Raw genomic sequence first — 144,179 nt, 5'->3', positions numbered from 1 at the left:
AGTTCTCATAGGAAACTGAGTCAAACCATGAATGGAAACCAGAAAAAATAAATTTGAAGGGCCAGAAATACCCCAATAACCAAAGAACATGTTGTTATAAGCTTGGAGGAAATATGATTCTTTAAAAAGCATGCCTTGAAAACATGCTGTATTATAAGAGGAATATGTTAATTCTCAAAAGAATAAAAAGTGAAAATTTAAAACCAGTTACAGTTTTCCTTCAGAATTTCCCAGGTCAAAAATATCAGACTATCAGAGCTAGTGTAAAACAAAAATAGCATCAAATTCCACCATTTTAAATACTGCATTTAAAAATAATACTAAATAGTTTATCAATTGCATGCAAATTCATATAACAGACATAGAAGTGATTCAAGACAATTGTGGATATTTTTCAAAACAGATATTATGCCTAAAGTCATTTATATTGAACAAACATTAATGAACAAATCTTTACAGATGAGCAAAGAATGTATGATTTTGGTTTCTGTGACTTTAATAATGGGGATAATAACAAAGCTACTACTAACACTATTCTACAGCATCTAAGGTCCTATTATGCTAAGTTTAAATTATGTATACTAACTACTTCCAACAGGGAAACTATATACTTAAGCAAAATAAGTTAAAATAAATATATCTATCTGATTCAAAATGTGGACTTCTAAAAAAATCAAACTCAGAGATGTGTTTGAAAACTATATCATCAACCATATTTAAAGCACGCTTTCTGATATTTTTATAAATAAGAGCATTATACTACTCTACCAGTATGAATACATAATTTCTTAAGAATTATAAGGGTTAGCATGAGAGACTATGGACTCTGAGAAACAAACTGAGGGCTTCAGAGGGGAGGGGAGTGGGGGAATGGGATATTCTGGTGATGGGCAGTAAGGAGGGCACGTATTGCATGGTGCACTGGGTGTTATACGCAACTAATGAATCATCGAACTTTACATCAGAAACCAGGGATGTACTGTATGGTGACTAACATAATATAATAAAAAACATTAAAAAAATAAATATTAGCTATTATAAGAGAAAAAAAAGAATTATAAGGGTTATATGATAAGCAACAATCCCTGTCAGCTTAGAAGCTAAGAAATACTAACTAGACTAAGAAATACTATTGAACTTTAGACAGAGATCTTTTCCCCCAGATTTCAATATAAAGGCAGTATATAGGGCCTCAAAAGGGATTACTACCAGATAAATTCTTTAACAGATAGAAAGTTTATATGTTAGTTACTTTTTCAGGTTTTCTAAATGAAAAATTTGCAATCTGCTTATGGTACAAATGCTAATAATAGCAATTATTTTGAAAAAGACACAAATGCCCACTGAGTCCTTCTTTGTAATGTATGGAACACACTGTGGAAGATTTTATAACACATCGTCAGAGCAGGGAAGACCTTAGAGACCAACTAGTCCAACCCTCTCATTTTATACAGACATCTGTGGGCTTCAGAGAGGCCCAGAGACTTGCCAGAGGTAATAGTACCAATATTTAGTGGCTAGGATAGAATGGGGACCCTGTATTCCCAGTGTCACGTCAATGGTCTCTTTGCAAATGGTTCTTAACAAAATTTCCTGCCTCCAGTCATGCCCACAACCGATCCATTCTCCACACTGCTGCCAGAATGATCTTTCATAAATACAAATCTGACCAACTTATTCCCCTGCTTAAAAGCCTTTAATCGGCCCCATCACTCACAGGACAAAGTTCAAATTTTTTAGCATCAGCTACAAGATTTTGACATCTGCCTGATTTTCTGGCTTCTTCTCTCACCAATTCCTAAAATCCAGAGCCTGAGTCATCTACAAGTGTGTCTGCAAATTAACCCTGCTTTCTTAAATCCTGCATCCAAAAAAAAATCTTAATTTCAAAGGGCTATTTACTTACCATCTCTTTTTATTATTACATGGCAAGCTACAGAAGTAGGATGTTATTTTCTTTTTATAGAAGAGAAGATATTTTTCTATCCTAAACATACACCTGGTTATTGACGGACATAAAATGACAACCTCTATCATTTGCCCCTTGATGTCTTCATCAAGATCACCATGATCATGAACAGAAAAATCAAAGACATAATGATTATCCTAAAAAACAAATTTGGCAAAATCAGCAACAATTTAATGTAATTTTTAAAGAGGAAATGTTAATATTAGAAAATATCAATGTTTAAATTTGTGCCCATTTTTTCCTTTTACATAATGAAAGTGTTTAATACTATTTTATTGTTGTTTTAACAAGTAAAAATAAAATATTAAAATAAAGAACTTCATGGATGGACCTAGCGGGTATTACGCTAAGTGAAATAAGTCAGACTGAAAAAGACTAATACCATATGATTCCACTCATAAGTAATAATAATTCCACTCATAAGTAATAATAATTCCACTCATTAATAATAATAATAACAATAAACAGATGAGAAGCAGAATCAGCCCTATAAATACAGAAAACAAACTGATGGTTTCCAGAGGGGAGCACGGTAGTGGAGGGGTTGGGCAAAGTGGGTGAAGGGGAGAGAGATATGTAGGATTCCAGTTATGGAATGAATAAGTCAAAGGAATAAAGGACACAGCATAAGGAATACAGTCAATGATATTGTAATAGCAATGTAACAGGACAGATGATGGCTACATTTGTGGTGAACATAGCATAATGTATAATCTTGTCAAATCACTAAATTGCACTACTGAAACTAATGCAACTTTGTGTGCAACTGCTCTCAAATTAAAAATAATAATAACAAAATAAAATAAAGAACTTCAAATTTCTTTTAAAGTAAATATTCCCAAATTTAGATTTCATTCAAAACTTGATCCTTATATGAAACCAGTGTAAATTCTTTTATTTATTTATTTATTAATTGAGAATTGAAAACACCAGGATAAAACATCACAAGAAAATTAATTTGAATGGATCATGACCAGAGTTAGAATAAGAACAGAGGGTATTTTTTCTCCCTGTGTTCATCTGGTTTGATTCTTAAATTCCACATATGAGGGGGAACCCTCCCCCCAAAAAAAGAGCAAAAGGAAGAGAGAAGAAAACCATAAAACAGACTCTTAACTGTAGAGAACAAGCTGAGAGTTGCTAGAGGGGAGTTAAGGGGGAGATGGTTTAAATGGATGATGGGTATTAAGGAGGGCACTTGTGAGGAGCACTGGGTGTTATATGTAAGTAATGAAACACTAAATCCTACACCTGAAACTGATATTATACTGTATGTTAACTAACTGGAATTTGAATAAAAACTTGAAAGGAAAAAAAAAAGTACAGTGGGTATCTTAAAAAAGACATTTTAGAAAGCTAAATTGAGGACATTAATGTGTTTATATTAAAGTTTTATATTAATTTATATTTTATACATTAATTTTCATATTTTATATCAAAGTTTTAAGAAGAAAGTAAATGAAAATGTATTAAATTTATTAACAATTATATCATCCTGATAATTGTTTGATGTATGCATGTGGAAATCTTTGCAGTCTTATTTCTCTAATGCATTAGAGTTTGAGGTTTAGTAATAAAATCATTTAAAAATGAAATGAAAAGCATTGATTTATCCAATATTTCATAAAGTAAGCAAGTGATAGATATTTGATTTTGTTAAATGATACATTAAATGATATATTTGGAATTAAAGCTATGTTATATATTTTTTAAAAAATGAACCTGTAAAGAATCAAATAAATTGATTATTTGGTGATGAAAGTAAATGTTTAAAACAACTTTATTTATTTATTTAATTATTATTTTTAAAGCTTCTATTTATTTATTTGACGGAGAGAGAGAACATAAGTGGCGGGGGGGTGGGGGCAGCAGGCAGAGGGAAAGGGAGAAGCAGGGAGCCTGATGCAGGACTCTATCCCAGGACCATAGGATCATGACCTGAAATGAAGGCAGACACTTAACAGACTGAGCCACCCATGCACCCCTTAAAACAACTTTAGACTTGTAAAATACCAAGTATTATTTTATTTTATTCTTTATTATTTACATATAATGTATTATTTGTTTCAGGGGTACAGGTATGTGATTTATCAGTCTTACACAATACACAGTGCTCCCCACAACACATACCCTCCCCAACGTCCATCACTCAGCCACTCCATCCCTTCCACTCCCCCTCCACTTCAGCTCCCTCTCTGGTTTTGTCTTGTTTCATTTTTTCCTCCCTTCTCCTATGATCCTCTGCCTTGTTTCTCAAATTCCATATATCAGTGAGATCATATAATAATTGTCTTTCTCTGACTTATTTCGCTTAGCATAACATCCTCTGGTTCCATCCACATCATTGCAAATGGCAAGATTTCATTTTTTGATGACTGTATAATATTCCATTGTATGTATATACCACATCTTTATCCATTCATCTGTCCAAGGACATCAGGGCTCTTTGCATAGTTTGGCAATTGTGGACACTGCTGCTATAAACATTCAGGTGCAGGTGCGCCTTTGGATTACTACATTTGTATCTTTGGGGTAAATACCCAGTAGTGCAATTGCTGGGTCATAGTAAATCAAGTATTATAACACATAATATATGAGACAATTTGAAATTTATGATGAGCATAAGCTATATAAAATATGAAAGATGATGAGTCTTCAAAAGACCCCTAAATAATGTTTGTTTTAGTGCATGCTATTAACCTATTTTTATTTAATTTATTAATGTATTTATTACAGCAATTAGTTGGGTAGATTCAGATAGATAGTAATTTTATTAAATTCCTAAATAATAAAGAAGAAGTAAGCTTAAAGCAAAGAGCATATCAACCACTTATGATTGTAGCCAAATCAGAGGGAAATTGTCAAATTATTTGTTGGATCCCATGATAAAGTTATAGCTATTATATAAAAAAGAATGAGAATTTTTTTAAATACATGAAAAATGAGCTTCACGAATTTAGAATATTTTAACAATTTAAGTGAAAATTAAAATTTGATCTTTAGCACTCCATCAGTATATATGCCAATATTTTCCCCCAAGAATTTAAAAACATTTATATCTTAAGTTTATATTAGGATTACTACTTTTAACACTAAAGTTAGAATGCTGAATATAAATCATTTCACAATTAAAGTAACTGATGCTGAATATAAAGCATTTTACAATTAAAATAATGGCCTTTATTTATTTATTTTTTAGATTTATTTATTTGGGGCGGAAGGGCAGAGGGAAAGAATCTCAAGGAGACTCCCCTCTGAATGCCAAGAATGGCAAGGGGCTCCATCTCACAACACGGACGGAGATCATGAGCTGAGCTGAAATCAAGAGTCAGACATTTAACCAACCGAGCCATCCAGGTGTCCCAAAGCATCTGCCTTTAAATTATGACAATTAGATTCACAAATGTAGTATTTTGATATTTACTTGACATATAAGCTAACAGGAATTTATCTGAAATGTTAAATATATAAAAGGCATTTGAATTAAGTAATAAAGATTGGTTTCATTGTTTGCTTTATTGTGTGAAAATCTATTCAAAAATTCGAACTTCAATATGATGTTTTATGTCCTTTGGATTCTTCATTGTGGATTGTGTACTGTATATTTATTTATGTTATAGAGGAAGGCAATGAAATAAAATGTGCTTGAAAAATATACTGAAATGGAAGTCAATACCTGAGATTCTAGAACTGGTATTTCTGACGTTAGAAACAGCTTTGTTTCTAAGTTTCTGTCATTGTTATTTGCTGTAATATGAAACAATTAAGGCAAATTACTACCAAGGCCTTTTACCTATTCCATTATTGCTGAGTCTACAATTATTCTTTTACAAAAAGATTTTCTGCACAATTCCCTGTGATAATTCAGTTATAAACTATTTATTTATTATTTACTTATTTGCTTATTTATTTTGTTATTATTACCTTTTTAAACTGTTGATTTAGAGATATTTACTGTTGAGCACCTGGGTGGCTCAGTCATTAAGCATCTGCCTTCGGCTCAGTTCATGATCCCAGGGTCCTGGGATCGAGCGTCGTGTTTCCTGCTTGGCAGGAAGCCTGCTTCTCCCTCTCCCACTCCCCCTTCTTGTGTTTCCCTCTCTTGCTGTGTCTCTCTCTGTCAAATAAATAAAATCTTTAAAAAAAATAGAGATGTTTAACTGTTGACAAAATGATTATTGGAGGTTCTAGCCTTCAAATATTGTTAGTAGTCACTTAAAGTGGAATATTAATATAACTTCAAAGGGAAATATAATTGATATTAAAATTGGGGGCTATTAAAAATTATTAAGAACTATTCAGTTTGGAAAAACCAATTTGTAAACATAACACTTTTAGTATGTAAAGCAAAATATTATTTATAAAATCCTCAATTTCTTTAATGATAAGGTTAACTTCTATTAATAAAATATTTTAATGTCTCAAATATTTTGGTTTAATATAATACTATGTTACAATTTTGATATCAATGAAGTGAGACAAAGTGCATGTATATTCAAAGAAAATATACATATATATAATTTGGAAATCTATAAATATATCATTTAAATCACTTCTTTCTTGTAGTATATTCATATAAATGAAAAAAGCATGACTTTTAAGGTAATTCAGGTGAATGTTTACGTGCTGCCTCTAGAGTGTGTTACCATGACTTTCAGGGCCTTGAGTGTCCCTGTCTATGAAAATGGGACAATAATACCATTTCTGATGTACTTTTTTGTTTATTAGAAATTTCAAAGGAGGAAATATTTGGTGCATTCTCATTCTCATTTCCACTATTTTAGTGAAAACCCCAATCATGTATACCTGGACTTGTAACTAGTATCCCCACTTTTAATCTCCTTCCTTTTCATCCAACTGATTCTGTAAACTAGTGCCAAATTATTACCTCACAGACTTAGGTCAAACTAGGTCATTTTTGGTGAATATTAAGGCCTTTCCACCCTCAGAAAGAAATAAAACATTTTTATCCTGAGAGTTTAGGTCTTCCACAATTTAAAGTTATTTCATTGTTAGTTTCCTTTGTTCACCGTAAGATACAATAAGTCAAGAGTTTATTGTACCATTATAATCTTTCAGTCTTTGTCTACATCTTTTCTCTAATGCAAACAACTTCTGCCAACTTTTTATGGCCTCTTCATTAAGCTTTGTCTCAAAAATATCCCATTTTGGCATAAAGCCTTCTACTCCAAATAACAAGTAATCTATTAGTCTAGAATATTTTCTATACACAGTTGCAAAATATTACTACCTTCAATTATAAATATTTACTAAGAGAACTTACCACTTGTACTAGAATGGAATACAAGAAAGTGTTTAATTTCATATTTTCTTCTTTTTTCATGACTTATTACCAGTATAACATACTTATCTCAAATCTTGTATGACATTCATTAATACCCCAAAAATTAATATATAGAAAATACATAACACATTGTGTAGCCAAAAAAAATGGCTTGGCATGGTAGAAACTTTATAGATGAGTTATTTTAGACAGAGTGATTTCCAATTATGAGTTATATGAGACTATTCAAAGCCCCTTTGGCTATATATTTAAATAATATAATTTTAAACATCAAGTAATTTCTATTATTAATAACTTTTCCAGTAGAAATCTCAAATACTTAGTTTTACCTTCATTTTCACTCCCTGATAAAAAGAAGTTTATGAAATTGTCAGGAAGCCTTAACCAAAAACGAGTGTAAAGTTTGTTTGAACAAGATCTTTGACTCTTTGCTCTGAAAATTGTAGCATCAAGTACATTTTTTCCAAAATCATTGTTAATTTGAGATCCATTCAAATTCTTACTTCCTATGTACACTGAAAATTGTATATGATATAAAATGTCCTGAAGAATTGTTTCCCACCTGCCACCCTCATGTTTCTGAATGTTAGTTTCTTGTTTCTGAGCTTTGAAAATGCTGTTTCTAACATTCCAAGAGCGATTATAATGCCTAATCAAGAATAAGGCACATTAAATTTGATCTCTAAGAATTGTAACCTCAATTGAAAAGTTCCCTTTTTCTTTTGCCACAAGGTTTGTTCTTCATTCTCTCGTTTTCCTTCTGTTCAACATTAATCATATATAAATTTACAGAAGATTTATACGTCAAGATAGTAGACTGAGTCTATGGTGAAACATATCTTCTACCCTAAATAATAAAAAAGGGTAGGAAATCTATCATCTATCTATCTATCTATCTATCTATCTATCTATCTATCTTCTATCATCTATCTATCTATCTATCTATCTATCTATCTATCTATCTATGTATCTATCTATCATCATCTATCTACTATATCTATCAAGAGAAATAGGGGTAAAAGACAACCCATGATAATGAATAAAAATACATCTTAAGGAATGAGGTAGAACTGGAATAGAACTAGGTGTAGGTCAAGGGCTGAAATCTTACCACTAAACAGAGCCAAGGTCCAAACAATGTCCTCTACATGAATTCAAATATATCTGCCCACAAATGAATGAAAGTTTAAATGGCTTTATTATTCAACCAAAATTCACAATCAGAGCTGCTTAACTACTGGGGCTAAAAGTTTGAGAAATACCACTCAATTATGACTGTGTTTAGGGTTCTTTGCAAATGTTATATACCAGAAAACACAGTAACTATTGTCCAATATGGTAGTGATTTTTTTTAATATGTGGGAAATATGTCTCCACTTATCTTCAAATATTCTTTTCCTTCCCTTTTCATTTCTTATTTGCTGACTCCTACTAGACACCTATCAAAAAAAAAAAAGAAAGAAAGAAAGAAAGAAAAAAGAAAAAGAAGAAAAGAGAAAAAGAACAACTGCATGATGTTGAAAGATACTGCAGGGGGCAAAAGGCACAATAAAGGAAAGAAAAAAAACATGTAGATAAATTACAGTAACACTGAACTATTAAAAAATTAAAAAAGAAAACTATGAAATTGTATTCAAAAGAAAAAATACAAAGCATATGCATATATAAAGGAACAAGAATTACATTGATATCTGATTTTTCATTCGTAATACGGAATGTTGTAGTGAGTACTGCCTTTCGTATTGAAGAAAAAGCATATATAACATACAATTTCGTATCCAGTAATTCAGATATGAGGGAATAATCAAAATATTCTCAGACATACTAAGTCTCATAAGAACTAACGCTCAAAAAACAAATTTTGGAAGCAAAATTTGAATAAGTATTTAAAGTAGAGTTGAGACAAATCCAGGATGTGGTACATGAGCTATATGAAATAAGAGTCATAGGTTCATACAATTCTTACAATTCAACAAAAGAGACAGTAATCTTTGGCTTATTGAATATTTTAAGCTGAAAGAATTTAAGAGAACAGGAGAAGCAAGAAAGTCTGACCTACTCTTCCCCTTGTTCTTCTCTCCTAAAACAGGTCATAAAATCCTTATGTGAGAGGTGCCCTCCCTGTACCTAGAGGAAAGAATCATCTCTATCTCCAAAGACAAAGAGACACAAAGAAGAATTTTAATATGCCAGCTGGAAAGTCAAGGAAAACTTTTATCTCCCTATAGAGAAAATAACATTCACTATTCAAAATATGTGATAGAAAAAAAATCTAAAAAAAGTGGAACAAACTGAAAGAATAATTAGGGTAGAAATGACAAAACATATCACAAAATAAAATTGATTGGCCAACAATTGCATTAAAAAATCTAGATATGTGTTATTTATAATAGAAACATATAAAGTATAAGGACACAAAATGACTGAAAATAAAAATGAAAGGAAAAAAAAGCACCCAGGACAATAACTAACAATAGCGAAATACTGCAGCTATTTTAATATGAGATAAAACATACCTTGAGGAAAATATTAAAATTATTGGTTTAAAGTGTTATTGCATAATAATAAATGTTAAAAGTATCATTTGTCCAAAAGATGTAACTCTTTTAAATGTGTGTACCAGATGAAAATTATGTCAAAATATTAAAATATAAAATATAATATTCAATAGAAATATAAAATATTTTATATAAAATATATTTTAAAAGAAATTAATGTAAATACAGAAAAATAATGTATTAATAAAGCAGGATTTTTATGTGCATTTATTCATTATTGAGAGAGTAGATTAAATATTAGCAAGTAAATAGTTGAAATGAACAACACAATTAACAAGTTTGCCCTTAAGATATAAAGGAAGTTCTCATCCATAATTTAGATAGCATGCATTTTTCCCAAAAGTATGGAAATAATACAAAACACTCATAAATTATGCCAAAAAGAAATCTCAGAATATTTCTAGAATAGGCATCACATATATCATCATTTCTGAGAACAATGAAATAAAGATATAAACAAAACAAACTAAAGATAAATAGCAAGAACAAGTTAAAAATTCCTACTTATTTGAAATAAATGTACACATTCACAGAGCAATACCGATACATTGTAGTTTAAACAGAAACCATAATGAAATATTTTTAAGTGACTAGCTCTGAATGATTACGGAAAAAAATTAAGGAAGTTTTAGAAAAGAAGCAGAACTTATAAAAAGAAGTAATGAGTACAAAGAAATGAGAAATGCAATAACCTGAAAAATAGAACAAACCTCACTAAATGCATTCCAGAGTAGAGTGGAAATGGCAAAGGACAAAATCTTTGAATTATCAGAATGGATCAAAACAATTCACCTAAACTGAAGAGCAGAGAGATAATAGACAAAAAATAAAAACTGGGGTGCCCAGGGGACTTAAGTCGGTTAAGAGACACTTGATTTCGGCTCAGATTGCGATCTCAGGATTGTGAAACTGAGCCCCGCAACAGGCATTCTCTCTCCCTCTCTAAAAATAAATAAATAAATATAAATAAATAAATAAATAAATAAATAAATAAACAAATAAACAAACAAAAACAAAACAGAACAGAATCTCAGGTAACTGTAGGACAATAACAAAAGAGCTAACATTTGAATGATCACCATCCCAGAGACAATAGAGTGGGGTTGAAAGGGTATCCAAAGAAAATAATGGCTAATAACTTCCTAAATTTGCAAAACGATTAAATCTACAGGTTTAAGAAGCTTAGTCAATTTCAAATAGGATAGAAGCAAAGACATATATTCCAGGACACATCATAATTAAATTTCTGAAAACAAAAAATATTTAAAGGCAGCCAGAGAGAAATTAAATATTACTTATAGGAAAAAAGCAATTCAAAAGACAGTGAATTCCTTTTTTTTCCCCAAAATTTTATTTAAATTCCAGGTAGTTAACCTACAGTGTAATATTAGTTTCAGATGCAGAATTTAGTGATTCATCACTTACATACAACATCCGGTGCTCATCGCAACTGCCCTCTTTAATACCCATCACCCATTTAATGCATTCCCCCACCAACCTCCCCTCCATCGACCCTCCTTCAAGAGTCTCATATGGTTTGCTATATTAAATCTTCCCATCTAGAAAATTTATGTTTTAATTTACTCAGTTCCTCATTCAAATGACTTGAAGTGGGTCTGTCTTGTTATAGATTGTGCGACCAGATTTGGGTTATGCAATAGTGCATGGAGTTAGAACATTGTGTGAATTGTGGTGCTCTCGAATGAGCTGGGTTATGCAAAGGAAATGGAAAACTTGTTTCATCTTGAGAGATAAAATTTGTTTAATATAATAGAAATGGCAGATGACACAAGTGGAATTGATGGCTCATTTTCCAAATGTTTTAAATAATAAAATATCATTTTGGCAAGTTAAATGATTTAACATGAATTAATGTAAAGTCTTCGCATATAAATTAAAGATATAATTAAATGGGATAGAGGACATTTTGTTTGACAGCAGTGTGTATAAAATATGAGAATTTTAATTGACCCCTAGCACCTTATGAGATAGTTGAAGTTGCTGTGCTGTAGTATGCTGATGGTATAATCAGAGCACATTAGTACAGAGTATGCCAACCAAGACAAGGAATGAGCCCATGAAGACGATGATGATATTTGGAAATCACTTCCAGTTATGAGGATATTAAAAGCTCTTAGTCATATTAGAATATTTTCAGAAGGGGTGAGTAGGGGTATGAAAGTCTTGGGAAATAGGGTGGGGGATTCACAAAATAGAGATATTAAATAGTTGAAGGGAAATTGGAAATTGCATTGGAGGAGTAGAGTTGTGAAGGACACAAAAACTGGTTTTAACTATTTGAAAAACTATTATGAGAAAATAAGCTTATTCACTTTTCCTATAGATTTAGATTTTAAAGGGAATGTTTAAACTGAATGGGAAAAAAAAAATTGCCACCATTTCCAGTCTTGTAAGGCTGAATTTGTTTTCAAAAGCTAGTATCAAATAAAATTTAAAATCATTATTTATTGTATTAGTTGAAAAACATTAAAAGTGATTCAATTAATAATTCTGAGTAACATTTAAAATTCCCTTTATTTCTAATTTCTGATTGTTTACACCTATCAGCTGCCCTCAAGATTATTACACACAGGCCCATTGTGTGCAGGCATGGGAACACTCAGAGACGAGTAGTGCAAAGGGGTGGTTAGAACTTGGAATTATATAGCATCTTAACAAGTATAATACATTTCTAGAGAAGCAAAAAGACAAAAAGGACTTTGAGCTTCTAACAAATTGTTAGAAGGCAAGTATATTGGGGAAACTAATGACAGATAAGGGCTTATTTTACCAAGATTTGTTTTGTCACTTCTTTCAGTACCATCTTTGAGATGATAAGAGTCTAGAATTTTCTCTAGATTAACCTGTCCTTCATGGTAGAGAGGGCAGGGGAGCCACCCACTTTTAGACAAACGGGAGAGTGCAGAGAGCTTTTCTTGTATCTGTTTCTTCTCAATTGCTGTCAGCTCAAAATAATCCTCATGCCAGAGTAGCATAGTATATGGGGGTGGTAAATACTGCTCCCCTTCAAAAGATACAGGCTCTTTATGACATATTGCATCCTCTGTCATACTAAATTTTAGGAACATTCCAGAAGAACATTAGTATTAGCAGTATTGTAGAAAAGATTATTTCTGTGTGCAACATACGATAAATTTCCTTTAAATTACTTTCCCTGCAGAAAATGGCATAACTGCAATATATACATGTATTTCCTATATACTTGAAAGTAGAGCTCGTGCAATAAAGGCATTATGATTTATTTACTTTTTAAAAGAAAGTTAGTAACATTCACCCATATCTTTCCAATTGTTTGTTTATAAAACCATAGGGTTGGATTTCTTTTCTTTTTTATTGAGTATTTTTTTTAAATTTTTCTTTCTTTTTCACTTATTTATTTATATTTAAATTTTTTTTACAAGGCAAATTAAAAAAAATTTTTTTTTACATTTTGCCAGTTAAAATTTCCATTGTCTATTTATTTATTTATTTGTTATTTCAAGTTTTTATTTAAATTCCAGTTAGTTAACATATAGTGTAATTTTAATTTTCGGAATAGAATTCAGTGATTCATTACGTACAACACCCAGTGCTCATCACAGCTGCCCTCTTTAATATCCTCACCTATTTAACCCATCCCCTTGCCCACGTCCTCTTCAGCAACCCTGTTTGTTCTCTATAGTTTAGAATCTGTTTTATGGTTTGCCTCTCTCTCTCTTTTTCCCCTGTTAACGTTCATCTGTTTTGTTTCTTAAATTCCACGTATGAATGAAATCATACGGTATTTGTCTTTCTCTGACTGACTTATTTGCTTAGCATATGTAAACTTGATTTTTGAATGTTTTTATTTATTTATTTATTTATTTATTTATTTATTTATTTATTTATTTATTTTAAGTAGGCTGCATGCCCAGTGTGGAGCCCAGCACGGTGCTTGAACTCACAACCCTGAGATCAGGACATGAGCTGAGATCAAGAGTTGGACAGTTAAGGGGCGCCTGGGTGGCACAGTGGTTAAGCGTCTGACTTCGGCTCAGGGCGTGATCCCGGCATTATGGGATCGAGCCCCACATCAGGCTCCTCCGCTATGAGCCTGCCTCTTCCTCTCCCACTCCCCCTGCTTGTGTTCCCTCTCTCGCTGGCTGTCTCTATCTCTGTCAAATAAATAAATAAAATCTTAAAAAAAAAAAAAAAAGAGTTGGACAGTTAACTGAGCCACCTAGGCACCCTTTGAATGATTTTTTATTTCATAGTGTCTTGAGTTTCTTCTGACATTATTTATTTCAAGATAAATACAGACGGACATAAAGTTTGATGGTATTTATTTGATAACTGTCATAAGTATAGAAAATGAGGGTTTTTTTTTAACTTTTCTAATAAATAAACTATTTCATTGTTTTATTTCATGATCTTTGTGTTTTTTAATTAATTTTTTTATTTCATGACCTTTATAAGGCCAGTTTTGATTCTAAATTTTTCTGGTATAATGGTTTTAACTTTGTGACATATATGTAGCAAGAATGTATATGTGTATGCCGGAATGTGTAAATTTTCTAGTGAAATATTATTTTATTTATTTATTTTTAATTTACACTTTATCTTGTTCCATAGAGTAATTTAGACAGCAAGGTCAATTCTTAACACATTGTTTTGCAATACCAAATATATGAAACCACATGAATTTTTGAAATTATGCTACAAGTTCTATCTTTAGGTCTATCTTTTTAGTTTAACTTACACTTTAACAAAATGTTCTAAAGAAAGGCGAAAATCAAATAAAAGCTGACATGAGGAAAATATATCAATGTGTCATAAAAATAAAGCATATTTAGCACTAGTGGGAGAATATATACCTATTTATAGATCCCCTACAATCATTTAACAAGGAAAATAGATGATAAGCATTCGTCTATGAAGTTTTCCAAAGAGAAAATAGTTTTCTGTAGTGATTAAGCTTATTCTGTCAAATTATGATATCAGTGTAACTCAATGTGCTTTAAAAATGCGTATCCCATTCCTCCTACACTTCTCTAATTTAAGCAGGTGATTTTCCTGCCTTATAAAATAGATCATTTGAGGCTTAGCTAATATGCATACATACACATTTCATAAGAATTTAACATGTAAATAAAAGTGATTTCTTCATATAGAATTTACAGTTTTAGAGAATAATTTCAACTGGTTGTTGGGGAGGAGAGTAAGTTTGTCTAATAAGAACAAACTAAATTCTGAAATATGTAGCATTGCTTTTTCTTATTCAATTCTTCCTAAGTGTTCTAATACAGCCACAGGCAGGATTCGGTGCCTGGCGCAGGGGTCAAAGAGAAATGCAGTGGCTGTCTTTCCAAAGCTGCTGTTGTTCAAATTAGTCTGCCTCATGGGGAACCCAAGTGCCTTTTCCAGGGGATCACCTTGAATTCTAAATTTTGGTACTTTAGGCATAAGTTCAATTTAACCAGAATGGAAATATTAGATATCTGAGATACACATTTTGTTTTATAGATAAAATGTATTTGCAGGAGTTTAATATATATATTAAATGTAAGGCATGTATCAGTTACATATGAATACATATTTAATGTATATTTAATATATACAACCATCCACACCATATTTAATGATTTTGTCATTAAAGATCCTAGAATGTTTATAAACCATAAAGAAAAAAATGCTACATGTGAAACTTATCAGGATTTCATGGAGCTATGGCACCAAATTAAGTTATCTTCTGCTTTAAATCGCTTATCAGGTACAGCATTTCAAAATGCAATAGTAGAAAAAGAAATACATGTGTGCCTATTACATACATTTATCTCAGATGTGTGTGTGTGGGGGTAGGGAGGTGATGTGTTTTCTATCTGATCCTACTGAGGTCCATAATTCATGAGTTTTTGTTATTGTTTTCCTGTTGAATTCAAAGGGCCAGACTCTCATTCGGGATAATTTAGGCAAATGTATATGCTAGTCCAAAAGCAACCCAGTAAGCCACAGCAACAAGCTGAAAGTAAAATCATTTTGTGACCTGTATCTTAGGGACATGAAAGCAGAAACCTGCATATTTGAGGAATCTCAGAGGCAGGCGTTTTGGGATCATTATAATAGTAGTGCTTCATTAATGAGATTCAACCATTTTTTGATTCCTGTATCTGGTCAGTTCTCCCTTCTTTGAAATCTTTTCCTCATGCTTCTGAACTTCTATATTCCTCACCTATTTCATCATTTTCTAAATTATTGATTATCACTTTAAATTTTGGTTTACTCATAGCTCATGGTCTAATTCATATTCTTAATCTGTCCATTCATTATTTTGCAATTTCATGTTTCTCATTATTTCTTAATACAGTGTTCTGAAAAGTGAGACTTAAGCCAAGTTGGGAATAGACATTTTCACACTATGCCCTCCAGTGATCTGGTGGGTCTACTGAATGATATCTTTATCTCAGGTATCTACTATTGGTACAATTATTGCCAGTTGGACCATAAGAGTGGAGATTTTACATGTGAATTTGGCTTCTAGGGCAATTCTAGAGCTACCCATCAGTAGGAATTATAGAGAGACACATTTTTTATTGTAAGGAATTGAAATATGACAGGCTTGAGTATTATCCTATATGTACTTTCTGAAATTAGGAGCTTAAAACTCTTGTTCTCTCACTGAACAAAATAAAAAGACAAATATTATCTGCATTGGTTTTTCTTATGAGAAGCTATGAAGGTTTGAAAATAAATTTGCCAACACTTAAGCCATTTGCTAAGACTTATCTAAGAAGAACCTTGGCCCACTCTGCTTACTCTCAGTGGGGAGGAGTTAAAGAATATCACAAGTTAAGGATGAGCTGCTCTGACTGATGAAGGAAAGGAACATTTCGGACAAGTGATTCTTAGCAAAAACAAAAACACAGCAATGTATCCACAACTACTACTGAAAAGTTACTTGAAGACTCAAGATTCGCCTTTGTAACATCTCAGTTACATAAAGCAGACAAAAAAAGGTAGTTGAAAAAAAGGAATTTCATCAGAATTAAGATACCATGAGAAAAAAAATGTATTCTTTACATTCCAAAATTAATTAAATTATATGAACTAATTTTGTTATGTAGGAAATTCAGCTAGATGGAATGACTATAAAACTTAGAATCCTGTAGCCCACACAACCAGACATCAGACAGTCCGTCCAGTCCGGTGGCCCAAGGCTTAAGTGAGGGCAGGAGGGACATGCATCACAAACATTAGGGCTCTAGCTTAAAGCCTGTATTTTGGGCTGTGGCACCTCTCACCTCCTTCTTTGGTGATTCCCAGAATTCTGGCTGCCTGGCATTTTCCTGCAGAGCAGAATATGGTGGAATCCTCTGAGGAATCCGACTTGTTAAAAAACAGATGCTGATATTGACATTTGTGGGGCAAGGTAAGTCTAGCTCTGTGACCCAGGCAGGGAAAAATTAGAAAAGTAGCAAGAAAAATATTTGAATCTTGAAAGTGATAGAGAGGCAACATAAAAATGAAAGATGAGTTAGAAGATTACAGGTGAGCAAAGAGAACAATGTTGTGGGTGTTTGCAAGACTCCAGTGCTATACAGAGAAACAAAAGCAAATGGCAAATCAGAAACAAGTTTTCTAGTTTTCCATTGACATTTTATTTAGAAAAGATTTTGTAAATAAGACTCTAGAACCATAATGGAATCATATTTGAAATTTTAACTTAAAACAAAATATCATCAAGATATTTTAGGTATGATGAGATTAAGAAGTGAAAGTTTTTAGAACTAAAAATTATTATTAATAAAAGCTTATTTAGCATTCTGTATTGTATTAATACACTGTATTACGTGTATATTGTATACATTGTACATTGTATATTGATACACTGCGTTAAAGCATAGAAGTTGTCTGTGTTTCACAGGATGAGAAGGATGGATTTTCAGAAAGAAGGACAAGGAAGCAATCTACAGTGAAAATACTTACTTTACCTATAGTTGATGATGTGCATTATTAATATACCATGACATGTGAATGCACACTTATTTAATGTTTATTAAGACAAAATATAACATAAGCTTGAAGATATTCCTTGATCTGGATTCAGACTGTCTGGTTTCAAATCTTGACTGTTTTACGTACTAGGTAGTGAGCTATTTTTTCAAACTGCGCTCTTCACCTTTAAATGGAGTTAATAATGAGAACTACTTCCTAGTGTTTTTATGAAGTGCTGCAGACTGAATGTCTGTGCCCCTAAAATTCATATGTTGAAACCTAATCCCCATTGTGATGGTATTTGGAGGTGGGACTTTTGGGAGGTGAATAAGTCTTGAGGGTGGAGACTTCATGGATGGGATAAGTACCCTTACAAAACGAAAGAGGCCCTTGAGAGCCCCCTCCCCCTTCTGCAAACTGAGGACTGAGTGACCATGCAGCAGTGTTTCACCATCCATCGAATCTGCTGGTGCCTTAATTTTGGACTTCCCAAGCTCCAGATCTGTGAAAAATAAGTTTCTGTTGTTTATACGCCATCCAGTCTATACAGTGTTTTGTTATGAAAGCACAAATAGATTAAGATATGAAAATTAAATAAGTAATGTTTGTAAAGCTCAAATATCGATATTTGGCACATAGTAAGACTATGTGGTTGTTAAAGAAATAAATATGTTAAAAATATTATATGTGAATTGGAAAAGAAAATGTGAACTAAAATTGAGCAAATTATTTTCACACATAGTATCAAGCAATTAAAGTGTGTAGGCAAGTCTCACTTATATATAAAATATACAAACATTTATCTGTCAATATAAATAGATAATAGCTATTAATAGCTCAGAGAGTTTTATTGCTCTTTATACTTATAATTGTTTGAAATCAATTATTCTGTACTAAAATGCATACTGTAGAAATGGAAGTTAATTTTTATATTTTCTTAATATTTTTTATCTGTTACTGGGCATTTGCATGTAATTTGCAGTACGTGGCTAATCTACAACTTATCGGTCTTAAAAGAAAATTTTGTGCTTTTATTCAAAGAGTTCAGATTACAATATGTATGATTTAACTGTCATTTGTGATATTTATAACTGACTGGAATTTAATGTGGGTTATTACTTTTTCTAAAACTTGTACATTAGTTAAAAGTCATTATAATATTCCATTTACTTTCCATATTTATCTTGTCTATATTTGAATAATTTTCAAGTTCTATATCTACTTGTAATTAGAGTTTTTATATATATTTTAATGATAATAATCACATATAAAATTTTAAAAAATACATAGGTGAGTAATGATCTGTGAACTTCATATTCCAACATTCTATCTTATGCATTTCTCATTATTATTTATGATAAACATCTCTGGGAATTTAGCTTTTCTATCCTTGGAGCTTCCAGGACACTTGTTCAAATCTCTGGTTATACGGTATCGTATATGCTACCAACCCTAACTAGATTGTAAGCTCTTAATTGGGAACAGGGACATGAATTATTTATCTTTATATTTCCAGCAGTTACCATAGCTCCTGTCATATAATAGCCACTTGATAATTTTAGATAAATACACTAAACATGACAATATAATATCAGTACCACCTTTGACATTGACATAAGTAATTGGCTATGAGTGTGTGTTAATGCACATAAAGAAGTATGTACCTAGAGGAGTATTTGAAGAATTTGAATAGTATCTAAATTAATTTTAGATTAATAGTATCTAATTAATAAAGACATACTATCTATATTATGTTACTGAATGCAAATCCTATATGATCCCAAAACATGATAAAAAAAAGAAAAGAATTCCATATAGAACTTGAGAACTTGGCTTAAAGATAAGAATGCTTCTTCTCAAGAGAGAACCCAAAATACACTTTGACATACTCTGTAATGGAAGACACTACACAAAAGCAAACAAATATAAGGTTTCAACAACTTACAGTACTCTTACAATACTTATTTGCCTTCTCATCAATGAGTAAAAATCAACAATAAAAGGGAGGTCACTAGAGTATACTTTCTGTCAATAACATTCACCAATAAAATTATCATAATCTAAGATAGCATAAATATTCTACCTAAAGTGTCCACACATGTCTACTTTCATAAATTATCTTTCACCTCTAGGCTACAATGGTAATGGGATGTTATAAAATGAAATACAAAATTATTGAGATACCTGAAAACATATTTGCTTCACAAGGTTTTTGTTATGCAATTTATAAATCTTATATAAAAAGATAACTTCACTAGTTCCAACGTCTTTTTGGGTCACCATGATCTAAGCAGAAAGTACGGTGTACTGCTAAGGAAGACTCCCGACTTTACCATTTTGTAAGTGTGTAATTTAGACAATATGTTAAATCCCCTTGTCTTATTTAAGCTCTCTTTATCTGTAAAATGAAAATACTAATACTTAAGAGTCTTTGTGAGGAGAAAATGAAATAGGATGAAACTAGCATAAAACTCTCTCTGGCATAGAGTTGAGTTAGATAGATTTCAATAAATAAAATCAAAATTAAAAATAATTTTGTGTTTAAATCATATTTTAATATAATTTATAATCTCCACTATTGCATCATTGTTTATTTTAAGAGATCATACTTACATTGGTTTATACTCGTTTACTAAAGAATCCTTAATGATTTGGACAACGTCTTCATTGACTTTGTTTTCAAATTATTATTTGCCTTTCCAAACCATGTATACCCCTCAAGATTCCCAAATATTTTTATATATGCATTTTTTTCTTAAAAACTTGTTTCTCTAAAATTCTCTAACATCAACTTTGAAATCCATTAGCCTGCTGGGGTTAAAACATAGTTTCTCACAGATAGTGTCAAGCATACATTGCAACCATTTGGGACTAGAATATTTCTCATTCTTAAAACCTCTGCCTCCATCATCTCCTCTGGTCTCTCTAAGAGTTTTCAAAGTTTGAAATCAAAGTCTTTATGATGTTTTTCTAAATGTTTTTCTAAATGTTTTTCTTAGGGATTTCTTTGATTTCAGGCCTTATAAAAGTTAATTTTATTTTAAACAAGGGGCAAAAAAGTTCACCTCTTACAATCCAAGAAAATATTCTATTGTGCAAATTGATTGATAAGTATTATTGGAAATATAAAATAAAATACAGTATAATAGAATACATTATCATGAACTGAGTGGCATTTATTTTCATACCAAGGGAGGAAATATAAATGTTAATTATTTACTCGTTACCGAACATCTGATGGAATCATCTACTTGTTATCTAACTGTCTAAACTGCCAACCATTTCTCCTCATTCATTTGTTCGTTGACAAAATGCTCACAGTCTCTCTTTCTAATTCCTGCCTTTCTAAATTGAGTGATTTCAAAGTCCACATCCAAAACATTACTTCTTGATTTCCAATCCTTCTTGCCCTCTTCATTGCTAACGAACTTCCTCAATGTCTAACACTAGTTGTCAGATTTACAGTCTGAGGTTTTGCAACTGCTTCATCTTCAAAATGTCTAACTCAAGTATCCCTTCTCCCACCACAATCTTCTCTAAGAAAATATGTCTATTGGTTCCCAGGGGAAAAAGTCAGTATCACTTCAGTTTCTCTTTAAGAGCCTGGTAATCTGATCAATAATATGTAAGTTATGCTTTGCTTCTTATGAAATTTTAATTTCTTATTTATTAAGAAATCCAAGCCTGACAATATACATGTAAACCTTATATTTAATTAAATAAATCACTTAACAAAATATTAATTACAATCATAAGTTTCTCAACAAAAACTAAAAGGAAAATATGTATGTACAACCAAAGTTGTAAAAATGGCCTTGTCAGTAATTGGTGAATTTTATAAATTATATCTTTTTGAATTTAAGATATGATTTATGCTGTAAGCTATGACACTTTTTGAATTATCCATCAAAAAACTTCAAATAAAAAATGTATAACCATATGGCAAAACCTAATCTAATCTTATCATTTGAATATATAATATTTTCTCTCTGTTACATTTTCATGTATAATAAATATGCATTCTTTATGCTATGGTGTAGCTCATTCATGAGAATTTGCTTGACAAAAGTGATTCAATCTGCATTAGGAAGAATCAAAGCATCTTTTAAAATGATTGACTGTATTACTATATGTTTCTCACAATCCTGCAATCACTTACCAGAGACATCATCTATTGGACAGCCCTTGGATTAGAATAGTTCAAGTGATGGCCCATGTGGCCTAATTTTTAAATGTGAGTGATACATTCTCTTCTAGACTGATACTACTAAATCTATGTCAATAATCCCATTTGAAATAACTTGTATTTTAGGTTTACTTGTTTGGATTTTAGGGAAGATTATAATCTCACATTTGAAACTTGAAAATTGTAGCTTTTTTAAAAAAATAAAGCAATTGATGTCAGCCTTTGTACAGCTATCAAATTGGAAACTGATAATTTGTTCCCCACATCTTCCTCTTTCTCATCTACCACATCTATTCAGGTATTAAATCCTTAATTTCTAACTCCTCATCTTATATCTATCTTTTCTTCCTGACCCTTCTCTACTGCCACTGTCTCAAATACAAGTTCTAGGGGCACCTGGGTGGCTCAGTCAGTTAGCTGCCTGACTCTTGATTTCGGCTCAGGTCATGATCTTGGGGTCATGGGGTAGAGCCCATGTAGGCTTCATGCTCATTAGGGAGTCTGCTTGAAATTCTCACTCTTCCTTTCCCTTTTTCCCTCCCACCCACATGCTCTCTACCTCTCAAAAAAAAAAAAAGAAAGAAAGAAAGAAAGAAAGAAAAACAAAAAACAAACAAACAATAAATAAATCTTTAAAAAACAAAAAACAAGTCCCCATCTCACCCATCTGTTCCAATTGCTTGGTTTTTTTTCCGATTATGTTCAGTTAGCCAACATATAGTACATCATTAGATTTGATGTAATGTTCAAAGATTCGTTAGTTGTGTATAACACCCAGCGCTCATCACATGTGCCCTCCTTAAATTTGGCCTGATTGCATTCAGTCCATTGACAATAGAAGAGCCATATTTATATAATTTAAATCTGATCACATATTTCTCTATCCAATCAAATTATTCCCCCAAAGTACTTTGATAAATTATACTACCTTATTTCTATATGTCCCAGAAATGTATTAGCAATGTCTTCTGTGTTTTAGTTTGTTTGCCTATTTGCCTGTTTATTTTTTAGGTTATATTTTTCAACAGAGAAATGTATGCAGTTGCTGAAGTTAAATAGTATTAAAATGCTTATAGTAAAATGTGACAGACCACACATCCACCTCCCCACATCCTCAGATCCACTCTGTAGAAAACTATTTTCAATTGTTTCTAGTGAGACATCTTCAAAAATTATATCCAGACTTCTAAATTATGATAATATCACCCACTATTTTTAATGTATCAGTTATAGACATTACCTATTGACTCTCTCCACAAAAGGTGGGAATCAGCTAACATTGTATTCTTCATCTTCCTCTTCCCCTCCTTCCATTTTTAAGTTAAATTATTAATTCTTCTGTTTGTACATAAATATACTTCCTCAAAAGTTCTTGAAACTTAATTTTGACCCATAGCAGTTTATCTGTAATGTAATAATTTATTGGATGTTAAGGCATTGGTAAACCTAATTATCTGTAATACTATGCTAAATATCATTGTATGAAAATTTAAAAGGTTTTAACTTTAGCCTCTGAGACCTTCCAATCTATAAACATGAACCTTCATGACAATAGCAGTAAAAACAAATAGGAGTTTCAAATGCATGCATACTGAATGACCATAAGCTATAAACTTATAAACCATATGCTATAATCTATAAACTATAGATTAGTGTTTGATTCTGAGGCTATGGAATTTATAATTATAAATATAATTCTAGGTTAGAAGTTACTTCCTTATAACACAGTTACAACATTTGATGAACAATTGATAATTTTAGTAGTTGTGCATCATTGAAAATAACTTTTACATCCCCAAATAAGTCGTTTTCATTAATTTTGTTTTTGTAGTTTATTGGTTTTTGTCTGGTTGTTTTCCATCTTACATGTCAGTAAAAGTGTCTTCATTCTGAACTAGTAAAATGTTAAGATATATATGAAGTTGTGTTTTCCAACCACTGTCTCTACCCAGCTTACCAAATACATACTTATTCTCCTATCTCTATCTTTGCCTTGTCTGATCTTTATAACTGGCAACCTGGTACAGGAGGACTGTGGTGGGAGAAGCAGATGATTTTTAATCACTTCATTACTATCATAATTCACCTTCTCAAACCTAATGTCCAAAAAGCAATTAGTGTTCATCAAATACTCTCTTTCTCTTTCCCTGACTTTCTCTCCTCTATCTACCTATATCTCTACCTCTGTCCTTGAGCTCCCACTCTGTCTAGTTACATCTCTTTGTAAACATTCACACTAAAATAAATTTTCCTATATATTGGTAATATTTTTGGAGGTTAATTTTTGGCTTTTGAACCCTTAAAATTTATTTTATTCCAAACCACTATTTGAACATATGATAAATTACTGATTTATTTATTTTACAATAGAAATTCAGTTAAAAATAATAGAGTTAAAGCCCTAGTGGAAGATAAGGTCATACTAAGGGCTTCATGTTTAAAGTTGGCTGTCTGTCTTTTACACAGCATGACCAGAGCTTTCAAATGCATTTTGCTCCTGGCAATGCCAACTTTTACCTATCACTTCTGATTAAAAATCATGTGTCCCTTGTGTGTGTGTGTGTGCATGCAAACCTTACTGGAATAGTTGAGAAATGGTTTATATTTTGTTTGATAATTTTCTTTTTCCTAAATAATTCTGTTGGAAATTACAGAGAGTATGAAACTTAACAAACTTCTGATTTATTTTACATATTTAAAAAAATTCATTTGGACTTGGGTTTTCCTTTTCTGCTCTTGATAACTAAATGTGTAGATGTTTTATAATAAATGCCTTCACTCACAAATAGGAATATCAAAATTTATGCTTCAAAATAAATTTTAGTTTATGAAAAATTATCAATGTTCCTAATATACAGATCACTCATCATTTTTCAAATACAAAAATGACAAATAGTGAAAAGGAAATAGGTTATTTTTTGCATATTTTATTATTCTAAACAATTTGAGTATATTGATATAAAATATCTCCCCCTCATCTTTTTAAGGAGAATACTGGAAATTTTTAAGCATTAAATAAATACATGTAATATGTTATTGAATCAAACTTAAATATTTTTTCTAAACAAAATATTTAGAGCTGCAGTATTATAATCATGAATAAATATAAATTAGTATGGAAAATGGCCCAGATGATCTAAATTTTAGGAGAATATAAGTCTTTAATTTCTTTACTGTACTTTTAAAAACTTTTGTTCTTATAATTGTCATTTTACTGTAAGCACTTTCCTTAGCTGAATGCTTTGGGTTGTCAAAGGAATTAGAATCTCTCTCTTTGCTTATTCCTGGTCACAAGGAAAATTATCAGCATTTATCATTACTCCTTAAAGAAATTATGTATAATTCTATTCAAGATGGAGACATAGGAAGATCCTGAACTCACCTCTTCCCAAGGACACCAAATCTACAGCTATATATGGAATAATTTCTTCTGGAAAAAAACTAAAAACTGTTAGAGCAACCCCTTAATATCAGGCAAAGAAGACAGAAACCACATTGAAGGGGCCAGAAAAGACTGCGACGCAATCGCACTATAAATCCCACTCCTGGAATGGTGACCTACAACTGGGAGGGAACTCAGAATCCAGAGCTTCCCCCTAAGTAGGGAGGGGTTCATACCCCACATAAGGCACACAGACTTTTAAGATAGGTGCTTGAGAGATGAGTTTCCAAAATATCAGGCTTTGAAGACCAATTGGGTTCATGCCCACTAGACTGTGGGGTTGTGGCAAACTGAGGAATGGCTCTTAAATGGCTTGTAAGCAGACTCACCCACCCTAGGGCCTGGCACAGAAGCAGTTTTGAAAAGCTCCTAGATTTTATATGAAAGAGATCCATTTCCTAAGTTTAAAGCATTGGTCTGAGGGTCAGAGGTCTCCTGGGATACTTTCCAGGGACATAAGCTGGTGGGACCCAACCTCTTGATCTCCTTCTGCCTTGTTAAAGCCAACAGGTGCCATCCTTTGTTTATCTTTCTTTCTTTTTGGTGGGTGCCATCTTCCATGCTCTCCCTCTGTCTTGCTAAAGCTGAAAGGTTCTGTCATTTTTTTCCCTTTTCTTTTTTCTTTTTCTTTCCCTTTTGCCTTTCTTCTTCTTTTTTTTTTCTTCTTTTCCTTTACTTTATTTTCCCAAATCTTTCTTTCTTTCTCTTCCTTTCCTTTCCTTTCCTTTCCTTTCCTTTCCTTTCCTTTCCTTCTTTCTTTCTTTCTTTCTTTCTTTCTTTCTTTCTTTCTTTCTTTCTTTCTTTCTTTCTTTCTTTCTTTGTGGGTGCCATGTTTGCACTCCCCCTATCCTCACTCCACAGAGTGGGCACCATCTTTGCATTCTCTCTGCCACTCTCCAGAGTGCCAGTATCTCCCAGAGGAAGTTTCTGCACATGTCTGGTGGGCCTGGTTTTTTATCTGGGGACATGGTTTTTGTGACTGCTACCCAGGGGATGCCCCTTGATCACCTGGTTCTTGATTTCTGGGTCTCATGGGACTGTAACAATCGAAGAGAAAATTCTTAGCAGAATACCACTCACAAGACACTGCAGAGATAGAAGACTGAAACAAACCACCAGTCTTTCTAAGAAACAGGACTATTTGCTTGTCCAGGAGTTTTGGCCTAAGAGGCAATTTCTAGTTAAGCACACTTTTTGGGGTTATAGAGGAGCTCTAAGAGAATGGAGGCCAGTAGACAGAACCTTTGTGCTCTCCACTCTGCCTCCTGCCAGCTAGCCAGTATCCTCCCAAAAGTAGCATATACCTTTCTCTGGTGCCCTGATTTTTGAGGCTGTGGCCAGGGGATACCCCCACATTGCCTGGCTCTGATGACCAAAACGGCTTATGCTCACAGGTCCCACAGGATTATAACCAGTAGAGAAAGAGCTTTTAAACAGCTACCACATCTAGGGCAGAGCAAGAAGCAAAAGACCCAGGAGCTCAGTCTTTCTGTGACATGCGCATTGAAGGATGAATGAATAAAGAAAGTGTGGCATACATATACAATGAAACATTATTCATCCATAAAAAAGAATAAAACCTTGCCATTTGCAACAACATGGGTGAAACTCCAGGATATTTACTAAATAAAATAAATCAAAGAAAAATACCAGATGATCTCACTGATATGTGGAATCTGAAAGAAAGAGAAGAATAAATAAAAGGAAGGAAGGGAGGGAGGGAAAATGGAAGGAAGGGAGGAGGGGAGGGAGCAAGGAAGGAAGAAAAAAGAGAGAAAGAAAGAGGAAGGAGGGAAGGAAGGAAGGGGAAACAACAACAACAACAAAACAAAACAAAACAAAAAACAAGCTCTTAGATACAGAGAACACATTGGTGGTTCCCAGGCAGGGGTTTTGGGGTGGGTGGGTGAAATGGGCTAAGGCAGTCAAAAGGCGCATGCTTCCATTTATAAAATAAATAAGTCATGGGAATGTAATGTACAGAATGGCAACTATAGTTAATAATACTGTATTGCATATTTGAAAGTTGCTAAGAGAGTATATCTTAAAAGTTCCCATCCTAAGGGGAAAAAAAATTCTGTAACTATGTGAGGTGAATTTAACTGGACTCATTGTGGTGATCATTTTGCAATATATACAAATATTGAATCATTTTATTGTACATCTGGAACCAATACAATGTTGCATGTCAATTAGACTTCAACATAAAAAAATGAGGAGAATAAATGTATGGAGCATGCTTCTCAAGATAGCCCATATTATCCACTTAGAATCCCCTAAAAACATAATAATATGATAATCTAGAAAATAATACTTAATTTTTTTTAGTTTTAATTTTTACATCTTTCTAAATTCCACCTTGCTACCTCTTAGATAAATAGATGAAGAATCCTTGATCCTTACTTGCTCTATCACTGCTTTACTATATCACCTTCAGAGCTTGTCATCAGTCACATAAAACAACATGCCATCAAAATAGGAGCCTTCACAATTTCAAAACTTTAGTGATTTCTTAAAAAAAAAATCTCTAGCACAGAGCTGAAGTTAGATGATTAGAGTTAGGTAAGGACACATTTCATAGAGAAGCTTTTCTTAAAGCAGACAGCACTCTTTTCCATTTCCCATTACAAAGATTTGATATATATGTCAAACCCACTCACTTTTCCCCTGATTTATGCCACTTACTTGACAATATGCCAATAGTCAAATTGAGATATATCAGTCAAAATGACTTCACAAATTAGTCCCAACACAAAATGGTTTTATTATGTATAATGTCGAATTTTATAAAAGATGAATTTTTTAAACAATATTATTTTTATGATGATTTAGAAATAATATTACTAGAAATGACAAAATTCACTCCACATGGTCACTTTTGTTAAAAGGAAAAAAAAAACAGAGTAACATTGATTTTGCCTTTTTGAAAAATATATAAAGTATTTAAATCTTTATATATTTTCAGGTAAAAGACTGAAAGTATTTTTAGAATAGTTATCTTTAGAAACTTGGCCCTTACCTCCCTGACCAGGAAAAATATGGTGGACCCTAAAGTAAAATAGCAGTTATTTGGTATCTCAAGAAATGATGCTAAGTTCACCTGAGAAAGCATCTCTTCCATTAATTCTTTAGTTGGATCTTAGAAAATAAAATCCTTATGTGATGAGTAAAATTTTTGTTGATCTAAGCAAGTCTCTGTGTTGTTTTTCTTCACAAGAATATCATTCTATTTTATCAAATATAAATATCATCCGATAAAAATACATTCTTATTTCACATAAATTAAAATGTGAATAAATGTGACTCTTAGAAAATATTAAATATAATAGAATGGGCACTAATCTAAGATGGCATCTTCAGGACAAACAACAATATCAACAACAGAAGAATTTAATGTACTTAATGCAATCAAATGCCCCCTCAAAAAGCTACAGAAAGTCAACTGGTAGCATGTATTCAGGTGGTATATTTTTCATCATGGAATAATAACTCTATCCTCAAAATCCATATTATCCAAATAACTATTTGTGTTTTTAAGAGATTGTGACAATTTTACACACAAAGTAAAAATATATCTGTTGAATATCTTAGACAATAAAATGTTGAAAAACAGATTCTAATGAGCACACCCACAGCTTTCCCATTTCTTTTTCTTTTTTTTAAGATTTTATTTATTTATTCATGAGAGACAGAGTGAAAGAGAGAGAGGCAGAAGGAGAAGCAGACTCCCTGCAGAGCAGGGACCCCGATGCAGGACTTGATCCCAGGACCCCAGGATCATGACCAGAGCCAAAGTCACTTAACTGACTGAGCCATCCAGGCACCCAGCTTTCTTATTTCTGAAGAAAATGTGATACCCTCGGCAAGTACGATTACATTAAATATAAACTTACCCTTTTGTTTATATAGATATTGACTATGTTTGATTGAAATATTCAACTTACTCCTACTTTTTAAATTTCTCATATATTAATAAAGACACATAATAGTATCATCTGATATGAAAGATATATTGTTTAACCTATTAGTTTCAGTTAATATGAATAAAAGAGATGATACTCTGTACTGTTGAAGGTTAGCTTTGAAGAGGAATTTCCTGTAATAGACTGCTTTTTTGTGGTCCAGAGCACTGGTTGTAGGTCAGTCTTATTTAAATATTTAGGGTATTTACAAGGAAATAATTTAACCAGAATGTTCTTTCAATTTTCGTGACATATTAACTATATCCCTTAGTTATTCTTTTTCATTAAAGTTACCAAAACAAACAAACAAACAAAGTATTAAGGTAGTCCAATACTGCCAGAGGCAGGACTTCTCTGATGGACTTTGGTTTAAGGAATCCCCAGTAGCTTAGCCAAAATCTTCTATTATCCTCACTGTAGTCTGGACTGTGCCTATGTAATAGTCCTTTGTTTTCTCTCTCTTTCACAAGGTTCAAAACTGCATCTCATTTTGATGGCATTCCTTGTCTCCTGCCCTTCCTCCCTGTCCTCAGAGGAGTTTCCTCTGATAGAGTGGTTGCACATCTAATTTCATCTTGGTTTTTGCTTCTCAGAGGACTTGAACTAAGTAATGTAATACTTATTTTAAAATAGAACAACAACTACAGAATGCAATAATATATTTAAAAACAGAAGAGCAAAAAACACATGTTTCATGAGTCCATTTATATGAAATATCCAGCATAGGCAACTCCATAGAGACAGAACACAGATTAGTAGTTTCTGGGGCTCGGTGGAGAGGAATACCTGAATGCTTAATGGAGACAGGGTTTCTTTTGGAATAATAAAAGTATTCTGGAATTAGATAATAATTATGGTTGAAAATTGTGATTTTGCCAAATGTTACTAATGGAACATTTTTGTGTATTTTACTACAATATAAAATGCATTACATTGAAAAGGGGAGCTTATTCCTTTAAACTATGTTGGTCATGGTATAATATATGGGATTTCATTTCCAGATTATATTTTAGTGGTTTATTTCTATAAGGAATTCCATGATCAAATAATATTGGAGAATCTCAGTTCAATAATGTTAAATTGGTGCTTAGTTTTAAAAGGACAACAAAAAACAAAGAAAAACCGTGAGTATGCCATTACCTTTCTATACCTTCTGATTTTCTTATTTAAAAAAAAAACAATTCTAAAGTATTGTTTGTTAGTGAATTACAGAATATAAATTATATCATAATTTTTCAGATTGCTACCCAAAATGTAATTCTCCCCTCTACACACTTAATAATTTTTTGTTATGATATTTATATTATAGACTGAGGGGTTGAATTAATTATTTCAATAATTAGTAATATAGTTTTGAAGATGCAACCAGATGTGATACAATAGTATTAATGCCTTATTTTATGTGAAATGGCTGTGTGATAATTTCAAAATAAATAAGAACCTATCTTTCCTGTTTCTTTTTTATTTCACTATAAAATTTGCCAGAAATTCCTCAAAAGATTTTGTATATTGACAACCAAGTCCCAGATGGCCTAGAGGCCATTGGACAGACTGTTTTCAAACACTTCTCAGGAGAAAATCTGGTCTATTTACTGATTTTGTTATTCGGTAAAAAATATTTCTTATTTAGTATTTATTGAGCACACTTATGATGCTAGCATACATAAAACAGGCACCTGGCTCTCTTTTAATCCACAATTGATAGTAACTTAATTGTTCTGTTTTAGAGGTTCTCATTTTCTCTAGGAATTCCATAAGAAAAAAATGTTTGAAGAAAGCCTTGGTTCATCTCCTTTGAAATGTTTTTCTAATAGGCAGTTGTAATTATAATGATAAATGTTAACTTGAGTGTGATAATTCTCTTGTTCAGATATCAATTTTAAGGAGCTGATTAAGGCCAAATCATAGCAAATTTTTCTTAATAGTTGTTTCTAAAATTCTGATTCAGTCATATCAATTCACTACTATCTATAGAGCAGTTTTAATATATACAATTCGTTACCCTAATTGTGATATGTATAATCATGAGCTTTTGCAATATAATGATTTATAAGAAATATATTTCTCGGATATATAGGCTTCATCACAGCACCTAAAAATGCTTCAGAACCAAAATAATGTGAAATGGGTACTTTATTACTAATGAAGATGACTTTTTCATCCCACCTAAAGGTGAGAGCTGCTTGCCCGGAGGACCAACCATATGATTAGACAGTTAGAACTTTCAGCCCCACCCGCCTTCACCACCACCTCCAGGCAGGAGAGAAGGGCTAGAGATTGAAACAGCCAATGGCTAATGACTTGGTCAATTGTGACTATGTAATGAAGCCTCCAAGAAACCCAAGAGGTGACCTTTTTGATCCATTTTTCAGAGAGTTTCCATGCTTAGGGAACAAGAATGCTTCCAAGTGTCACTGAGCAAGGCCCATAGCTCCATGAGGACAAAACTCCTTTGTGCAAGACCTTGGCCTGTGTATCTCTTCATCTGGATTTTGATTCATATACTTTATCATATCTTTTAATAAACTGGTAAATGTAAGTGTTTCTCTGAGTTCTGTGAGCCACTCTAGAAAACTAATCAAACTAAAGGAGAAGGTCATTGGAACGCTCCATCTGTAATCAATTGGTCAAAAGCAGAAGAAACAACCTGAGCTTGTGATTGGCCTCTGAAGTAAGGGACGGAGGGCCAGTCTTGTAGGACCAAATGCTTAACTTGTGGAATCTGATGCTATCTCTAGGTATGTAGTGTCATAATTGATTTGAATTTGTGTCCAAGAATTACTTGATGTTGTCTAGGGGTGGGGAATGCCTCCATCCTGGAATCAGATCTGGAAACCCTTAAAGAGCTTTATACAAAGACAATTCCTATTTTGGACCAGAATAGCGCAAGAATTCTGTCTCATAAAGTAACAATTTTCAAGTAAATTTGATTATACCATAAAAACAATTCAACTCTTCTATAACGAAAAAAATCAAGAAAACTGTGAATTAATATTGTGGAGAGAACACGCACACTTTGCCCATAATTTTCTGAAATCCCATATTCATTATCGAAAACTCAGTAATGTTTGAACTCTTAAAAAAAAAAAAAGATGCAATGAGGGATTCCAATGGAGGAAAGATTGGAATACATTTTGAAGACATAAAGATGATGTAAAAATGCAGATCAATGAAAAAGAACATATTCTTAATGCATGTGTGTAGAGGATTTACGGGAGGAGGAATACAATCTATCCTGCAGAACCAAAGAGACAAACTGTGTTCTCAGAGTAGATTGGCCAATCGTGTTTGGGGAATACTAAATAAAACAGGATGAGGCTTAACTGTCATTTACTGTCCTTATCCCATGGCTATATTCAAAGCACCAGGGACTCCACCAAAATAAATAAATAAGTAAGTAAGTAAGTAAATAAATAAATAAATAAATAAATAAATAAATAAAAGTTCTCTGAAGAAATTGAAATTGAGCAGTAATCTCTTTGCAGAGAACTGGAAAATATATGAAAAACTGGACTCCAAAATAAAATCTTGTTCCTTTTAGCACTTACAGAAGCTCCAACAAAAAAGATACACGATTATACTAAAAGCATCTCAGTGAAAGTAAGACCTTCAAGGGAAGAGCCTTTCTATTGCTTGCCTGATATTTGAAGAAAATAGTATCATGGAAGACTAAAGGCCAGGATATCCAAACTGAACAAAACAAAACAAATAAACCAAAAATAAAGAGAAAGAGATAACTTGAGAAACAAAGGGAATGAGGGATTTGAAGAAAAAAAAATCCCAGAGCTTTGAGGAAACACAATTTCAATAAAACAAAGTGAGAATGCTAATTGAAAAATAAATAGAAAAATATAAAAATCAATAGAATTAAAGAAAGGCAAACTTGAGGGAAAAAACTGCTAACCAACAGAGATAGATATCAAAAATATACATTGCAGTTCAAGATATTAGTCAACTCTCAAACTGTACAAGATATCCCAAAAGAAAAGATAGACAGAGAGAGAGAGAGAATACATGTAACTGACACTTGGGTACATTATTATGAAAAATTTAAAATGCATATAGCATCTTTATTGAGATTTAATTAACTTGCCATGCAAATACCCATTTAATGGTTTTTAGCATATTTTCAGACTAGCGTGACCACCACTACAATCGTTTTTGAACATTTTCGTCACCCTAAAACAAAACTTCATATTCATTAACAGGTACTCTCAATTCACCCCCAATCCTCCAGCCCTAAGCAAGCATTAGTCTACTTTCTATCTCTATAGATTTGATGTTCTGAACATTTCAAAAAAGAAGAATCATACAATATGTGGTCTTATGTGACAGGTTTCTTTCTCTTAGCTAATAGGGATCTTTTGTAGTTCCATACAAATTATATATTTGTTCTAGTTCTGTGAAAAATGTTATTGGTATTTTGATAAGAATTGCGTAAATCTGTAGATTGCTTTGAGTAGTATGGACATTTTAGCATTGTTCTTCCAATCCGTGAGCATGGAATATCATTCCATTTGTTTGTGTTATTATCAATTGCTTTCATCAAAGTTTTATAGTTTTCAGGGTACAGATCTCTCACCTCCTTGGTTAAGTTTATGCCTAGGGATTTTATTATTTTTGGTGCAATTGAAAATGGGATTGTTTTCTTAACTTCTTTTTCTGCTGCTTTATTATTAGTGTATAGAAATGCAACAAATTTCTGTATATTGATTTTGTATCCTTCAAACTTACTGAATTCTATTATCAGTTCTCATAGTTTCTTGGTGGGGACCGTAGAATTTTCTCTATATAGTATCATGTCATCTGCAAATAGTGAAAATTTTAATTGTTCCTTACCAATCTGGATGCCCCTCTACACACCTGCCCTGTCCTTGCCTCCCTGGAAGAGTCCCATGGATCCCTTTGGCTCTCCACTATATTTCTGCCATTCCTACCTTCTTTGATTTCGCCACTTCTCTACATTTAGCTGTGGAGAGGTTGTTCTGCCAGTCTTTGGGTAGTTTCCTAGGTTATTTATATTGATATGGGTGTTAACTGGTTGTATCCTTGGGACAAGGTGAGCTTAGCATCCTCTACTCTGTCATCTCCCCAGGAAATCCCAGTATTTTCATATTCTTCGGATAAATACCCAGAAGGGGAAGAGCTGGCTCATGCGGTAGTTCTATTCTTAATTTTTTTTGAGAAGTTTCTATACTGCTTTCCACAGTGACAGCACCAACTTACAATCTCACCAACAGTGTACAGGGATTCCCTTTTCTGTATATCTTCTCCAACACTTGTTATTTCTTATCTTTTGACAATATCCATTCTAACAGGTATGAGGTGATATCTCACTGTAACTTGAATTTCATTTCACTATTAGTGTTATTGAACATCTTTTTGTTTACCTGCTGGCCATCTTTATGTTTCTTTTGGAGGACTTGTCTATTCAGATCATTTGCTCATTTTTTAACTGGGTTGTTTTATTTTGGTTGTTGAGTTGTATGAGTTCTTGATGTATTTTGAATATTAACACTTTATTGAATATATGGTTTGCAAATATCTTTTCCCACTTAGTGAGTTGCTTTTTTGTTTTGATGATTGTTTCCTTTGCTGTGCAGGAGTCTTTCAGTTTGTTGTAGTCCCGTTTGTTTATTTTTACTTTTGTTTCCCTTGCCGTAGGAGTCAACTCACAAAGATGTTGCTAAGACCAATGTCAAGGAGCTTACTACCTATGTTTGCTTCTAGGAATTTTATGGTTTTGGGTTTTACATTCAAGTTTTTAGTCAATTTTGTGTGTTTTTTTTGGTGTATGTATGGTGTAAGATAGTGGTCTAGTTTCATTCTTTTGCAAATGGGTGTCCAATTTTCCAAGCACGATTTATTGAAGAAACTGTCATTTCTCCTTTGTATGTTCTTGGCTCCTTTGTGATATCTATGCATCCATATATGTGGGGGTTACCTCTGGACTCTCAATTCTGTTCCATTGATCTGTGTGTCTGTTTTGGTACCAATACCATACTGTTTTGGTTAATATAGCTTTGTAATATAGTTTGAATTGAGGGAGTGTGATGCCTCCAGCTTTGCTCTTCTTTTTCAAGATTGCTTTGATCTATTTGGAGTCTTTTGTGGTCCCATACAAATTTTAGAATTATTTGTTCTAGTTCTGTGAAGTATGCCATTGGAATTTTGTTAAGTATGAAATTGATTCTGTAGATGATCACTTTGGGTATATGGACATTTTAACAGTATTAATTCTTCCAATCCATGAGCATGAAATATCTTTCCACTTATTTTCCTGCTGTAGAATTTCTTCGTTCTGGCAGTTTTTTGGTGGATTCTTTAGAATTTTTTAAATATAATATGTCATTTGCAAACAGTAACAGTTTTACTTCTTCCTTTCTGATTTGGATACCTTTGGATTTTTTTCCCTTGTCTAATTTCTGCAGCTAGGACTTTCAATACTATGCTGAATAAAAGTGGGGAGAGTGGGCATCCTCGTCTTGTTACTGTTCTTAGAGAAAAAGCTTTCAAATTTTCCCCGTTGAGTATAATGTTAGCTGAGAGATTGTCTCATATGTTGATTGCCCCCAGTTCAGCTGTGGGCTGGATCCATGACCATCATGGCATGTTGAAGATTTGAGTTCTCATCAGGGCACATCCACTGCTACTAGCAAATTGAAGGGAGAATTCCAAAATAGTGCCCATTAGTGTGGGTGTTAGCAAGGTAGATTGAGATCTCAAAAATGGTTCCCACCAGACTGAGAAGTCCCTGGGGAGGGTCCCTGCTGTTTCAGGCTCCCTGATAGACGCTTTAAAGTTAGTAAATGGGTCTCTTCTACATATGGTCTATGCACTTTTCAAATTGATCTTTTTGTGTGTGCTGGCTTCCAAATTGAGTAATCTCCACAGGAGCCCTTTAAGAGTGAGTTTTCCATTCCCTACAGTTTTATAGTTTTCCTGAACATAATCCCTGTTGATTTTTTTATGTTTGTTTATTTATTTGAGAGAGAGAGAGAAAAAAAAAATGCAAGGAAGCAGGGCAGAGAGAGATGGAGAGAGAGAATATCAAGCAGACTCCCTGCTGAGTGCGCAGCCTGACATGGGGCTGGATCCCATCACCCTGAGATCACGACCTGAGCTGAAATCAAAAGTTGGATGCTCAACTGAGCCACCCAGTGCCCCTCTATTGATTTTTTTAAAAAGATTTTATTTATTTATTTGACAGAGATAGAAACAGCCAACAAGAGAGGGAACACAAGCAGAGGGAGTGTGAGAGGAGGAAGCAGGCTCCCAGCAGAGGAGCCTGATGTGGGGCTCGATCCCATAATGCCGGGATCATGCCCTGAGGCAAAGGCAGAGCTTAACCGCTGTGCCACCCAGGAGCCCCCCCCCCTTGTTGATTTTTAAAGCCTGGTGATTTGGGGACTGGTCTCTCCTGTGAAGGATCTAAGAGTTGGCATCCCTGATGTGGAGTTGGAATCTCTCACTCCTCAGTAAAAGGTTCCATAACTTTTACATTCCTCCTGATTGGGATTCACCATGAGTGTGGTGTTTTATTTCTGTGTGTGTGTGTGTGTGTGTGTGTGTTTTCTTGACAAGTCCATGTCTCTTCCTTTCTCCTCTCTTGATGCTTCCCTTTTCTTCTTTGTTGTGGAGACTGTTCATTCAATTATCAAGTCGTTATTTTTAATTTTATTTTTACTTTTTTGAAGATTTTATTTATTTATTTATTTGACAGAGAGGCAGCAGCGGAGGGAAAGGGAGAAACAAACTCCCTGCTGAGCAAGGAGCCTGATGCAGAACTTGATCCCAGGACCCCAGGATGATGTATCATGTCACTTTTAGAAGTAATTATTCCACATGTAATAACAGATTTTAAAAAATCAAACAATTAATTTTTTATTTGTAAATCAATAAATATTATATGCACATTAAAACTAAAAATTTAGACAATTTAATGCATAGGCATGGTGAATGAAACTATTTGCAGATTTGAATGTTTTATAAGTAGCATAATCACTGCGTACCATACCCTGAATGTACATAACTTACCTTTAAGTGTCCTACTTAAATTTTTCAAAATCAGATACTTCTCTGAATTTTAAGGAAGTCAAAATCATTTAAAATATGAGAAGCAGGGGTTAAGGATGAGCTATATATCCAATTTAAATTACATTAAAACCCAAATATAAAATATAAACAGAAGTGAAATTTTTCTAAAGATTGGTATTTATTATCCCCCCTCCCAAAGTAGGTAAGTTATACTACAGGGTAGAAATCTACATGTACTGAGATACTTTCTTGCTTTGATAAGTGTAAAAAAAATTTCATGCTGTCTAAATTTTTAGAGTTATATAGTTAGAAATATAGAATTCTACTTTTATAGGCATGTTCAGTAGGGAAATGAGTTAGCACAATCATTTGAATTGGTTGTCTATATACTGGGCAGGGCTTATTCCTTTTCTTTAGCTTCTTTGCACACGTAAAGCATGCCATAAAATGTCCTGGTTTGCCATGAACAATACAACCATATTTAGGTTGACCTTGGCAAATCACACAAGGTTAAACGGCATTAAGGAGAAAACTAGATTCCACGATATTTTCTTTGTCTTGTGTTTCTTCTCTCTCAAACTCTTTGACGTCTTCTTGGCTGCTATAAATGATGTTGTTAGAAGTTGATGGCTGAGAATAGTCCTCACTTTTTTGGGATTGGGAGGCTTGTCTGATTTTATCATCATTTTCCTCAGCACATGATTCTCTGGAATCATTCACTCTATTTTTTTAATTTTTATTTATTTATTTTTTACCATCAGGGACATCAAAGCCCCTTTTACTTGTGTTTAGTTTTCTAGTTTGTCTTTCTCAGGCATTTTCCCTTTATCTTTCCCTTTACCTTCCCTTTATCTTCAGGAAGCCAAAGCTCATGAAGGGCCCAACATCTGCTGCAATGAGGCAGAAGAGGAGGATTCATTTCATTGCACGAAGTACACTTCTAATAGTCTGTTCAGGAAATTTCTGGATCTTCTTCAAATGAATCTGTATTACTCTCCCCTGCCTGATATACAGTCAATATACTTCATCATCTTCATTGAGAATTCTTGTCCTTCTTCACTAAGGCTATAAGCTTCTGAATTGAGAGACTCAACTTCAAATTCTATACTGAATTGATCTGAAACTGAATCCTGATCCAACCAATCACCTGAATGTTCACTTATACTAGCATCAAGATTGATTCGATGGAGTGAGTCCCTGTTGATTCACTGCTACTGCTTCTTTCACAACATCATCTCCCTTATTACATATAGAGCAAGGCTTTCATCAAAGGAAAGGGAAACACTATCAGATTTGTGGTGCTTTTGCTGTCCTTCACCAGGTAATTCATCTGAACATTCTTCTGTCTCACCAATTACTCTCCTTTTACATGAGGTAGATGGTCTAGAAACCAAATCTGAAGATGAAGGTTTCTCTTCCTGCAACTCTTGCCCAGGGTCCTTTTGATCACTCCCACCTTCAAGGTGACATCCATTTTCACTCACAGATATGCCTGAATCCAATGGTTCATGCTGGTTGACTATAACCAAGTTTCTACAGATCATTGTATATATTTTCCTATATTCTTCACAGAGAAGCTTGACACTCCAAACAAATCCCCTAGAAGATAATTGGAACAATACGCAATATGCTATAGTTCCTCATCATATAATCGTTTAGTCATAATATGCTGACCAAGATAAAATATAACCCCTTTCATGGTAGAAGTGTCTTTTTGTGCATGGACAGACTTTAACAACTTCAAAAGCAATGGCTTTGGTCTCACTAGGGTCTCTTGTTCCGAAGCTGGAATTTGTGAGTTGACACAGATACGTTGGAATTGCACTATTGCATTGGACAGTGTAGAATAAATGCTTTATGTTGGTGACCACTGGTATCTATCTCTAATTGTCAGTGAATACAACTGCTGTTTACTAAGCGGGTTTTCCGTGCCTGGAGTCAGGGGAGCAGGGACAATCGAGGCTCCTCAGTTCCCTTCACTGGGTGCACAGAAACCTGAGGCCTGGGCATCTGTGACCATTCCACTCATGAGGCCCAGGCCACTGGGGCGCTTGAATGCACTAGGTCTGGAGAAGGAGGCTCCTGGAAGCAAAGGGACAGACCTCCATCAGAGGGGTCGGGGTGCCCCTTGGGCTCTGGCTCTTAGCCTTTTTCCTTCCAGCCACGCAGGGCTGCATAGGCCCCAGAAGGAGCTGAGCCAAAGGAGGCACACCAGATGCATGCCCTCTGCTGCCCCTGTAATTATAGAATTTTTGTGCCCATGGGAGGAGGTAATTTCAAGATCTTGCTATGCCTCCATCTTAACCCAACTCCCTCTTCTGTTTGAATGTGTTTACAGGTATAAACTTCCTTCTAGCTACTGCTTTAGCAATATCCCAAAATTTTTCGTATGTATTTTATTTGTTTTCATTAATCTCAAAGTATTTCTAATTTCCCTTTTGATTTCTTATATTTTGTATTTTGTTTAATTTCCACATATTTGTAAGTTTCTCTACTTAGAAATGTATGTATATAGCAGCATTGTTCATAATAGCTAAATCGTGGAAGGAACCGAGATGCCCTTCAACAGATGACTGGATTAAGAAGTTGTGGTCCATATATACAATGGAATATTACTCAGCTATCAGAAAGAACGAGTTCTCAACATTTGCTGCAACATGGACGGCACTGGAGGAGATAATGCTAAGTGAAATAAGTCAAGCAGAGAAAGACAATTATCATATGATTTCTCTCATCTATGGAACATAAGAACTAGGAAGATCGGTAGGGGAAGAAAGGGATAAAGAAAGGGGGTTAATCAGAAGGGGGAATGAAGCATGAGAGACTATGGACTATGAGAAACAAACTGAGGGCTTCAGAGGGGAAGGGGGTGGGAGAATGGGATAGACTGGTGATGGGTAGTAAGGAGGGCACGTATTGCATGGTGCACTGGATGTTATATGCAACTAATGAATCATCGAACTTTACATCAGAAACCAGGGATGTACTGTATGGTGACTAACATAATATAACAAAAAAACATTAAAATAAAAAAAAGAAATGTATGTATATATCAGTATTTATCTAGGTATCTATCCACTATGCTATACTTTATAAATTTACCCTGGATATCTATGGTGCTGAGATCTCTTTTGGAGAACAAGAAGGTATGTTCCTACTTTAGAGAGAACATGTGAAGAGGAATATGAGATTTCATAGAAATCTTCCAGTTAAAACTGTAATCAGAAGGTGTAATGAGTCCCTACTGCTCATTTGCAGAGAAGGAAGACTCTAAGCCTCAGGCTGTCAATGTGCTATGCCTGCCTATAAAGCAACTAAGAAAGAAAGATTTTAGAGCTACACAGATTTGTTTCATTAAAACAAGTCTAACGGTTTTGAAAAAAATTCCTTAGAAGTGCTTTCTTTAATGTTGCTTTGAGGTGAGTAAGATAATTGATATGAAGCATTTTTCAGCTAACAAAACAAGCATTTTGTTCATACTAATTGTTATTTGCATATTTCTAATAAAGGGCTTCAATATAGATACCTTCCAAAATCATGAACCATGTCCAGTTAGTCCAAAAAGTTTGATCTGAAAGACATTTGAAGAAACCTTAACATGCCAACAAAATGGTAGCTGATGGTCACCAATACCAGAGATCATTGTAATATTTGGTTAATTTTGCTAACTGGAAAGATCAATACTTGCTAGTAGAAGACACCAGGGCAGGGGGTGTGGGGGAGTCCAGAGGAAACCTTTTCAGAATGTGTAATTTCATAGCGATGCCAAGGCAGACTAGTGTGATTGCTGACTGGAAGGGCCCATAAGGAGTGGCAGATAAACTGTAGCTATGGGAAACCCAATTGGTTAAGATGTTAGATGTCATACAATGTTAAGAAAAAAAGAAGGAGGAGGAGGAAAAAGAGGAGGAAAAGGAGGAGGAGTGGGAGGAGCCATTAGGAGGAATTGGCACAGACACATAAAGAAACTAAGAATTTATGGAGAGTTTTTGGGTGGGTTGCATCTAATGCAATTCTTTGCCTTTTAAAAGTCAAGTTTGGTACTTTCCCATATTTAGTGAGCTCTTAATTGAAGAATCATTTTGAAGCTAAAACTATTCCTCCAGTCGTAATTCCAAGGGAAATTATTTTGGCAGGATCAGGCACTCACCCACTTTCATCTCTTTTCTACTATGAGAGTTAGTGGTAATAGCATAAGTATTATTTTGTCTTGGGGAAATATTTTCTGTTTTCTGGGGAAATAAAAGTCTTGCTAAAGATTTCCTTTTAAAAATTTTGAGTTTCTATGGTAATTTTACATATTCCTACAGTTTTCAACTTAATTTTACCTTAAAATTTACATGAAGTTATTTAAAGAAGGATTTCAAATGATTACATGAAAAAGATTGTTTTGAATTTCACACCCCTGTAAGGTTCATATAAAGTGTATGAGGGGCAATTGGATATTTTTAGTGTTCAAATAGAAATTTTTTCAATATTTTCATATATATTTTCATATATAATGAATAAATATATAATATATATATCATATATATTATATAAATATATATTCATATATATTTCTAACTTATTCTATTTTTGATATTTAATAGAGTTTAAGTATACCAGTATCATGTGAACATAAAAATATATAAAATTTGTATTAAAACAAAGATATACAGAAAATATTACTTTGTCAAATTGTCTGACTATATTTTCCTCCTTTTGAGATAGAGAATCACCACTGTATGCAGTTTTCAGTTTATCTGTGAGGTAGATGTTCTTGTGCAAAAATATCCATCTGTTGACATTTCTGTTTGTCTGCAATCCTACTTTAATGAGTAATCACTTATTAGAAATATTAGGCAACTCACCAGTCACGTTTTAAATCCTGTCCACATACAGAAACATCTTCAAAAATAATATAATGAAGCAGTGCTTGAGAGTTTGTCAGTCATTGTCACAAATATTTCTGTGAGATTCAGCAAAGTTTTAGATGAAAGTTTTCATGTAAAAATATGTGAAGTAAGTCTGAACATTTAAAGATTTAACACTTATCAGAAGAGATATTAATAAAAAGTTAAAAAATCAGAGTAGGGCGAGAACTCAGGATTTTCAACAGATAGTCTGACATTCTCTTTTCCTTTCACTAGTGGCTTTCAGAAATATTTTAGCTATAGCACTCTTTTTTCAAAAGAACATTAACATGGAAGACTAATAAATAAAAACAGAAGTACTCTAGCTGAATTTGGAATAACCCATTATTCTACTTGTTCTTTCTACATACCCACAACACCTCTTTTGCGGTATCTGGGGATCCCTTGGGTTCCTTGGAGAACTTTCATAACATTTTATTATACCAAGTTGACAATTCAAGTAGGATGGGTTCTCAATTTATGTTCATTATAAATGCAATGTATTCACAATTAGTAATACTTATTTATCATAGTTATAAGTGGATTCAGCAATCACAATTTTTTTTTCAGCAGTAGATAACCGAAAGCCAGACTAACACTGGTTTTTAAAAAAACTAGAGGTTTATTACTCTCTTAATACAATGAAAGAAGTGAAAGTAGGTAGCTTACTGATGTTAGTTCAGCAGCTCAGAATTTGAGATGATTTCCTTAGCTGTCTCTCAGGGTCACAAAATGGTCCTGAGACTTCAAGCTTTGGAACCATCATTTAAGACAAAAAGAAACTTCCTTTATCAAGAAGACCCCTTCCCCAGAAGCTCCTCAGCAAGCTTCCACTTATGCCACATAACTCCTGTGTTATATAGCAACTGCTATCTGAAAATGGTGATTGACAACATGCGTACTTAGCTTTTCCAGGCTCATAATGGAGGTGAGATGAGAAAATTGAAACATGAAGATTTTAGATAACCATTTAATAGTGTCTAACATAGTGATATTCAAAACTGAAGTAGAATTAATACAGACTTTTACACTTGGAAGTAATTAAATTTTTTCTTTAATCTTATAGTGGTAAGGATGTTATTGATGATTCTATCCTTGTTTCAATTTAAAATTACTGAGATTCCTGAAAATAAACTTTAAAACCCTAAAATACTTATTTTATAGTTTTTTGTTTGTTTTTTTAGATTTTAGGAAACCCAGAATTTTATTCCTGAAAACTAAATATAATCCTCACCTTGTATTCAATGTATTTCTATAGTCTAATTATTTTTGGGAAACATCCTTACATATTGTTTACAAATTCTCTGTAGACAGATTTGTCATACCCCAAAGTTTCCAAGTCTCTACAAATCTGTTTTTTTTCTTTACAGTTATTTTCCCCTTAGGTTTTTACGCAGCTTTCAAATTTGATAAGTGGTAATGTCTCATAGGATATGCATTTCTGAGACATGTATACAAATCTAAACTATTGTGAGGAGGTAAATTATTAATCCAACAGATAATTCCATATGTCACCCTAGTATTTTAAAATTACATTATCTCTTCAGCATAAGACAATCTGTAATCCTATCACTTGGTCCTTATTTGATTAATATGGACTAAATATCTGAAAATTAAGAAAACTTTAAATAATAGTTTGAATAACATTCAATTATATCAATTTAATTTTTCATGTACTAAAAAAAAGTAATATCCTGAGAATTTCTTAGGTCTAGAAAAGGTTTAAAAGAGACATAAAGACATAAAAGAGACATAAATCCATATGGACATCATCAGTCATGATGAGTGGTATGGGTGGCAAACCAAACAACCATCTAGCGGTCAAGCCAAGTGTATCATTAAATCATTGAGGGCCACTGGCATAGTTCAGCTCAGCTACTTTTGTTGCTCTTAGCAACTGTATTAAATGGAATAGTTGACACTAATCCATTGCTGAGAAGCCAGTATATGCGGGGGAAGGGGCAGGTAAAACTAGCCTTCATAAAACTGTGAGGCCTTTTACATTAATGACAAACGGTAGTGGAGTAATGGGTACTAGATCAGAGGGAAAAAGTCTGCTCTGGGAGAATTTTAATTGGACATTTTAAATTTTTAATTAGAAATAAATGTAATTTTAATTAGAAATTAATTTCTAACTTTATAATTGATTCATCACAGAGTACTTGGCCTGGTGCATTTATGTCTTTTAATTTGGTATAGATAAATAAACATTTAACGAAGTTTAGTGGTTTGCAACTTGATGGATTATATAGTGCTTAAGAGAATCTGCCAAAAATCTGGTACTGGGAAAAATGGTACCTTTCTCCTTTTCTGTCTTAATATTTGTGAAGTACCTACTAGGGTATATACAATTTCATGTATAGTATCTAGTACAATCCTTACAGCAATCCTGGGTATTTTGGAATTGCTATAATCACTTAATAAAGGACTAAATTAAGGGCCAGAGATTTTAAGAGACTTGCCAAATGGCACACAGCTTGTAAGTAGCAGAACTGGGATTGAAGCCTGTGTTCACCAGCTGCCAGAACCTGCAACTATTTTCAAGAGATGCCAGGCAAGTGAGATTCAAAAGCCAATAATCATTGACCTATTGCAAAATAAAATAACTAGAGAACAAAATAAGAAGAAACAATCATAGGATGTCATCTTCCCTCCCCCAAATATATACAAGACATTTAGCAATGATAGAAGAGATTTCATCTGGTAAGGGAACCAGAAGTCTCACTTGAAACAAAAAGAATTGAGCAGGCAAGAGTATGTAGCTCAGCTTTAAAAGCAGAGTCTTAACATAGAAGCATTTTAGTACTATGTGTGCTTTTTGCTCTTCTCACCCTTTTAAGAACAGTGCTCGTTGATCTTGACATAACGGCTCATTGATGATGATTCTTGCAAATAACTGGATGTGAGTGTGGGCATGGGGAGCAGGGAGAGACACTTTCACAATGCTAAAGAAAAAGACAAAATAATACCCGCATGTTTAAAAAGTCATAAATAAATCTTACAAAAGGTAACAGAAAAAAACTGACTTAGTTTTAAAAATAAGAAAAATGAAAGATATATTTCTCTCTTCAAAGTTTGTCTGGATTTTGAATGAAAGAATATCATTATATGTAAGGTTCAGAAATTAATAGGTATTTCATTATTCTTATTTTTTACATTTTTTTACATAAGAAAATGGGTCTTGAGAAATTTTACTGTTTGCTCAATATTGGTCAGCTTTTTATTTTCTTATTTATTATTTTTTTATTTTTTTAAAGATTTTATTTATTTGACAGAGAGAGAGAGAGCACAGGCAGGCGGAGCAGGAGAGGGAGAAGCAGGCTCCCCGCTGAGCAGGGAGCCCGACGTGGGGCTCGATCCCAGGACCCCAGGATCACACCCCAAGCCAGAGGTAGACACTTAACTGACTGAGCCACCCAGGCACTCCTGGTCAGCTTTTTAATAGAAAGAGCTTACTTTATAATTAAATGTTTTAAAGTATTTTAATTTCAGCTACCATTTTTAATGATGGTTTCAATGTTATTAATTTAACATCCAGTATGATAATTTATCAAAACGTCAGTGTGTCCAGAACAAGACATTCTAACTCCTGGTTAAGACTCAGGAAACATGGCTAGAAGTTAAGCCATATATCCTTGTTGACCAAAACATATGCCTCATGCATATTTGGCATGAATATATCAAAAACTTGAGTTATCATTCCTTGTTTATACATAAGTTAGAATTTAAGATATACTCATAAGCATTCTATAGAATTAAAATGAGGGTGCAGTAAAATTTAAGAAAAAATTTTAAAGTTTTATTTCTACATTCCTTGGAGAGCTTCTGAGAGCTCAAGGGATCAAGAACAAATTACATTGCATTTCTCCTCTGCTCCTGGAGACTTTCATGAGGAGAAATCAGTCTCAACTGAATTCCAAAGGCATTCAAGGTAAAAAGTAAAAAATGCACTGCCTAAGAAATTTATAAGCCATTCTAGTTATATTCTTATGTGATGCAAATAATACAATAAAACCACATACGATATAGCAGTTTACAATGCCCTTTCTTATATTGTCTAGTCTGATTCTCAAAACCACTCCATAAGTGAATACCATGTTTCAAAAGTTCAGCTTGTGCATGTGTATTCACAGACAACTGATACTTTTTAAATGCTTAGGAAAAAATGTACTCCTTCCCTTTGCACTAATAATCAAAATAATAACGGGTAACTCATATTCACTGAGTTTTTAGTTTGTGACAAGCACTGTTCTGAGTCCCTAACAGTGTCTTACCTAATCAACACACTTTTATACATAATTATGGCCTTTTTACTGATAGGAAAATTCAGGCATAATAATATTTATAACTTCCCAGGGTTATAAAATCAGTAAATGAGGAGGCAGATGTTGAACTCAGGCAGGAAGTTCAACTCCAGAGTTTCTACTCCATAACCAGAAAATTAATCTTCTTTCTCATCTCTAAGATGCATTAGGGAAATATCTCAATAACAAAACAAAACAAGAAACAGCAAAATGTTGTAATTTGGTTACAACATTGGTTGTAATTAATCCAAACCTGGTTTTTGGATGAAACTTTAGTTCTTAAGTTTGTTTTGTCACCCAAGTCTGCGACGATGCTCACCAACATTGCAATCCATGTAAGAATTTCACAGTTCTCACTAAATAGGTGACTTCCATGTCAGAACAGGAGGTGTTGCACCTTATGTGAATGTGACATATATAATTGTGACACGTAATTGATATTTTTTGGCATCAATATATTTATAAGAAAGAACAATGAATCATGATCTGAGGAGAAAAGAATAAGCAATTTATTAATTTAAAAGGAAGCTAGGAATTAGAAGAAGAATTTAAAGCATTTGAAGAGATGCCTCAATGCACTTGAATCAGATAAATATAGTGGAACAGGTTCACTATTTTACAGATAAGGATTGATGTTTGGGGGAGGGAAGTAGGTGGTTGATTTTTTTCAGGGGTCCAGTGATGTTGGCATGTTGAGACATACCTTCTTAGGTGAAGGATAAATTGTTGCATCTGGCCCCTTCTACAACGAAGAAAGAGACACAATGCTTATGGGCTTCTTCAGATTTTGGAAGCAATATATTCCCCAGCTGGGTGTGATACTCTGGCCCATTTACCAAGTGACCAAAAGGCACCTATCCTCAGTGGGGCTCTGTCTTAAGTCATCTCAGGTTGCTATAGCAAAATACCATAAACTGGGTGGCTTATAAACAACATAAATTAACAATCAACATATTGTGGATAGAGCTTCAACATATAATTTTTTTTTTTTTTTGGTGGGGGGCACAAATATTTAGTCATTAACAGGCCCGGAACAAGAGAAGGCTCTGTGACAGGTCCAGACTGCCGTGCAAGCTACTCTGTCTCTTGGGCCATTTAATCCAGAAGATGCGATGGTGTTTGAAGGATCAGTGGCAAATAAGGATGTTATTTGGAACCTTTGGCAGACCCCTACAGGTGAATTACAACATAGGATTTTGGAGCAAGGTCCCACCATCACCCACAGATAAATAGTTTTTTGTTTGTTTGAGAAACAGCATTGGCCAGCTGTTGGGCCTTAGTAGAAATTGAATGTTTACCCACAGGACACGAAGTAACCATGAGACCTGAGCTACCTGTCATAAACTGGGTGTTATCTAACCTATCAAGCCATAAGGATTGGAATGGACAGCAATATTCCATCATCAAGTGAAAGTGGTATTGTATATGATCAGGCTTGAACTGACACTGAGAGCGCAAGAAGTTATAAGAAGTAGCCCAAATGCAAATGGTCCCCAATCCTGCTATACCGTCTTCGTTTTCTTTCCTCTCTGTTCCCTTATCATGTAACACAAAGGGTATTGATTTTATATCATAGTATTTAAGAATTGTTAATTTTATATCATAGTATTTAGTTCTGGGATATGAAGGCAGGTAATAAACCCACTCAGGGACTTTATCTCCTTTTCTGGGCAAGAGGTTAATGTGTTTTTGTTGTAAGGAGGATAGTTTTATCATGTAAATCAGAATTACCTTATTATTTTCTTTCTTTGAAGATTAAGTATGGCTTATGGGGATGCACATGGTTGCCAAGTTGACAAGGAGTGGACTTGTGATAGTTAATCTTCCATATCATCTTGGCTGGTCACAGGGTGCCCAGATTAAACAGTATTTCTGGGTGTGGCTGTGGGCAAGTTTCCAGATGAGACTAGCATTTGAATCTGACTCAGTAGATTGCCCTCCCTAGTGTAGGTGGGTATTATCCAATCTGTTGAGGATGTGAGTAAAATACTGGTAGAGAAAGGAGAAATTTCCCCCTTTTTGCTTCCTTTGTGTCTGCTTGAGATCTTTGCTTGGGATACCTCATCTCATCTTCTCTGGCCCTCAAGATGGCATTTAAACCATCACTTTCCCTGGTTCTCAGGCCTCTGGACACAGAATGAATTATACCACCAGCTTTCCTGGGTCCTCAGCTTACAGACAGCAGATCATGACTTTGCCTCTATAATCACATGAGCCAATTCTTCACAATAAATCTCATTTTATATAAATCCTATTGGTTTTATTTATGTCTTACTGGCTCTGTCTCTCTACAGAATGCTAAAAATACAGTCTGCTATTAAGGAGAAATTATTTGAATGAATCTCAGTGTTTTAAGCATATAACTCCTGCCTGAGTTGGTGCTTCGCTAATAATTTTATGGCTCACCACACACTGTAAATTCAGGGATGTACTTGGTCATACCTGGAATTAGCACTGGTTCTAGAAATTTTATTTTCTTAATTTGGAAACCTTCACTTTCCTTGATATTTTAGGGAGACTGGAGGACAATATAGGACCTGGATTTCTATATTGCACTGATATCTAATTAATGATATGAAGTTGTTGGTTAAGGAGAATGGGAAAGATTTTAGAGTAAAATTACATAAATCAATATGGGGGCTGGAAGGAATTTAATTAACTAATCTACTAGATTCCTTTAGTAAGATTCCTGGACTCAAAACCAGCAGCATCATATTCAATGGAAATAAACTTTAAAAAATTGGATCAAAAATAAATGTGGTACACACACACATACACAAACACACACACCATGGAATATTATACAGCCATAAAAAGGAGGAAATTCTGTCACATGCTATAACATGGATGAACCTCAAGTACACTATGCTAAGTGAAACAAGTCAATCACAAAAGGGCATATACTATATAATTCCATCAGTTGAGGTATCTAAAGTATTAAAAATCATAGGAAAAACTAAGGAAGTAGAAAGGTACCAAGGGCTAGGGGAGATATGAGGGAGAATTAGTGCTTATTGAGTATAGAGTTTTAACTTTGTAAGATGAAAAAGTTTTGGAAATCTGTTATAGTGTGAACAAACTAAGCAATACTGATCTTTGAACTTTAAAATGTTTAAAATGAGAAATTTAGTGTTATGTGTTTACCAAAATTAAAAATAAAATTTTAAAAGATTGGATCTAAAATTAGTGGGAAAATGTCTGACAAAAGAATACTTTTAATATCATTACAATTCTTACAACTAATATAGTCTTGCTGAAACACAATATAGATCAGATAGAAAAAAATGGTACAAATTCAATTTGTTTCTTTTTAAAATGGCTAGGACAAATTTAATTATCTAAAATCAAGTTGACATTGATGATGACAACATGGAAACTATCATTTAACCCTTTAAATCACTATTGGTCAAAAAGCCAACTGTATCTAATAAGATTGGAATTTGGTTTAATTGTACAAAAATCTTTTAAAAATGGAAAATTCATCTCTCTACAAAGAATTGACACTTATATATCTTTAATAGTTGCATCCAATGAGAGTTGATGCCTAATATATTAGTTGGAAAGAAATTTGCAACTAATAATCAATGTACCCTTTTTTTTATTAACCTAAATATGCATGTGTTATAAGATTAAACGATGGGATTTCTAAGACATCAGTCAACAAATGGTCTATGTGGTATGCATAGGACTAAAACCAAAGAAACAAAAAAAAAAGAAAAAGAAAAATTGATAACTTGTAAAAATATTTGTTATTGGGCTGAACTTCAACCATATTAAATACAACATAGAAAATATAGGTTGACTCTCAACAGCAATCACCTTGTCATTCTTTGCTTCATTACATAAATATTACATGGGAAGACTTGCTTTTTATTTCATCAGTTCACTCCTCAATCCAATTACTGTTACATTATTTAGACTTGCAGTTAAAGTAAGGATAGTATTAACAAGGTACTATGTCGGAAAAAGTTTGAAAATCTATATATTATCTACCTGTTTTTCGGGAATGAGTCATGCTATATTTGAATAACCAGTCATTAAACAAATCAGAAACCATTCATAAACTCATGCATTAAATAGTTAAAACACATTATAAAGACATAAACTATTTTATATCATAAGAACATGCATAATAGTCCATGATATAATGCATTAGTAGTCATTTCCTAGGGTTCCATTTAAAAAGTACCACAAACTTGGTGGCTTAAAACAACAGAAATATTGCCTCATAGTTGTGGACGCTAGAAATCTGAATTAAGGTATCAGCAGGACGGTGCTCTCTGTAATGGCTCTAGAGGAGAATCCTTCCTTTCTCCTAGCTTCGAGTGCCTGCCAGCAATTCTTGGCATTTCTTAGCTTATAGATGCATCACTTAAGACAATGACCATTTTTCCCTATTTTGTCTTCATATTATCTTCCTTTTGTGTGTGTCTGTGCTCTAATTCCCCCTTTATATAAGGACATCAGTTATATTGGATTATGGCCCACTCTAATGACTCATTTAACTTGATGACCTGTACAAAGACCCTATTTCCAAATACAGTCACACTCTGAAATAGAAGGGGTTAGAACTGCAGCATCTCATTTTGGGGGGAAACCTATCAAGACATAACGGTGGTCTACAACTGAAGCACTAGATTATAGTCCAAAATTTTCAACATTAAAATTATTTTTAGGAGCACCTGGGGTGGCTCAATTAGTTAAGTGTCTGTCTTTGGCTCGGTCATGATCTCAGGGTCCTGGAATTGAGTCCTGTGTTAGGCTCCTTGCTCAGTGAAGAGCCTGCTTCTCCCTCTCCTTCTACCCCTCTCCCCTACTCGTGCACCCTCTCTTTCTCTTGCTCACTCTCTCTCTATCTCAAATAAATAAATAAATAAATTTTAAAATTATTTTTAAAAGCTTTTATAGTATGTTAAAATAGCTTTATTGAAGAAACTACATAAGAGAAACTGCAGCTTATAACTTGCATGAATAACTGAAATAATATCTATACTGTATGTCATCTAAATATAGGAATCCTTTTGAAAAAATAAACTTAAAATCTGTCTTTTGAAACTCTAAATTGAGTCAGAAAAACAAATTATCAATCATTAAATATTAGTATAGTACCTTGTTATAGACTGCATAGTTTTTCCCCTCACCTCCAAATTTGTGTCTATCCATAATCTCAGAATGTGATTTTATTTAGAAATAAAGTCTTTAAAGATGTAATTAAGGTAAAGATCTAGATGAGATCATTCTGGAGTAAGATGGGCCTAAAGCCAATGAAAGTTTCCCTGTAAGAGATAGAAACAAACAGACACATAGAGAAGAAGGCTATGTAAACACTGAAACAAAGATTTGAGTTATGCTGCCACAAACTAAAGAACATCAGAAGTCACCAGAAGCTGGAAGAGGCAATAAAGGATCTACCTCCAAAGCCTTTGGAGAAAGAATGGCCCTGCCAACACATTGATTTTGGACTTCTGTCCCTTACATTACGAGAGAATAAATGTCTGGGTTTTTTGGGACTAAGTTTGTGATTTGTTATGGCAGCCCTGGGAATCTACTACATCTCTTATGCCTTAACATGGAAATGTGTGGAAAGATGAAAAACAAAGAGCACATATTTTCTACCCAGCAGATTTATAATATAGGCAAAACTAAGAAATACATAAAAAATAACCAACAAAATTATTCAAAACTTCCCAGGTGTTCATGAACATTCATTCTTCAGGCCACTTCTTCCTCCATATGGAAGGAGGATCAAATGTAGTATTCATAGCTCTGGTAAGTGGAGTGGTTTCCCTTAAAAAAAAAAAATGTCTTTTTTTTCTGGGCCTTGCTTGTTTGAGCTGCATTGTAGCAGCTGTTTTCTTTCAATCACTACCAACATGGTGAGCTAAACCATGTGTGAACCAGGCCAAATTTATTTCTCCTGTGATACTGATCATAAGTAAACCCTGATGATGCCAACCCCGGTGTAAGTTAATGGAAAAGTTTCTATAAGAGATATGTGACTAGGTAGTCTGGGCCATGTTCATGTAACTTACTTGTGCCCTCTATATATTGCTCAGGCCCAATCTTGAATGCAATATCTCTGTATGGACCAGTGTTATGACTACATGTATCTAATGATGTCAGCTCATGATGAGAAGTTTCAGCCATATATACACTTGATGAGTGGCAAAGCATTCCATCTCTACTAGGGCCTATTCATATGCCAGGAGCTGCTTCTCAACTGGGGAGTGACATGCTGTAGTGTCCTAACATAATCTAGACCTCACTCAAAACTGACAGCATTTTGAGGCACTCAACAACAAAAAATCAGAACAGTATTTTCTTACTGTATATATTTTGCCTTCAGAATCTAAAATGGCTCACCAAATGCCATGCCTCTTTCTTAATTGTACAGGATATAAAGTGTAATATACTGTCTTTACATTAAAAGGAAGTTTCAGGAAACCTCAGATGATTGGACTCCTAAAAATTTCAAATCGTACCAATATGGCAGGCCCCTAAATCTGTGTATGTTCATCTCCCATCCTGTGGCACATGTCTGTCTTACACTATATCCAGAACCCTTGCTATTTCCTTTCTAAGTTGTTGTTTTAGCATGGTGTCATCAATATAGTGGGCCAACACAATGTTCTCTGGAATGTCAAGAATATCAAATCCCTGCAAGCTGTGATGTGACAGAGAATAAAAGTAATATAACCTTGGGAAAGAGGGTTAAGTTTTTTCTACTGACCTTTCCCCCCAAAAGCATGACTTTTGAAGCTTTCTACTAATACAGATTGTGAAGAATGCATTCATCAGATCAATAGCACTATAACAAATGCCAGCGGCAGTGCTGATCTGATGTTGTAAATATGCATCATCTGGTGTTAATAGCTGTTACAATGAGAACTACTCTTATTTATGTTTATGATAGTCCACTATCATCTACCATGCTCCGCAGTTTTTTCAGAGGCCAGAGAGTAGATGAATGGGGTTAAGATAGAGACAACCACTCTTACCTCTTTTAAGTCTTAGAAGATAAGTCCTTAAAGTCTTAAAGTGGTACATTCCTCCCAAGATGATCTATTACTTCTGATTTATTTTCTTGGGTGGAGAAATGGGCAGTTTCAAAAGTTCCTCTCAGTCCTTTTTAGCATAATGGTTCTCATTTCTGAATTATATCAATTCTTTTTACCATGCCTACCAATTATGGACTGGGGTTTGCAGAAATGTTTATATAGTGAACCAGTGAATACTGTGGTCTGGCTGCAGGATGAATTTGGGCAGAGCTCTATTTAACATCTAGGTTCTTTTCTACCCCCTGTAACAAGAAAACTACAGTAGCCTTATCAGTCCTTTGATACAGTGTATGTCCTAGAAATATTTGAATGTGTCCCTTTCCTCAAAGTACAATTTGTCTGTAACTGGATACAGGTGGCTTTAAAAAATATTGAGAAAAAATATTAGATATACTTCTGGTGGTACTGTACAATTCTTCAAGAGGACTCATTTTCTCTTAATGATTGGACTGTAACCCTAAGAACAGATTCATATCCAAAAACTAGATGAAGAATTTTAATTTTCTATTAAGGACATCAGCCTTCCAGTCTTCAGTTCTAGACTTTTACAGGTAATATAAGTCAAGTAACAAATCTCTTTTAGTCTTCTGACCCTTCTACAATTCACTGCTAAGACAATTCTGGCATCTCTATTTTACTTAACATAAACCATCATTCAACTGCAGTCTTTAACTGGACATCTCAACAACATATCAAGATCAGCATCTGGTTCATGCCAGGACATAAATTCCTGAGTCACAAAAGAATAATTTCTCTCCCATTCAGACTTACATTCTATATTCCCTTGTCCAATACCTCCAAGATCAAATTCCATATATGTTCATTCAAGTTCTGTCAGGGACATACTGGGCAATTCTCTGGTGTATCTACTATTTCCTCCCAGAAATGGAATTACATTGTCCCTCAGGCTGTTCTGTGACTTGATCTTAGTTATTGGTTTAGAGACAATGAACAGAAGTAGAGGAGAAACTCGAGGAGGACAAGCATCAATTTATAAGCCCATACAGGACTTCTAAATAAGGGAGGGGTGTGTGGGAGAGAGCCTTCTCTTTCAATGGGTTGGGGGTTACTTCTATCAATACAGAGATTCAAGAGAAAAATTATGGGTTCATGAGTCTTAGGTCATCATTCAAATATCTTCATCCTGGATAAGTCTCAGAGTCTTAATCTTTTCCTATCAGGGAGTTGAATTAAACTTAAGAGACCTGTGAATGCTATGCATTCAGTATCCTCTGAAACTCCACTACCCTTACAATTAATTCCCAGGCCCAATTTTCAGCCTAGTTAACCCTGTAGGATATAATGTCTTTAAATACTGCTGTGGGAGCCTTTTGACTTTTACAGTATGCCTTGAATTTTAAGTGCCAGAATCTAAATATGTCCTTTGCTTTTTAAGGGCTTTCAAGCCATTAACAACAACAACAAAAAAATTATCTAAATTCACAATCTTATAATTAGCACTGCCCCCATTTCTTTCAGTACCCCACTACAACATAAGCCTATAATTTAACAAACACCTGGCTCTAAAACCAAATCACTTCCAGGTAAAATACTGCTAATTGTGACACAACTACATTCCAGGAGTGATCATCTCCCTGATTACCACTAGTAATACAATCACCATGTGGCAGATGAGTGAGTGACACATTTCTATCATACCAAACTCAGCATGGGATTATTCAGTGATACATCTGATTCTAAATATGTTATTTTTTGTTATCCATAGAGAGCAGAGCCAGAAACAATGGCTTTTATGAAGGCAGTTTATTTTGGAAAGCAATTCAAAGAAGAGATAAGGGGATCTAGAGAGGCTTAAAAGAAAAAGAAAAAATAAATAAACTAATCCAAGGATACATTGTTGAACTGGTTTTCCCTGTTGCCAACAGGGGACTCATTCCGCTGTGACCTATGAAGAATCTGGCAAGACACACCTGTGAATTGTACCATTAAAGCAGTATAGAGGAGAATACTTATCTACTGTTTATTGGTCTGATTGTTCAAGGGCTGTCCTATGTGTTAATATCTTCCTGGCATTCACATGTTTGTGTATGGGAGAGTAAGCATCTTACATAGAGGCAGTTAAACCCTAAGCAGAAAGTTAAAGGTATGAGGTACAACAGATCTAAGGTGTTGTCAAGTTACACTTATCACAGGTGGTAATCATGCCAAATTCTACAATAAAACTTAGTTCTAAAGCATCGATTCCCAAATTTCATTGTACATTAGAATCACCAGGAGGGCTTGCTAAAACACATATTTCTTGGTTCCACCCCAGAGTTTCTGATTTAGTAGGTCTGTGATACAGCCTGGGAATTTTACTTTTTAACAAATTCCCTGGTGATGTTGATATTGATGCTCCTGAGACCACTATCCTAGAATATGTAAGGCAAAAACAAGAGTTGTCTGATACGAAAATATACAATTTTTTAAAAAGATTTATTTATTTATTTTAGAGAGAGAGAAGAGAGGGCATGAATGTGGGGGAGGCAGAGGGAGAGAATCTTCAAGCAGCCTCCCTGCTGAATGTGGAGCTCAGTCCCACAACCATAAGATCACATCCTGAACCTAAACCAAGAGTTGGATGCTCAACTGACAGAGCCACCCAGATGCCCTGAAAATATACAATTTATTTAAGCATGATCATCAATGAACACACACACACACAAACTGGGTGTAAGAAGCACAGAATATGCACAAATCTCAAAATACCACCTCACAAATTGATTATCAATTGAAAAGATACCATATATAGTTGACATACCTGAAGGATACTATTTAGCCAGGTGATTAGATTTTGTATCATTGATAATGGAACCTACTGATACGTGTCTTCTAGTATGATGACACAGGGATGACGTATCAACCAAGTAGTGTCATAACCAAATGTCTAACTTGAATCTTATTATAAGGAAGACAACTACCCTACATTCTTAAACATACACATTAAGTAAGGCAAAAAGTGGAGAATACTACTCTAGAAAAAGGACGCCAAAGAAACAAAACAATAAATTCAATATATAAATTTTAAAAAAAATATTTTATTTATTTATTTGTCAGAGAGAGACAGTGAGAGAGCACAAGTGAGGGGGGCAGCAGGCAGAGGGAGAAACAGGCTCCCCACTGAGCAAGGAGTCTAATGCGGGACTCTATCCCAGGACCCTGGGATTATGACCTGAGCTGAAAACAGATGCTTAACCAACTGAGCCACCCAGGTGTCCCTCAATGTATAAGTCTTGATTAAAACCTGAGGAGAAGAAGGGCAGATGGAAAGGAAGCTGTTGGCATAATTAGTTAAATTGTAAAGACCTTATTTTAGTTTTATTATAGTAGCAATACTAAATTTTGTTTATATGATAATTTATTGTAACTTTATAGGACTACTCTTATTCTAGGTAATACACATAGAATTATTTACAGGAGGTATGCCTGGGTGGCACAGTCAGTTAAGCATCTGGCTCTTGGTTTTAGCTCAGGTCCTGATCTCAGGGTCCTGATATCAAGCCTCGTGTGGGGCCCAGCATGGAGTCTGCTTCAGTTTCTTTCTCCATCTCCCTCTGCCCCTCCTTCCCACTCTCCCTCTCTCTTTCTAAAATAAAAATAAATAAATCTTGAAAAAAAAAGAAGTATTACAGGAGGAAGGCCATGAAACCCTCAAATTACTTTTAGATATTGGCACAAAAGCAGTAACAAATATGTATAGAAATAGAGAAGTCAAGCTACCAACAATTAGCAAATCTAGGTGAATGATATATAGGTGGTGATTATAAAATTCCTTCAATTTTCTGTGGGTTTGAAATCTTTGAAAATAAAATTAATTGGGAAAGATACAAGATGTGACATTATGAGCACCATCAAAAAACCCTAGAAACACTCTGAAAGTATTCAAAGGAGAAAGAAATAACTCCTAGAATGAGAAACTGGAGGAAATTTCAACAAGATTGACAAATTTGTTCTGAATCTTGAAAATTATAGAATTTTGACAGGGAGACCTAGAAAAGATAGATACTCCATGGAGAATAATGATGTGAGCCTAACATAAAAAGACAATGTTCATTATTATTACTACTATTAACAATAATAGCTACATCTCATGACTAATATGTTCAAAACACTAAAGGATTAAAAATAAGTTGAGATAAATTGACCAGGACCTTGAAAGACTTAGTAACAGCTTTGCTAAGTTACATTAGGTGAGGTTAATATGTTATTTGTAAACACAGGAAAAATTTAACCATCATCCACATAGACTATGACTAGCCCTCAAAGAAATCCCAAACATATCACATATTAAGTCAATGAAGCTAGAAATTGTACTGAATAGGTCAGTTAGTATTATCCTAACACTAATATACCCTTGCAAAGCACAGAATCTTATCTTTAATTTATATCAATCTTATAAACATGGTAGGTTATATGTCCCCTTAGGGCATATTTTAGTATAAATGAATATTAGATAAATTTGCTTGAGGATCTCAAGTTGTGTGTTTAACATGTTAGTCCAAAATGCCATCAATAACTGTAACCATCAGTAGAATTACTCTATTTATTTTTAAAGAAAAATCTCCCCATCAAAAATGTAGTCATTCTAATAAAGCTACCTTCAAAGATACTAGTGATAGATCTTTAAGATCTTGGATCTTAGTTTTGAGGGCAAAGATGTATAATTCAGCTGGTGTCTAAGGACAGAAAAATATAATGTATATGAGTCCAGGTTGTAGAGTCAGTATGTGCTCAAATCCTAAATCTGCAACAGTTTTGCTGGGTATCCTATAGGATGGTTCTCGTCTTTAATATAAGGATATAACACTAAACTCATCAAGTTGTGTAAAGATTAAGTGGATTAAGACATACTTCTCAGTACAGAGTAAATACCCAATAGATATTAGTTACTTTTATCATGTTTTATCAGTTAGGTATTGCTATTGAGAATAAAAAAATAAAATAACACTAAGTTCAATGACTTAAGAAATCATTGTTCATTATTTTAGCTCATGAGTGATGAAGGTAGGAGTAGTCTAATCTCAAACTGGGTTGGTTTACATCATGAGTCACCTGGGGTGTCGAACAACTTAGCTCTGCTCCTCACATCTTTTCCTTCTCCTGGAACCAATGAGATAAACCAAGAATATCTTTTTTATGGAGATAAAATATCACAGAAGAGAGAAAAAGAGGGAAAAAGTCAAATTACACAATTGCTAGAATCCCATTGGCCAAAGTAGATCACATAGCTGAACCTATTGCCTAAATTACATGACAAAGATTAATCAGGAAAGTCTGGAATTGCCATGTTTACAATCTACCTAAGAAAATAGAGATCTACTTATTTACCTTGAGAGCAGAAAACCTTATAACAGATTTGATATTTTCAAACATATGCAGTCTTGGGAATCCATAAGATTTTTTTCCATAATCATGGAAAAGTGACCCACTAGCTTGTTTTTATTTTTATTTTTTATTTTTTCACACTTCCAACACAGTATGTACTCTGAGAACTCTGAAAAGTATGCATGGGTACAGGAAAAATGATCTAGGGCTGTGTGGTGAAGCTGCTTCTTTTAATGTATGTTTCCTGCCTCTGATTATGAAGGGCTTGAAGCCATTCTTCATTTCACTCCAGTTAGCACTTTGGTGGTGGTACTGATCAGCTCCTTAAGCTTCCAAAGAAAATTGCATTAGTCTGCTTGGACATCCATACCAAAATACTGCAGGTTTAAAAATCAGAAATTTATTCTCTTGTAGTTCTGGAAGATAGAATTCCATGATTAAGGTGACAGTAAATTCAGTTTCTGGTAAGGGTTCTCTTCCTGGCTTATAGACATCTGGCTGCCTTCTCACTATGTTCTCACATGCCCTTTCCTCTGTGTGCGCACATGGAAAGAGTTAGTTCTCTGGTGTCTCTTCTTATAAGGACATTAATCCTATCAGATGAGGGACCTACCTTTATGACCTCATTTAACCAGAATTACTTCATTGGCCTTATCACAGCTATAGTGGGAATTAGGGCTTTAACATACAAATTTTGGGGAACCCAAACATTCATTCCATAATAAAAATGAAATGAATAGTAGTGAAAATAGAGCAATTCATTAAATTTGAAAAATAATGAAGCACTAAACAATTCCCAGAAATATAAAAACAGATGAATTTACAACAGAGTCAACAAATCAAATCTGGTCATCAAACTGTTTTTGTGTGGCCTGCAAACTAAAGATGATTTTTATATTTTTAAAAGGTTAAAAAATTAAAAGAATAATGATATTTTGTGATATGTGAAAATTATATGAGATTCAAATGTGAGTGTCCATAAAGTGTTATTAGAACACAAGATGTTTATTTGTTTACATATATTATCTACGGCTATTTTGGCAGTACAGTGGGGTTGAATAGTTGCAACAGAGACTAAATGGTGCATTTATCAATTCACACTGCAGCCCAGCTCACTACAACTTGCAAAGACACAGTTATAGATGGAGAGTTTCAAGTTCACTCAAGTAGCATTATGCCACAACATTTTTTTATTATTTTTTGTCAGTGCGTGCTCATCGTGCCAAAATAAGGAAAGAAGATAAACTAACTTTGAATGTCACATTTTAAAGCATAGTGGAGTAAGCATTATTTTATTATCAAATTAGATGGCATTGAATTCCTAAAGGGTTAAAATAATCCATACAAATATAGGTGTTTTTAACCACCCTGCTCCAATATTTTTCCCTGAAGAAAGTGGCTCAGACAGTATTATGTTTATTGTACAACAGTGCTATGCCTGTACTAAAAGTCAACATTACCAGACTAAGCGTTCATTATAAAATTATCAATAGGAAAGCAATGGTCAAATAAATTAGAAAATTTTAAATGGAATAGCTCAACACTGCAGAACTTCTTTACAAAAGAAGGTAGGAAGGAATGAAGGTAGGAAGAAAGGAAAAAAGAGAAGAGAGAGAAGAAAATAAAGCTGCAAATAAATTTCAAAGTGGTTCTCATGAATTAATTTGAGCCAGCTCCAATACACCATTTCTAATCCCATTAAAAGTTATCAGCACCTACCAGAATGCTAGAAGTTGTAAATTATCTTTGAATTAGGATGGAATTATGGCTGATTAGTTTTTACTTTCAAATTTGACTAGAAGCATCTATTTCTTTTAGAGTCTGAAGAGAAAATGTTAAAATATTACCAGGGATTTCTCCCTTAAAAATAGTAGTAGCAAAAAAGTTTTCAAATACTAAGTATCTTGGTATATCATATACCAAAATGAAGCCTTTATAATCCCTGTTATATATACTATACCTACAAGATTTTTTAAAAAAATAATGGACTATATTTAGTTATGTTCTTTTCCCAGAAATAGGTTTATAGTGTGAGTTTTCAAAATGGATTTGTTGATAATCTTACAGATTGGCTGTGGTTGTGCAGACCATTTTAGCATATTCCCTACGTACATTCAAAAAAAAAATTTTTTTAGAGTAAGGCTCTCTTCATTGCTAAGTGTGCTATTTACAGAGGTAAGATTTTGTTTTCATGCATAGAGAAACTGTTGGTTTCAGTCACTAGCTACAGATACTCTCAAGTGTAATTACTAGGCATTTGGTTTTAATCACAAGGGAACAAGTATAGTGGTAAAGACAGGCACTAATTTCAGTAGTCTAACTTGATTTTCATAAATCTAGAGGGCAGGACAAGGGCAAATTAATGTATTCTTTAGTTTGAGGGTCTGAGTTAGCATCTGGTTCCCTCAGGTAAACCATTTTGCATGGGTGGATAGAACATTGCAGTTGAAAAAAATGATAATGATGTACTATATGTTGGCTTACTGAACATAACAAAAATAAATAAATAAATGGATAATTAAAAAATAAAATCAGTCAAATATTCTCTTAAAGATAAGTGTTCGTTACATATGGATGACAATGTCACAGGAAGATTCTCTACAGAACCAAAACACAGGGCAGGTTGATAACAAGACAAACCCAAGCAGCTTCCTTTACAAAAAAAATAATATAAATTGAGGGTCTTCTTGTTTACTTTTCTGATACTTAAAAACATTGTGATGGGGCGCCTGGGTGGCTCAGTCAGTTGAAGTGTCTGCCTTAAGTTAAGGCTATGATCCCCTCCTCAGTGCTTCTCCGGCTCCCTCTCCTGCTGCCCCTCCCACTCTCTCCCCTGCTCCCTCTGCCACTCCCTCTGCTTATGCTTTCTCTCTCTCTCTCAAATAAATAAATAAAATCTTTAAAAAACAATTGTGACCCCAAAGTTCTATGTGTTTATTATTTGAATGGACTATCATACTTCCTACTATCTCCTTGACCTAATTTTAAACTTAGTGAGTGCAGTTGTATTAACACTGGAATCCCAGACTTTAGCATAGTGCCTAACATAAAAGAGTACTAATGAATATATTTAATCCATCCATTATTTTAATAAATATTGACAGCCTAGCAAATTACAGGTGCTATGTGAAATAAATAAAGCAATGAACAAGGAGAAAAGATTCATGCATATATTCTAGTATAAGAAAACAGATAATCAAACATGTTAATAAACAGTATCTCTGCATCTTGTAAAAGTTCTATGAGAGATATGAAATAGAATAATGCTGGGTGGGATGAAAGACTTGACATGACATTAGAAGTATAGTCTTTGAGTTGATTCTTGAAGGATTAGAGTGATTCATATAAGATAGGTAGGTGTAATTGAGGCCCTTGCTCTTTATTCCCTCAGAAAACAGGCCCAAAGGCCCAAAGTAAAATTCTCAAGAAATTTCTGTTCTGAAGTTTCTGAAAATGTTTCAGTTTTATCACAATTCAATATATATATTTGACATGAATTTTGTAAAGCAGGATTTTAAAAATTAGAATTGCATTTATAAAAGAAGAGAAAAATTTGCCAAAAAATCACACACACACTAAAAAAAAAAAAAAAGTTTTGAGCACAATTCAGACATTCAGACTTACATGATTCTTTCTTTTATCTACTGGAGAATGTATTTTCTCGTTACTATAGGTAACATACAATATACATTTCTCATTACTATAGGTAATATACAATATACTATTGGACCTAGGAGAATATACAGGTATTCCATTACTCGAAGAATTAGAAATTACCCTTGAAGAAAACTGATTCAAAATTACAAATATAAGGTTACCAGACTACCTACCAGGGGCTCAGAAGAACCTTTTCAAATTAGGGGCACCAAACCATATGTTTCATTTGCTTCATGATAGGGTTGTCAGATTTAGCAAATAAAATACATAATGCTCAGTTAAATTTTAATTTCAGATAAGCAAAGAATATTTTTAGGATAAGTATATCTCAAATAGTTCATGGAATTTATTCTTAAAAACAACAACAACAACAACAACAACAACAACAACAACAACAAGTGTTGTTCACCTGAAATTCAAGTTTAACTGTGCATCTGTTATTTTATCTGTCAGTGTCATGCGGATTTGGTAAATCTCCTTCTTATTGGAGGAAGCAACATGCACAGAGAAACATCTAAACCAGATGAGTGGGATTAGGAGAGATTAGAGAAGAATGTTGTTTTGAAAGACCATTCTCCTTAGGTTTCCCGTCTTTTTGTACACCTAGGCCTTAACATCTAATATACTCCAGTCTACTTTTTCAAAGATGTTTGTATAAACAAACAAATAAAGGGAGATATTTCTTTTCCTGGAGATGATCTGCTTACATTCTGGGACAATAAAGATAATGAATGTCTCTTTCCAGAGGGGGATAAGGGATAGTTTTTGACAGCATTCTCTTAGATGATATTGGGTCTTCTGAATAAAAGTTCCTCTCCTGCAACACATCCCCACTCACTAATTACCTGTTGCTAGAGTACTGAATGAATTCTGTTTGACATACCATACAACACTGTCTCTAAGCCCAAACCTTTAAAATTTCTCTTAATACGTTAATTTGTGCTCCAGTAAAACCAAACTCGATGTAACACATACATACACACAAACACTCTACTGCTGCTAAGAATCATCTTGACTTGGCTGCTGATGTTGTTGCTTCCTTTTATTGAACAAAGACAATGAAAGGCCAAACAACAACAAATCAGAGGCCTGACCTCAGGTATTGATAGGTTGGCAGATGGCATAGGTTATTCTGGATTTTTATTTGTTTTTTGTGTATAAGACCTGTGTCTCTTCCTAGATAAATAGCATAAGGTCAGATACATATTATAAATTCCTGAAGTCCCAGTACTAGCACTGCAAATTACATGCAACAAATATTTATTGCTCAAATATTTGAATTTGCTCTTCCCCTTTACCATAATATTTGGCAACTTGCTACAAAGTTGAGAACTTGTTTCCTACCTCCCAAACTGGTTGTTTCAAGCACCTCAACACAAAAAAACATATATCTGGGAGGAAAAATTCACTTATTGATTTCATTGGTTTTTGAATTTCTTAAAACTCTCCACATCCAGGGAACTCTCAGCACACAACCTTTTAAACAAAGGTTGATTCTCCCGGAAGAGATGCAGAAAAGTCTTTTACGTGCTTTCCTAAGGTTCTCATAATAAAAATTCTCTCAAGCCCTGAAGAGTACAATAGCAAGTGTTCTGTTCCAGGAAGTTCACCTTGAATAGAGTGAATCTTAAATTTTCCAAGATCTCTAAGAGGTAAACCACATTTTATTTGTCTCTTTTATACCTGGTCTGTTGTTAATTTTCTAGTCTAAAGGAAGACATCCCCTTGCACACAGAGCAAATCAGCATCAGAGAGCACAGCTACCTCACTTTGTTCCCCAAGGCCCAGTGTTTTTTGCTCTACCAAGATTCTGTGATCTTTATCACTTTATCAATTTGCTTACCTTTGAAGTCAGTGGTTTTAGATTTGTCTGTCACTATTGTCACTGCTATTATCATCATGGAATGTCATCCTTCCCAAAGCAAATATCATCACAATTTGATGGTCAGCCACTGCTTTCTGCAGTGGAAAAAATATGAAGATACTGTTTACTCCAGCTGTTTCTAATTAACCCTTGATGCTGCCTCTGGTTTAATAATTGACCACTGCTCAGCAAATTTATCTTTCATAGTAGTCACAATATTTTACAACACTATCAAATGTATTAAACTAAGTTTAGTGATTATAAATCATAGATTTATTTTTTCCATAATCTTTATGGTACACATTTACAACTAAGCACAATCCAAATCTAGTTCTCAGAAGTTTCCCTACCCTGCATTCAGCTCTTTAATTTAGTTGCAATTGCTAAAAACAAAAAAAGGAATGAGATGTTTGACTTAACTAAATTAAAAGAAAAACTCAAACCTGGACACAGAAGCAGAAGAACTCAAATTGACCTATGTGGCCCACATATGGTCTTCTATACTGTAGTTGATGTTGCTTGTTATATCACCCAAAGATTCATTCTGTAGTGTCATTGTGCAAGGAACCATGCCTTGTGTTGTAGAACCCACAAACTGAGCAGGAATGCCCAGGGATCATCTCCCACTCATTCCAAAAGATTTAATCTTTAATCTTAGGTAAGTAAGTAAGTAAAGTAAACAAGTAAATAGTTCCACTTATGATTGCAACTCTGCTGACATGTGCATAAGGAATATTCAGTACCTCACAGAGTTGAGGTAGGAAATGAAATGTAGAGTGGAATTTGCCAAAGGCCAGTATTTCTAATGCTTAGCAAGGATGGGCATAATATATTTTATAAAAATTTTTTTTTTCAAAAAACATTTTTTCTTATTTATTTTACTTTGAAAAAAGAACAGTACGTGATTTCTGAAAAACAATCATATGGGTCTTTAGTTTCACCTCATGCTGATCTATACTATAATTTATTCCTTAATTTTAAATCACACATTTTCCTTCAGTAATTTACAGCCATGGTGCATGAAAACAGAGTGACATGTATTGCCTCCAGTATAATCATTCAGTTGTGGTTCTTTATTTTTATTTTGATTTTTATTAAGTAGGTTCCATGCTGGGCATGGAGCCCAAAATGGGGCTTGAACTCACGACCCTGAAAACAAGACCTAGGCTGGGACCAAGAGTTGGATGCTTAACTGACTGATCCACCCAGGTGCCTCTGGTTCTTTATTTTTAAAACCAGGTGTCAACTATTTTGTTAATGATATTTATTACTACATAATTATAATTATAAAATTATATAACTGTATAGTTATAAAATTAAACAATCCAGGATAATATATTTTTCTGCTTTGAAAAATGTTCTTTTTAATCTTTAAGTTCACACCAGATGGAAAAGGTTATATGTCTGTTTTTTTAAGTATTTATATGCATTCCAATTATTTCAAAAATTTCTGGGAGAAACATGGTCACTTAGTTCATCATCTTTCTCCTTATTCTCTTAGAAGATACAAAAAAAAAAAAAAAAAACAAGAGAAAAAACAACCACCAAAGAAACCCTGATAAGTCAATTAAGAAAAAAAAAAAAAAAACAATAACAAGAAGACACAAAAACCCTTCAGATTCCAAAATAAGCATAAGGGTTACTGAAAACAATGAGATCTGGTTCAAAGTCTTGAAGAAAGAACTGAAATAAAGAAGCAGGGAGAGAGGTGAGATAGCTCAGCTCAATCACATCCTACAAGCACCAGGAAATACTTTCTGAAGGTGAAGAGCTCACTTTCTAGTGCAAAACATGTCTACATTTGCAATAATGAATGCAGAAACTGGAACGGGAAAGGCTGACGCTAAAAGCACTTTTGCACCAAATTTACTTCAGAAAAGAAAAATTGGGGGCCTTCCCAAAGAATCACACAGAAAATGTAAATCTACCTAGAGTAACAAGGCCACTGTGCTCTCCACACACAGGTACAAACACAGAAACGTCTTGAAAATTACTAGTTTGTGAAAAATGTTCCTATTAAATTACGAGTAAAAAAAAGCAACATGGATATAACCAACAAATGTATTATGAGAAAAACTTTATGAATGTGATCAAGCATCACATCTTATATCAGATGAAGAGCATTTACTTAGAAAGCTGTTGCCAAGCAGCAAGCAAAAGTAATCAAATGCTTACAATCAAGTAAACAACTAAATAAAACAAATAAAACTCAATGAAATCCTCACTTGTGTGACAAAAAATTGTAATTCAGAAACATTAAATCCATAGAAGAGGAGGTAATAAAAATAAACACAGAAACTATATAAGAAGCACTCAATAAAGAAGGAAGGGAAAATCACTAACCTTACAAATTGAACTTGAAGGAGTCCAAGAAAGAAGTATATTCCCTACCTTTTTATCTTGATGAATATTAAAATGGTGTATTAACAGTAATAGTTCATGAATACACTGAAACATTAAAAGGAAAAGAGAGGGCAGATATAAACCAAGGACAAATTAACTATTTAATAAAAGTGATATGTGAAATCAGTGGAGAAAAGATGAAAAATTAAATAAATCCTACCGGTAAACATGGGTAACTCTCTGTAACAGTCAAAGAAACAAATAATTAAAAAAAAGTATCTGTCACCTCATTCATGGATAAATTGCAAATATTCGAATGATATAAATGAAATCCTAACCATTAAAGTACTAGAAGAAAATATAGACGAAATATCCTCTATGAACTTGGAGCATGAAAATGATTTTCTATGACTCAAAACCCAAAGATCAAAAGAAAATATTTATATATAAGGCTAAAAAATTTTAAAATTCTGAATGAAAAGATAAGTAAACATAATTTGAATGACAAACTGAGAAAACTGTTGACAACTTTAACCACAGCCATAGGCAAATCTCCATACTACATGTTCTAGTAATAATTTTGCTCAAAAAATGGATTATGGGTAAACGGACAACTCCAAAACATAGGTTTTAAACAAAATAAGTTCACTTGCTCTCAAATTTTTAAAAGATGCCTATCTTCATTCTTAATAAGAAAAATAAATATTAAAATAATACTGAGATACCATTTCTACCCTTCAATTGAACAAAAATTCAGAAGTTTGAAAACAATCAGTTGATGAAGTGTGGAGAAATAAATAATCTCATGTATGGCTGATTAGGGTGTAAATAGTATGCTTTCTATTAAGACAATTTAGAAATACACATCAAATTTAAAAATATCGGTACACTTAACTCTGAAATTTTACCTAAAGGAGTTTGTCCTATGGATATACAAAAACATACAAGAAATATAATACAAATATTACCCTTTGAAACTATTGTAATGTCAAAATATTGGAAATCAACTTGTCAATTTTAAATTACTATGGCACTTTCATTTAACAAAATATCATTTTGTTGGAGAAAGGGAAAGTTCTCAGCATACTAGTGAGGAGCTATCTCACATATACAATAGGATATTATATTTTTGTAAGAAGGAGAAGGGTGCTTTATTCATATTTGCTTATATAAACATAAACTCATAAGGAATATTTAAAAATAATGGTTAAGAAAAGTTACCTATGGAGAAGTAGCTGAGTTGGTATGAAGGAGTGGGAACTAAGGAAAAAGGAAATGTTTTTCATTCTATTTTTTACATTGAATGTATAATTCCATAATTCCATTATTTCTGTATCCAGTATTCTACACAGAAGAGTTTGTTGCCATTATTTGTAGTAGTAGTAGTAGTAGTAGCAGTAGTAGTAGTAGCAATATTATTTTATTATCTCTATGGGCTCATGCTTTAGTTTTTTAAAATGTATGATTACTTATTAGCATCACTGCATATTTTACATATCAGATGTGAAATGCATGAATGGATTTCTTGGATTTATTTTAAAAAGTCAAAAGAAGAAATAATGAAGAAAAAAGATAATTGAGTATAATTAAACTTAAATTTCCTATTTTTTAAATCTAACAAACTTAAGAATGGTATATTTAATTTAATAGAAATTAAGAAACATTTCAAAGTAATTATTATGCATCTTCTATGTTACTTTGAAAAATTTATTCTCTAATGACATTTTGAGATGATTTTGTTTTGTACCTTAGTATTTTTCTAACAACTTAATAAATGAAAAGTTTTATTAACATTTAAACTATCCAATAGCTCAAATATCAAAAGAACACTTCCTTGTATAAGAACGTTGTCTAATGTATACAGAGATGATGGAATCATAAATTAGGAAATACCAACATATTTTCTATATAAAATACGAATATTTGAAATATAAGTGCTAAAAATGTAGTTATTAATTACAAGGTGAGTAACCTTTTTGTTTTAGTGGGTATATGTCTAGAAAAGGCAACTCTCAGTTTTAAAAGCTATGAAAACTAATTTGATATTAATTAACTAATACTTCAGTTACCAAATATTTTCAAGAAATGAAACTCAGGAATTTAAACGTCATAATTTCCTTCTATTTGGTTTATAGTAAACATATTAATATAGAATTTTACGGTAAAAAAGCAAATGATAAAACCTGAGAGAACAGAGTATTTCTTAGCTGTAGCACTGTGTTCCTCTCAGTAGTATTGACATTGATTTTTTTTATGATTTTCTTATCTAATGTATGCAGTTGGTTTTAGTTTTCTATTTTCATTTTCCTTATTTTGATTTTCTTTTGCATTTAAAAAATCTCTCACACATTTTTGTTTGAAAAAAAGTTAAACCTATAAGAAAGGTGAAAAACAAAACAAAACAAAACACTTTAAGTAGCTTTATCAATATTTGAGTGTAATTTTACACTCATAGAATGTTTCAATTTGGGCTCACATTTTAAGTGCTTAATAGACACATGTGGCTAGTAGTTACCATACAACCAAATAGCTTTTGAGCCTTGCTGTGGTCCATCAGAAAATGGCAAAATAAATGACAATTTTCTGCCAAACATTTTCACCTAGGCTACATTGCAGTCTTGTCTTTGGCCATAGTGGTCTAAGTAGCTCATTAAATGATGGCCTTCACCATTCCTACTGAAATTATTAAAAATTACATAAAATAAATGTATTAATTTATGAGCCATCCTGTGACCAGAGGTCAGTTCAGTCCAGAGAGGCAGACAGTAATTATGTGCCCTGATTTGCCCATTGTCCACATCTTCACATATATAACATTTTTCTTCCAAAATAACCCCGAATGTAAAAATGCATCATTTCCTTTTTTTGTTGCCCTTTTTTTTAGCAGCAAATGTTCTGTTTACCTATGCATAACTAAAAATTACATTAATAAGGTTGTTTTCTTAGCCCAAGTTCCCTGAAAGTAGGCCCTAAGGAAAAATATTTGTCTGCAGTAGTTTATTTGGGAATGTAATCTGAGGGAGCAGAAATAAAAGGCAGGGGAAGTAAACAGAGATGGAGAGAAAGTACAAAGAGGTGATACAGAGTTTGCATTCCTGTGGGTGAATAGTTTTCCGTCCTAAGTCTTACAAGCAGTTTCATGAAAAGTATTTCACAACTGTCCACCCAGGGAAGAAAGGAGGGAAGAATTTACCCATCTGTCCTCATCATCTACTCATCAAGGGTGTTAACATCTCCGTGGGGATTAAATGCTCTTGTTTTTTGGCTGCGAATGCATACATGTGTGTTGAGTGGAGTCCCTTGGCATGGCATTCTTGCATCAAGCAGCCCCAAAGCGAAAGGGCCCGATCTAAGTAAAGCACTGTCCAATTTCACTTGGACTAAATTACGCAAAGTTTATACGAAACTGGTCACCACTCACTTAACTAAAGTAAATGGTAGGACAGAGGATTTTGAAATACTATACAAATGTTTTGCGTTGTTTTCCTGAAACAAGTGATGTTTCCAAAGTGAATTCAAGTTGCAAGGCCTTACAAAAAAAAAAAAAAAAAAGAACCCTACTACATTATTTGTAATATGTTTTCTAAATTTTGAACTCCCTATGAATACGTAAAGATTTCAGGGCATAATTTATGTGAAATGCACAGGTAAATGATTATTCCACCCCATACCAACCATTCTTCACCTTACTTCAAGTCTCACCATCTACAAGGATATGTGAGTATTTGAAAGGCCTTTCATACCAAGGATGCGAGGCTCTGAAATCAGGAGAGTTGATGGTGTGTGTCTCCTGATCCTTAGTAAAATAAATAAACAAACAAACAAACAAACAAACTTAGTTCTACTTATAATACACAATTATGGACAATTAGTGTCTTAGCTAATTCAGAGGGTTTGAGGTAGTCTCAGTCCTCATTTCTACTTTCATTCTATTTTCCGGAGAACTGATCTAGATTAAATGCTTCTCAGTCACTTTCAGCATCTCAATCATGACCATTCAGAGTTAACCCTTAACAATACACTCTTTTTTTTTTTTTAAAGATTTTATTTATTTATTTGACAGAGACAGCCAGTGAGAGAGAGAACACAAGCAGGGGGAGTGGGAGAGGAAGAAGCAGGCTCCTAGCAGAGGAGCCTGATGTGGGGCTCGATCCCAGAACGCTGGGATCATGCCCTGAGCCGAAGGCAGACGCTTAATGACTGCGCCACCCAGGCGCCCCAACAATACACTCATTTTTAAATCTAGCAGTGTTAACTTTCACTGAAGCTGTGTCCACACGCCTTTTCATATCCTAATGGAAGTATCTTATGTCATAGAATCCTAGAATTCTAGAAATATGATGTGGGATTGTTTTGAAGTCTACACAGTGCTTACCTGTCTTAACTTACTTACTTTCCCCCTCCTTTTTAGATGTTAGACTCTGAGCCGGAGGCCCATGCTATTTGCACTCTTGGTTTACAAGTTTAAATAATTATTAGAGATGGAAGAAAGCTAAAATTCTTCTCATATACCACATTTCTCATTAAAAATCACATTTTTGCTTCAATGTATCTTTCAATTTAAATTCAAAACCTGAATAATTGAAACTGAAGTTTTATTTCAATAGTGCCACCCCCAACCTCCTGCCAACAGATCAACATTAAAACTTTTATTCTCCTTCTGTCAAGTTCTATCTTGATTGAGGAGGCAGGTATTGCTCATCTAAGCACAGAGCTTTTGACATTTAAAGTAATTGGAGCAAATGAATGTGATTTTTTTTTCAAATGTTTCATGTATATTATCTTTACTTTAAAACCCAAACTGCTTATGCAATGAGGAAATTAAATCTTTTATGAATATCAGTGAAAAAATACAGTAGGAGTATTAGCAGCTAGAGAATGAAAATAAAATTGACTGAAACTTACCTATCTTTGAATTACATCCCCCCTCCCTGAAATACTAAGTAGCACTTAAATTTTAGTCCAAGATAAAATTTTTGTCTGTTTTTTTCCTTCAGCTATCTTATCTGAGCAATTAACTCAAAACAAATGAAAAAGTGACAAATTTCTTGCAGTATAAGTGAACATTTGCCTCATTATGTGTGACTGAGTGAGTGTGTGTTTCTAAGGTTAAACCAGGACAACTCAGGAGGAAATGAGCCTTATGAGAACAAGGATATTCAGAAGTGCATAGATGTACATGGGGTTTGGGGTGAGAAAGAAAACCACAGACCACAAGTTCTATGTAAGTATATCCTTCTTGGTCTTATGCACCACTATATCCACAGGGTCTTGAGCAATCAATGCAAGTGTGATAGATGTTGTGCAAATATTTATTCATAAACGAATTATTTCCTCATCCTATCATTCATTTACTAATTCAATGATGTACAACATACACACTGAGGTGCTTTTATAACTTTGTTACTGAAAGATACCCCGGAAATACAAAGACAAAAAAATACTCTAGATTCGTCAATAATCTCAGTTTTGAGACTGGACTGGTATATACATTAACTATTATAAAAGTGGTAATAGAATTCTGTCCAAGAATCCATTCTCCAAACTTTTCGAATGTAGTCAGGTGAGGTATTAATGAAGAGAAAATGCTTGAAATGTCTTATTGTATTGCAGTTATAAATAGATTTATTCCACCAGGGCATTAGTAAAAGTAATAAAATGGCAGAATGGGGGAAGGTAGGAGGTTGTGGGGATATTAAAGTAATTACTACCACCTAGGGGCGCCTGGGTGGCACAGCGGTTAAGCGCCTGCCTTCGGCTCAGGGCGTGATCCTGGCGTTGTGGGATCGAGCCCCACATCAGGCTCTTCCACTATGAGCCTGCTTCTTCCTCTCCCACTCCCCCTGCTTGTGTTCCCTCTCTCGCTGGCTGTCTCTATCTCTGTCGAATAAATAAATAAAACCTTTAAAAAAAAAAATTACTACCACCTAATGATCTTGGCAATGAGAAGAAACTCGTAAGAGGAAATATAGATCAGCTCTTCAACCTTCTGGCACTGACAGTAACAAAAGGATTCTATCAATGTAATATTAGGATAGTGTCATGAACTTGGAGAAAATGGTCAATTCATAGACATATTAGGAGTTTCTTACTAACTAAACTTCTCAACATACTCCATTAATGAAGTTCACTGTATCATGATAAAAGTGGTACTGAAATCCTGTTATTTTCTAAAATATTCATTTGAGAAATACTCATTATTTTTGTGTTGTATATGTCAGATTAAAATAATCTATAGGGAAACCACCATTATTAAGATATCTTTTATAAAATAAAAGAGAACTGCAGAGGTGCTTCAGAGCTTTAAGAGGGCAGTAAGTCTTAAATATGTGCAAGCATATTATTTGTAAAGTTTATCGTAAATCATATAATCCAGTTAAATTCATAATGACAAGAAACAAAAATAAAACTTGGTTTATTCCTCTACTTTTCTTTTATAGTTCACATTCCACATTGTTTCTTTTGCCTTATTGTACCAGTTTGGACTGTCTTTGCATTGTTTCTTCCTTCCTTTTTGCCGTTTGCTATAGGCAACTTTTTAAAAATCTAATTCCTCCTATTGCATTTTCTAACTCATTTCTTTTTTGCTTAATCCCTCATTATTTTTATTTAACACTTCCTTAATTGGCTATTAGTTTAAAAGGCATATAAGAATCTCTCTCTCTCTCTCTCTTTTTAAAGGCTGGTTTACAATAGAGGGTCTCAGAAATACTCCACGCTGGCACTCTGTGTCTTGCTAAAGGGATAACTGTTTTCTCACTAATACATGCATTATATAAATTAACAGTTAAGCCTTTAACATTATATGCCAATTATATAAATGGCTAAATGCTTGATTTGCCAGACACTCTCCCACATGAATTACCCATTTTATAGCTGATATCTGAGGCACACACAGATTAAGCAACTTGCTCAAAGGAGTAACAATCTAAGGAATTAGAAGTAGAATTTGAACTCAGGCACTTGCAGTTCCAGAACCTAAATATTGACCACTATCCTCTGAAAATACATTTTAAAAATATGGAGGGATAAAAGTATTATTTTATGAAAACTCGTATTGTTTCAAGGAATGCATTCTTTTCTTTTCTTTTTTTTTGCATTACTTACATGTAAAATATTTTCATGTTTTTAGGCATCAGTTATTTTACTTTGAACCTTGGTACTATAATTCATATTTGCCTTAGATTCATAAATAAGCAAATACTGACACATAAGTGGCCATGTTGCTTGATGAAGTGCAAATTTAGTGGATGTCAATGTTGAGTCTTGTGAGACTAAGAATCAGAAATCTGGAAAATCCACAAGGATCATAGATGGCTTTGTGCTAAAGGCCAACATTAATAGCACATGAACAGTCAGCAAGATAAACACAAATGCCAGGGTTTGGAATAAACTAACAGTAAGAATTTTAGTTACATGGGCAGTTATTAGGGTATGTCTTCTTTTTTAAAATAAAGGGAAAGAATATATTTAACTAGAATAAAATATCACTAATTATCGTGCAAACATAATGTCCTATTAAGAAAATAATTCTATGAGTATTTTTTGAGTAAAAACTAACAGTGGAAACTGTCAACAAAATGAAAAGACAACCTACTGAATGGGAGAAGATATTTGAAAATGACATATCCAGGAAGGGGTTAATATCTAAAATATATAAAGAACTTATACAGCTAGCACCAAAAAATCCCAAACAATCTGATTAAAAAATGGGCAGAGGACCTGAATACATATTTTTCCAAAGAAGACATCCAGATGGCCAAAAGACACATGAAAAGATGCTCAGTATCACTAATCATCAGGGAAATGCAAATCAAAACTACAATGAGATATCACCTTACACCAGTTAGAATGGCTAAAATCAGAATGACAAGAAATAACAAGTGTTAGTGAGGATATGGAGAAAAAGGAACACTTGCGCACTGTTGGTTGAAATGTAAATTGGTGGAAAATGGTATGGAGTTTATGGTATGGAGCTTCCTCAAAAATTTAAGAATTGAAATACCATATAATCCAATAATTCTACTACTGGATATTTATCCAAAGGAAACAAAAACACTAATATGAGGAAGATACATGCACCCACGTGTTTATTGCAGCATTAGTTACAATAGCCAAGATATGGAAGCAACCTGAGTGTCCATCAATAGACAAATGGATAAAGAAAATGTGGTGTACACACACACACACACAGAGTTGTGAAATATTACACTGCCACAAAAAAAGGTTAAGATTGTGCCACTTGAGGCAACATGGATGGAGTTAAAAGGTATAATACTAAGTGAAATAAGTCAGATTGAGAAAGACAAATACCGTAAGTCCACTCATGTGGATTCTAAAAAAAATTAATAAATACAAAGCAGAATCGGTACTATACACAGAATAAACTAATGATTGCTAAAGGGGAGGCAGGTAGACAGTGGGTAAAATGGATGAAGGGGAGAGGGAGATACAGACTTCCAGTTATGTAATGAATAAGTCAGGGGAATAAAAGGCACAGCATAAGGAACACAGTCTATAAGATTGTAATAGTGATGTAGCTACACTTGTGGTGAACATAGCATAATGTATAAACTCGTCAAATCACTAAGTTGTATAACTTTAACTAATGTAACATTGTGTGTCAACCATACTCAAATAAGAAAAAATAGATTTAAAAATACCAATGGTCTTTCCTACAATCAGTAATTTTTAGCCACTGTCAACCACCCATATATACCTTCTCATAGCTAAGAAGTACTTAATCAGATACAACATGACGGCAGTATTTACCCAGGTAACAAAGAAATGTATAAGAATCTGGTGGTGTTTTTCTATAAGACATAGGTTACATTTTCCTTTATCAAATGTGTTTTTAAAATCAAAATAGTTATACATGCATATTCTACTTAGAGAAAGTTGAAATTGTAACTATACAATAACAAGTGTGGAGAAGTAAAATTTTAATCTACCTGCTATTCTTTAAAAAGCTGCCCATTCACAAGTCACAATTAATGATTACATACAATCTATGATATACATATTATATGAAATGATATATGTATCATATATATAACTTGTTTTATTTTACTTTAAAAATATTCAATATGCATTAAATGTGTGTATACTTGAGGATTCACCTGGAACAATTTTAAAATTAAAGGCAAAATTAAGATCTTAGGACAAAGTTCTTCTAGATGAAATGGTAAAATTAGTATAAAATATAAAACAAACTGTAAAGCAGAGCATTAACTGGATATTGCTAAAAGATTTTAAGTCAAGATCATACCCCCAGGATTTTAATTTGTCAGTAGTCAAACATGATTGAGGAGAAATTAACATATTCTTCACTTTCAGAGAATTGGTTTGCTGATTTGTCTTGTTTTTCAATTGTCACAGGCACGGTGGGGTTTGTTTGTTTGCTGTAAATGTTTCCTACAAATTGTAAAGTGAACTTCTGCAGATGGTGTCTTACAAAACGAGGTGTATATGACCACTTACTGGTACAGAAATAAAATTTATTTGATCTTCTGTTTGTATCTGTCAATCAAAGAGAAAGTGAAGAAATGCTCCATAAGGAATAAAATCTATTTATATATTGAATAGCTTGGCAATGATAGTTATAAATGAAATAAAAATTTCTGGGGAACTTGAAGTTAAAGAATTTAGGGACCTTTCTTTCCAGAAGAATGTGAAACAAATTCATAGCTTATAGAAAAAAAATAACATATTCTATGCAATGGCAGATCATTGAAATAAGTTATTGTTGAATACATTTGTTGAAAATTTAGTAGTTGACTATTTATCTCCTCTAACTGGTAAGCTTTGATTTATCTTCCTAAAATGATCAAAACAGTGAGAAAAGTATCATATTATTGTGTGTTTGCTATAATATTATGGAACTATTTACTATCTTCATAATTTCAGATATTAAAAAGTGATCAGATAACTTACATGTCCAAATATGAAGTTTAATTTATAAGTATAGTTTTTCTAATTAATCTTATATTGAAAGTTCAATAAGTGTTTCATATTTGGACAATAATGTATTTCTTATAATATATGAAAAGTTTAAATTAAAATATTCATGCTAGAATAATTTATAGCTCATTGAATTACTAAAAAAAGCATCTTAAAATTTTTCAGCATGAACTTTGTTCTGTTACCTACTCTTTTTTGGAGGACTAGTATTAAAACATTTTAGTTTCACCACAAAATTATGTAATTATGTCTTACTGGAAGGAATAAAAGCTCAAGTGAACGGTTTTTAATTGGGAGACTGAGTTTAAAAAAACTTAAATACTTTTTTAAAGTGATCTATTGCTTTCCTTTCTCAGTGCGTTAATTCAGTAAAGTGCCTATTAAACACTTCCTTTAAAAAAATCTTACCATCATTAATTTGAGATTATAATATTTCATATATATTTTTAATTCAGTGGAAAACCATTTAATGAAGGCTGGACATCAAAAGTAGTATGATTCAAAAGCAAAGCACACTGTAAGTCCTCAAGTGCAAAAATGTCCCAGATAATCCCTAAGTGATGGATTAATATATTTGGATCCTGTTCAAATAATGGACCCTTACAAATTTGGGTTCATGATAAGATACAAAAAAATGAAAAGTTCTTTGACATCTTACTTTCACTTATGAGAAATTTCCCATTAGAAAACTATTGCTGTAGAATTAATCACTAAAATAAAACTTAAAATTTTAACAAATTTTTAACCAAATTAAAGGGTCAAACAAAAAGAGTGACTTTACAGAAGGTAAATTTAAAAAATCTAACATTTATTAAGTGTATTCAATATGCTTGTCACTGTTCTAGGTGGCTTTAGGTATATTTTTTCTTTTAATTTTCATATTGATTCCATTAAATTGGTATGAACATTATCCCCGGGTTATAGATAACACAACTGAGGCACAGAGAGTTTAAGAAACTTGTCAGAGGTTGCCCAGATAATAGATGGCAGAGCCAGATTTTGGATTCAGGCAACTTGGCCCAAGAACTTATGTGTATTAACAATACAGAGTAAAACAAAATTCTTAAGCACAAACAGCCAGTAAGTGGGGGCAAAGATAACATAAACTCAGAAGTAAATGTAGTATTTTTGTTAGATTGAAAAGATAATATTAGGCATGAATAAAGGTTAAAAGTCTATATCACAGGTACACAAATCAATTATTCGTACTCTAAACACTAGAATACAATTATCCACAAAACTATACTATTTCTGAGTAATATAACACATTAGTTTATATATGTTAGAAAACACATTAACTCCAATTTAATAAAGTGATCAATAATAGTTACAGAAGAAGGAAAATGACTCTTCAAGCTTAAATGACTCATCTACTTCCTTTTCCTGGATACTGTATATTTTATTTAATCCTTGGAGACAATAAGAAAACACATCTCACTAACAAGCAGAGGGAGAAAATCTATCTGATGTCATGCATTATGCTCTTTTGACAAATGAGGATTATAAACTAAAGGGTTTACTTTTCTCTAGATACATATTTAATATAGATTTAGACTTCTTTCTTTTTCTCTTTTACTTTATTATGATTTGGGACACTCAAACTACTTACACAATTTCTATAAAACAAGAATTCTAAATCTTCTGCCTTTCCTTGCATTAGCACTAAATCCTTTATCTCTGTGTGTCTATAAAATATTGCTGATTTCATCATTTCATTAAATTAAAAATTTATAGTAATTTTCAGTGAATTACAATCAATTCCTGGTTTCTCAGGTAGGAATTAAAGTCTTTCTAAATAGTCAAAATCAATCTACATTCCTTGAAGCCCAGATATTGCTATCAAGTATTGTAAAGTTTAATTGCTTCAAATGGTCCTACAAAATATTATGCTGCTATTAAAATTTACTTAAAAGTCAATTGCTATACATACATATATTTTATATACAGACATACACAAACATATGCATATAAAAGAAAATGTCAGCATTATGTTTTAGCTATTTTGTGATCTCTAGGCATTTAAAGAATGAACTAGCTGGTATTTATAAGATATAATTAATATATCTAAGAATAATTCTAATCAATATTTATTAATAATACTATATTCATTATAAAAATATCACTAGGATGAAGTACTAGCTTTCTCTAGTCCATGTTAGGAATCCATTAAATAGTTGTTGAATAGGTAGATGAGAATATCAATGAATGTGAAAGGTATATATTTTGAAACTTGCATTCCTAAAAAAAAAATCCAAAACGGTAGCAACTCATTGCTTCAAAAACCAACTGTGAAGTAATAACAGATGGCAGTTTTAGGATCTTATGAGAGGTTATATAGTAAAACAGCAAAAACAAGGATGGTTAAACATGACATTTCACTCAAAACCATGGTAGGCATTTGATCCTAGAGAACTTTTACAGTGAGATGACATTTTAGATAAAATAATGTCTTCCACAGGGCTTGTAATTGTTTACAAACTATTTCTTCATGGATCATATTCAGATGAAATATATTTACTACCACTGATAAAGTGAATTGCATTTAGCAATATCACAGTACATAGTGTATTTTATCTGTTCTGATATTTTATTTTTATACATTTGCTGTTACTGAAGATTCAAGTTCAGTTTCAAGTCTCAAAAACTAGGGCAAGAAATAGACAATATTTTAAAGAAATCTCTAGGGCATAACCTTTCTCAACTGCATGCTTTTATTCTTGTAATCAGGGACACAACTGAATCAGCACATGCTGGCAGGTATGCTTACACAGGCTTCATAGACACTGTCCAGATCTACACTGGGAGAGTAATTCTGACATAAGACATGTCGGCTTTTCCTTGAACTAGTTTTTTCCATGTTTGTCCATTTTGCCTATCTTGTTTGATCATTAGTCTTTGTTCAAGGATGCTAGATAATCAATGAAGGCAGAAGAGCCAGGAGCTCATAGCCCATAGTTAGCTAGTCAAGAAAAATACTCTATTCCATAGCATAAGCACGAATCGATGTTTCAAAAGGCCTCTCTTAAATTGCTCATTGGAAAAACAATCATCATCAGTGCTAAAACTGGACTTTACATAGTAAGTACTTAATAATTATGCATACATAGTGAAGGCGGAAGGTCACCATAAGAAGTCCCAAAAAATGAATTTTTTTCTGTGACTTGAACTAAACCCTAAAAAAATGATTTAATTTGTCAACTGTAATGGCTCCGTGGCTAAAGAAAGGTTATGTCATTTTAAGGCATTTTACATGTAAAGATATATGTAAATAAACATGAGAAATTGTTCAGTTTTTGTACTGTCCTTCTTCAAATTGCAGTGTTGTTTTTTTAATTTCTATCTATTTATTTCTATCCGGAATTTTAACAAATTTTGAAAATGAGCATATACTACCATATCAGAGTTCAACCACATAAGCAGAACCAGTACAATATATATGTGGCATAAGCCAATCATATTAAATATGCTTAAAATTCTTTCTCTCTTTCTTTCTCTTTCTTTCTTTCTTTCTTTCTTTCTTTCTTTCTTTCTTTCTTTCTTTCTTTCTTTCTTCTTTCTTTCTTTCTTTCTTTCTTTCTTTCTTTCTTTCTTTCTTTTATTTTAATAGTTTTTTATTATATTATGTTAGTCACCATAGAGCAAATTACAGTATTCTGACTTGTAATACCATAGATTATTTTTCTTGTTTTTGACTTTTGTATAAACAGAACCATGCATTAGTCACCTTTTATGTTTGTCTACTTTTGTGCAACATTTCTTCATATGTGAGATTCACTCTTACTGATACAGCAGTGGCTCATTTATAACTTTCTTCATTCTGTTGTTGATGTGCATTTTGATTACAGTTTGGAACTCTAACAAGTAAGGACACATTGAAAAGTGTGTTTATGTCCCTTAGTGTACATATGTACACATTTCTGTTTGGTTCATACCTAGAAGCGAAATCCTGGTTCATGGGGCAACTACACGTTAACATTTAGTAAATACTGCAAAATAGTCTCCCAACGTAGTTGCGACAGTTTATACCACCTTAAGGCAGCTAAGAAAATTCTATTTCATATCCTCACTATAACTTGGGATTGTTTAGTTTTTAGAATTTTATCCTTTTTGATGGATATAATGTTACATTATATGGAGTACTTTTTTACATTGTTCTTATACTAATGAGCATGATTTCACATGTTTATAGGTCATTGTACATCTTTAGTTTTGAAGTTACTGCTTAAATATTTTGCTCATTTAAAAAAATTCTTTTCCTTGCTACTTTTATATAATTTACTGAGAAACGTGTGTACAACTCTTCCATTATCATAGTGTTTCACTATTATATTCATTTTCCTTTTATTTTGTCATTTTTGTTCTTTACATATTTTGGTCTATTAGAAGCTTAAAAATTAAAGATTGCTATGTCTTCCTGGTAGCATTTCCATTTTATCATCAGGACATGCCCCTCCTTTCTACAGTATCCATTTTTAATCTTAAATCTACCTTATCTTTTACCAATATATTGCATCATCACTCTGTTTGTTAGTGTTTTGTAGTATAAGTTTTTTCATCCCTTTATGTATATTTTTTGTTGTATGTATATTTTTTGTTGTATGTATATTTTTTGTTATGTATGTTGTTTTGTTCTTTGTTTTGTTTTTAACCAGTCTGCTAGTCCTTGACTTAGATGTAGTTCATCACTTTTTTGATATTAAGATAGCTTTTATTGTTTTATTGATAGCATTATCAAATGTGTTAATAAACCTTTATCATTGATCATCATTAAAAATATAATTTGAAAACTGTCATGTGATATATTTCCTTCAATATTCTATATCTTATTTTATGCTTTTAAAAGCATTGTCTGAAGAAGTCCAACATTTCACCAGACTGCTTCAAAAAAATAAAATAAAAATGCCCCAAATGTTCAGCTACTCTCACTGAATTTCCCTCCCCTGAACCTAGGTCCATAATTCTTCGCTACATTGTTAGTACTCTGCTGCCTTTAATCATATACCTCCTTGCCCAGCCTTAATGGTTGTTCTTGGTGGAGGGATTTATCTGTCTTATTTTGCCCAATATTACCAGAGATAAACTATTTCATTTTATTTTCATATGGTCACAGATCAAACATGGGTAAGTCAGTGATTTTTTTGAAACTCACCAATCTTCCTGAATTCTCTTCCTATTTTCAAAAATTTTCAATTGATTCTTTTAGCCTTTCCAGGGACAGAATTACATAATATCTAAATAATACTATTTCCTTCCCATTCCTATATTTCATACTTTTTCTTATATGCAATTGCTTTGCCTAGTATTTTTTGAGTAACACTTAAAAACATTGGTGAAAATGGGGTAGTATTGTTCCAGACAATAAACGTTTCTTACATCATCAGTTACTATGATTATGACTTTTGTTTTTAACATTAACAAAATATCAATCTACTCATCTCTTTTCTTTCTTTTCTTTTTCTTTCTTTCTTTCTGAGAAAGAGAGAGAGAAAGCTGGTGTGGGGCGGGGGGAGAAGAGAATACCAAGCAGGCACCACACCCAGCACAGAGCCCAACAAGGGGCTCGAGGTCTCGACCCTGAGATCATGACCTGAGCTGAAATCAAAAGTCAGACGCTTAACTGACTGAGTCACCCAGGTGCCCCTATTCTTATTCTATTTCATTATATATAATGAGAAGTGGATGCCAAAATGTATCATGCCTTTTTAACATCTCTGAAGATAACTTTTTATTCACTTATTCATTTGGTTAGTATATAACTAGTTCACCTAATATTTCATTACCTTTGCATCACTTAATTGAACCATTTTGGTCATGTTTTATCATTCTTGAAATATGGTGATGAATTCTGTTTGTATATTTTTCATTTTTCTCTATTTACATATGAGTGAGGTCATTTGGTAGATTTTTTCTGGTTTTTAATCTTAGCTTGATAATGATCAAAAAGGTTATATTTTTATAAATTACATCATAAAACATATTTCTAGTCCTTCATACTTTTTTGTTGTTTCCAGTTTTTTTTAATGTTTCAAGTTTTTATTTAAATTCTGGTTAGTTAACATATAGTGTGACATGAGTTTCAGGAGTAGTAGAATCTAGTGATTCATCACTTAAATGCAATACCCAGTGTTCATCACAAGTGCCCTCCTTAATACCCATCACCCATTTAGCCCATCCCCTGTCTACCTTCCTCAATCCACTCTCAATTTGTTCTCTATAGTTAAGAATCTCTTATGGTTTGCTTCCCCCTTTCTCTTTTTTTCCCTTTTCCCCTATGTTCATCTGTTTTATTTCTTAAATTCCACATATGATTGAAATCATATGGTATTTGTCTTTCTCTGACTGACTTATTCTGCTTAGCATAATACACTAGCTCCATCCACATCATTGCAAATGGCAAGATTTCATTCTTTTTGATGGCTGAGTAATATTGTGTTGTGTATATATACCACTCTTTTTATCCATTCATTAGCTGGTAGACATCTGAGCTCTTTTCATAATTTGGCTTTTGTTGATAACGCTGCTATAAACATTGAGATGCATGTGCCCCTCTGAATCAGTATTTTTGTATCCTTTGGGTAAAATGGAGTAGTGCAATTGCTAGGTTAAAGGGTAGTTCTATTATTAACTTTTTGAGGAAACTCCATACTGTTTTCCAGAGTGGCTGCACCAGTTTGCATTCCCACCAACAGAGTAAGAAGATTCCCCTTTCTCTGCATCCTTGCCAACATCTTTTGTTTCCTGTGTTGATAATTTTAGCCATTCCAACAATGAGGTGATATCTCATTCATTTTTGATTTGTAGTTCCCTGATAATGAGTGATGCTGAGCATCTTTTCATGTGTCTGTTAGCCATCTGCATGTTTTCTTTGGAAAAATGTCTATTCATGTCTTCTGCCCATATTTCAAAGAGATTATTTTTTGGGGGGTGTTGAGTTTGACAATTCTTAATAGATTTTGGATACCAAGCCTTTATCAGATATGTCATTTACAAATATCTTCTCCCATTCCGAAAGTTGCCTTTTAGTTTGTTGGTTGTCTCCTTCACTGTACAGAAGCTTTTTTATTTTGATGAAGTCCCAATAGTCATTTTGCTTTGTTTCCCTTGCCTTAGGAGACCTGTCTAGTAAGAAGTTGTTATAACCGATGTCAGAGAGGTTGCTGCCTGTGTTCTCTTCAGGGTTTGGTTGGTTTCCTGTCTCCCACTTAAGTCTTTCATCTATTTTGAATTTATTTTTTGTGTATACTGTAATAAAATGGTCTGGTTTCATTCTTCTGCATATTGCTGTCCAGTTTTCCCAACACCATTTTTTGAAAAGACTGCCTTTTTTTCCATTGAATATTCTTTCCTTCTTTGTCAAAGATTAGTTGACCACATAGTTGTGGTCCATTTATAGGTTTTCTATTCTGTTCCATTGATCTATGTGTCTGTTTTTGTGCCAGTACCATACTGTCTTGATGACTAGAGATTTATAATATAGCTTGGAGTCCAGCCAGAATTGTGATCCTCCAGCCTTTTCTATTTCAGTGTTGCTTTGGCTATTCAGGGTCTTTTGTGGTTCCATACAATTTTAGGATTGTTTATTCTAGCTCTGTGAAAAATGCTGGTGGTATTTTGATAGGGATTGCTGTAAATGTGTAGATCGGTTTGAGTAGTTAGACATTTAAACAACATTTGTTTTTCCAATCCATGAGCATGGGATGTTTTTCCATTTCTTTGTATCATCTTCAACTGCTTTCATAAGTGTTTTATAGTTTTCAAAGTACAGACCTTTAACTTCTTTGAGTAGGTTTATTCCTTGGTATCTTATGTTTTTTGGTGCAACTGTAAATGGGATTGATTCCTTGACTTCTTTTTCTGCAGTTTCATTATTGGTGTATAGAAATGCAACAGATTTCCATACACTGATTTTGTATCCTGCAACTTTTCTGAATTCTTGAATCAGTTCTAGAAATTTTTTGGTGGACTCCTCTGGGTTTTCTACATAGATTACCATGTCATCTGTGAATAGTGAAAGTTTGAGTTTTTCCTTGCCCATTTGGATGCCTTTGATTTCTTTTTGTTGTCTGATTACTTTCTGTACTGTGTTAAATAACAATGGTGAGAGCAGATATCCCTGTCTTGTTCCTGACCATAGAGGAAAAGCTGTCAGTTTTTCGCCATTGAGGCTTATATTAGCTTTGGATCTTTCACATATGGCCTTTATCATGTTGAGGTATCTTCTCTCTAAACCTACTTTGTTGAGGGTTTTTATCAAGAATGGATGTTATACTTTGTCAAATGCTTTTTCTGCATCTATTGAAAGGATCACATGGTTCTTATTCTGTCTTTTATTAATGTGGCATATCACATTGCTTAATTTGCAAATATTCAATCATTCTTACAGCACAGGAATAAATGCCACTTGATTGTCGTGAATGATTCTTTTAATGTACTGTCAGATTCGATTTGCTAGTATTTTATTGAGAACTTTTGCATCCATGTTCATCAGGGATAATTTGGCCTATAATTCTCCTTTTCAGTGGGATCTTTGTCTGGGTTTTGAACCAAGGTAATGGTGGCCTCATAGAATGAGTTTGGAAGTTTTCCTTCCACTTCTATTTTTTGGAACAGTTTGAGAAAAATAGGTACTAGCTCTTTAAATATTTGGTAGAATTCCCTTGGGAAGCATCTGGCCCTAGACTTTTGTTTTTGGGGTGGTTTTTGATTAGTGATTCAACTTCTTTCCTGGTTATAAATCTGTTCAATTTTTATAACTCTTCCTGTTTCAGTTTTGGTACTTTACATGTTTCTAGGAATTTTATCCATTTCTTCCAGATTGCCCAATTTGTTGGCATATAATTTTTCATAATATTCTCTTATAATTGTTTGTATTTCTGTGGTGTTGCTTGTGGTCTATCCTCTCTCATTGATGATTTCATTTATTTGCATCGTTTCTCTCTTCTTTTTGAAAAGTGTGGTTGGAGTTTTATCAATTTAATTAATTCTTTCAGAGAACCAGCTCCTAGTTCACTGATGTGTTGTAGTTTTTGTTTCCATATCATTTATTTTTGTCTAATCTTTATTATTTCCCTTCTGCTGGATTTAGACTTTATTTGCTATTCTTCTTCTAGCTCCTTTAGGTATAAGGTTAACTTGTGTTTTTGGGGTTTTTCTAGCTTCTTAGGTGGGCCTGTATAGCTATATACTTCCCCCCATGTCTACTTTTGCTACATTCCAAAGGTTTTAGACCATTGTGTTTCATTTTCTTTCGTTTCAATGTATTTTCCTTTGTTTGTTTCTTCTTCTATTTTCTGGTTAACCCATTCATTCTTCAGTAGGATGTTCTTTAACCTCTGTGTACTTATGGTTTTTTTTTTTTTTTTTTCTTGTGGTCGACTTCAAGTTTCATAGCACTGTGTTCAGAAAATATGCATGGTATGATCTCAATCATTTTTATTTGTTGAGGCCTGATTTGTGACCCAGTATGTGACTTATTGTGGAGAATGTCCCATGTGCACTCAGAAAGAATGTGTATTCTACTGCTTTAGGATGAAATGTTCTGAATATATCTGTTAAGTCCATCTGGTCCAGTGTGTCACTCAAAGCCATTGTTTCTTTGCTGATTTTTCTGCATTTTATCTATCCATTGATGTAAGTGGGCTGCTAAAGTCTCCTACTATTATTATATTACTAGCAATGAGTTTCTTTATGTTTCTTATTAATTATTATATATATATATATATATTTGGGTGCTCCCAACTTGGGTGCATAAATACTTACAATTGTTAGATCTTCTTGTTGGATAGACTGCTTTATTATGGTATAGTGTCCTTCATCATCTCTTGTTACGGTCTTTGGCTTAGAATCTAGTGTTTCTGATACAAGTATGGCCACTCTGACTTTCTTTTGACATCCATTAGCATGATAAATTGTTCTCTATCTTCTCACTTTCAATCTGCAGGTGTCTTTAGGTCTAAAATGAGTTTTTTTGTAGGCAGCATACTGATGGGTCTTGTTTTTTTTAATCCCTTCTGATACCCTACGTCTTTGGAGCATTTAGTCCATTTACATTCAGAGTGATTATTGATAGATATGAACTTAGTGCCATTGTATTACCTGTAAAGTTGTTGCTGGAGATTTTCTCTGTTCCTTTTTAGTCTTTGTTGTTCTGGTCCTTCTTTCTCACTGAAAGAGTCCCCTATAATATTTCTTGTGGTGTTCGTTTAGTGGTCATGAACTCCTTTAGTTTTTCTTTGTCCAGGAACTCTTTCTCTCTCCTTCTGTTCTGAATGACAGCCTTGTTGGATAAAGTATTCTTGGCTGAATATTTTTCCCATTTAGTACATTGACTATATCATGCTATTCTCTTCTGGCCTGCCAAGTTTCTGGGGATAGAACTGCTGCTACCTTATTTGTTTTCCCTTATAAATTAAAGTTTTATTTTCCCTTGCTGCTTTTAGGGTTTTTTCCTTATTTCTGTGTTTTGCAAATTTTACTACAATATGTTGGTGTTGGTCTGCTTCTGTTCATTTTGATGGGAGTTCTCTGGGCCGCCTGGATTTGGATGTCTGTTTCTTTCCCCAACTTAGGGAAGTTTTCAGCTATAATTTGCTCAAATAAACTTTCTGCCCTTTTTCCCCCCTGTCTTCTTCTACTGGGATTCCTATGATACCAATGTTATTATGCTTTATGGAGTTGCTGAGTTCCCTGAGTCAGCATCCATGATCCAATATTTTTCTTTCCCTCTTCTTTTCGGCTTCATTATTTTCCATAAGTTTATCTTCTATATGATTATTCCTTCCTTCGCTTCTTTCATCTTTGTGGTCACTACATTCAGTTGGCTTTGTATCTCAGTTATAGCACCTTTTATTTTGCTTGTTTTTAGGTCTTTTATCTCTAAGGGACTCCCTGCTGTCTTCTACACTTTTCTCAAGCCCAGCTAGTATCCTTATGATTGTTTTGTAAATTCTGGATCAGGCATATTACTTATATCAGTTTCGATTAGATCCCTGGCCATGATGTTTTCTTATTCTTTCTTTTGGAGTGAATTCCTCTGTCTTAGCATTTTGTCTAGGTCTCTCTCTTCTTCTCCGTGTGTGCTCTGGTCTGCTTGTTAAAAGAGGCCTGATCCTATATCCACTAGAGCTGAAATGTTGCAGCTGTATGGTCAGTAGACTTGGTGCATGCAGGGGGTTTGTGCTGGTCTTCTGGGGGGATGGGCCTGCTGCTCTGGTTGTTAGGCACACTTGCCCTCGTAAAGAAGCACCTGCAGAGTGCAGGGCTGCAGGGTTTAGTGTAAGCAGCTTAGGCCTCTACTGTGGGCACTGCACTACTCACTGAAATCAGTCCATGCTGATGGGTGGAAAAGAAACATGACACCAGCCCTCTCCTTCATCCTTGAAAAGGGAGTTCACACCCTCTGTTGTCTGGGAAATTCTCATGGAAGAGTGACTAATCTCCCTTCATGTGTCGCAGGCATCCCTCATATCCCTGCCTTCACCCTGTTGGTGTCCAGGCCATCTGCCTGACCAGTAGCTCAGTGCACCTGTGCTTTATCCCAGGCAGGCTAGCTGAGTTTCAAAACTCCAAAGTTTAGGGACCCAACATGGCATGGATGCACACTGGTCCTCTGGGGGAGGGTCTCATCACGCTGGGACTGGTGCTGGTTTGTCCCAGAAGGGCAGTTGCATGAATGCACTGAAATTGGGAGTTTAAAGTGCAGTAAGAAACCAGTGTCCAGGTTAGCTGCCCTCAGCAGGTGTCTCTATCCCTATGCTAAGGAATGGGGCAGTGTGATTGTGCCAGTCAGCTCTTCTGTCCCCTGAGAGGCAGTGCCACATTTCTCAGATGCATTCCCAGAAGGGGGAAATGCCCCTCTCAGTGAGTTCCTGGGGATCCTCAAATTGCGCTGTCCACTCCTGGATCCCTGTCTTCCTTCTCTACAGGAGCATCACTGCACCTGCCAGGCTCCACACTGGACATGGTGCAGACTTTTAAAACTTTAGTCTTTGAGCTCCTCTGGTTGTAAATACTCCGGATAATCAGCCCCTTTCATTTTCCCAGTCAGTAGTTTTGGAGAAGCATTTTTCTTGTGTAATCCCCTAGATGCTGCCTTTCTTGCACTCTCTCTCTCTTCTTCCTCCATGATCAGGGCTCCCTCCCCTCATAGTACCAGTGATTCTTTTCTCCCCCAAATCATGTCTCCACACCTCTTACTTTCCATGATGGGACCTTTTCTCTCTCTCTCTAGTTGTGCAGTTTGTCCTCTCAATCCTCAGATAGATTTCTTGGGTGTTCAGAATGATTTGATATTTATTTAGCTGTTTTGGAGGGACAAGGCAAACATAGGAACCTCCTACTATCCACCATCTTTACACTACCTTTTCATACTCTTTAATATAGAAGGCATTATTCAAATATTTGCTTAAATAACAATAAATTGGCCCTGGAAGAGAAAATATTAAAAATAAATATTATATGTTAAGAATACTTCTACATAAATAAAGTAAAATAAAGCAAAATTGTAAAAAAAAATTAGACTACTGGAATTTAAATATCAATCCTCTATTTGTCTGTGAGATCACTTATGCAAATGAACTAGAGATTGAGATATTTTACTTTTAGGTATTTCTATCCATAAAAGGGTTATAAATACCTTCAGAGAAAATAATAATAAAATAGTTTTTTTTTTAACCAGAAGATAACAGTATCCAGGAATCATTATATATATGTATAAGGTTTTTATTATTTTCTTTTAAAATTTCTTCTAGTTGTTGGGGTGAAATCATATTGATCCATAATGTGGTTTAGGTGAACTATACATTTAGAATTAGGGATACTAAACATGAATTTTAGGTTGTAAATTATCTGCAAACAACTTAGCAAACAATGCATTACAGAAAACATTACATTACAGAAGACACATACAAAGTTTTCTGACAGGTATTTCTTAATTTTCTCTATGAATTCAATATTTTCCATAGTTCTACAGCCTTCCTACCATGAAAAAGAGGCATTTGAGATTTTATCTCTTAAGTCCACCTTTAGCCTAGGTTAGAAAAACAAAATAAGAACACTTAAGAAAAAAAATCCCAAAAGAACAGAATAATTTAAGGTAAAGTCTACTACATGTAAACTGAAGTTCCATTATGTGCTTAAATAATCTTAAATAAAAGAAAAAAAAACTAGAGATAAAGCTATGTAATTATCCTTTTATTAACCCTTCTCTTGTACATTTGGCTACATAGTTCCTGTTTTAACCTGTCACCAGAGTCCTCACTTAATAGCCCGGTTTTCTATAAGTGTCCCTGATGGCCTGATTGGGCCATATGTAAAATTCCAATTTTCTATTTTATAAAACGGTGGATATTTTCAGTTATCTTAAATTATTCTGCTTATCCAACTTGGTTATCTCTTACAGACTTTTTTTTTATATCAGACAGTGTATTTCAATGTGTTTCCTTGCCAACTTCTTCTCTACGTTTTATAGAGTGTACCCAGAATTGTCACCACCCTCAATATTTAACAAAGAATTCCATTACATGTGCTATTTAGCCACTCAAAATTGTCAAAATCAAGCCTAATTAGCTGATACTTTCACTTTTAAATTCTTGCTCTGGGTAAAATTTTACCTTTGGGTGATTAGACTAATTCTTCTACAGTCTCTGAAAAAAATACATAATCCCATTGCATGCTAGTAAGTATAATTTATGTTGGTAACAAATATATGTCATTAAATTTCACTGTTTATTTCATCATATTTTCCAGTTGAAGACTAGATCACAAATTAACACAGTCATGGCAAGCATAGTCAACATAGCACAGTTCGAATTGAAAAAAAATTTTTTTCTCATCACAATACACTAGCATGTGTATTTACTGAAAATAAATTCAACTTAATTTCTAAGTTTATCTATTCATTATTTAAATTTTCTTACCAGTCCTAAGAAATAATAACAACATGATTGAATAGAGATTAGTGACAATAATTGGACTGTGTGATATTATCTTCTTAAATTATTTACTAAATTATTATATATTAAAAGAAAACATATATTATGTAGCTCTTAGCTAAATGTCATAAATAGCTCAATAATTACATTTTAATAAATAAATGATTAAGTATACAAAGATGAAAATGTAGTTTGCTTTGACATTCAAACTTTCTGTTATTTAGCTTAGTCTATTCTCTAGAGCTCTAATGATCTGCAAAATCAACAGGAATCTGAAAAATCAATAGAATCAATCTGTAGAATCAATAGGAAAAATGGATCCCAAACTATATTTATAACCACCAGATTTCATAATTTATCACATTTAAGACATTAATCTATGTTTATGTGAATTAATTTTTGTATAAAACCTAAATATTACCAAGATAACAGAGTAAAACCCCTCCACATAAAATGCAATATTCTCTACAAGTTGGATCAGCAAGTCATGTCATTCTTTGCTTTTACTTTTCTTTACTCTGCCACCCATAAATACAAAATACAAAACATGTACACCCTTCTTTTTCTAAAATCCAGATAACTTTATTTCCTGAATGTGCTCTCTAGATTTTGATGCTATTGTATTTGATCATACTATTCCCTGATATATATTTCCTTTTGTTTATCTTAGAGAAAAATCCCACCAGCTCTTATAAAAACCATCTCAAATAAAAGTATCTCGAAATACTCAATCACAATTTATTTCATTATTTTCTTTCTATAAATTCATACTAGGTTTAAGATGTCACTTGTATTTAATAGCACTTTTTGTTTTCAGCCTTGATTTACAAATACACATATACACACACATGTACATGCACATGCACACACACAATCTCTCAAAATTGACTAGTGCAGAACTGCAGTTCTCATATATATTAGAATCGCCTTGCAAGTTTTTATACAACACTAATGCTGAGGTCTAAATCCCAGAGATTTTTGTTTAATTTCAAGGGTGGGATCAAGATACAATAGCTTTAAAAACCAATCTGGGCATTTCCAATGTACAGCCAGGGTATGATCCACTGAAGTAGAGATTTTTTTTTTAAGATTTTATTTATTTATTTGACAGAGACAGACAGCCAGTGAGAGAGAAAACACAGGCAGGGGGAGTAGGAGAGGAAGAAGCAGGCTCCTAGCAGAGAAGCCTGATGTGGGGCTTGATCCCAGAATGCCGGGATCACGCCCTGAGCCGAAGGCAGACGCTTAACGACTGAGCCACCCATGCACCCCTGAAGTAGAGATGTTTTTGTAAGAATTAAAGAACTGAAATGACCAGGAAAAGCTATCATCTTATTATCTTTTGTAGAGAGTTGCATACGGCATCTACCCTATTAAGGTGTGTATTAATGCAAGTGTTAGAGTTCTCCAAAAGTGAGTGCTTGAAGAAACTTGGTCTCTTCTTTGGTTCCTCTGACTCTCAAGGTTTCCAACTCAACACAGCAACCACACCAACACTTGCCTCAGGTAACAGAAATACACAAGTAATTTGAAAGAGAAAGAAAGAAAGAAAGAAAGAAAGAAAGAAAGAAAGAAAGAAAGAAAGAAAGAAAGAAAGAAAGAGAAAGAAAGAAAGAAAGAAAGAAAGAAAGAAAGAAAGAAAGAAAGAAGAGAGAAAGAAAGAAAGAAAGAAAGAAAGAAAGAAAGAAAGAAAGAAAGAAGGAAAGGAAGACAACCAACCAAAACCATGTGAAACTTCAGCATCTAGCCAAGATGTAATAACAAAAATTTATTCTTTTCCCTAAAACAAAATATGTGAGCTAGCAATTGCCAGAACTTTTTGCTTGGAGAAATTTTGTATGCTTACAGACACAGGAGAGGAAATAAGACAGGGTCTAGAGGTCTCTCTGACTTGAGAAGATGGAGCTTGTAGTCCAAGAAGTGTGAAGTGGTATAGCTCACAGAACAGAGCACTAGAGAAGAAAGAGCTGCACAGAGAAAGAGCACTGGGCATCTACCAGGAGTCCTCAAGTCTCTAGCTGAGAGCTAATCACTGCATGCATTTTAGGAAAGTAACTGAATCTAGCATGAAAAATCACCCAGAAGAATAAAAGAGAACAATCACAGAAGTTCACATGTAGCCAAGAGTAGTTTCTCTTCCCATCAGCCAGAGTAGAAAAACTCTTAACTGATTAGGAATCAAGTAGAGTGCTCAAAAGGGTTTTCCTTCAGTAGTGGAGCAAAAGTAACCCTAGACTAAATGTTTTCTCTATGCCTTAACATAGCTTAAAATAAGACCCAACTCTTAAGCACTAAAGGTAGAAATATAAAATGGTATAGCAACTTTGAAGAAAAAAGTTAGTCAGTTTCTCAAAAATGATCCAATCATTCTACATCTTGGTTTTTACCCAAGAGAAATTAAATTTTACATCCATACAAAGTCTTAAACAAGAATAATCATAGCAATTTTATCTCTATTAGCTAAAAATTGTAGACAACCCAATGTCTATAAGAAGGTTAATGAATAAACAAATTATGGCGTATCAATATAGTAAAACACTACTCATCAATAAAATGGAATGAAATATCAACACATGGAAAAATATGAAAGAATCTAATAACAATTATGTTGCATGAAGGAACCAGAAAAAATGATTATACAGTTTATGATTCTATTTACATAAAATTCTAGAAAATTACACTAATCTACAATGGCAGAAAGCAGATTATTAGTATTGTCTGTACTTGAGGTTAGGGAGGATGAGAGAGAAGAGTTACAAACTGTCACAAAGAAACTTTTGTGAATGAAAACCCCCAGAAGAAATCAAAGTCATCCTATAAATGTCTTATGTAGAAAAAGAAGAAGTATTTTCTGGATTAAAATGTGGTCTTCTACTTTAATGACAATTAGTCTTGTTCACCTTTGGAATAACATTTCACAAGTCATGTTGAAATCATACTGATTTGAGTTCTAAACTGAAAATCTATGTCACATATTAAGAAAAGTTTCATTTTTGTTTTCATTTTTTTCCCTAAAGCACTTCTTTTTTAAAAAAAAAAAAAGATGTTATTTATTTATTTGACAGAGATAGAGACAGCCAGCGAGAGAGGGAACACAAGCAGGGGGAGTGGGAGAGGAAGACGCAGGCTCATAGCGGAGGAGCCTGATGTGGGGCCCAATCCCATAATGCCGGGATCATGCCCTGAGCCTAAGGCAGACGCTTAACTGCTGTGCCACCCAGGCGCCCCTTCCCTAAAGCACTTCTAAGCAATATATCTTAGTTGTTTCTGTTTGTTTTCTCTTCCAACAAGGTAAAATAACAATGTTTATTAGGAAAAGCCACTGTTCTTCTGGAAAAATTCAAAGGCAATCTTTTAAATCCCTAGATTTCTCTTTTGCACCATTGTTTCTTCCTTTATTTCAAAGTATTTAAAAAAAATTTTATCATTACTAGGTCAAGTTATCTTTCAATACCCAGTAGAGTAACTTTTATTCCATACAAAATCTCACCTTCAAATGACTTGCCATTGGTTTTATTACCTATAATTGCTGCTACCTCTCAAAATAAAATTAAGAGGTTCAATAAATCTTTAATGATTATATACAATACAAAAAAACAGACTGCATATAATTTTTTCTTTGACCCTCTGTTGAATCCTTTCACTCAAGGATTAATTTGTATTTATATTATATTGACATTTATATTTATTTGAGATGGAAATTTCTCCAAGAAAAAAAAAAGAGATAAATCAGTAGAAAAATAAACGTATTCCCAGTCAGTACTCATACCAACTCTATACGTTAAGTGAATTAACAGAATATATACTGATTTCCAATTATGAGAGAGATCTTTTTGAAAGTAAAAACAAAAACTAACAAAACTTATAATTAAGGAAAACTAAATACTATGAAATGTAAGAAGAGACTCAATTAAGAGGTTTCTGTATTCTTTATATTTCAAAGCATAATTTCTAATACAAAATAAAGAAACCTTTTCACTTAAATGATTTTAAAGAACTTATATGTCATTAAAAATAAAAAAGCCAAAGACAATCTGGACCATCAGATACAGATGGACCATTGTCAGTAATTTGGAATATGCCGGGAGAAATGCAAACTGAAATTAATGGGCTTAAAGCCAGAAACTTGGCTCTAGGAAAGAAAGTGCAGTTCTCTACCAATTCAGGTGTTCTACCAGGTCACATATTTTATACTTCTAGCAGTAAAATAAAATAAATGAGATAGCTAATAATTATATAATACTTTCCAGATGATAAGTTTTTGTCTAGATGTTTTGTCTAGATGTTATACTTTTTAAAAGAATGCAGTACCTGGTTATTATTATTCCCTTACTGCTAATGAAAGTGAAGTTTAGAAACATGAAATAAACAGCTAAACCCCAGAAAGCTGCTAAGATTAACATCAGATTCAAGTCTAGGCCTTCTACCTCCAAACCAAAGAGGCAAGAACAGGAAGGCTTGGGGTTGTTGTGAAGCATAGGAGGAAAGCAGAATGTTATTCCCCAGTATATTAGGCACAGATTGGCACGCTGATTTCCATTAGTGTTAATCTAAGCCTAGATACATTCTTTCCAGCACTTGTCAAGGGATTCATTTAATAATTAAAGGAGAGGGAGGGAGGGGGAGGAGAGGGAGGAAAAGAAAGGAGGAGAGTGGGAAGGAAGGGAAGGAAGGAGGGAGAGAGAGAATCTCTAACTCTGAACATTCCCTGACATGTTCTGCCAACATACGCATATTCTTAGATGATAGGTGAGTATCAAAAGTGAAAAAAATCAGAAGAACATGATTCTTAGAGAGAAGTAATACTTATTGAAATATACTTTTGTACATATTTAGAAGTATTGAAGCATTTCTTTGAATTTGCCTCACCACAGTTGGGAGGCAGACAATCACTTTTATAATCTTACAACTTTTGCTTAGATGGAAAGCCATGACGTACGTGTAAAGTTACTTTAAAAACGACAAACATTTACAGTATCACTTTTTCTCTTTTGTTTCCTAATGATACTATGGAACCAAAGATGTAATTATTATTTTTTATGTGGCTTTCCAAATCCAGTTTGTTAAGCCCAACATGACACAGGTCACAAGGCTAGCATGGATTTTTGACATATATTGCCTTTACATCATGAAAGGACACAGAAGCTGACTATTTGAAGAGAAGTTAATAGGGACTTTTAATACAATGTGAACTGGGTATAGCAACCACCAAGGGATTTTGAGGCACAGAAGCTCTAGCAATTGTATAAAATCATCATTACCCCTGTAACCCTGAAGGAACAGAGGAAAGTGGGTGGGTGGGTGTCACCAAAGTCCAGTGAGAGCTGGCATATGGTAAGGATGACTACTTAATGGAAGACATAGCTGAAAAGCATCTTGGACCTTGTAAAACCCAGACTAAAAGTAAGCAAGAAAATAAACAACCTGGCTCTTTTTTCCTTCTCTCCTCTAATCTCTTGCCATTTCTGCTCTTTGGTCAAATCCATCACAAAGCCAGAAGGCAAAGGTGCCCAATTGATGCAGTCCCTAATAGTCTCTGAAGACACAGAGCAGGGCAGAGGAGGGCAGGAAGTTTAACTAGACATTTTCCAGTCTACCCCCATTATGTACTGTGATGTAAAATCATCCAGGTAAGGCAAATAAGGAAAAGGAATGGGTTGATCTAGTATTGATGTGCTTGTGTCATGAGTAGATGAGTTCAATTAGTGTAGATTCTCAAGTCATTTATTTTTAGATTTCAAAAAGAGAAGACTTCATGTGAGCAAACAAATAAGAAATAGTTCTTACTCTCTCAAAAACATCTTTAAGGGAAGGTTTTAGAAGAGTGAATGTGTTTCCCATTTTAATGTGTTACCCTGTAACCATAGTTCACCAAATGCTGGAATTGCTCTTTTTCCTCACTGCTAAAAGGGAACCAAATCCAGTGCTTTAGAGGAGTCTACTGTTCAATTGTATTTTAAGCCTTCAAACATCTTCTGAATTATTGTTCCTATAAGCTATTGATGGCTGTGTTTGGAGGACAGATTTAGCTTTTCCCATCAACCCAATAGTTGACTATTTGATGTCCATTCATTGCTATGAGATTATCTGGGTAATCACTCAGTTGTTCCCTGCAGAAGCAACCCGCATTATGCCTATGTCTTTTAGTCCTTCTAGATTTATTATAAAATAATAAATTATTTCTACTATTACTCAGAATTAAAAGAAAACAATTACTATGTTAGATAGGAGCTTCATTACTTAAATGTAAATTATTTTATTTCATCTCATCTCATCTTATTGCCTGGTTGGTTGACTGGGAGAGAGAGCAAGCTAGAAAGCTCTACAAGTCTTCCAGGATTTAACCAAAGTATAGTTAGCCATGATAGATTTGTATTTACCCAGAATATAACATGTTAAGCAAGAAATATTTACATGTATTCTGCAGCTTCAGTCTTTCCAAATAAGGAACTGCTCCCAAATCCTTTTTCTTCTTCACTACCAAGGTACCTTCCTCTTAGTTTTCTTCTCTTCAAAAATTCCTCCCATTTAACTTTCCTATGTCTCTCTATTCTTTTTTTTCTTTAAGATTTATTTATGTATTTGAGAAAGAGAAACTGCATGCATGAGTGGGGGGAATGGCAGAGGGAGAGAATCTCCAGCATGGAATCTCTCCACTGAGCATGGACCCTGACCATGGAGCCTGATGCAGGGCTGAACTCAGGATCCATGAGATCATGACCTGAGCTGAAATCAAGAGTTAGAGGCTTGAAAGGATGAAGCCACCCAGGTGCCCTCATGTATCTCTATTCTTATTTGCTTCCTTTTTGCATAATTCTTTCTTTCTTTCTTTCTTTCTTTCTTTCTTTCTTTCTTTCTTTCTTTCTTTCTTTCTTCCTTCCTTCCTTCCTTCCTTCCTTCCTTCCTTCCTTCCTTCCTTCCCTTCCTTTTTTCATTATCTTTTTATACCTTCCTTTTTTCTTTCTTGTCATCTTAGGATCCTATTTTCCTTCTTTTATCTTGTTTTTCTCCTTACTCTCCAGATTTATAAAACAATATTTTATGTAACATTCAAAAATAACAATGTGAAAATGCACATCAAATACGTGTGAGAATAAAAGCATAAAGAAAATAAGAGAAAGGGCATTATGAAGTCCAAAATGCATTCAACTGGTGCTCTACACTTGCTGGATATGTAACAATTACTTGATCTTAAGCTTCCTAATAGTCAAAGAAGGAAAAAAAAGTTATTTCATAAGACACATACTGTCTATGATATGAAATAAAAAGCCAGCTGAGATTCCAAAGGGTGACCCATTGCCACATTCTTTCTACAATGTATACCAAACACTCATGTGTGCCAGGAATTGGTCTGGGCTCCAGGATGAACAACTTAACATAGAAAGCAAAATACACACCTTCGTGAAGGTTACATTTTAGAAGGATAGAAAAACAATAAATGGGATTTGGAGTTGGCAGAGGAGTAGGAGACCCCTTTTTCAGCCGGTCCCCTGAGTCAAGTTGGATAGGTATCAGACCAGCCTGAACATCCGCGGAATCAGCCTGAGACACAGGAAGATACATCTGGATCTCTACAAATGAACATCTCCAGTACTGAGTATTGAGGTACGAAGCGGGGAACCGTGAAACCACGCACAGATATCGGAAGATAAATAGAAGGGGGAAGGATCCGCCAAGTTTGGGCACGGGGAAGTGGTAGCCACCTGCACGGGGGAGCGGGTGGACTCATGGACCAGAACTCACGAGAGAGCAGACTGAGACTGTGAGCCGGGGAATGCGCGCCACCAAACTGAAATGGAGCTCCGGTGTGCTCACTGGAACCAGACTGAGACCGGGAGCACCGGGAGCACACGGGGGCGGCTGGCGGCTGGCGGTGTTAGAAACACAAAGGACAGAGAAGCACCAGCCCTGGAAGTGAGGGCTGGGACGCCGGGTGTGGGGCGCATATCCCGGGATGCTGCAGGGTTGAGCAGCACCAACAGAAACAGTTAAAGTGGCCAGAACATCAGTGGAGAATGGTCCGTGATCCCTCTGTTCTGAGACAGAAGCTGAGATTCGGCCACTGCTGCTCTGACTCTCAGAAGAGGCACAGCAAACCACCAGGGAAAGCCGCCAGAGAACAAAAGCCTGGAAATACCAGCTCACAGTGTGCCCATCCCCATCCCCCCTCACAGGGAACACAGAGACTGTACCCAAACAGGGTTGCCTGAGTATCCATGCGGCAGGCCCCTCCCTCAGAAGGCAGGCTGAAAAATCAAGAAGCCCACATCCCTAAGATCCCTATAAAACAAGGGTGCATGGCCTGGGTCCCAGTCAATATTATTTGGGCTCTGGACAACCCTGCAATCTTTCCTCATCAGAATGACAAGAAGGATAAATCCCCCCCAGGAAAGAAAAGACAATAAGTCTGTGGCCTCTGCCACAGAACTAATGGATATGGATATAACCAAATTATCAGAAATGGAATTCAGAGTAACAATGGTCAAGATGATGTGTAGACTTAAAAGTATTAACAAAAATGTTAATGAGAATATAGAATCTCTAAGGGCAGAAATGAGAGTGAATCTGGCTGAAATTAAAAATTCTATGAGCCAACTGCAGTCAAAACTAGAGGCTCTGACGGCCAGGGTGAATGAGGCAGAAGAACATATCAGCGAATTGGAGGATGGGTTGGTAGAAGAGAAAGCTAAAATAGAATCTGGACTTAAAAAAATTGACACACAAGAATGTAGGTTATGGGAGATTACTGACTCAATGAAACATTCTAATGTCATTTTCATTGGCATCCCCGAGGGGGTGGAGAAAAACAGAGGTCTAGAAGAGATATTTGAACAAATTGTAGCTGAAAACTTCCCTAATCTAGCAAGGGAAACAAACATTCGTGTCCAAGAGGCAGAGAGGACCCCTCCCAAGCTCAACCATGACAAACCTACGCCACGTCACGTCATAGTGAAATTCGCAAATATTAGATCCAAGGATAAAGTATTGAAAGCGGCCAGGGAAAAGAAATTTCTCACGAACCAAGGCAAAGGTATCAGAATTGCGTCAGACCTGTCTACACAGACCCGGAAAGAGAGAAAGGGTTGGGGGGGGGCATTTTTAAAGCTCTTTCAGAGAAAAACATGCAGCCAAGGATCCTTTATCCAGCAAGGCTGTCATTCAGAATTGATGGAGAAATAAAGACCTTCCAGAATCGCCAGTCATTGACCAATTTCGTAACCACGAAACCAGCCCTACAGGAGATATAAAGGGGGGGTTCTATAAAGGTAAAAAGGCCCCAAGAGTGATACAGAACAGAAAGTCACAATCGATAGAAACAAAGACTTTACTGGCAACATGGCATCATTAAAAAAATATCACTCAATAATCAGTCTCAATGTAAATGGCCTAAATGCTCCCATAAAAAGCCACAGAGTTGCAGATTGGATAAAAAGACATGACCCACCATTTGCTGTCTACAAGAGACTCATTTTGAACCGAAAGATACATTCAGACTGAAAGTAAAGGGATGGAATACCATCTTTCACGCTAATGGACCTCAAAAGAAAGCTGGGGTAGCAATTCTCATATCAGAGAGATTGGATTTTAAACTAAAGACTATAGTTAGAGACACAGAAGGGCACTATATTATTCTTAAAGGATGTATCCAACAAGTGGATATGACAATTATAAATATATATGCCCCCAACAGGGGAGCAGCAAGATACACAAGCCAACTCTTAACCACAATAAAGAGACATATAGATAAAAATATGTTAATAGTAGGGGACCTCAACACTCCACTATCAGAAATAGACAGAACACCCATGCAAAAATTCAACAAAGAAACAAGGGCTTTGAATGCCATACTCGACGAGTTGGACCTCATAGATATATATAGAACACTACACCCCAGAACCAAAGAATACTCATTCTATTCTAATGCCCATGGAACATTCTCAAGAATAGACCATGTTCTGGGACACAAAACAGGTCTCAACCGATACCAAAAGACTGAAATTATTCCCTGCATATTCTCAGACCACAACACTTTGAAATTGGAGCTCAACCACAAGGAAAAATTTGGAAGAAACTCAAACAGTTGGAGACTAAGAACCATCCCGCTCAGGAATGATTCGATAAACCAGGAAATCAAAAATCAATTTAAACAATTTATGGAGACCAACGAGAATGAAAACACAACGGTCCAAAACCTATGGAATACTGCAAAGACAGTCCTAAGGGGGAAATATATAGTCATCTAAGCCTCACTCAAAAGAACAGAAAAATCTAAAATGCAGTTTTTATATTCTCACCTCAAAAGCTGGAACAGCAACAGAGGGACAGGCCTAATCCATGCACGAGGAAGCAGTTGACCAAGATTAGAGCAGAAATCAATGAATTAGAAACCAGGAGTACAGTAGAGCAGATCAACAGAACTAGAAGCTGGTTCTTTGAGAGAATTAATAAAATTGACAGACCACTGGCAAGACTTATCCAAAAGAATAGAAAAAGGACCCAAATTAATAAAATTATGAATGAAAAAGGAGAGGTCACAACCAACACCAATGAAATTGGAAGGATTATTAGAAACTTTTATCAGCAGCTTTATGCCAATAAATTAAGCAATCTGGAAGAGATGGAGGCCTTCCTGGAAACCTATAAACTACCAAGACTGAAACAGGAAGAAATTGATTTCTTAAACAGGCCAATTAATTATGAAGAAATTGAGTCAGTGATAAACAACCTTCCAAAAAACAAAATTCCAGGCCTGGATGGTTTTCCTGGGGAATTCTACCAAGCATTCAAAGAAGAAATAATACCTATTCTTCTAAAGCTATTTTAAAATAGAAACAGAAGGAAAGCTACCAAACTCATTCTATGAGGTCAATATTACCTTGATGCCCAAACCAGGCAAAGACCCCATCAAAAAAGAGAATTACAGAGTGATTTCCCTAATGAATATGGATGCCGAAATCCTCAACAAGATCCTGGCTAATAGAATCCAACAGTACATTAAAAGGATTATCCATCATGACCAAGTGGGATTCATCCCTGGGATGCAAGGGTGGTTCAACATTCATAAATCGATCAGTGTCTTAGATTTTATCCAGAAAGAAAAATTCAAAAATCATATGATTCTCTCAATAGATGCAGAAAAAGCATTTGACAAAATACAGCATCCTTTCCTGATTAAAACCCTTCAGAGTGTAGGGATAGAGGGTACATTCCTCAGTCTCATAAAAACCATCTATAAAAAGCCTACAGCAAATATCATTCTCAATGGGGAAAAGCTGGAAGCCTTTCCCTTAAGATCAGGAACACGACAAGGATGCCCACTCTCACTGCTATTATTCAACATAGTACGAGAAGTCCTTGCAACAGCAATCAGACAACAAAAAGGGATAAAAGGTATCCAAATCGGCAAAGAAAAAGTCAAACTGTCTCTCTTCGAGGATGACATGATACTCTATATGGAAAACCCAAAAGAAGCCACTCCCAAACTATTAGAAGTTATAGAGTAATTCAGTAATGTGGCGGGATACAAAGTCAATGCCTAGAAATCAGTCGCATTTCTATACACGAATAATTAGACTGAAGAAAGAGAAATTAGGGAATCCATCCCATTTACAATACACCAAAAACCATACGTTACCTTGGAATTAACTTAACCAGAGACGTAAAGGGTCTATATTCTAGAAACTATAAATCACTCTTGAAAGACATTGAAGAAGACACAAAAAGATGGAAAGATATTCCATGCTCATGGATCGGAATAATTAACATAGTTAAAGTGTCCATGCTACCCAGAGCAATCTACACTTTCAGTGCTATCCCGATCAAAATACCGAGGACATTTTTCAAAGAACTGGAACAAATAGTCCTTAAATTTGTATGGAACCAGAAAAGGCCCTGAATTGCCAAGGAATTGTTGACGAGGAAAAACAAAGCTGGGGGCATCACAATGCTGGATTTCAAGCTGTACTACAAAGCTGTGATCACTAAGACAGCATGGTACTGGCATAAAACAGACACATAGACCAATGGAACAGAACAGAAAACCCAGAAAAGGACCCTCGGCTCTTTGGACAACTAATCTTTGATAAAGCAGAAAAAACATCTGGTGGAAAAAAGTCTCTTCAATAAAGGGTGCTGGGGAAATTGGACAGCTACATGCAAAAGAATGAAACTTGACCACTCTCTCACACCACACACAAAGATAAATTCCAAATGGATGAAAGACCTCGATGTGAGACAGGAATCCATCAAAATCATAGAGGAGAGCATAGGCAGCAACCTATACAACATCAGTCAAAGCAACCTTTTTCATGACACATCTCCAAAGGCAAGAGAAGCAAAAGATAAAATGAACTTGTGGGACTTCATCAAGATAAAAAGCTTCTGCACAGCCAAGGAAACAGTCAAAAAAACTAAGCGGCAGCCCACAGAATGGGAGAAGATATTTGCAAATGATACTACAGATAAAAGACTGGTATCCAAGATCTACAAAGAACTTCTCAAACTCAATACGCGAGAAACAAATAAACAAATCATAAAATGGGCAGAAGATATGAACAGACACTTTTCCAATGAAGACATACAAATGGCCAACAGACACATGAAAAAATGTTCAAAATCATTAGCCATCAGGGAAATTGAAATCAAACCACACTAAGATACCACCTTACACCAGTTAGAATGGTAAAAATTGACAAGGCAGGAAATAACAATTGCTGGAGAGGATGTGGAGAAAGGGGATCCCTCCTACATTGGTGGTGGGAATGCAAGTTGGTACAGCCACTCTGGAAAACAGTGTGGATGTCCCTTAAAAAGTTAAAAATTGAGCTACCCTATGACCCAGCCATTGCACTACTGGGTATTTACCCCAAAGATACAGACATAGTGAAGAGAAGCGCCATATGCACCCCAATGTTCATAGCAGCATTGTCCACAATAGCTAAATCATGGCAGGAACCGAGATGCCCTTCAACGGATGACTGGATTAAGAAGTTGTGGTCCATATATACAATGGAATATTACTCAGCTATCAGAAAGAACGAGTTCTCAACATTTGCTGCAACATGGATGGCACTGGAGGAGATAATGCTAAGTGAAATAAGTCAAGCAGAGAAAGACGTTATCATATGATTTCTCTCATCTATGGAACATAAGAACTAGGAAGATTGGTAGGGGAAGAAAGGGATAAAGAATGGGGGTATTCAGAAGGGGGAATGAAGCATGAGAGACTATGGATTCTGAGAAACAAACTGAGGGCTTCAGAGGGGAGGGGAGTGGGGGAATGGGATAGACTGGTGATGGGTAGTAAGGAGGTGCACTGGATGTTATACACAACTAATGAATCATCGAACTTTACATCAGAAACCAGGGATGTACTGTATGGTGACTAACATAATATAATAAAAAAAAAATTAGAAAAAAAAGAAAAACAATAAAGGCAATAAAGTTAAAGAAAGTATTCTGTGTTGTGATAAGAGATATAGAAAAAATATAAAATGTGAAAACGATCATTAGTCTTAAATAAGAATAAAATGTGGTTTCTCTAAGGAATTTGTGGAAAGCATGTACTTTCAACATTTTTACAAAATGTTATTTTTCAAACAGTTTATTGATAAGAATTTAACATCAGCACCTCAAATGCCAATGTTATTTTTTGCTAACTAATAACAGTTTAAAAAAAGAACAGTTTGTTCACATATGAGAAGACGTAGACACTTTGACTCTGTTGGAAACCGTTAAGTAGAAGATGTCACTTGACACAGAGTTTCGGAAGAAAGGCAACAGAAATTACAGGATGTGGGACAAAGGCGGAGCACAGCTTTAGCCATTTCCTTGTTCTAGTGGTGGAAATTATTCACCCTGGGCACTGAGTTTAATTGCTGCAAACAGCTCCAGAAGGCTGCACTTTCATCCCCATTGTAGGTCAATGAGCATATTTGCATGGTAGAAATTATTAGCAACTAGTCCTGTCCCCAGGAGAGTATCCATGATGTTATTCACAGACCATTAACAACAGAGTTCAACCATGACCAACAGAGGCTGTGAAGAAATGCTGTCTCCTTGGGAATAACTGTTAGTGGACAGATGCCATTCTCTTCAGACATATTTATTATTTACTTGTGCAACTCATACAGATTTTTGCGAAAGTTGTAATGAACCTAAAATATGCACAAACAGGTATATTGCTGGAGTATATCCTAAGTGTCGTTTGTTCATTTGTTTGTTAGTTTTTTTAATAAAGCTGTTTTATAATCCTTATGATATAGAAATGTGTTTGGATCTCTGTAGTTCATTCTTTTTCGCTTAAACTTTTTAAAAGTAAAATTACTGGGTGGAAACATTTAAAGAATTTGAATAAACATACTAATGGTTTGTTTAGGAAATTTCTCCTAAAAAGGTAAGCCTGAAATCAACAGTATAACTCCTTACATAGATTGAAGAATAAGCAAATTTAGTCTCCTGAGAAAAAATATTGATCAATACCTAATATCCAGAATGTATCACACTGGCTTATGAAATATACTTTTCAAATTGGTTCTTTGCAAAGGAATCTGATGCCTCTTGCAACCCAGATATTAAATATCCATGTAAAGCAGATAATCTATGTTCTACAATATCACATTAATATATGAGATAGAAATTTGCTGACAAGGAATATTGTCACTTTATTTATTTTATTTTATTTTTTATTATGCACATAATTTTACTCATCTATGGACATGCTAACAGCTCTTCATACATTCCAAAATTCTCTGATAAAGTGGCTGGAATAAAATATTTCAACTTCATTTGACTGATGCTTAGCTAAAAGAAATCATTATTTTCATAAAACAATCATGATATTCTCAAATGGTAAACACTGGGAAAGATATAGATAGAGTTATTATTTGGTCCCAAACTCTAAGAAAAGATTAAAATCTTCACCCTGTTTATGTTATAATATGATTTTTTAATTTAAATTCAATTAGCCAACATATAGTACATCATTAGTTTTTGATGTAGTGTTCAATGATTCATTAGCTGCATGTAACACCCAGTGCTGTGGCTGAGGTTGAAGAGGTTACTGCCTGTGTTTTCCTCTAGGATTTTGATGGATTCCTGTCTCATGTTTAGGTCTTTCATCCATTTTGTATTTACATTTGTGTATGGTGTAAGAGAATGGTCCAGTTTCATTCTTCTGCATGTGGCTGTCCAATTTGCCCAGCACCATTTATTTTATTTTTTTCAATGTTTTTTTATTATATTATTTTAGTCACCATACAGTACATCCCTGGTTTCTGATGTAAAGTTTGATGATTCATTAGTTGCGTATAACACCCAGTTATACCCAGCACCGTTTATTGAAGTGACTGTCTTTTTTTCCATTGGATATTCTTTCCTGCTTTGTAGATTAGTTTACCACAGAGTTGAGGGTCCATTTCTGGGGTCTCTATTCTGTTCCATTTATCTCTATGTTGTCTGTTTTTGTGCCGGTACCACATTGTCTTGATGATCACAGCTTTGTAATATAGCTTGGAGTCAGGCATTGTGATGCCCCTAGCTTTGGTTTTCTTTTTCAACATTCCCAGGGCTATTCAGGTCTTTACTGGTTCTACACAAATTTTAGGATTGTTTGTTCCAGCTCTGTGAAGAGTGTTGATGGTATTTTGGAAGGGATTGCACTGAATGTGTAGATTGCTCTGGGCAGCATAGACATCATAACAATGTTTATTCTTCCAATCCATGAGCATGGAATGTTTTTCCATCTCTTTGTGTCTTCCTCAATTTCTTTCATAACTGTTCTGTAGGTTTTAGAGTACAGATCTTTACCTCTTTGGTTAGGTTTATTCCTAGGTTTCTTGTGGTTTTTGATGCAGTTGTAAATGGGATTGATTCCTTAATTCCTCTTTCTTCCATCACATTGTTAGCTTATAGAAATGCAACTGATTTCTATGCATTGGTTTTTGTATCCTGTCACATTACTGAATTGCTGTATGAGTTCTAGCAATTTTGGTTTAGAGTCTTTTGGGTTTTCCACATAAAGTATCATGTCATCTGTGAAGAGAGAGAGTTTGACTTCTTCTTTGTCAATTTGAATGCCTTTTATTTCTTTTTGTTGTCTGATTGCTGAGGCTAGGACTTCTAGTACCATGTCGAACAACAGTGGTGAGAGTGGGCATCCCTGTTGAGTTCCTGATCATAAGGAAAAAAGCTCTGTTTTTCCCCATTGAGAATCATATTTGCTGTGGGCTTTTCATAGATGACTTTTATGATATTGAGGTATGTTCCCTTTATCCCTATACTTTGAAGAGTTTTAATCAAGAAAGGATGCCGTATTTTGTAAATACTTTTTCTGCATCAATTGAGATGATCATATGGTTCTTGTCCTTTCTTTTATTAATGTGATATATCATGTTGATTGATTTGTGGATGTTGAACCACCCTTGCATCCCAGGAATAAATCCCACCTGGCTGTGATGAATAATTCTTTTAATGTACTGTTGGATTCAATTGGCCAGTATCTTGGTGAGTATTTTTGCATCCATGTTCATCAGGGATATTGGCCTATAATTCTCCTTTTTGATGGGGTCTTTGGTTTTGGGATCAAGGTAATGCTGGCTTCACAGAACAAGTTTGGAGGTTTTCCTTCCATTTCTATTTTTTGAAACAGCTTCAGTAGAATAGGTATTATTTCTTCTTTAAATGTTTGGTAGAATTCCCCTGGGAAGTCATCTGGCCCTAGACTCTTGTTTTTGGGGAGGTTTTTGATTACTGCTTCAATTTCCTTGCTGTTATTGATCTGTTCAGATTTTCTACCTATTCCTATTTCAGTCTTGGTAGTTTATATGTTTCCAGGAATGCATCCATTTCTTCCAGATTGCCTAATTTATTGGCATATAGTTGCTCATAACATGTTCTTAAAATTGTTTGTATTGCCTTGGTGTTGGTCATGATCTCTCCCTTTTCCTTCATGATTTTATTACTTTAGGTCCTTTCTCTTTTCTTTTGGATAAGTCTGGCCAGAGGTTTATTGATCTTATTAATTCTTTCAAAGAACAAGCTCCTAATTTCATTGATCTGTTCTACTATTCTTCTGGTTTCTTATTCACTGATTTCTGCTCTAGTCTTTATTATTTCTCTTCTCCTGCTTGGCTTAGGCTTTATTTGCTCTTCTTTCTCCAGGTTGTTTAGGTGTAAGGTTAGGTTGTATATTTGGGATTTTTCTAATTTTTTTGAGAGAGGCTTGTATTGCTATGTACTTCCCTCTTAGGACCTCCATTGCTGTATCCAAGAGGTTTTGAACTGATGTGTTTTCATTTTCATTATTTCCATGATTTTTTTACATTCTTCTTTAATTTCTTGGTTGACCCATTCATTCTTTAGCAGGATGTTCTTTAATCTCCAAGTGTTCTTTTCAAATTTCCTCTTGTGATTGAGTTCCAGCTTCAAAGCATTGTGGTCTGAAAATATACAGGGAATAATCTCAATCTTTTTGTATAAGTTGATTTGTAATCCAGTATGTGATCTATTCTGGAGAAAGTTCCATGTGCACTCGAGAAGAATGAGTATTCTGTTGTTTGAAGATGGAATGTTCTGACCATATGTGTGAAATCCATCTGGTCCAGTGTGTCATTCAAAGCTCTTGTTTCTTTGTTGATTTTCTGATTAGATGATCTGTTCATTGCTGTGAGTGGGGTGTTGAAGTCCCCTAGTATTAATGTATTATTATCAATATGTTTCTTTACTTTGGTTATTAATTGGTTTATATAATTGGCTGCTCCCATGTTGGGGGCATAAATATTTACAATTGTTAGATCTTCTTGTTGGATAGACCCTTTAAGTATGATACAGTGTCCCTCTACAACTCTTACTACAGACTTTGTTTTAAAATCTAATTTGTCTGATATGAGTATTGCTACCCCAACTTTTTTTTAAGGTCCATTAGCATGTTAAATTGTTCTCCACCCCCTCACTTTCAGTCTGGAGATGTTTTTAGGTCTAAAATGAGTTCTTTGTAGACAGCATATGGATGGTTCTTGCTTTTTTATCCAATATGATACCCTTTGTCTTTTAGTTGGAGCATTTAGCCTATTTACATTCAGAGTAACTACTGAAAGATATGAATTTAATGCCATTGTATTGCCTATAAAGTCCCTGTTTCTGTAGACTGTCTCTGTTTCTTTCTGGTATGTTACTCTTGGGGTCTCTCTTTGCTTACAGTATCGCCCTTAATATTTCTTGCAGGGCTGGCTTGATGGTCACATATTCTTACAGTTTCTGTTTGTCCTGGAAGCTCTCTATCTTTCCTTCCATTCTGAATAACTGTCTCTATGGATAAAGTAATCATGGCTGCATGTTCTTCTCATTTAGTGCCCTGAATATATCTTGCCAGCCCTTTCTGGCCTGCCAGGTTTCTGTGGATAGGTCTGATGTTCTTCTTATGTTCCTCCCCCTGTAAGTAAGGAATCTCTTCTCCCTAGCTGCTCTCAGGATAGCTTCTTTTTCTCTAAGATTTGTAAGCTTCACTATTATATGTTGGGGTGTTAATCTATTTTTATTGATTTTGGGAGGGGTCCTCTCTGCCTCTTGGACATGAATGCTTGTTTCCTTCCCCAGATTAGGGAACTTCTCAGCTATGATTTGCTCAAATATACCTTCTGGCCCCTTCTTTCTCCCCACTCTCTTGAGCACCCCAATAATTCTCAGATTGGTTTGTTTCAGGGCATCGTTAATTTCTCAAAGCCTTTCTTCATGGTTTATTAGTTGTCTTTCTCTCTTTTACTCAACTTTCTTCCTTTACATTGGCCTGTCCTCTAGATCACTTATTCTCTCTTCTGCCTCATTTACCCTAGCTGTTAGAGCATTCAATTTAGACTGCATCTCATTCATAGCATTTTTAAGTTCAGCCTGATTAGATCTCATTTCTACCCTTAGAGATTCTGTACTGTCATTTATGCTTTTTTTCAAGCCTAGCTATTAATTTTATAATTGCTATCCTGAATTCCATCTCTGACATCTTACTTATATCCATATCAATTAGCTCTGTGGCAGAGAACATTGCATCTGTTTCTTTCTTTTGTTGTGAATTCCTCCTCCTAGTCATTTTGCCCAGAGAAGGATGGGTGATCAAATGAACAGAGTCCAAAATATCAACCACGACCCAAGCAAAATACATCCTACACAAATCCAAAGTGATCAGAAGCCACAACAGAAAAGCAAACAAAACCAAAATGAAACAAAACAAAACAAAAAAAGGTTGGTGGCAGGAGCGGAGAGACTATAATCTTGCAAGGTGAACAAAGCAGAGTGCTCCACTTGTTTCTGATGGAATTTTGGTCTGTGTGTTAGAAGACACTACTTCCCAAAATTGCAATGAAAGCAAAACTTTATATATATATATATATGAAACTGAATAGAGTGAAAGTGAAAAAAGAAAGTGAAAAATGTAGATGTAAGAAATAAAAGTTAAAAAGCGACTTAAAAACATAAGTTGGTAAAATAAGAATCTATTTGAAACAGGAAAAAGGTAAAAAAAAAAAAAGACATGGAAAATTTAAGACTGAAAGATAAATAAGTAGTGAGAAAACACCTGGAGCTCAATATGCTATTTTACTCTGGCACTGGAGTTTTACAGTCTTGTGGGATCCATAAAATTGTAGTCCACCTGTTCTTCCAGTCTGTCTTCTGGGGGAAGGGGCTGCTGTGCTGCCTCTCAGGTGTCTTTGCCTGGGAGGAGTTGCCCCACCACTTTTCAGGGGACTGGGCTCAGTGTAAGCTGATTGTCTGTGTGGCTTTTGTTCCCTAGAGACTTTCCACACCTCTTCATAGGATCAGAGCAAAAATGGCCATGCCCATATCTCTGGCTTAAAGCTGAAAGATTGAGGTCTCCCCTCTTCCATAAACCCTCTGGGACAAATAGTTTTCACTTTTTTGTGTGTCAAATTCTGCAGACTCTAGCTATGTGCACCCACTGCAATCCTCCCAGGGGAATTCCCAGGGACCCACAAGCGCCACTGCCTTGTGTGTCCTTGGGACTGTGAACAGTTGCAGGCTCCAGCATGCACCCTGCTCCACTGCTCCCAGGTCACAGTTGGGTGCTGCCCTACTATCCTTTCCAGGGCCACCACCGCCCTGAAAGCCGTTGCTCAGCCATGGGCGCAGCCATTTGACCCCTCCCAGGGGATGGTAAACTGCCCGCACGTTCCAGTCCTTTTCAGGGTACTCAGGCAAAGAGCAGTCAATCAACTGCCCAGCTCGTGGTTTATGGTGAACTGAGCTGAGAGTCACCCCTGCGCTTGCTGACCATAACCAGTTTCTCCTCTTTAATTGCTTGGGCACTCTACCTGTTCAGGTACCCCCATTCATTCTGTGTCTCCTGGGATCCTGAGACCACAATGACCTACCTAGAATTCTGCTCTTTTCATCCCCTGAGCCCCTTCAGGAAGGGATGCCTCTCAGTGGAGCAGATTTCTAAGGGTTCTGATTTTGCTATCCCATGTTTTATCACTTTCCAGTAGCCAGCTTATGAAGGCTCCCTCCTTCCTCCCTTTATCTTCTGATATTTCCCCACAGATTCACGACTCTGCACTTCCTACCTTGTAAAAAGCAGTCCCTTTTTCTACTTGTAGAGTTCCAGATATTTTCTTACATCTCAGGCTGAATTTGTGGGTGCTCAGAATGGTCTGATAGATATCCAGCTAAATTCAAGGGACCAGATGAAACAAGATCCCCTACTCTTCTGCCATCTTGCCTCTCAATCTGAATGTTGTCACTTTAATCAGTCTGTTGAAAACAAAAGGAAAGGAAAAGTATGATGATAGTTATCAGAAAAAAAAGAAAAGCGAGGGGTGGGGAGGATAATATTCATAACTAAACTTTGATAATCTTAGAGTTGGAATTAACTTTCAGAGATCAGCTGATTCCCCCCTGCTTTAGAAAAAGAATAAGTGTACCACTTCATAAACAAACAAAGCAATGTTGTCTTTTTTTTTTTTCTCCAGTCACTACCTGGCTTGGAGGAGTCATTGCCATTTACAGCTCTGACTTGAATCTTCACTTTATATATTGAAAATCTTCCAATTGAGACATATTGTCTTTCCTACTTATTGCCAGACTTCTTTGTAGTCAGCCATGATTTTTCAGGATGACAAGACATCATCAATGTGCATGTTTTACTTGCTTTGTACCAAATTATAGTTCAGAGCTTATCATGTTGAATATTTTCTTTCTTAAAGATTTTATTTTTAAGTTATCTCTACACCCAACATGGGGGTCGAACTCACAGCCCCAAGATCAAGAGTCATACTCTCTACTGACTGAGCCAGCCAGGCGCCCCCATTTTGAATACTTTTAAAAACATTTTACTCCAAATGGTCAGTCCTGAGGGACTCAAACTTGACCGTATAAAACAGTATAATCAATTATTCAACTTGACTGTATAAAACAGTATAATGTTGTAGATGTCACTGAGATGACATTATTCCACTCCTCAGCATCCTCTGGTCCCTTCCATCTCCTCTTTGACTACATTGTATAGCCATTCCCCAGAGCCTCCTTGGTAGTTAAGAAAAACTTTCCTAGATAATACCATAGCTGCATTATTTTTTCCATTCACTCTTTGGCATGAGAATTATTAAATCATAAGATGGATGTAACTAAAATCCCACAGAATAATTTTTGTGGAAGATGTATAGCACTAATGTTTCCTGAAATATCTAATTAACAGACTCAAGAATCATGAGACTGAAATGTATCCTCATATATAATAATAAAAAATTAAACTAGAATTCTAAAAATTAAAAAGAAGAGTAAAGGAAGGGCAGCAAAAACTAAAATGACTAATGTACATTACGCCAGATTTTATCTTTAATAAGTAACTGAAAATCAACAGTAGGGCTTAGGTACATACATGCTAATATGCCCTTGGTCTATTTTAATTCAAACCATTTTATCTAACTCTTATTTATCAACTTTTTAAAATAAAAATCTTAACTTCACTCTTATGGAAGAGCAATCATTCATTTGGCCCCAGAATAAGCATAGATGGCTTTCTTCAGCTGAAGTTGAAAGATTAAACTCTTAGATGCGGCACATTCTTGTATTTGAAATTTAAAGCACATGCAAAAAGAGAAAAATTTTATACATAGTGAGATGAACAGAGAAGACAACTGAAATACAATGGGATTATGGCAACCAAAGAATTCTATCTAAATAGCAACAAACAAGACTGTTTTGCTTAATCATATCTTCTTAATATTTCATCAATACCTTAGTCACCATGTACTGGAAGAGTTGATATCATAAGTACATTGAATATTAGCTGTAAATTTTTATACACAATACACACATACACATATTTAAATGTCTTAAATGTATACATGAATACACACACACATTTGTACACACATATACCATTTAATTAAATTTTTTGAATAGTCATGTATAATTTCAGGTAGAAAGAGCAGAAGGGACTTTTGTTGTTGTTGTTATGGTTGTTCTAGAAATACTCTGATAGTCCAGTGAAAGGTGAATTGAATCACTCACCAAACCAACATTACTCACTCCAGGACAAAGTCTGAAATAAAGGGGAAAAAACAAACAAACAAAGTAAATTGTTTTATATTAAAAAATAACTATAACCATGTTTGGGAACTGTTGTTTACAGTAGCTGCAGATTTGTGTGTATAGTGCTTGGTAGATGAGGAAATTTATAACGATAAAGGAAGATAAGAAAAGGAGCCAATAAGATGACAGAGGGACAGGGGACATAATTTCTCTGATGTGAAAATACAGGTATGTTTCTAGAATGGGAAGAATTTAAAATTGTGTTGTGTCCTGTGTTGTAATTATACTCTGCCATCCAGAAACATGCAATATGTTTCATATATACAAGGGCACTATGGAGGGATGAAGAAAAGAGATCTATCCTGAACATGAAGAAGGAAATAAGAGAAAATGACAGTCACTAGAGATGAATTACTGAAACAGGATTGCAAGTGATTATTGGCATCAGAAGAGCAAGTGGGTGACTGGATCAATCAGGAAAAATTTTAGCCATTCATCCCTATTTTCTCAACCCCAAAACTCTTAGAAATATGGAGATGATAGGTGCAATTGCTCAGATTGTATAGAATAAAAGTTTATTATATGCTACCTAAAATCTGAAGAAGTGCACATGAGTGCATGGGCATATGTGTGTTTATGTTGATATTTAGTTCAGGTAAACACATCTCTTTATGACTGGCTTAACTATTTAACACTCTTAATTGTGTTCACATACAATATTTTAAATTCAAAAAATTCTAAGAGAATGTGAAGGAGAAGGAGGTAAACAACTATTGAAAGAATATTATGTACAGGATTATCATACATCTGATTCAGTCCTCACAGGAACCTAAATTTTCAGATTCTTCCACAAAATTTAGGCTATAATTTAGTACTATTTGTATTAAGTATTTATTGCCATAATAATGCTCTATAACAAGAAAAGCCTCAGTGGCATACACTAATAGTATCCATTGATTGTGAATCTAGGGTGATTGGATATGTGAGTCTGCTAATATTAATAGCACTTGCCCACATGCCCATAGGTCAGCTGGCTGTCAGCTAATGTTACAGGCCTTGGTTGAGATGCTGAGGTAAACTTGACTGATCTATGTGGAGTCTTGTTGGTATGCCTTTTTCATGGTGATAGCAGAGGGAAAAAAGTGCAAGCAAAACTGTGCAAATGCTTTATCAAGTCTCTGCTCATATCATTCCTTTTAGAATTCCATTGACCAAAGCAAATCACATGAGCAAGACCAGAATCAGAATGGGAGAGACTTGGGGCACCTGGGTGGCTCAGTCGTTAAGCATCTGCCTTCGGCTCAGGGCGTGATCCCAGAGTCCTGGGATCCAGACCCACATCAGGCTCCTCTGCTGGGAGCCTGCTTCTTCCTCTCCCACTCCTCCTGCCTGTGTTCCTTCTCTTGCTGGCTCTCTCTCTCTCTGTCAAATAAATAAATAAAATCTTAAAAAAAAATACTGGGAGAGACTTGCAAAGTTAAATGACAAAAGGTATAGATGCAGGAAGAGATGAAAAATAAAAGCCTCTAAGGAAATTAATCTACCACACCATAAAATATATTTTTTCTTTATTTCTTTTATCTCTATCTCTCTTGAGCCTACAAAGAGGAAATATAACAACACTCAAGAGCAGAATCTATGTTACCAATGTCTTTTGAAAAACTTATGTTCTTTACAATGTAAAGCATGATAATTCAAACATAGTAGGTATACAGTAAATATTATTGATCTTGGAATTCAGAACATTTTAGAAAATTTATCTGAGCCTCAGAAAGTGGAGGCAGATGTAGCCAGACTTCTGATATTGTTGGATGCAGTGGTTCTAACAGTAGTTTCCTATAGCACCTGTTCTCATCATTAGCCATTCTAGGTCTGTGATTAAAAAAAAAAAAAAAAAAAGAAAGAAAAATTGAATATCACCAAACTGATCACTTGTTCATCAGCATCAAATAGACTGGAAAAAATGTCCAAATTTAGGAGACTTAATTCAGCAAGTGACTTCTCAACACTTTCACTTTCAGGTCATGTTATTGTTATCATTTATCCTACTAAGAACCAAATTGTTAAAAATGGAGTAACGCTCCTTAGAATCACCTATTGGGGGATCTTAATCTAAGATATCTTTTAATGCATTCCTGTGGTAAATTGACACATGTTAGGAGGCTTGTTTTAGGGGTCTATTTTTTTTTTAAGATTTTATTTATTTATGTGACAGAGAGACAGCCAGCAAGAGAGGGAACACAGCAGGGGAGAGGGAGAGGAAGAAGCAGGCTCCCAGCCGAGGAGGAGCCCGATGTGGGACTCGATCCCTAAACGCCGGGATCACGCCCTGAGCCAAAGGCAGACGCTTAACGACTGCACTACCCAGGCGCCCCTAGGGGTCTATTTTCTACCTTTCAGCAATAAATTATATCTTTTTATGTCACTCAACTTTAAAAAATGATACAGTCAATATAGTCAAAAATATTTTTAAAAATTTCTACTGAAACTGCAATGGTTGTTAATATGTGAAATTTGCTTTGAATATTTATTTGACCATCTCATTATCTCATTTTAGAGCATGAAAAATATGACCAATGAAACTTTCTTTGTCTTCTTTCTTTTCAAATATAAAATTAAAATAGGGGTGCTTGGGTGACTCAGTTGGTTAAGCATCTGCCTTTGGCTCAGGTCATGATCCTGGGGTCCTGGGATTGAGTTCCACATCTGGCTCCCTGCTCAGTAGGGACCCTGCTTCTCCCTCTACCCCTCCCCCTGCTCATACTCTCTCTCTCTCAAAAATAAATAAATAAAATATTTAAAAAATAAAGAATAAAAGTTAATATAATAATATTTTAATGATTATTATAACTCAATTCAACCTTTATAGTTTGTCTTTACACCCATTAGATGCCAGGGTGTAATGAAAGGGGAAAAGAGAATTAAAAAAAATTAAAACCTGCAGCAATATTTTAACCTTAGAATTATTTCACTGATCATAAACAAACACTAACAATACAGAAAAGTTAACTGTTAAACCTGGGAAAATTCTGTTTAGAAGACATAAAGAACATATAAAAACTGCTAGAACAATTTTGGAAAATTTCATGGAAAAAAATTAGTGCAGAATTGAGAGCAATCTTCAAAGCAGTCTGGAATTCTATAGTCATTTAATTTAGGGATGAAGAAATAAGTTATATTTTATGCAGGAAAATTCAGGATTGATAAATTTGACTAAAATGAGACATTTAAAAAAGGAACAACTCATATTTTCAAGTATTTTACTGAATATGATATGCAGTAAGTTTGAAAAGTAAGTAGGAAATTTACCACGCTATTCTCTTTGACTTTGATGCCTTTGACTTTCTTGAACCCCAAGAACCACTTCTGAACGTTCAGTATCAACACCAAATATATCTTCTGAGAGATAATTACTCAGAAAAACTGGCTGCTATGTCTTGTTTATTTTGCATTATAGTGCTTGTCAACATTTCTCACCACTAAATTTGATATGAAATTACCTAGAAAAATAAATAAACTATAAGTCCTTTCTTCATTTTATCTATCTTTTCCTTTCACAGTTCTTTAATCTATTTGCTGAATAATCTACCTTGTAGAACAAATTTACCAGGCTTCCAATATTCTTCCCTAGTCTGGACAAAAGCTGGAAGTATATCATTGGTTTATTCACAACCATAAGACTTACAACTTAGTACCATTTTTGTTACTTCACACTTTAGCTCAGGATCTGTGATACCACAACACATCTGTGGATTTTTACCCATTCTGAACTCTTCTGTATTGTATTTTGCTATCAATCTAAGGACACATTGTTTCTTTGCTTATTGCACTGTGATTATTTCCCATTTTCCCTGCCTGATGCCATTTTATCCCATTTGTATCTCAGAAATAAAGCATTGTTCTACACTTTAGACAACGGGTGGAACATTGACATTGTTGGAGAGGAAAAAAATTTTCTCTAACCTTCAAGATTCTTTTGGCTGTTCAAAGAATTAAATTGATATGAGATGGATTAACAGGAGAAAAAAATAAAACAAAGTTTAATTTTATGCACACAGAAGCCCAGTAACGAAACTGAGACCCAAAGAAATGACCAAGGCATGCAACTCTTAACAAAAAAACCCACATAAATCTGTGAGAAATTGACAGGACAAAGAAAACTTAAGTTTGGCAGCTTCAATCAGTAAACAAAATTTGGGTCAGTATAGTAAATTAGTAAAAGCATCAAGGTTTGTTTATAGATTTCCTCAACCCTGAATTCCCTGTCTGTGACAATAAGGATGTCTCTCTATCTCCAGATACTTTTTACATGGTACATTTCACATGGCAGATTTATTTCCTGCTTTCTGGAGACAAAGGGGGATCAGAGCGTTCTTTTTACACTGGCTCTTTCTTAAGTAACTTTAATTCAGGAATCTTTCCTTATCTCTTTATTTTGCAAATTTTACTATGATATGTCTTGGTGTTGGCCTGCTTTTGTTGATTTTGATGGGAGTTCTCTGTGTCTCCTGGATCTGGATGTCTCTTTCCTTTCCCAGATTAGAGAAGTTTTCTGCTATAATTTGCTCAAATAAACCTTCTGCCACTTTCTCACTTTTCTTCTTTGGGACTCCTATGATACAAATGTTACTATTCTTTATGGAGTCACTGAGTTCCTTAAGTCTACATTCATGATCCAATATTTTTCTTTCCCACTTCTTTTCAGTTTCATTATTTTCCATAATTTTATTGTCTTTGTCACTTATTCATTCCTCTGCTTCTTCCATCCTTGTGGTCATTACATTCAGTCAGTTTTGCATCTCAGTTACAACTATATAGTCAACTAATCTTTGACAAAGAAGGAAGGAATATCCAATGGAAAAAAATACAGTCTTTTCAACAAATGGTGTTGGGAAAACTGGATAGCTACATGCAAAAGAATGAAACTGGACCATTTCATTTTCTTTTTCTTTTTTTAGATTTCATTTATTTAGAGAGACAGAGAGAGAGAGCAGAGAGCATGAGCAGGCAGAAAGGGAGAGGGAGAGAAAGAATCCTCAGTCAGACTCTGCACAGAGCACAAAGCCCAATGCAGGGCTCAATCCCACAAACCTGAGACCATGACCTGAGCCAAAATCAAGAGTTGGTCACCTAACGAACTAAGCCACACAGGTGCCCTGAAACTGGACCACTTTCTTACACCATACAGAAAAATAAATTCAAAATGAATGAAAGATCAAAATGTGAGACAGAAAACCATCAAAATCCTAGAGAAGAACACAGGCAGTAACTTCTTTGATATTGGCCATAGCAAATTTTTACAAGACACATCACCAGAGTCAAAGGAAATAAAAGCAAAAATGAACTATTGGGTCTTCATTAAGATAAAAAGCTTCTGCACAGCAAAGGAAACAATCAACAAAACTAAAACACAACCCATAGAATGGGAGAAGATATTTGTAAATGACATATCTGATAAAGGGTTAGTATCCAAAATGTATAAAGAACTTATTAGGGGAACCTGGGTGGCTCAGAATGTTAAGCATCTGCCTTCAGCTCAGGTCATGATCTGCTCCTCCCTTTCCCTCTGCCTGCTGCTTCCCCTGCTTATGCTCTCTCTGTGTCAAATAAATAAATAAATAAAATATTTTAAAAAAAGAACTTATTAAACTAAACACCCAAAAAAGAAATAATCCAATAAAAAAATGGGCAGAAGACATGAATAGACATTTTTTCCAAAGAACACATATAGGGGCACCTGGGTGGCTCAGATGGTAAAGCATCTACCTTCTGCTCAGATCATGATCCCCAAGTCCTGGGACTGAGCCCTGTATTGGGCTCCCTGCTCGGCGGGGAGACTGCTTCTCCCTCTCCTTCTACTGCTCTCCCTCCTTGTGCTCTCTCACTCTCTTTGTCAAATAAATAAATAAAATCTTTAAAAAATAACCAACCAAACAAACAAAAAAACAAAGAAGACATAGAGATAGCGAACAGACACATGAAAAGATGCTCAACATCACTCATCATCAGGGAAATACAAATCAAAACTATAATGAGATATCAACTCACAACCGTCAGGATGGCTAAAATTAACAACATGGGAAATAACAGATGTTGGCAAGGATGCAGAGAAAGGGAAACACTCTTGCACTGTTGGTGGGAATGCAAACTGGTGCAGTCATTCCTCAAAAAGTTAAAAATAGAACTACCCTGCAAGCCAGTAATTGTACTACTAGGTATTTACCCAAAAGATACAAAAAGAGCCCAAATGTCCATCCACTGCTGAGTGGATAAAGAAGAGGTTAAATACATACATATATATATATATATATATATATATATATATATATATATATATATGATGGAATATTATGCAGCCATCAAAAAGAATGAGATCTTGACATTTGCAATGACATGGATGGAACTAGAGTGTATTACGCTAAGCAAAATAAGGCAGTGAGAGAAAGACAAATACCATATGATTTCACTCATATGTGGAACTTAAGAAACAAAACAGATGAACATAGGGGAAGGGAAAAAGAGAGAGAGAGAAAAGGAGGTAAGCCATAAGGGACTCTTAAATATAGAGAACAAACTTAGAGTTGCCAGAGGGGAGGTGGACAGGGGAGGGGTAAAATGGGTGATGGGTACTAAGGAGGGCACTTGTGATGAGCACTGGATGTTATACGTAGGTGATGAATCACTAAATTCTACTTCCAAAACCAATATTACACTATATGTTAACTAACTAGAATTTAAATAAAAACAAAAAAAGTAACTTCAGTTCAAAATAATCATTATGCCATTGTGACATATTTTGGGGTAACCTGCCCTGGCAGGCCTCCACAACATCTTAAAAAATCTTTTAGGTAGATATTGCCTTAGTACCAATAAGGCACCTAAAACGTGTTGAGAGTTCTCTTAGGATGATTTTTGCCATCTTCTTGCCACTCTTTGGTATTTTCCATTGATATGCTTTGTACTATGATGTGGATGTCTAATAGTTATCATGATTATGCAGACCAAAGGAGCCATGAAATACAAAATGATAGAGAAAATATCAAAGACATAACCCAAAAGAAATTTCCTTAGATCAGATCACAGTGCTGGTGCCATTACCTATATTGGATCTGGAAACGGTGAGGAAAACCAAAGGGTTGAAGAGTAGTCAGAGGATAGTCTGAAACATAATGTGCATTAAGCTGGAGGTGTGAACTGAGAATATAAGTCAAATTGAGAATGTCAGGGTCAGACTGTCAAAGGGGTAATAATAACCGAGACTACTGAATCGAAAGCAAGGAATTATAGTTGGAATGTAGAAATAGTGAAGTTTAAGCACTTAAAGTGATATTAGCATGTTTCATTATACTTCATTTCGTGAAAAGTGTATTATGTGTTATCAAGTTGATAATGTTTTATTAATGGCAAATAATAAAATGATAAATGGAGATGTCTGTCATGTATTTAAGGTCAGGTCTTGTACTGTCTTGGAGTCTGAACAATTCTTTCACTACTAATGCCATCAAGATGAGCTAGGCTAGCCCATTTAGAGTTGCAATCTTTGAGGAAGGGATTATTTCACAAATTTTTAAGTGTTTGATCAGGACTAAGTTGTTTGAAGTATGGATAAAATAGCACATATAACAGTTGGAAACAAATATAGGGATAAGATCATCTGCACAGTGGTCAGTACAATAATACCCTCAGCAAAAAAATAAATAAATAAATAAAACATTTCTAGACCTTGGCACTCTTTACATTTACATAGCTTAAAATTATTCATTTCTACTCTAATTCTGGATTACTATGATCCAATGTTGCCATATACAATAAATATCACAATCCAGACAATCCATGATCTTCCAAAAGCATCCTTCAAATAAAGTCTACTACTTTTAAAATACACTTTCATACCTAAACACATGCGATAAATAAGAATGTAGAAAAACTGTCCTGAAGTGTGGACACAGATTCATGGACCACCTACCTTGAGGAAGCCTAGAACCATGGGAGGATCTGATTAGCCCCTGGGACAATACTTTAAGTTTTGTACACATTATTGAAACAAGAAACCTTCTACAGATTTTTTTTTCCCAGCTATAAAACCAAGGAGACAGCCTATCATTTAGGTCATATTCCCAAGGAGTGGAGGACACCACCCAGTCTTAATTAATTATGGTTCAAAAAAAATGTATATGAATCCAATCTAAATTGCAACTAAGCAAGGAAGTAGAGTATCAGCACTACTTGGTCAAGATTCAGAAACACTTAGAAGAAATATCAAAGTCCAAAGTCAACAGAGGGAGCCTATATACCAGAATAATTAGCTAAGAATATGCTATACTAGAAGAAGTTAATGTGCAAATACTTTGTCCCTAATGCTGCAGAGCTATGATGGGCCACTATGTTAATTCAAGCCAATAAACACACCACAGAGACTCTGATGCACCAATCTCTTACTTTTTTAGAAGTAGTATACTTTTTTTTTAAATAAAAGTATGTTTTTATTAAATACTAATTTATTATAAAAATACCATTATATTTATTATGAAATCTTTTGGTATCTATACTCATCTTTGTTTTAAAGTCTGTTCCTAGTTCTTTTCTCTTTATTCACTTTTTATTTAGCACATGCTGGGGTTTATTTAATACACAGTCAAATGTATCATTATATTTTATATAATACATAAATATATATTATACATAACAAATACATGTTTCCAACTTTTCATGCTGTTCATTATTCAAACAACTTATTATTGATTGATTATGTACAAACATTTATTAATGCTTTATTTTTATATACTATATAAATTTTTAATATATATGAATATACACACATCCATTATACATTTTTTATTTATTCACCTACATATACATAGATATGCACACACACACATAAACTTGGAATTTATTATCTAGTTAGGGTTTGGCAAACTATGACCCATGGGGTCAAAACCAGACCAGTGCCTGTTTCTATAAAGAAAGATTTATCAGACCATAGCCACATCCATATCTGTAATATATTGTCTATGGCTGCTTTGGTGTTATAATGATAGAGCTGAGTGGCTGCGACAAAGACTTTATGGTTCTTCAAACTCCAAATATTTACCATTTTTTTTCCATAAAAACTTTGCTTATCTCTGCTCTAGTTATTTTTTTGAAAAACAGTACTTTCATATACAGTATTTTTCATGTATTCGTTAATTGAATAGAAAACATTAAGGCTAAAATAGATTCCATTGGACATTAAAAAGTCAAATTGACAATACCCCTTGCCTTCACACAGTAAATCTTAGCTAATTACAGAGGAGCTAGAGACAGGTGAAAACTGAACACAGGATATCTTCTAAGGCACCCCCTGAGTTGGATCAGCTGTACTCAAACATTCTATTTTAATGTTAGTGATAATATGTGGATTTCTATTATATATAATATAAATTATATATAGGCATATATTCAATATGTATTATATATTATGTGTATATATTACACATTATATGATATATACATATTGTGATATACAAGTATTATATAATATACATTATATGTATTCGGTTTCTTCAAAAACAATTTAAGCAAATTGTGTTTTTATTTCCATGTGGACAACTTTGTCAACCATGTCCACCAGGGTTTTTGAAATCTGCCTAGCTACTTAGGAAGATATCACTTTAAGACTCACAGCAGAAAGGGAATTCATAACTTCCTTCAGTCTATTTTCTTTACAAAGGCAAAATGATTATTTTCTTACTGATATCACTCAAAAGTAAAATGTACTCTAAAATCTCAGTGGAGTCTTCAGAGTATAAGGTATAGATTTTAATGCGATGAACTAAAGTATTGGAATGAAATTCCTTTAATTTAGAACAAAGAATCCTGGCAATTGCTTTTTATCAGAAAGTTTATCTTCCAGCTTTCACTGGCATTAGGGCAGAAATAATCTCAGTAATTTCAGTTTTCCCTAAAGCTTGATCCTTGGGTTTTTATACACAGAAGTAGTTGTAGGGGAAATCTTAACGACTTTACCAGGACTCACTATTGTCACCCTCAAAGAGGAAGCAGAGGCAAGAAGGCAGTGTCTTGGTAATATCCTTGGTTATTGCCAAAAAATTTTCCTTAAACATTAAAGATAGAGGAATGTAAGTCATATTAAACTATATATGCTAATGAGATAGAATTAAAACCCTAATCTAGCTAGACTTCTCTACTGTAATCATACATTTTTCAGACTTAAAACTTACTGATAACCACTGTAACCATTTCTAGGGTTCTCTTTAGAGTTTTGAAAACGTGCCCATGTACTGAAGTTCACAGTGCTTCACACGGTTTGAGAAATTTATACCTAAAGCATATAAATTAGCATACATTTTATTAGCGCATCACTAATTTCACTCTCTTCTGAGTTCTCTATTGGCTTCTCACTAGTTTCTTTTTTCTCCTGAAATAATTAAAGTTTAGATACCTCAATTTCTAGGATCGCTTCTACTTACAAAAGAAAGATGGCTTATCAATAGATGCAGAATGAATTTTCTAATTACTATACCTCATAACATCTTCAATGTAGTCTTTCATTATTAAAAAACTGACACTACTGACAGTGATTATACATCTCCATTCTATCTCAAACTACTACACTGTAGACCTCTTTGAAAGAATATGTAGTATAACAGTATTTGCACTTTCCTCAATCATCAGGCATTGGCAAATACTTTACACCTCATCAAATATTACACTGAGTAATGTGTATCTTTGAAATTGGACATCAGCCACTCAGTTACACTAAAATTATGAAATATACAGAAAAGTAATGGGCTGCCAGTTGCTGGTCATGCACAGAAATTGGGATCTGAGATATCATATATTGCCTCTGATCAACAAAAGATATGTTAATCGACACGTTGTGTTTTGATGTTAGACGTAAAATAGATCTATTGAGGAAACTGGCCACGTCTATGCAAATGTCTAGAAATGTCTATGTCTATACAAATAGTACATTACAGGAATAGCTTCAGACCAGGATACCAGTTCAAAATTATCCAAGGCAATACAAAAGGAAATCTGTCTAAAGGCAATTAAACATTATTGTTCTATATGAATGACACACAAACATTATTGTTAACTAACACTATTACCATTGAAAAGATTTTTTTTGAAAAGAGATTTTTATAAATACTATAATCTTTGTGATTATATGCAAAGTCAAAGATAATACAATTTGTATTAACGGCAATATAAATTCCTTCAAAAATTCAGTAGCTATTTTCAATCAGTATATGTATTAAGATAATTTTAATATCTTTAAAAACGAGAAATCCTATTATAAACATATATGAACACTTACTATATGTAGAAGTTAGTTTCCTTCTAAGAAACAATGAAGTTAAAATTTTACATTTTTGAAAGTTATAGATCTTTCAGAAGACACTGATCTATCTCCAAATTGATAAAAGCAAATATAATAGGCTTTCTTATTCAGTCTTCAATACCTGAGGCTCACCTCTTCCATATGTGGGATATATAACGTGGGGCATATTGTTAACCTGTCTGAGCTTGAGCACTCGCCTGAAAAATATGGGTAGTAACAATCTTCACATACTGGTATATGTAAATATTATAAAATACAAATATAAAGCATTTACAGAGCACTAAGCTACTACACATATCTGTGCTAATTCTTTTTTTTTTTTTTCCAGTTTCCTCTGGAGTTAACTTTTAAGCATGCTGACACTGACAACTTCTTTTTCTGTTGTTATAGATGATAGTTTTGCTTTGCTTTGTTTTTGTGGAGATGGACAATTGATACATTCCTATATTAAATTTATAGTGATTTTGTTTAAATATTTGCTATCACTGAAACTAAAAATCCAATTGTTTTGAGAGAAAGGGAAAATGGTACTCAAAAATGGTAAAAAGAACAATTAGTTGATTTTGAATTATATTTTTTGGGTAAAATTATCTCTGTTGTACAGTAGTGTTTTCTCTCATTTCCTTCAGTTCATTCTACATTCAGAGCTATTGTTATGTGAAAATATTCTGAAAATATTAGCTCTTAACTGGAAAATAATTTTGCTATCAAGCAATTTATTCTATGGTATACAGATTGTATCTGAATGAAAATTTTTACTAAAGGAAACACCTATGATCAAATATAAATATACAAAATACAGTTGTTTTCATAAGTATTCCAAAATATAAATATAAGGTATATATCTGTATTTAATTTTACAGAATATATCATTTCTCACATGTAATGATTAATAATTTCAACTCTGTTTCATTGTTTCATTATTAATGTTTTTAATTCCCTTGACATTAATTTGTATAAAGTCAACAACTAATACTTATTTCTATTAATTCTGTAAGAATGCCAATTAATTTTAATTTTGTAATGATGTTATTGTCCTCCTACTAGTAGTATTCCAACTCCTGAGCAACCTACAATTTCAGTAATGACAAAATAGCAATGATATGATATTGTGACTTTATATGTTACTAATTTAGGAGGGATATGCTTCAATCTATTCTTTCTTACTATATAACTATATCATATGTTATATTTTAGAGTAATTTGTTTCTATATACTAAATCTATTAATAACATAAATTTTCCAATGGCCAACAAGAAAACATTACCCTTCCTTTTAGAAATCTATTTAAAAATCAGTAAGAGTTAATTTTTGTGAATAGTATAAGATAGTATAAGATAGTGATTCACTTGCAGTTTTTCATGCAGTTTCCCCAAAGTCATTTATTGAAGAGACTATCCTTTCTCTGTTAAATGATCTTACCTCTGTCATCAAATATTAGATGATAGTATGTGCAGGGGTTTATTTCTGGGTTCTTGATATTGTTCCATTGTTCTATGTGTCAGTTTTTATGAGAATACCATACTGTTTTGATCATTACAGCTTTGTAGTACAGTTTAAAATTAGAAAGAGTGATGCCTCCTGCTTTGTTCTTTCTGAGGACAGCTTTGGCTATTCAGGGTCTTTTGAAGTCCTATGGGTACAAATTTTAGGATTTTTTTTTTTCTATTTTTGTGAAAAATATCATTAACTTTTTGATAGAGACCACAACCGAATATCCAAAATTCCACATTGGAGTGTGATAGGGATTACACTTGCATATATAGATGGCTTAGGATAGTACGGACCTTTTAACAATATTAATTCTTCTTATCCTTGAACACAGAAAGTCTTTCCGTTTATTGTGTCTTCTTCAATTTCTTTTATCAAAATCTTGTACTTTTTATGTTATAGATCTTTCAACTCTTGGTTAAATTTATTCCTTTATATTTTATTGTTCTGATGTTATTATAAATAGGATAGTCTTCTTCATTCCTTTTTTAGATATTTTGATAGTGTATATAAATGCAACTAATTTTCATATGACAACTTTATTGTATTTGTTGATTAATTCTAATAACTTTTTGGTAGAATCATAGGATTTTCTATATACAACATCATGTCATCAGGAAATAAAGAAAATTTCACCTCATCCTTTTCATTTACCATGTCTTTTATTTCTTTTTCTTAGCTAATTTCTCTGGTTTGGACTTTCAGTACTATGTTGAATACAAGTGGTGAGAATGGGCACCTTTTTCCATTCCTGATCTTAGAGGAACAGCTTTCAACATTTCATCAAGTATGAGGTTAGCTGGTGTTTGTCCTATATGGCTTTTATGTTGAGGTATGTTCCTTCTATACTCAATTTGCTTAGATTTTTGTCATGAATGTATTTTGTCAAATGCTTTTTCTGCAGCTATTGAGATTATCATAAGGTTTTTATCTTTCATTCTATTAATGTGATATATCACATTTATTGATTTGGGTAGGTCGAAACATCTTTACATCCCAGGAATAAATTCCACTTGCTTAGAGTGTGTGATTATTTAATGTGCTGTTGAATTTAGTTTGCTAATATTTTGTTGAGTATATTTGAATCTATATTAATATATTGGTAGAATTAAACAAGGAAGTCATCTGGTCCTAGCCTTTTCTTGTTGGGAGATTTTCTTATTACTTATAGCTTATTAAATTTCCTTACTAATTGCTCTGTTCAGATTTCCTATTTCTTCATGATTCAGTCTTGATAGTCTCAATGTTTCTAGGAATTAATCCATTGTTTTCTAGGTTGTCTAATTTGTTAGCATATAATTGTTCATAGTAGTGTTTTATGATCTTTGCATTTCTATGGTATCAGTTGTAACATCTCTTTCATTTCTCATTTTGTCTTTTCTCTTTTTTCTTAGTCAGGCTAACGGTTTGTGAATTTTGTTTATCTCTTCAGAAAGAAAACAGCTTAATTTCATTGATCTTTTCTATTGTTTTTCTGGTCTCCGTTTCATTTGCAAATCAAAAAGGATTAAAGTCTTAAACACAAGAACTGAAGTCAGAAAGCTCCTAGAAATAAAATAAGGAAAAAGCTCCTTGATATCTAGTCGTGGCAATATATTTTTTTAATATGACACCAAAAGCATAAACAATAAAAGCAAAAACAAATAAGTGGGACTATGTCAAATAAAAAGTTTCTGTATATCAAAAGAAAGAATCCACAAAATGAAAAGGCAGTCTATGGAATGGTAGGGAATATTTATAAATCATACACCTGGTAAGGGATTAATACTCAAAACACACAATGAACTTATGTAACACAATAGCAAAAGACCAAACAACTGAAATAAAAAATGGACAGAGGAATGAATAGACATTTTTTTTTTCAAAGAAGACATAAAAATAACCAGCAGGTACATAAAAAGATGCTCAACATCACTAATCATCAGGAAAATGCAAATCAAAAGCACAATGACAAACACACCTGTTAGAATGGCTATCATCAAAAAGATAAGAGACTGACTACAAGTGTGGGTAAGGATGTGAAGAAAAGGAAAACCTTAGCACTCTTGGTAGGAATGTAAATTGGTACAGCCACTATGAAAAACAGTATGGAGGTTCTTCAAAAACCTAAAAACCTATGATACAGCAATCCTACTTTCAGGTTTATATCCAAAGAAGATGAAATCACTATCTTGAAGAGGTATCTGCAATCCCAAGTTCAATGCAGCATTACTCATAATAATCAAGACATGGAAACAGTGTGTCTATAAACAGATGAGTGGGTAAAGAAAGTATAACATATACATATATTGGAATATTATCCATCTGTAATAAAGGGGGAAGTCCTGCCATTTGCAACAACATGGATGGACCTTGAGGGCATTATGATAAGCAAAATAAGCTAGGTGGAGACAAATACTGTCACTTATTTATGGAATCTAATAAACCAAACTCATAGAAACAGAGAGCAGAGTGGTGGTTGTCAGGGGCTGGGAGTGGAGGAAATGGGGAGATCTTGGTCAAAAGGTACAAACTTCCAGTTATAAGATGAATCAGTTCTAAGAATCTATGTACAGCATGTTGATTATAGTTAACAATGTGGTATCATACATTTCAAAGGTGCTAAGTAAATAGATCTTAAATGTTCTTACCACACATGCGTGCGCGCGCGCGCGCACACACACACACACACACACACACACAAATAGTGATTATGTGAGATGATAGAAGTCTTAACTAATGGTGTTATGGCAATCATTTAGCAACATATAAGTATATCAAATACCTTAAACTCATATAATGGTACATGTAAATTATATCTCAGTGAAGCTGAAAATTTTTTTAAAATATTAAAAAAATATTAAGGTAACTGTTAACCTTAATGAAATGTTTTTGTAATAGTACCACAAGAGAAGATTTTTATTTAAAGTAATATTCTATTAATGTTTTTCATGTGTGGTGTAAAATACAATATTGATGGGCCCAAACAAGAGAATAATTTAATAAAATTTAACCCTTTCTATATCTCCTTTGGCATCTGAAATAATTCCAATTGATAAAACAAATTAGGGTCTTTTCTGGGTATCAATTTTCTCAGGGTTGCATAAAGTTGAATATTTTGGAAAGTGTCAAAACAATTCAGGTTCCCTCTTCTTAGGTTTTTAAACTTTAATTATGTGGGATTGGCTATTTACACAAGTTAAATAATGGTGAAAGTGGGAAATAAAATATACTTAAAATATTATCAAATAACTGCAACCATTCAGAAGTCTGCATGACAAATCAGAAAAGCTGAGGTTAGGCTATGTAAGAAGGATGATTTCAAAACATTAAGAGGGGAGAGCAAGAATCAATAAAGCATAAGGGTGAATATACTTATGGAATCTTCAAGAGGCAATGGGTAGATAGTATTGGGAGGACTGAAATAGAGTTAATGTAGGAAATAATGTATATCCATTGTTTGCTGGTCAGCATCCTTACCTGATAAAAGTAACTCTAATTTTCGTTGGGAAAATTGCTTCTCCTCAAATTCTCAGTCATGAGATTTATATGGAATTCATTCCATTCATGGTTAAGGTGCTTAGTAATAATTGGATTAAGTCACTAAGGATAGTCTGTGTTTGGCCATGGTGGTGATTAGTTTGTGAGTATATGACATAAACTGATTCAATAAGGTGAATGGGACTTTTTTTTTTCTGGTACTGCTTGGACACAATTCTGTTTTTCCCTGAAAAATACCAGTGACAATGTAGGTAGCACTTGTAACTGCCAATAGTAATTTTGTTATTAGTATAGCCATTTTTTTAAGCAAAAAATTAATCAGATAGAAAACAATGTTAACTCAGCAGGAATGGCACAAGAGATAAGTTTGGGTGGTAATGATTGAGTACTACATCAAACTATACTGAACTAGCTATTTCTCTATAATTTACGGTTATATATGCCAATAAACTTCCCTTTCCAATTTAAGCTACTTAGAGCTGAATCACTTTCACTAAATATTAATTTAATATATAAGACTACAATTATTTTTCACAAAATAGGTTTGAGGCCAGACTCTTCTAAAATTGGAATGCCTAGGAAAGTTATTCTAAAACAAATTTAAAAAAATGAAGAATTATGAACAAGTGCTTATAAAGCTACAGTGTCATGATTCCTCTAACACCATTTTGCCAATGAATTCAATAGGAAACAGACTAGGGACAAAAAGAAAATTATCCACGTATAAAATTATGAGAGATGAGAGAAATGATGGTTGGAAAAGAAGAAATTAATATAAGATACATACTGAGGCTGTATAAAAGATACTAAAATTGTATAAATTAAAATATTTGAATTATTTGTTAGATTATTATTATTTTGTTTGTCCTGAGGAACTTGGCAGTCAGAAGCCCATTCTTATGTTTACAGGGGGCTAGACGGGCAAAGGAAATTTGTGAATCTGAGAATCACACTCAAGTGACTACCTGCAGGGAGCTTTCTGCCTCAAGCTTCTCCCCAGACTGCTCTAGTGGAGACAGAGCAGGGCCACCCACCATCCTGTCTCTCAGTCTGCCTGTGGCTGTGGATAGTTTCTGGTGCCAACAGAATACAGTCCTACTTTGGGCATTCCCAGTCCTCTTCCCCGTGCCACAAAGAGCCCCATTAGCTTCTTTCAAGCTTTGGTCAGACCTGGCCTCATCTCAGACCTCTGCTCAGGACAGACGACATGGCCAGCATGCTCCTTCCCTCAACCCACTGGTACACTTTTTTGAAAAAATCACATTACCTTTTCCTTTAAAAAAAGTCCTATATTCTTTGATTTTAGCTAATTTATACATTTATCATGCTTATCTTTTAAGCATATTTTTTCCAGGTTTATTAAGATATAATTGACATTTAACATTGTGTAAGTTTAAGGTATACAATATTGATTTGACACACATATATTGCAAAATAATTACCACACCAGTATTAGTTAACATCTCTATCCCCTCGCATAATTATTATTTCTTTATTGTGGTGAGAATATTTAAGAACTACTCACTTAGCAACTTTCAAGTATATTATATAGTGTTACTAGCTATACTCACCATGCTATGTCTTAGATCCTTAGAACTTACTTATCTTATAACTGGAAGTTTGTACTCTTTGACCAACATCTCCCCGTTTCCCCTATCCCTTGGCTTCTGGTAACCCTCACTCTACTCTCTGTTTCTATGGGTTTGGTTCTTCAGATTCTACATATAAGTGATATCATATAGTATGTGTCTTACTCTGTCTGACTTATTTCACTTAGTATAATGCCTTCAAGTTTTATCCAAGTTATAGCAAATGGTAGGATTTCCTTCTTTAATATGGTTGAATAATACTCCATTGTGTAATCCCAAAACCATGTATAGCACATGCCCTTGCCAGACAGTCTATCAATTAGATGAATTTACTCTTTCAATATTTGCTAATGCTGAAGGGTCTCATTATTGCATTTTTAATAATTAATTTTTATTTTTCTAGCTAGATACATTACTGGAAATTATACAGAGAAGAAAACAGGCATTACCAAAGGCCTGTCTGATGCGTTCTCAAATATGCATATATTTGCATAAGCTTCATGATAAAAGATGGGAAATTAAGAGCAAACACAGATATTGCATTGCAATGAGCAGATAATTTTGGAAAACCTTCAGAATGACAGAATTCAAGTGCTTCTCTATATCACAGACCATTACAAAAACCTCCATTTACCTTTTTTTCCTTCCCTTCTTTTGGTTTTGTTTTTCGTTGTTGTTTTTGGTGGTTATGGTTTTTGTCTTTCCATTTCCAATAGATAATGAAAAGATAAAGGGCAACCCTCTAGTAGTCTCTTGTTTAATGACATAGGAAATAAAGAAGTCAGATGGGAAAAATTAAAAAACAGAGATGAGACAAGAAGAGTATATACAAAAATGCCTAGGAACAGGGAAAACTAATACTTTCTTTAGACTATGAGGTTAAAATGAAAAATTGAAGTCAAAAATAATTGGGATATACGGTTGTAAAAGTTTATGAAGTATATTTTATTACATTAATGTATATCATATAACACACAATTATAATGTGTGTTTACAATGAGGTAGATCATCTCTAAGGAAAGAAAGGTGAAAGTGAGGTTAGGCATACATAATTTTTAGTATATCTCCCTTTAAGGGATAAAATCATCACTAAATAATAATACATTATTAAATGTTTATGTATTATTAATAAAATAATACATTCATTGTTATTGTTAGTTATAAATAAATTATTAATTATTAATACTAAATAAAAATGACTCAACCTTATATGCAACAAATTATCAAAAAGATCTGCACATGGGACGCCTGGGTGGCTCAGTCTGTTAAGCATCTGCCTTTGGCTCAGGTCAGGATCCCAGGGTCCTGGGATCAAGTCCTACATCGGGCTCCTTGCTCAGCAAGGGGCCTGTTTCTCCCTCTGCCTGCCACTCCCTTTGCTTATGTTCTCTCTCTCTATGACAAAAAAAAAAAAAAAAAGATCTGCACATGAACAAATATAGTGGATAATAAGAAAACAGAGTAGCGATGTAAGCTGAGAAACAGTAAAGACACTTAACCAAAGTAATTAAGTACTGAAAAAAAGAATTAAGTAATATTGTCGATTTAAATGTCACAGCACTGTGTGGCAGAAGGCCCTGGTTTGAGTGTTTGGAGGCTTAGACCCTTGGATTTCTGCCACTCACTGGCATAGTACTCTAGAAGAGTAACATAAGACTAGGTAACTGTTTTCACATCTCCAGTATGAAGTGATTAAATGATATGACTCTTTAGATCAATTTAACAATGATGATCTATCTATCATCTATCTATCTATCTATCTATCTATCTATCTATCTATCTATCTATCATCTATTATCTATCTATCTATCATCTATCTATCATCTATTTATCCATCCATCCACCTCCCTACATATTTATCTCAATATTCATATACCTATAATTCTTTCCCAAACATGCCTGTATACCCAGAGTCTGAGTGTCATAGTTGGCTTCCCCAGAAAGCTAAGGCTAACAATCAGTTTAATGTTCATAAGATCAATATTCATGGGAAGAAGGGAGTATGGAAAGACTGAATAGAGAGTAAGACTTGTGATACAGATGCAAGCCACCTGTGGACACTACAGGTAATGCCAAAACTAAGGTGGCTCTTTAAAGTGTTCCTAACTTGGAGTGAGGAAGTTGAGACTGCAGACTCTGTGTTTAGAGGTCAATGAAAACAGACTGCTTGGGCAAAAGACATGTCTGTAAGAAAAGTAATCTCCAGTTTTGGCAATTCCTAAAGAGGATTGATAGCAGACAAGAACCTTCTCAAAAGTTTGGATAAGTTCTTCAGTCCTGAAGAAGGTATATGCATGGTGCTGCACAGTGTCATGATGTAGATAATGTTGAGAGATGTCCCAGCTTTTCAAAGATATCCACCCATCTCCTTGAATATCCAGAGTGTGAGCAGCAATAATCAGAATGTCCAAAGCCCTTTAACAAAATAACCAAGTCCATCAGTGGAGTATGCTGTGACAAGTTAATTTCCATGTTAAGTTTTGTTATGATGTAAATTCCTCAGAACTTATAAGGTTTATGAGTCAGAAATCTCCAGTATCCTTCCAGAGAGATTCCTCTATTCCTCTGAGAAAGTAGTTTTCACAGACTCAATACATCTTTTTATTAAAAAAATAATTTTAATGCCTTTTTTATTACTCTGAAATGAAATTTATAGATAATATAACCTATCTGTAAATATAATTTCAAAAGATCAATATAATACTATAAGTATAATACAAGGAGAAATAAGAGGAAAGTCATTTATGATAAAATAACATGCATTTCAATATGTAAATATTCAGGAATGACAAAATTAGAAGACGTGGTAAAGTAGTCAGATACATGCACTATAAGTTGATTGCTACAAATATCCTTTATTGGAAAATCAAATACAACTAGAGGACTTACTATCAATGGTCTAGTACTAAAAATTGAGAATAACTCTAAATTCTTGAACAAAACAAATTAAAATCTTCTTTCCACTCTACTAGTATTTGCATTTCCTGGAAATTTATTGTATCTTAAAACTGTGAAGGAATTGTATTCATATGCAAAGAAAGTTAAATTCCAGGTGAAGTACATTGTAAATATGCTGTTTATCCTTGTGACTGGCTGGTAGGACATTAAAAGCACATATGAAACAAGAAGTAATTATCCTTGTGTGGGAACAGTTGCAGGCAGCATTCCTTGACAACTCATTAAATACCAGTATCCCTCAATCACTGAGATAATCAAAAATGCTCCCTATACTTGCTTAATGCCTCCAAGGACAAATACTCTTCAGTCAAACATTACACCAAAGTGTCTATTCAGCCATATAGAGCATGGAGGAATTGTTAAGCACTGATTATATTTCTGGTGTTTATATATGAAATTTCAGCAAGTCTTTGTATCATATCTTTCAAAGAGCTGGGTACAATTATTAAGAACTACTTTATTTCTTAAGGAGTTTACAAGGCATCCCCTTTTTCTCCTTTCTTTTTTTCTCATTAGACACAAAGAAAAGGTAAATTTCTTGAGACTCTTGTGAGGACATGGATGCTCATACAGACTGGGGACCTACTTTTCTCCTTAGGATGTTTACAGTCATCAGAGATTAAACCATTGAGTGCCAATTCTTGATCATTTAATTAAATATACCACCAAAATCCATGGTCCTACAAAAATTAAAAGAAATGATGCATGGAAAATCCAGCCGTTAGCTTAGCTTATGAGCAGCGTATAGTTACTGATACTGCAATATTAAGCTACAAGAGAGAGGAAATAATAAATGATAAATATAGACAGAGAAGTACCTACATAGATAGAGATATTAGATATACAGATAAATAATCTCTGTGTTGGTGAAATCCATTGATAGATGGGAAAATGTGGAGGGAGGGAGAAAGAGAACTGGATTCTAATATTGCTGTGTGACAATATCTTATTGCCTTATATCCTGACTCTGGAAAAGCAATGGGTGAGGAGACCATACAACTTATCATCTAACATACAATATTTTGAACTAACATAACATATATAAAAAAAAGACATTACATTGAAAAAAAAAGATGCTATTAGTAATTATACTAGAAAAACAGATATAATCCAAGAAGTCACCATGTAAATTAGGACCAATGCACACCTTAATCAAAAGTTTTATCACTCAATTCCATTGGTGAGCATGGTTAAAATAATCTTGATATATTTGAATTTCTTCTGTTATTTTCTTTTGGCTATTTAATTCACAATTTATTTTCTTTATATTTGCTTCTTTTTAGTTTGTTTTATTAACTTCATTCTTATATTTTTTCTCATAAAATATTCTTTGACCAAAAATTTGGTAACTTGAAAAATTAGAATCCTTAGTGCTTTCTTAGTCTTACTAAATGTAGACATATTTAATTGTTCATCCTTGTATACATAACATATAAACCATTACCTTCAATTTTTTTCAGGAATTATTAATAATTTTTTTAGATTCAACCATTAGGTAAAATTTTATTTCAATTTGTGCATTGCTTTTCAAATAATATGTTGTTAATAGAGTTGTCTTTATAAAGATTAAAATCATAATTATATAATCAAAGCACTATAAGTTTGGAGTCAATACTGACTTAAGTTAATATTGCTGCCCCTCGGCTTTATTGCTAGCTGCACAACTTTGATCAAATTGTTTATTCTCAACTAATTTGATTTCCTTTATCTGGAAAATGGGAATCATAACATCTACCTTGTAAGGCTGTTTGATAGGATATTAAGATATTTGTATACAGATTATTCCTTTAAACATACAATACCTTCATTCTTTATATTTTAAAAAATTAAATGAGGTAAAGGATGTTTGTAAAATCATTGTCTTATAGATTTGTTTTTTATATCATAGGACTTGAATTTTTATTTATTTATTTATTTATTTATTTATTTATTTATTTATTTATTTTTAAAAGATTTTATTTATTTATTTGACACAGAGAGAGAGACAGCCAGTGAGAGAGGGAACATAAGCAGGGGGAGTGGGAGAGGAAGAAGTAGGCTCCCAGCGGAGGAGCCTGATGTGGAGCTCAATCCCAGAACACTGGGATCACGCCCTGAGTGGAAGGCAGATGCTTAACGACTGAGCCACCCAAGTGCCCCGTGAATTTTTATTTTTATCTTTTTTTTTAGCCTCCTGTGTGAATACCTTTTTTTTTTTTTAAATTCCAGTTAGTTAACATATGGTCTAATGTTAGTTTCAAGTGTACAATATAGTGATTTAACACTTCCATATAAAGGAGTACACTATTTGATGGAAATTTTTCACACTACACATACATGGTGAATCATTACATCTTCTTCCATGAATTCAACTACCATTTCCATGCCAATAGCTCCAAAATGTTTATCTTCAGCAAGTATTAGTTTCCTACTACTAATTCCAGGCCCTATGTACAACTCCATACTGAGCAGTTCTTCTGGAAATTGTACAGCCATCTCAAATCCAACATGTCCAAGACATGTCATTATCATCCTCTCAACACTACACTTACCCCGCATTTCAAAGCTCAGTAAATGGCAACATTTCTTCTTTTTTTGCCAAAATAAGAAACCTAGATAAGATTCTTCATTTTCTTTTCACTTTTATTATTCTACAATAAAGTTTGTAATTGAGGTGAGCTAATTGATATTTATATAATAAATAAATATTCCTTTCTTTCTATCCCCCTTAAAACACCTTGCATCATTTTTGCACATGATTTTTTCCCCCTATGTTTCAGGCTCATTTGTGACTGCACTGTCTTCTTAATTCCTTTGTCTTCATTGTAGTTACAATGATCTTCCAAATACCAGTATATTTCTCCCCTGATTTCTTAACCCCACACCTTCAGCAAAATATTCAGACTTTTTTCCCATGGCATAAGGAGCATTTATCTCATTTGGTCTCCACCATCATCACTTGCTACTCCCCACTCCTACATTTTGCTGTCTACTCAGAGTAAGTTCCATCGTGGAATTTCTGTGTTTTACTTCCATTAGGAAATGTGTAGTCTCCTAATTCTTTGGATCCACATTCTCTTTTTTAAGAAAAATATTTTATTTATTTATTTGAGAGAGAGAGAGCAAGTGAGAGAGAAAGATAGCATGAGCTGGGGGGGGGGGAGAAGGAGAGGGAGAAACAGACCCCCTGTCAGCAAGGGGCCCCAAAACCCTGAGATCATGACCTGATCTGAGCTGAAGGCAGATGCTTAACTAACTGAGCCACCCAGGTGCCCCACATCTCCTTTATCTTATTTCTTCCAAACTCAACTTCTGACTCACCTCCTCAATAGGTTGCCAGAAAAAAATACAGGATGCCTAGTAAAATTTGTATTTCAGATAAACAAGAAGTAATATTTTAGCACAAGTATGTTCCATGTACTATCTGCAACATGCTTATATTAAAATATTATTCATTCTGTATTTTTATTAAATCTGGAAAGCCTTCTCCAAAAGGAATTCTTTTCCAAGAGCTCCACTAGATTAGTTTCCATGCTCATGCAATAAAAGTACGTCTATCAACAAATGGTGTTGGGAAAACTGGGCAGTTACGTGCAAAAGAATGAAAATGGACCACTTTCTTTCACCATACACAAAAATAAACTTAAAGTGATTAAAGACCTAAATGTGAGGTCTTTAAAAATCCTTGAAGAGAGCATAGACAGTAATTTCTCTCATGTTGACCAGAGCAGCATTTTCCTAGATATGTTTCCTGAGGCAACGGGAACAGAAGCAAAAATAAACTATTGGGACTACATCAAAATAAGTAGTTTCTGCACGGTGAAGGAAACAATCAACAAACTAAAAGACAACCTACTAAACAGAAGATATTTGCAAATGACATCCAGTAAAGGGTTAGTATCCAAAATACCTAAAGAACAAGTACAACACAATATCCAGAAAACAAATAATCCAATTAAAAATGGGCAGAAGACATGGACAGACATTTCTCCAAAGAAGACATACAGATGGCCAACAGACACATGAACAGATGTTCAACATCACTCATCATCAGGGAATGCAAATCAAAACTATCACCTCACACCTGCCAGAATGGCTAAAATCAAATTCAAGAAACAACAAGTGTTGGTGAGGTTGTGGAGAAAAAGGAACCCTCATGCACTTCTGGTAGGAATGCAAACTGGTGCAGCCACTGTAGAAAACAGTATGGAGGCTTCTAAAAAAGTTAGAAATGGAACTACCCTATGCTCTAGTAATTGCACTACTGGGCATTTATCCCCAAAATGTAACAACACTAATTCAAAGGGACACATGCATCCCTATGTTTATTGCAGCATTACTGACAATAGCCAAACTATGGAAGCAACCCAAGAGTCCATCAACAGAAGAATGGATAAAGAAAATGTGTATGTATACACATACAATGCAATATTATTCAGTCATAAAAAAGAATGAAAGCTTGCCATTTGCAACAACATGGGTGGAGCTGAAGTGTATAATGCTAAGTGAAATAAGTCAGTGAGAGAAAGACAAATATATGATTTCACTCATATGTGGAATTTAAGAAACAAAACAAATGAACAAAGAAAAAAAGAGAGAAACAAACCAAGAAACATACTCCTAACTATACAGAACAAACAGAGGGCTACCAGAGGGAAAGTGGGTAAGAGGATGAGTGGGAAAAAACAAACAAACAGACAGACAGACAAAAAACACATCTATCCCTGAAACTAATGTAACATTGTGTGCCAACTATATTCAAATAAAAAAATTAAAATAAAAACACACACTAAAAAAATCATATGTATCCCATCACGTATCTGATTGTATTGATTTAAAAGCACCTACTTGTCAATAAACTGTCTAGAGGAAGCACCTTAAACTGTGAAGTTCCTGTGGGTCTCTTTTGAAATTTCCGAAATGAAGGGGAAAGTTTTATCTGGCAAAATTAGATTGAATTATAAATACGACTTTACTGTTCTACATGGACAATTACTTTCTTATGATTAATATTTTTACCTACTTAACAGTATGGTCTTTTTTATTTTCCTTATAAGTGCACTAAAATTATATAACTTAAACATTAAGAATGATTCCTTTTTTAGAAGTTTCTTCAAGCTTGGAGTGCCTGGGTAGTACAGTTGGTTAGGCATCTGATCTTGGGTTCAGCTTGGCTTGTGATCTCAGGGTCATGAGATGGAGCCCTGCGGTGGGCTCTGCGCTCAGCATGGAGTCTGCTTTAGATTCTCGCTCCCTCACCCTCTGCACCTCCTGCTTGTGCTCTCTCTCTCTCTTTCTAAAATAAATAAATCTTAAAAAAAAGAAATTTCTTAAAGATTTGTAAAAAGATTATAAATATTTTTTCTAGAGCTTATTTTAATGTCTCTGGGACACAAATAGAAATGTCAAAAATACAATCAATTTAAGAACAAATGGGTATTCTTTTATGCTACTAATAATACTTCATTGGTGTTAATAAAATGTTATGGATAAATATGGTTAAACAAAGGGCTTGAGTTTATGAATACATGTAGACATCATAAAATGTGGTTTCAGAAAATATTTACTGGCGGCAGCTCTGAGTTAGCACAGTTGGTTATTTTGCCACTAAATACTGTTTGACCTGATTGATGGGTCTGTGGTAGCCTTAGAGTAATAATTAAGTTCATAGTGTAAAACTACCGAAAATTGATTGCATTGGATCCTAATATAAAGTCTCATACCAATCGAAGACTACATGCTCAGGCCCTTGTGATAGTATATCACTGATGAATGTGCATGCATGTCTTCTTCTATTTTTCCTTTTTAACAAGATTTATCAAAACTCATACTTTTATACCACAAATACAACATATATTACACCATGTGTTATGTATATGTATTTATAGAAAGCACCTTCAAGCTAATTATCTTTTTAAAATTATTTATTTCTTTGAGAGAGAGAGAGAGAGAGAGATATTGGGGGCCAGAGGGGCAGAGGGAGAGGGAGAGAAAAACGCAAGCAGATTCTGAGCTGAGCCCAGAGCCTGCTGTGGGGCTCCATGACGCCAAGACCACATCATGACCCGAAACCAAGAGTCGGACGTCCAACTGACTGGGCCACCCAGGCACCCAAAGCTAGTGATTTTAAATAAACTTTTAAATAAATTTTTATTAATGGTTCTTAGCATATTTTTTACCAGTCTAGAAATAAATACAGATACCTTCAGTTAACTTTCTGTACAATAAATTAGTTTTATATCCTTAAAAAGGATAATTCAATAAGAATTAACACTAATATATTTTGATGGTATTTTATGTTCTTCTCTAATTAGGAGTTTCATTGAATTCTGTAACACCTGAATGTATTTCCCTTGCTTTCTCCAGGATTTTCTCAGCAAAATATTTCAATCTTGGTATAGTGGAATTTTAGATAAATTAAGGTCAACTGTATTTTTAAGTGTACTGCCTGACAACTTCAAGATGTTGAATATTTCAGTCAGCTCCCAAATTTTCCTCATATCCCTTGCCAATTAATTTCTGCTTCCATGATGACAACTGTTACTCTGATTTCTATAACTATACTTTAGTTCTGCTTGTTCTGAAACTATAAATGACTGGACTACTACAATATTTACTATTTTGTATCTGCCTTTTGCTCATAGTAGTGCTGTATCAATTTCTTCTTGTTTTGTGTGTTAGTAATTTGTTCATTTTATTGATGTACATATCCTATTGAATGAAGATTCTACAATGTGTTTATCCATTTTCCTAATAATGGGAATTTGGTGCTATTATGGATACAGCTGCTATGAACATTCGTGCAGACAACATTTTGTGGACATATGCTTTCATTTCTATTGGATCAATACCTAGGAATTGTGCCATAGAGAAGATGCTATGTTACAGTTTTCCAATGTTATTTAACCATCAATTATTCCTAATAGCAACATAAAAGAGTTTTGAGTTGTCAGCCTTTTTAAGCACTTGGTATTGCAAAAAGTGTACATAATTGTATCTCCTTGTGCCTTTAATTTTCATATCTCTGATGACTATAATGTTGAAAAAAACTTCATGTGCTTATTTGCCTTTCCTTTGTAAAGTGTATGTTCAAGTAATTTACTTTTTTATATTTAATATTTTGTTATTGAGCCATAGGATTTCTTTATATATTCTGTATAAGGAGATTCATTTGTCAGGGGTTATGTGTTTCCTTAGAATAGCTTTTCCAATTGTTGTTTCTTTAATCATTTTTTAACAGTATTTCTTAAAGAACAAATTTTTACATTTTTATGAAATTCACTATAAACTCTTTTCTTTTTAAGGAGGGTGCTTTCTCTTCTAGTCCAAGAAATTTTTGCCACCCAAACAGAAGTCAAGATATTTTCTTAAGCTTTCTCCTCAGAGTTCTAGAGTTTAATTTTTATGTTTATGGTTATGATCCATCTCCAATTAATTTTTATATTTGAGATGAGATAATGGTTGAGATACATATTTTTTACATTTGTTTAGTCAGTAATTTCAGCACCATTTGCTGAAAATATATTCCTTTTGCCCAGTGGAATCCTTTGGACTTTTACTGAAAATCAATTATGTTTAGCTCTAAACTCTGTATTATGTTCCATCATGCTTTTCTCTTCTCGTGTCAATGCAACATTGTCTTGAGTACTGCAGTTTTATAGTAACTCTTAAATCAGGTAATTTAAGTCCTAAAATTCTTTCTTTTTTGAAATAGTTTTGGTTATACGAGATCCTTTGTATTTACAAATAAATTATAGAATATGTTTATCATTTCATACAAATTGCCTGTTGGGAATTTTATTAGAATTGATTAACTCTAAAGATCAATAAGGGGAGAATTATCCTTTTAGTAACATTTTCTCTTCCAAACAATTATAATATACATTTTGACTTATTCAGGTGATTCCTATATTTTTTCAAAGCACTGTTGTGTTTTGTCTTCATTATAGAATTCTTGTGAATCTTTTGTTGAATGTATCCTTATTTTAAAAGTAATTTTGATGCTAGTATAGTTTTAAAAATTGTTTTCAAATTTTTAAATTGCTAATGTATAAAAACACAATTTGCTTTTACATATTGTCATTTATTCTGACAATGTTAAATTTGGTTACTAAAATATTTCATTCATGTTTTATAAATTCCTTAAAAATTTTACATACACACACAAAAATTTATGTAAGCAAAATGGAAAGTCTGAAAAGATTTTTACATCTACCTTTCTAATGTTAATGTCTTTTATTTATTTATTTGTTTTTGCATCGGTTAGGAACCAAGATGTATGGAATAAAAGTGGTCAGAGTGTATGTCTTCTTTCCAAACTTAAGGGACACTGTTCATTCTTATATTTTCAAATGTGATAGTATCAATTAATGTCAAACTTTGCCAAATACTTACTGTATCCATTGTGATGATCATATGATATTTATCCTATATTTAGCTAACTAATTAATTTTTAAAAAATATTTAACCAAAATTCCATTTCAGAATAAAGTCATTTTTCATGACACAGTGTCTTTTTTATCATATTACCTTTGATTTCTATTTTGTTAGAGACTTTTAAATCTTATGATGATGGAAGATAGAAACATATGAATATGAACACATAATTCTCCTTTCTTCTAATGTATTTATCTGATTCTGGTGCTATGGTTATGATGGTTTCATAAAACAAGTAGGAAGTTGTTTTTATTCCTATTAATGTTGGAAAAATTTGATAATAAATAGTATTTCTTCTTTAAATATGTGTGGAAAACACTGGTAAGACCTGGTGGTCCTGGAGTTTAGGTAAGATTTTTAACTAAGAATTCATTTTAAAAATTCATATAGAAGGGGACACTTGGCTGGGTCAGTCGACTAAGTGTCTGCCTTCGGCTCGGGTTGTGATTCCAGGGTCCTGGGATCAAGCCCCACATCCAGGTTCCTGCTCACTGGAGAGAATGCCTCTCCCTCTCCCCTCCCCCTGCTTGTGTGGTATGTCTCTCTCCCTCTGCGTCAGAAAAAATAAACAAAATCTTAAAAAAAAATTCATATAGAAGACTATTCATATTTTTCATTTTTTCTTTTATCAGTTTCTGTGACTTGTTTCTTAAAAGGAATTTGGCAAATTCATGTCAATTCCTAAGTTGCTTGACATACTGTTATTAATAATAGTTTCTTATTTTTTTAATGTTTGTAGAATCTGTAGTATTTTCCTTTTTTTCTATTGCTGACATTGGTGAATTGTGTTTTCTTTCTTTTTTCTTGATCAGTACTGTGTTTTTTAAATAAATTTTCAGTGAGTCATGCTTTATTTCATTGTGGGTTTTTTTTTTTTGGTGTTTTCTGTTATTTTTTATATCTTTAGTATATCCATTCCTTCCACTTAGATTTTTAAATCCCCCCTTTTTTTAGCTTCATAAGATGGATGCTTAATTCACTAAAAAAACTTTCATTTTTCATGTGCAAATAAACCATAAATTCTTTTCTGAGCTATGTTTAAACTGTACTTCAGAAAGTTTAATATGTCGTATTTTCATTTTCATTCGTGTAAACTCTTTAGTAATGCCCACTATTTCCTCTTGAATACACAAGATCATGTTATCATTTTCCAATCACTTGGGAATTTTCTTGGTATCTATTATTTATTATTGATACTTATTACAGATTTCTAACTTAATTCTGTTGGTCAGATAATGTGACTTCAGGCTTTTGAGATCTATTGGGGGCATATTTCATGTCAAAGCATATGTTCTATCTTGATGAATGCTTAATAAGCCCCAGAAAAGAATGTGAATTCTGCAGTTCTGTGGTGTAATGATCAATAAATGTCAAGGTCAAGTTTTTAAATAATGTTTCTCAAATCTTTATGTTTATTGATATTTTATTGTACTAGTTGTAGCAATTACTGAGAATGGAGTTTTAAAACTTTCAAAATGATTTAAATCTATTCCTCCTTTATTTTGTAAATGTTTGTTTCATGAACATCAAAATACTATTATTAAGAAAATGTATCCTCGGAACTTTTATATCTTCTTTTTTTTTTAAGATCTT

General features: G+C 34.0%; 1 pseudogene; it reads right to left on the bottom strand.

Moving 5' to 3' along the window:
* Window positions 1-37,736: 37,736 nt before the first annotated feature.
* LOC123784282 (E3 ubiquitin-protein ligase Mdm2 pseudogene) lies at window positions 37,737-136,676 on the bottom strand (annotated as a pseudogene).
* Window positions 136,677-144,179: the final 7,503 nt, after the last annotated feature.

This window comes from Ursus americanus, chromosome 4 (genome assembly GCF_024610735.1).
Source record: "Ursus americanus isolate L20-20 chromosome 4, mUrsAme1.1.p, whole genome shotgun sequence".
NCBI classification, from domain to species: Eukaryota; Metazoa; Chordata; class Mammalia; order Carnivora; family Ursidae; genus Ursus; species Ursus americanus.
The sequence above is the reverse complement of the archived record's forward strand: the minus strand, read 5'-3'. Positions and strand labels throughout refer to the sequence as shown.